The 144,179-nt window shown below is 48.0% G+C and overlaps 1 long non-coding RNA gene across 2 annotated transcripts; it reads right to left on the bottom strand.

Annotated features, from left to right (window-relative positions):
- Positions 1-31,069: 31,069 nt before the first annotated feature.
- LOC110126798 (uncharacterized) lies at positions 31,070-98,771 on the bottom strand. 2 transcript variants are annotated; one of them, XR_002310549.2, is made up of 4 exons: positions 98,687-98,771; positions 39,695-39,902; positions 33,174-33,526; positions 31,070-31,507 (listed from the first exon to the last, which is right to left on the bottom strand). It is a non-coding gene; the product is annotated as an uncharacterized lncRNA (long non-coding RNA). The 2 variants fall into 2 exon arrangements; XR_002310548.2 differs by lacking the exon at positions 33,174-33,526 and adding an exon at positions 32,127-32,206.
- Positions 98,772-144,179: the final 45,408 nt, after the last annotated feature.

Here is a 144,179-nt window from a genome sequence, read left to right as displayed (position 1 = left end):
ACACAAAGAATCATTTTGACTGAGCTTCTTTGCTAACTGCCATCCCTTCTCTCACACTGAGTGTAATACTTGAAAGAAGCTTGGCCATGAACTTCTGTACCCACTCATTCCTTTATTCAACCAACGTTTATTGAAAATCACCTCTGTGCCGAGAGCTGGGGCAGGCAACAGAGACCCAGCTGTGAATAAAGATGAACATAGTCCTTGCCCTCATGAAGCTCACAGGCTGAAGGGGGAACCCACGAGTAAACAATTAAACCCACAAATCAATACCCTAATTACAGGTTGCTGTGTTATTTAATTACAGAGGGTGATTAATGACTGGACTGGGAGGAACTTTTCAGAACGTGTAGTGCCTTGGAGGTGACAGGCACAGTGAGTTCTTAAATCAACAAAACATTGGCATGTAGTCAGACGACCTCTCTGGGGGGTAACGGAAAGACCTGTATTAAAAGCTGGTGAATGTGGCTTTGGTATTGGAGCCAAATACACCACACTCACAAGATGCACGTTAAAAGAAACCCATTTGCCTCACTCCAGCGCTGCAGGAAAAAGAAGGACGGGAAAGAATCAAGTGTATCCTTGGTGCTGTGTTTGTGCTGCTTCATTTAATGTTCATTAAGAAGTATTAACCCCATTTAACAAAGCAAAGAACTGAAGTGCGACACCACCCCAGGCTCACACAGCTAGGCCAGCCAGAGGAGGAAGCATGTCCTACTGTTGACTCGGGGGTTCCAGATTGTAACCACCAAGCAATGCAGCCTCCCTTTCCTGAAAGTCCTGGATGGCTTAGTAAAGGAAACTTGCAAGAAATTCACAAGTGTAGCTTTCTTCTGAGCTAGAGAGTGGCTTGCAGATCTGGAATGGATGATTCTCCAGAGAAATCTTGTGGAGTCAGTGGAAGTCAAGTCAGTCCTCTCTAAAGACACACCTCCTAAATTATTGCCTGACGAGGATGGGCATGGAGAAAGCAGGAACGAGTGTTCCTGGGGCATGGAGGGCTAGTGGGGCTGCTGGTCAGATGCTATCACCACACACGTACCATCTGGGGACATCACCATCCACCTCCTGCTGGAAGAAAGGGAAGCCCTTGGCCCTCCGTACTGGGTGACAGTGGGCGTGGTAGACCAGAGCTCCCTGTATCCTCAGCTGAAGCTTCAGTGGCAACTGCAAGGTGGATCAGAGTCTTGTCTCCAACCTTCCCTTACTTCCTCCTTTCATCCATACCCTCATTCCTTGCTTCCTCCCTTCCATGGGTATCCCCTGAGAGCACTCTTCAGTAAACCTTCCACAGGTAATCTTCCATCTCAGAATCTGTTTCCTGGCAGCCCAACCCAAGATAACCCCGTGAGCTTCAGGTTCACTCATCTAAAACTGGGGGCGATGAGTGTGTGGCCGAGCCATAATTGGTGCTCAGGTGATATATACTAAATGACAACATGCTTACGTGTCCCCCCTGCGACGGGGTCATTCTCTTGGGTTGAATGAGGTTGGTATGAACATTTCCATCTAGCCTACAAATACCAGGCTGGGCTCCAGGCTGGGGCCTGGGATACATGATAGCCCTAGTTCTCAGTCTAAAATACTAGTCTCTCCTGCTGCAGGAAGTCTGCCCTGGTTCACTGAGATCTTATCCAATACTCATATGGATGAGTTCATCCATAGTCACATGATGGGCATTTACTGAGCACCTACTGTAGGTCCTGCCCTATGCTGGAGATTTGAGATATGAAGATGAAGGGAAAAAAAAAAAGCAAAAAACCCTTGAGCAGCTTATGGTGCCATAGAGGAGACGGACAACTATAGCACTGCGTGATACATGTGGGACAAGAAACATTGTATCAGGTGGGAAGCCCATATGCTTTGCTCTAAGTTGCCTGGGTTTAAATCCCACACCTAAAACCTTCCAGCATCCCACCTTCAGGGTACGTTACAAATATTTATTGAGCACATGCAATGGAGGAAGACCTGTGCCAACACAGGAGACAGAATAGTGAACAAAATAAGTGTGGGGGGAAGAAATAGTTCTTCCTCACCTGGAGCAAATAGTCTAATACTTAATGCTGCCTTTCATGACTTAACCCAAGGTGACAGCTCTTGGCTGCAGGGCACCCACAGGTGCGGGTTTCCTGTTTGCTCACAGATAACAGTGGGCCAGGAGACCCTTCTTCCAAGACCCAGCTGTGGGTCTCCATCCCTAGACTAGACCCCCAAACTCAGAGAGTAAGCACAGTGGATCTCCCTGAGTGCCAAGCAGATCCCCCTTCTCCCCACCTCCATACACAGCATAGCCCGTGAACAGGTCCTCATGTCGATAGTGGGGCTCCCATGCTGGAGTGTTCATGAATGTCTAATTAGACACTGTTCACCACATGCTCCGTTTTAACAGAAATAAATGTGAACCGTCTTAGCTTGTCAAAATGGGTCTTGATGAGGTGCCACCAGAGAGAAACTCTGAATCCTAGGTGCTCGTGGAGACCACAATGGGGATCTAATGGAACTTTCTGGAGAGCCATTGACCAGACTGCTGACAGATGGGTCCTGTTCATGAGCATTGGTTTTTTAACTCAAGTGTGACTAATCCCAGGCCCATCAGCACACTGGCCGGGAAGAGCTGCAGAAATGCTGGCTCCATTACACTTAGCGTGTAATTCACAGGAGCACAGAACCGTAATTCAACACTACCCTTCTCACTCTGCATAGAGAAATTCTGGGGCCTTTTGCCTCTGTACCCTGTAAGCCTGATACATGAATGGAGATCTGACAAAACAGACTTCTGATATTCCTAAGCAGAGTTTCCTTCAGATGTAATTGTTGTTCAGTCGCTCAGTCATGTCCAACTCTTTGCGGCCTCATGAACTGCAGCACATCAGGCTTCCCTGTCCTTCACTAGCCCCCAGTGAGTGAAGTGAAAGTCGTTCACTTGTATCTGACTCTCTGCAACTCCATGGACTATACAGTCCCTGGAATTCTCTAGGCCAGGATACTGGAGTGGGTAGCCTTTCCCTTCTCCAGGGGAACTTCTCAACCCAGGGATCGAACCCAGGTCTCCTGCATTGCAGGCAGATACTTTACCAGCTGAGCCACAAGGGAAGCCCAAGAATACTCCGAGAGTTTGCTCAAACTCATGTCCATCAAGTCAGTGATGCCAGCCAACCATCTCATCCTCTGTCATGCCCTTCTCCTCCTGCCTTCAATCTTTCCCAGCATCAGGGACTTTTCCAATGAGTCAGCTCTTCACATCATGTGGCGCAAAGTATTGGAGCTTCAGCTTCAGAATCAGTCCTTCCAATGAATATTCATGGTTGATTTCCTTTAGAATTGACTGGTTTGATCTCCTTGCAGTCCAAAGGACTCTCAAGAGTCTTTTCCAACACTACAACTCAAAAGCATCAATTCTTCAGTGCTCAGCCTTCTTTATGGTCCAGCTCTCAGATCTGTACATGACCACTGGATGGAAAAATCCAGAGACATCTAGAACAGTGGAATGTTGAGGCAGGAGGTAACTAGAAAATCATCTTTACCAACCCCCATTTTACAGATGAGAAGACCGAGGCCAAGAGCAGGGAAAGGAGAGATCCAAGGTCACACAGTCTAGGACTCCTGACTTCAGTCCAGAGTTTTACCCAGCAAACTCCATTATCCTGTATTGACTTTTCATTCTAACTCCAGTGTGCTTCCTACAAATCAATTGGAATCAAGCTTCACCCTTTATTCAAAGGAGAGAAGAGAGTGCCTTCAAAAATCCTAATGGAGAATGTACCGGGTGAAGAATGGATAAACAAAATGTGGCACAGCCATACAGTGGAATATGATTCCGTCTCAAAAAGGAGCAAAACGTTGCACATGCTACCATATGGATGGACCTCAAAAACCTGATGCTGCGTGAGAGAAGCCCGACACAGCAGGCCACATGCTGGACGAGTCCAATCACATGGAGTGTTCATCGTAGGTCAGTCCATGGAGATGGAAGCAGAGAAGAGGTTGCCAGGGGCTGGGCGAAGGGGAGTAGGGACTGAGTGCCTTTGGGGTGATGAGAATGTTGTGGAAATGGATAAAGTGCAAGATGCGTGTGATGGTACAATACTGTGGATACACTAAATGCCACTGAACTGTACACTCGAAAATGGCTAATTTTATGCTGTGTGAAATTTACCTTGACAAACACACACATACCAGAATGTACTGAGACCCTTCAGAAGTCCCATATTTTGGAGACCTGTCAGGTGGGTGTCAAGACCCTATTTAACGTGGGAATAAACTGAGTCAAAGAGTTTTAGCATTGAGTCCAGGAAGGCCCAGCCACCAAGCGGTGGAGCTGGGGTTGGAACTTGTGTCTGGCAGCCCAGCAGCCTCCTTCCTCTCAGTGCCTGCCATTAAGGATTACAGATCCCGAGGCAAACTCTGAAGAGGTGACTGTGATCGCTACCTAGACGGTCTCAGATTCATCTCTTCTGAGTGCGCTTGGGAAGCTGGTGAATCTGAGAAGATGGAACATAGAAAGGATCGTTAAAATCAGAAGAAAATAAAAGAGCAAGTAGTCTTTTGATTGTCAAAGAAGGAGCAGTGTGGGGAGACAGCCCACTGAGATAAAGCTAATACTTCCCAAAAGAGTTCGTTCTTTGCAGCACCTGGCTAAGTGGATCTGTTCAGAAATCTCTGGATGAAACAACATTCAACAGACTTTATCACTGCAGGCTTTCTCAGAGCCTTAAACTTCCCAATGTGCTCTGTGATTCTCCAAAAGCCCCCTACATCGTTTGCAGTGTTTCCCAACTTATTAGGCCCCAGGCCCCTCTCTTCCCGTCCCCTGACCAAGAAGCCCTGGGGCTGGGGTTAAGTGTCACACATCTGGGGAAACACTGGGTTATTGGCTGCCATGGTTTCAAGGGAAGAAAATAGGACGAGCAGGCAGGCAGCGGCAGGGACAGTCAGAGTGCACACAGGTCCCAGCTGGCCTCTCTGAGCTGCAAAGGCATGTTCCATTTTCCTGCCAGAATCTCATGTTTAAGCTATCCATTCAACTAGCTCTCTTTTTCAGGAGTGAGGGAGATACAAGGAAAGAGGGAGGGAGAGAAAGAGGCAGAGAGAAAGGGAGAAAGAGGAAAGGGCAGCTGAGGGGAAGGGAAGGGGAAAGAAGGGTGGAACCTTACAGACAAACAGGAGGATGAGAGAGAGGAGAGGCTCCCAGAAAACCCCAAGTCAACTGGGCCCCCTCCAGGTCCAGCATCATCAATCCACCGCAGAAAAAGACCCCAGCAGCTACGGCTGCTCGAGAAGAGGCAGGCAGCCGCTAAATTAATGAGGTATTACAAGACGAAGGAAACAATTAGGACATTTAGCACCAGAGATAAAGCAAACATTTTTTTCCATTAAAAAAAAAATATTAAAAGTAATTCAATTGGAATAGAGGCAATGGGGAGAAAGTCTTGGGAGCCCAGGAGGGGGAACAAAGGGCTTGCCAAGGAGCATGAAGAAGAGATTTATCCAAACTCAAATATGTGCACAAGGAGGACAGGGGAGAGGGTTCAGGGGCCTCCCCAGCTGTGCTTGAATAAACAAGTCAATGTCAGCCTTTCCTTTCGATAAGTGAGAGGGTGATGGGCAAACCGCACTTCCCCCAGTTGGCAGACTTGAAATGAGTGATCGATAGGGCAATATCACTGAGCTAATTAAATCAGAGCACCACAGGGCTGATTTCTTTATAGCCCAGGACCAGTGAGAGACGGATGTGCAGGGCAGGATGGTGCTTGAATATCTGGTCCGATCTCTTGCCTCCAGTTCTATATAGTTGAGGCTCACCTGCCTCCTACCAGGCTTACCCTTTCCCTTTCTTCCCTGCACCACCCAAGACAGATCATCCTGCAGTTTGGAAACACCGAGAATAACAGTCATAAATAGCCCTGCACTGGGTAGCTCTGAGCATCAGACCTTGAGTTTAGTGCCCCTTCATCTCATTTTATCCCTAAGACAACACCCTGCGGGGGGTACGATGATCACCACCATTTTACAGATGAAGATGCTGAGAGCCAGAGAGGTAAAGGAATTGAACTGAGGTCACACAACTGGAGAGTATTAGAATTTGAATCCAGATTTTCCAAAATCCTAACCAGGAGGTCTTGACCTCTGATTCTGCAAATGTCCAGTCAAACCGGCTTTCTGGCAGCTTTAACCCACCAGTATGTTAATTGCCCAGTTGTGCCCAGCTCTTTGCGACCCCATGAACTATAGCCCACCAGGCTCCTCTCTCCGTGGAATTCTCCAGGCAAGAATACTGGAATGGGTGGCCATTCCCTTCTCCAGGGAATCTTTCTGACCTGAGAACTGAACCCAGGTCTCCTGCATCACCAGCAGACTCTTTACTCTCTGAGCCTCCAGGGAAGCCCAATGTGCAGTAGACTAACTCTGACTTACCAGGGCCATATTTTATTCATTTTTTCATTCTACACGATTTATAACCAGAGCAGGTCCCACTGCCATTTTGCAGTGGGAACAAAATGGGGAAAAGGCAGACAGGGCTCTTGCCCTCAAACTAGAGTGGGATAATGGAGCAGGACAAAAGGGCAGCCAATTAGTAAAAGGTGATTACCAAGTGAGGCAGGCGCTGCGTGGAACACAAAGGCCTGTGACAGGGTGCAAAAGGGCCTGGCAGAGGTAGTGCGATCAGGGAGGACTTCTCGGAAGAGGCAGTGCTCACAGGGCGGCCCAAAGGATGAGAAGAAGACAGTCAGGTGTGAAGTGGAGGCGGCATCTGTGAGCACCTCAAGGTGGGAATGACTTCAGAGCTTACAAGAGCAGAAGGAAGCCTGGCGCGGAGAGACTGGGGCGGGCAGTGATGGGAGATTAGGAGGGAGTGGTGGGCGGGGCACCGGTCTGCAGGAACGCCAGGGTGAGCCTTGGAATGTACTCCCAAATGTGGTGGCAAGAATTTGGAGGGCCTCTAAGCTAGCTAGTGACAAGACTCAGTTTGCGCTTTTTCACCTCTACTCTTGACTTCGAAGAGGAGAAAACAGACTCAGACACGACTAGCGATTGTCTCGGAATAACAGTGCAAGTCCCTGGCTGCACCAGCCCAGAGCCCAGGCTTCCTGACGTCCAGCCCACAGCTCTTTCATCTGGCCCTGCAGCCTCTCCTGCTGGATGGTAAGTGCCATGGGAACAGACACCATGTCTCTCTTACTTGTCAGCATATCCCCAGCACGGAGTCCTCAATCTGATACATGCAAAGCACTCACTGAATGTTTGTTGAGTGAATTAATGACAAGAAAAGGAGGACTGAAGAGATGGACAGAACACCTACTGAGCACCTATTGTGTGCAAGGCACCATAATCATTACGATGGATCGGAAGTGGTGGAAGGGCCTCTTTATTTTTTTAGTGGGATTTTTAGTTTTACCATCTGCCACTCCCTGACTCACAGCCTCCACTCTAGCCGCTCCGCCTCCCCTGTGTCTCACTATGTATCTCACGCACGCATCTCCTCTCCAGTTTCCTCTACCCTTGCTGAACCCTCGCCTGACCTTCGTTGTTGCCGTTCAGTCACTAAGTCACGTCTGACTCTTTGCAACCTGATGGACTACAGCATGCCAGGCTTTCCTGTCCTTCACTATCTCCCAGAGTTTGCTCGAACGCCTGTCCATCAAGTCGGTGATGCCATCCAACCATCTCATCCTCATTTCCCTCTTCTCCTCTTGCCCTCAGTCTTTCACAGAATCAGGGTCTTTTCCAGGGAGTCAGCTCTTCGCATCAGGTGGCCAAAGTATTGGAGCTTTAGCTTCAGCATCAGTCCTTCCAATGAATATTCAAGGTTGATTTCCTTTAGGATTGACTGCTTTGATCTCCTTGCTGTCCAAGGGACTCTCAGGAGTCTTCTCCAGAACCACAGTTTGAAAGCACCAGTTCTTCAGTGCTCAGCCTTCTTGATGGTCCAACTCTCACATCAGTACCTGACTACCTGTAAAACCATAGCTCTGACTATATGACCTTTGTTGACAAAGTGATGGCTCTGCTTTTTGATACACTGTCTAGATTTGCCATAGCTTTTCTTCCAAATAGCAAGTGTCTTTTAATTTCATGGCCATAGTCACCGTCCACAGTGATTTTGGAGCTCAAGAAAATAAAGTCTGCCCCTGCTTCCTCTTTTTCCCCATCTGTTTGCCATGAAGGGATGGGAACCGGATGCCATGGTCTTCATTTTTTTTGAATGTTGAGTTTTAAGCCAGTGTTTTCGGTAAAGCATCTGCCCACAATTTGGGAGACCTGGTTTCGATCTCTGGGTCAAGAAGATCCCCTAGAGAAGGAAATGGCAACCCACTCCAGTACCCTTGCCTGGAAAATCCCATGGATGGAGGAGCCTGGTAGGCTACAGTCTATGGGGTTGCAAAGAGTCAGACATGACTAAGCGACTTCACTTTCTACCTTCTTTCTTTTTCATTCTCTTCTACCTTCATCAAGAGGCTCTTTTTAGTTTTCCTTTACTTTCTGCCTTTAGGGTGGTATCACCTACATATTTGAGGTTGTTGATATTTCTCTTGGCAATCTTGATTCCAACTTGTGCTTCATCCCTCCCAGCATTTCACATGATGTACTGTGCATATAAATTAAATAAACAGGGTGACAGTAAACAGGCTTGATGTACTCCTTTTCCAATTTTAAACCTGTCCATTATTCCATGTCCAGTTCTATAGCTTCTTAACCTGCATACAGGCTTCTCAGAAGGCAGGTAAGGTGGTCTGGTATTCCCATCTCTTTAAGAATTTTCCATAGTCTGTTGTGATCCACATAGTCAAAAGCTTTAGGGTAGTCAATGAAGCAGAAGTAAATGTTTTTCTGGAATTCTCTTGCTTTTCCTATGATCCAATGGGTGTTAGCAATTTGAGTTATGGTTCCTCTGCCTTTTCTAAATCCAGCTTGTACATCTGGAAGTTCTTGGTTCATGTACCGCTAAAGACTATCTTGAAGGATTTTGAGCATTACCTTCCTAGCATGTGAAATGATAGCAATTGTATGGCAGTTAGACCATTCCTTGGCATTGCACTTTTTTGGGACTGGAATGAAAACTAACTTTTCCAGTCCTGTGGCTCACTGCTGAGTTTTCCAAATTGCTGGCATATTGAATGCAGAACTTTAACAGCATCATCTTTTAGGATCTGAAATAGATCAGTTGGAATTTCATTCCCTCCGCTAGCTTTGTTCATAGTAATGCTTCCTAAGGCCCACTTGACTTCACACTCAAGGATGTCTGGCTCTAGGTTAGTGACCACACCATCATGGTTATCCAGGACACTGAGACCTTTTTGTACCGTTCTTCTGTGTATTCTTGCCACCAATATCTTCTGCTTCTGTTAGGTCATTGCTGTTTCTGTCCTTTATTGAGCCCATCTTTGCATGAAATGTTCCCTTGGTATCTCTGATTTCCTTGAAGGGATCGCTAGTCTTTCTCATTCTATTGTTTTCCTCTATTTCTTTGCATTGTTCACTTAAGAAGGCTTTCTTATCTCTCCTTGCTATTCTTTGACTCTGCATTCAGATGGATATATCTTTCCCTTTCTCCTTTGCCTTTCACTTCTCTTCTTTTCTCAGCTATTTGTAAGGTTTCCTCAGACAACCATTCTGCCTTCTTGCATTTTTCCCCTCTTTGGGATGGTTTTGGTCTCTGCCTCCTATACAATGTCATGAACCTCTGTCCATAGTTCTTCAGGCACTCTGTCCATCAGATCTAATCCCTTGAATCTATTTGTCACTTTCACTGTATAGTCATAAGGGATTTGATTTAGGTCATACCTGAGTGATCTAGTGGTTTTCCCTACTTTCTTCAGTTTAAGTCTGAATTTTGAAATAAGGTGTTCATGGTCTGAGCCACAGTCAGCTCCAGGTCTTGTTTCTGCTGACTGTATAGAGCTTCTCCATCTTTGGCTGCAAAGAATACAATCAGTTTTATTTCGGTATTGACCATCTGGTGATGTCCATGTGTAGAGTCATCTCTAATGTTGTAGGAAGACAGTATTTGCTATGATGAGTGTGTTCTCTTGGCAAAATTCTGTCAGCCTTTGCCCTGCTTCATTCGTACCCCAAGCCCAGGTACCTCTTGACCTCCTACTTTTGCATTCCATTCCCCCATGATGAAAAGGACATCTTTTATTGGGGTTAGTTCTAGAAGGTCTTGTAGGTCTTCATAGAACCATTTGACTTCAGCTTCTTCAGCAATAGTGGTTGGGGAATAGACTTGGATTACTGTAATGCTAAGTGATTTGCCTTGGAAAGGAACTGAGATCATTTTGTCATTTTTGAGGGAGAGTAGAAAGACCTACTTTCCCACAGTATATTCAGGGGAACAAATTAGTTCAGTCCTCTATGACCCTCCTCCTCTGTGAAGCCCTCTCTTCACCATTTCTCTGGACCCTCTCTGCATACACTATCTATGTCTCTGTAACATGTGAGGTCACCAAGAGCCCAAGCCAAGGATCCTATTTTCTTTGCAGTACTGGGCCTAGGAATGTAGTTGAATAAATCCTTGCTCAACTGACTCCTAAGGATCTTGGGCAAGTCACATCCATTCTTAAGAATGGATGTGACTTGCCCAAGGCCCTTAGGAAACCAGAGGCTTCCATAACTGAGAGATGAGACCAAATTGTAACAAGGATGGCAAATCTGTAGTATCTGTACCACTGCATCTTATCCCTGAGTCAAAGCAGACATTACTAATCAATCACTGACAATTTTTCCCCCTCTGACTGGATACACATTTAGAATACTAATTCCAAGCAGCCATTACTAAGAAATGAAAACTTTGTGAGCCAGATGAAACCTACTTTCCGCTTCTTAATACAATAAACTCTAAAGTATTTTTCTGTTTGATCTTTGGTCATCTACAGTGAACCTGATGCAGAGAATATGAGATGAGAAGACTGAAGCATAATTTACATAAGCCTCAATTTCCTTTTCTGTGATGGGGCGCATCTTATGTGTTCTGTACACCTAGCACTGCCTTTTACCTGTGGTAATAATAAAAATCAGGCTGTAACAAGGTTATTATGCTTGCTATAATTGTGCATAACTATGATGTTATTGGGGCTTCTCAGATGGCACTAGCGGTAAAGAATCCGCCTGTCAATGCAGGAGACATAAGAGACGTGGATTCGACTCATGGTTCGGGAAGATCCCCTGGAGGAGGGCGTGGCAACCCACTCCAGTATTCTTGCCTGGAGAATCCCACGGACAGAGGAGCCTGGTGGGCTAAGTTCATAGGGTCACAGAGAGTCAGACACGCCTGGAGTGAACAAGCACACACGCATGCATGACATCATTAGGCTCCAAGGCAAGAAGCCTGAAGATTCTCCTAGTGCAGAGAGTCAGACACGCCTGGAGCGACCAAGCACGCACGCATGCACGACATCATTAGGCTCCAAGGCAAGAAGCCTGAAGATTCTCCCAGTGAGTTTCTGTGCTGTGCTTTCTGTGTGTGCTCAGTCACGTCCAACCGTTTGTGACCCCACAGACTGCAGCCCACCAGGCTCCTCTGTCCATGGGATTTTCCAAGCAAGCATACTGGAGCAGTCTGTCATTTCCTTCTCCCAGGGAACTTCCCAAACCAGGGGTTGAACCCGTGTCTCCACTGCCTCTTGCATTGGCAGGTGGATGCTTTACCACTGAGCCACCTGGAAACCCAGGAAGCTCCGAGAAGCCCTCTAGTAAATGTCGGTCGCTTCTTCTGCCTTGGCAGAAGTAGACTGAATAGCAGGACTGCACACCTCAGGGTGGAAAATCTTCACACCTCAGTGTGAAAAAACTCCACACCTCAGTAACGAAAAGCTATGACCAACCTAGACAGCACATTAAAAGGCAGAGACATTACTTTGCCAACAAAGGTCCATCTAATCAAAGCTATGGTTTTTCCAGTAGTCATGTATGGATGTGAGAGTTGGATTTTAAGGAAAGTTGAGTGCTGAAGAACTGATGCTTTTGAACTGTGGTGTTAGAGAAGACTCTTGAGAGTCCCTTGGACTGCAAGGAGATCAAACCAGTCAATCCTAAAGGAAATCAACCATGAATATTCATTAGGAGGACTGATACTGAAGCTGAAACTGCAATACTTTGGCCACCTGATGTGAAGAACTGACGCATTGGAAAAGACCCTGATGCTAGGAAAGATTGAAGGCAGGAGAAGAAGGGGATGACAGAGGATGAGATGGTTGGTTGGCATCACTGACTCGATGGACAGGAGTTTGAGCAGGCTCCAGGAGTTGGTGAAGGACAGGGAAGCCTGGCGTGCTGCAATCCATGGGGCTGCAAAGAGTCGGACACAACTGAGCGACTGAAATGAACTGAACTGAACTGAATACCTCAGTCTCCTAAGTCCACCAGGCAGCAAGCCCGTTGAGGGCAGAGGCTCTGCCTCATACACAGCTGTATCCCTAGCACCCAGCCCTGGGCCAGAAGCTTCATGGATGCTCAGTCAAGATTTGTTGAATGAATGGATGGAGGGAGGAAAGATAGCGACACCATTTAATTCCCCTACACCGTGCATTCCACATGCGGAGCCTGTGCACACACACTCCTCTCACTCGGACACAATTATGTTAAAAGAGCAATTAGCAACCTTTTAAGCCTGATTGCCAACTCCTCCATTAATCACTAGCAATTATAAACCCCAAATCTTCAAAACAATTGGTCCCAGACGCCCACTAGAGAGAATCGCTAATAACCTTCCTTCTTCATCTGGAAAGCTCTGCTCAGCTGGAGTCTCTGGGTCACAGAAGGATGGAGAGGCCAGGAGCAGCCGAATAGCCTGACGTGGGAGCGGCCACCCTGCAGAAGGGGGCAGAAAAGTCACCGTACGGGGCCAGAGGACATTCTGGGAGGCCGCCCCACTGTCCCCCTGCCTGCTTCCACCCCGTTACCACTGCCAGCCTGGGCCATATATCTCCCTGTGCTTTCACCGGGCCACTCTAATTCCACATTATGAAGACACTCTCTCTAATTACTGCAGCTAATTAGCTCCTCGCAGCCACCCCAGTTGAGGTGCACGAGAAACAGAGGAGCCCGCAAGGCCTCGGACGTGGCTGGCTGCCTCCAGCCACTGGCCGCCACTTTGCTACCACAATGACACCCCGTGAGCTGACCCCCGTGTTTCAGGAGAGAAGGAGGAGGAGGGTGAGAGATGGCGGGAGGCTGCTCGGTCAATCTGAACCCCCTCTCTCCGCCAGTCCCCTGCTGCGGGCAGCAGGCAATTCAGACCTGAGTGCAGCAGCTAATTAAATCAATATGAGATAATGAACGGCAATTAGAGGTCCGGCTAGGCACATCTTCTCTTGTAAATACTGTTTCTCTCCCAACGGGGAGCTCTTTTTTAATAATCTGTTTGTGTTTCATTTCCAGGAGCCCTCATTCCCCCAAGAAGCACTTTGGGAGAGTGATTTGTTTGTCTGTATAATCGCCGAAGCATTCCGGTAGACTTGTTTGTTTTGCTGAGTGACTGCTACTACTGGAGAGACACAGTTTGCTTCCCTCCTCTTATTTTTTTTTTTTAATTTCTGTTCCCTGTCTAAGTATCCTGATGTCGGACTAGGTCAACGGAATGCACTTTAGAAGTCTAATGAGCTGCTTCCTCTCCCCTTCCCTGGCTCCCTCACCACCATTTTGAGGGATGAATAATGAAACTTGAAACCCTAAATGATCATGGAAGGACTGGAGGAAGCCTGGTGATTCCCATTCTATAGATGGAAAGACTGAGGTTGGGTGCGGTCACCAATGACTGACTGACCGGCAAGCTAACCATTCTCCTCTTCTCCATTCAAATATCTCACAAATTTCATGCAGTGCCCAGGGAGAGGCTTGGGAGGGCATTGTATGGAACCCTCTGCCCTCAAGAAGCTTGCAAACGTGTCTGGTGAGACAGGCTGAGGCACATATCAATTAGAAAGCAATTAAGTGCCTAATTGTGTGGCACCAACAAGCTCAAAGTGTTCAGGGAAGGAAAACATTCTTTGGGGAATAGAGTATAGAAAGAGAGGGCATCATAACCATTTGCATCTTAACTCTATCTTTATCCTTCATCAATCCCTGCTTTCTCAGCTCTGGACTTTTGTGTCTTCATTTGGATTCCCTGTGGCCCCACAAAGTTCAAAATACCCCAAACCCAAAGCATTACATCTGCCTCCACTTCCACTTGTTCCCATGTTTGTGCTCTTTGCTCATAAGTGGACCTCTAGACATCCTGTTTCCCAGTCTAGAAAACTCAATTCCTTTTGTCTTGGCATCTACATCCAGTAGTACACAGGACCATGCAAATGTCTCTCAATTTTATTTCTTCATTGCACCCCACTACCACTATCCCAGCCCAGCCACCAACACTTGGCACTTGCATTCTTACAACATTCAGCATACTGGTCTCCAAGTCTAGTCTCCTTCCTTTCCAACAAATACCCATGCTGCAACCAGGGCCACTTTCTGCAGTGCAATCTGATCAAGTCATTTCTCTTGATCAAAACCTTTTTAGGACTTCCCTGGTGGTCCAGTGGTTAAGAATTCACCTTGCAATTCAGGGTGCATAGGTTCGACCCCTGGTCAAGAAACTAAGATTCCACATGCCATGGAGCAACTAAGCCCAGCAAGGATGAAGCATGACAAACTCCAAGTGAAACTCAGTTTACATATCACTCTGATTCTTTTCAACAAATTTTCTCCTCCACGCAGTCCACAGGTTATGAAGGGAAGGGACTTTCACCACCAAAACTATCATCATCACCTCCAGTTTTCAGATCAGGGAATAGGGGCACAGATGGATAAGGAGGAAATGTTGGGTGAGCATTTTTGAGGAAGAAGGGTGAAAGGGAAACTTTGGGGTTGAAAGACCCCTTATACTAACATTTATAAACATGCTGTTTATGGAACCTGCTTCCCTTAAATATCCTATACATAGCCATCTTGCTTATCTCTTCAACTGCCCCCTTCTATTTACAGATGTGGAGACTGCGGCTCAGAGAGAGTAAACAATTTGTGCAAGACACACATCTGGTCAATATTGAAACAATGATTCAATTCTTTATGCTACCCTAAGCCTCTCTTTTGTGCAGAACACAGCCTTCTTTAAAGAAGGTTTGAAGAAGTCTGCCAGACATATCCTGGTACAGAATAACTGGGTCTCATGTGAGGTTTGGAATATAAACTTGGGAACCATGTCAGAGGTTCAAGATGCCCACTCACCTTCCAGTAAGAGCTAATGACAAAAGCTGTTGGTAGATGATTCTAGACAAAGCTTGGGGTTGTGATATGGTTGCAGATTATTCTTGAGCATGTAGGACATGCGTCATAACCTTCAGATTGTATCATGGAGAGAAAATCAAGAGGATTTCTCAGAGTAGAGGTCATGGGCCAGAGCCACAAATGGGCTCCCCTTCACAATGAGAGCACTAAGACAAATGTTTCAGGACTACGGACAGCTCCCAAGAAGTAGGCTCACTAGGGCTCACCCTTGCATAGCTTACTGGCTTGCGGTAAATGCGCAGTGAATGATTGTTCAATTAATTTTAAAAGAAAAGGAAAATAAGTAAGATCTTAGTGGACTTTTCTCCCCAGAGGGTCATAATTTCTCCCTTTGGCGGAAGGACATTTACAGAGGACTCAACCACCCACAAAGCCACACCATCAACCTCATTGCCCTAGTTCTTCCATGGGGCCTCAGCCTAGATAAAGATTTCCCACAAAGTTCTTGGCTTGGGTTTCCTCTGAAGCATGCCTGACCTCCAGAGGGCCTGGAACATCAAACCACCCTTTGAGGAAAGGTGGACCAGCGATAAACTGTCATCCTTGGGATCCAGTCTGTAAAAGGCAAATGTGGAGAAAACACCACCAGCTCTGTTAGCCTCCCCATGGGGGAAAGCAAGGTCCACAGGGAGACATCAATTTAGCTTATATTAGGAACTGGGGGAATCCTAAATTATAACTATGACATTGTTAATATCTGCTGCTGGCATTTTTAAATATGTATTTATGTATTTATTTAGTTAGCTGTGCTGGGTCTTCATTGCTGCTCAGCTTTTCTCTAGCTGCAGTGAGTGGGGGCTAGTCTCTAGTTGTGGTGCACGGTCTTCTCCCTGGAGGGGCTTCTCTTGTTGCCGACCGAGTACAGGCATTCAGACTTCAGGAGTTGTGGGGCACAGGCACGATTGCTTGGGCAGCATGTGTGGTCTTCCCAGACCAGGGGCTGAACCTGTATCTCCTGCATTTATTACCACTTTTTTTATTTTTAATGCATTTACCACTGAGCCACCAAGGAAGACCCCACTGCCATTTTCTATTGATACACTTCAAGCACACTTATAAACATAATCTCATTTGGTTGCTCAGTCACCCTGTGATTAAGACACCATTAACTCCATCTTGTAGATGAGTAATCTAAGGTTCAGAGAAGGGAACTAATGTGACACAAGTCACATAACCAGGAACTGATGGAGCCTGGCTTCAAATCCAGATTTTTTGACTCAAGTCCATGGTGTTTCTACCCTATTACATTGTCTTTGGTGAGACCTGTAACTCTAGACCTAGGAGCAAGACACAGCCAAGTAAAATGCAAGTAGCTCAGTCATGTCAGACTCTTTGTGACCCCATGGACTATACAGTCCGTGGAATTCTCCAGGCCAGAATACTGGAATGGGTAGCCTTTCCCTTCTCCAGGGGATCTTCCCAACCCAGAGCTTGAACCCAGGCCTCCTGCATTGCAGGTGGATTCTTTACCAACTGAGTTATCAAGGAAGCCCCTAGGACACAGCTAACCTACTCCAGATGAAAGAAGGGATATTCCCTCTCGTCCTTGTGGGATACTGTGTTATTTTTTCTCTCTTCATTATTGTCCATGATGCCTGCAGTAACCGGGCCAAATTTAACTGTTTTTTAACCATTCTTTCTTCCTTTCTGCTGTGATCATAGCTCAAAAACATGAAACCTAATTTTCTCAAGACAGCAAAAAGCCCCAGATAGGAAGGTTTTCATCCACAATGCACTGTTGACAAAATGCCAAATTCACCTTCCCTTCTTATTTTCTTTCTTGTTTGTGTGCTAAGGTCCAGGGTAAATCTGTAAATTCAGACTTTTGATCACACTCCCCAACCTACAACAGTAGACACATGTGCTGTCCACTTATTATTTTCTGTATTCAATTTCTTCCTTCTTTTCTCCCTTGCAAAACTCTAAGTCACCTTTGACTTGGAAAAAACTCTGCCTGAGCCTGATGCAGTGGAATAAAATGGGCTTTGGAATCAGGTAGAGAAGGATTCAAAAATATGCTCATTTCTTCTAGCTCTGTGACCTTAGGCAAGCTTATAAGGTTTAATTATCTCATTTGTAAACTGGAGATGACACCTATCTACCATGCCACAGAAGCTAGCAATGATGTACATGTACATCTCAGAATCTCTAGTAATAATAACTTTAGCATTAATAATAAAAATAATAATTACTAACTCATTAAATGCTCACCATTTACTCAGCACTATTTTAAATGTTTTATATATACTAATTAAAAACTCCTCATAAAAACTCCACGTGGTTATACTAGAAATACCTCCACTTTCTTGTAAGGAAACTGAGGCACATGGAAGTTAAGTAGCAAGCATAAAACTACATACCTAGTAATTTTCATTGTTTGTAAAGAGTAGGTGTTATAAACAGCAACTCTATGTCCCACTTCTCCCTCAACTTCCATCATGCAACTCCTTTCTTCCACTGTCAGGGATCGACTACAGTTTGTCCTCCTAAATACTGTGAGCTCCGTTTTCCTCATCCATAAAATAGGTATCATGACTTAATTTTAGGAATGTGCTGAAGACCCAAAGGTATAAATGGGAAAGTGCACCACATAAAAAATGTGCTTAATATTCATCAAAAACCAACCACACTCACTTGTGTTTTGTCCCACCTCCCTCTGCTCTGGAAATCTAACCCTGTTCTCATCATACCACACTTGCTCTGCAAATAGCGGTGAATGAGAAAACTGCTATCTAAGAGCCTATTCCAGTTCTATCAGAGGCAGAGACCATGGACCAGAGCCACAGATAGACTCCCCTCCCCAACATGATGTGCTTCAGGATGTGCTTAGTTGCTCAGTCACGTCTGACTCTTTGTGACTCCATGAACTATAGCCTGTCCATGGGGAGTCTCCAGGCCAGAATACTGGAGTGGTTAACCTTTCCCTTCTCCAGGGGATCTTCCCAACCCAGGGATAGAATTCGGGTCTCCTGGATGGCAGGCAGATTCTTTACCATCTGAGCCACCAGGGAAGTCCAAGAATACTGGAGTGGGTAGCCCATCCCTTCTCCAGGGATTCTTCCTGACCGAGGAATCGAACCGGGTCTCCTGCATTGCTGGTGGATTCTTTACCATTTGAGGCACAAGGGAAGCCCAGGCAATTTCAGCACCACAGACAGCTCCTAGGAGGCCCAGCTACTATGTGACCAACACACCGAAACCTCTCTCCTTCCTGGGTCCCAGAATCTTGTCCTTCTCTGTTTTCTTCTTCCCTCTGACCTCCCTTCCCAATTCTGCATGTTTTTACCCAAGGTTAAGTTCTGACTTCTTCACTTGCTTCTCTCTCGCCTCCAGCCCTGAGCTTCATGATCCGGTTCTGTGGGGAGGACTCTCGTTTTAGCTTGAGTTCCCCCATAAGCAGAAAGTTTTGAGTGTAAGCAAGAAACGGAGGGAAGAAGCAGGCAGAAGTGAAACAGGGAAGGGAAGGCAGCCGATCAAAGGTACAAAGTCAAGCCAGATATCACTATGGGCAACTAGAGCCAAATCCCATTGGAGAAGCAGTGTATAAATGCTCTACAGGGTTATCCCACTTGAGGAACCAGGGGGCTGAAGCAATTTATTCATGAACTCCCTCCAATCATCAGTTGAAAGTTACCTCTGGATTGTTAATTCTCAGACACATCTAGCTTACTTGCCTGCAAGCAGAGCAGGCTCCAGCCAACAGCAACAGCCTTAGGCTGTTGGCGTTCATCCCAGCCAGCTCTATAAAGGTAAGTCTATGGGGATGTGAGTAAGGACACCAACAGTGTCTGCTATAACCCCCATATTTTCATCTCCATCTACATATCCTCTCTCAAGGGTTTTACTTTACTTGTCTCTGGCCCCGGGACACTGAGACGCCTCTCTGGAGAGATTGTGATGGAGGGTAGAATGGCCAACATACAATGCCAGGAACATGGTAGATCCTCCAGTGGCATCTGAGGGGGTGTGGGTAGGAGGAGAGCAGCTCAGCTTCCCTCAGTCTTTGCAGCCCACCATGCCTGCTTGCTCACCTGAGTATCATGTACTATCAGTGTCACATGTACCTTGAAAGATGCTTACATATCTTAACACAGGAAGTTGTTGTAACTGGGGACCTGGGAGCCTTCTTGTATGTAATTTGCCTACTGTTGAACATCACTTCAAGGCAAAGACACAGAGGCCCAAGGAGATTATAGGACTTGCTCAAGCTCATAAAAAAAGATCATAGCAGAGCCAGAATGCAAGCCCAGTGGTCCTGCTTACTGGCCCAGTGCTCTGTCTTAAGTTGTCTGCACCCCCATTCCCAGGACCTTACACAGTAGCAGCCACTAGCCCCAGAGAAATCAGATCCCCAGTCCAATCAGTGGGGTCTCCATGGAGGACCCACCTGTAGTCCCTCTCCCAAGAGACATGACAAGGGGAGAAGGCTTGCTGGGAAGAAATGGTAATTTCCTGTAAGTCCATGAAGGGATGAGAAATAGTGCCAAGATAAAATATGCCCCATCTCCAACTCAGCTTGGATGCAAGCCCAGGAGATGTGGTATGTGGGGACTGGGCTGAGGTATATGGATGGGTAAGGGGAGGGGAGAAGGGCAGGCAGCAGAGAAGGTGGGAGGGTGGAAAAGTTCTCCAAGTCACCAAGATGTTTGAAAGTGAGATCCAACACCCTTGACGAGTGTAAGAAAGCCCTGGTTACACGCTGAGCTCTGGCAGATGAAATGGGCCTGTCTCAGTCACTGAGGCATCGCTACAGCCTACAATGTTGCCTGGTGCAACATATATACTCAATAAGTTCCAGCTGAATGGAGAAACTTGGAGTTAGGACACCTAGAGCCCCACAGTCCTTCAACTGGGAATCCTAGATGATCATCTGTCTGGGCCTCTGTTTCACCATCTGCAAATCTACCTGCCAGACAGCTGGTTAAAAAATTAACTGGAGCAAGTGTCAGTAGAACTGAAATACCAAGACTCGAAAGTCAAAAGCCTTGTACTTAAATCCCCTCTCCACTCCCTTCTAAAAATGGAAAAGTTTTGCACACAATTAACCTGTGTGAGAATCTTTAACATGTTGAGTCTCAGTTGACTTTCAGTCACTCACACTTTAGTATGAATGAAGAGCCCATATACAGGCTTTTTAATAGTTGATGAAGGGACTTGCGATTTGTTGAGTGTCTACCATGTGTCATGCACTCTACAAGTAAAAGCACTTTGCATGTAAAAATATATTTGATTTTTCACAAGAACCTTGTGAGGATCAAACCAGAGAAGGAAATCGCATAAAGCCCACAGCTTGGTAAGTGGCCAAGTCATGATTTAACCCAATGTCTGTGTAAGTCCAGACCCTGGATTTCTTTTTTTTTTTTTAATATGTATTTCTTTATCTGGCTGTGTCAGGTCTGAGTTGCAGCACACAGGGTCTCCGATCTTCGTTGCAGCTTGCAGGATCTTTTGTTATGGCGTACAAACTCTCTAGCTGCGGCACACAGGCTCAGGAGTCGTGGCACATGGGCTTAGTTTGCTCCATGGCCCGTGGGATCTTAGTTCCCTGACCAGGGATCGATCCCATGTTCCCTGAATTGAAAGGCAGATTCTTAACCATTGGACCACCAGGAAGGTCCCAGACACTGGATTCTTCATATTGCAAAACCTTCAGATCAAAATTGCCTATACACCATGAAAACTGGCTTAGAATTTATCCTATAGCTCAGTGCTTCTCAGACTTTATTGTGTACAGGAGTCAGAATCCTTTAACAGTAGGTCCTGGGGTGAAAGGCCCAAGAATCTACATTTCTAACTGGCTCCCAGGGGTAGTTGAAGTTGCTGATTCACATTGAGTGGTGAAGTTCTAGGCATGGGGACCACACTGACGGTTTTTAAGCAGGGACGTGATATAGTCAGATAAGCCTGCAGGAGCTTGTCTGGCTACTGTCAGAGGGTGGATTAGAGCAGGTGAGGTTAAAGGTGGGTGTTGATGCCCTAAGGTTCCTTCAAGCTCAAACACCTCATGATTTGATTCTAAGAGATGGTCTAAGCCTCTTAGGGAAACTGAAGAATGGGGGAACCTTCCCACTCCACCTGCTCCCCAGGCCCAGAAAGAACATCAGCTTTGAGGCAGCTTCTGCTTAAAAATGATGCTCTGAGCAGCCACTCAGTATTCCAAGGACCACGCTGGATTCAATACATCAAAGGTTGAAGGATCATATAGCCCCATTAGCTGCAAAGTTTAATTTCCCTTCGGGGCTGGTGGTTACAATGAAACTACAGCAGCAATTACAACTTCCCCTTCACCGACAACCTGCTTAGATCAATAACGGCCGCGTCGCAGGGATCAGCTTCATTCGTCAGGAGACTCTGGGCCACCCAAGGCCTATCACTGCCCACCACACACCCTCCCTCATGGCGTGATGGGTGAGAGAACATGGGGACCCCTTCCAAGATGCCAAGACTCCCTCCCTGGTTTTGCAGAGTAGGGGAGCCCGAGGCCAGGAGAGTGAGAAACCACATTAATTAATGAATCCACCGTATAGTTAATAAGTGTCAACCATTCTAGGCCCTGAAGGCACCACTGTGCATGAGGCAGATGTGGTCCTCAAACGGAGACCAAGGGAAACAAGGGAACGAGCAAGCACAAAAACTGAAGACTGGGATATGTGTGCCTGGTTGAGTTAAGGATGGGATTGTGGTGACTTTGGAGCAGGGCCCTAGGTAAGCCAAGGAGTGAGCTGTCTGTAGATCTGGAAGGGCATTCCAGGAAGGGGAGAACGCAGGTGCAAAGGTCCTACAGTGGGAACATATTCAACTGGGAAAGCACAGAAGGGAAATCAGACTGGAGCTTCAGGAGATAGGGGGAGAGAGGTTGAAGATGAGGCCAGAGAGGTGGCAGTGCTCAGCAAGGACCCTGGATTTCATTCCAGGTGCAGCAGGATCCAAGGGGGGGGGCGGTGTTCTGCAAACGAATGGCTTAAATGAGGCCTCATGTGGAGCCCAGCCAACCTGAGATAGAACCAACATCTCCCAAAGCCTTAGGTCGGGGCTCTCGTCCCTCAGGCCATGGTGCTCTGTTTTGGAGGAATATCACCCAAAGTCAAAGGTGCTCTGGTCATTCATGGACTTACGGTCAGACATTTGGAGTCAGCAGTTACTGTCCCCAGGGTCCAGGGGGGCAAACAGACTTTGTGAACCCCTACAATGTCTTCAGGACATGAACTGGAATCTTCAGAATCCATACTCCCTGTGGTTTAGTGTGGTCATCATTTTCTAAGGTTGTCCCTTCCCTCATCAGAACCTCACAGCAAGCCTGGGACGCCAGAGTCCGGGGAGAATGTTCCATTTTGACAAAAGAAGAAGCCCAAGGCCAGGGCAACTGCAGCAGTATCGCTACCCACCTGGAGGCTGGTCTTGAACTGCCTCCTCTGTCCCCCAACCCTGGCTTCTCAATCTACAGCCAGCTAAAGCCCAGTCCATCAACACACTTCCAGGATTTCTATGAGACTGGAACCAGCTGCTCGCTCTTCTCTTCCTCCGTGCCCTCCTTTTCTTCTCAATACTGCCACTGCCCCTTGATTTATTAATACAACCATTATTAAACTCCTGCTCCAGGCTGGCCAGTAGGAAACTGATAAACAGAGGCACAAGAAAAGATTAGAGGGGAAAAAAAGGAAAGATTGGGGGGGTGGGCGGTGGAGGGGGCAAAGAACACAGAGGAAAGGAAGCCAAAGGTCAAACCAAATGCCATTCTATTTGTCCCAGGCTGTATCCCCTCTGGGCTTGATTAGCAATGCCTCTCCTGCGTTAATACATTAACCCAGCTCTCTGGCAGTCTCCTGAGGGCAGGCTGCCAGTCTCAGCCTGGGACGCAGTGCCGACTGGAGTGTCCTGCCCAGACTGACTGTTCAGACGCAGCAGTGTGCCTGCTGAAGGCGCACACTCTGGGGCCGGTTTACCAGGGTGTGACAGGTACCCACTGTGTGACACTGGGCAGGTGGCTTAGCCTCTCTGGGCAGCAGGGGCTTCACCTTGAAATGGGGATGAGTCTAGGGCCTCTCTCCATGTATATCTGTAAGACTCGGCAGAAAGCGCCTGCATGGAGGACACTGTCAGTGGCAGGGGAACTGTTTTCTGGTTGCTGTGCTGCCCTGAGCAATCCTGTCCTCTCCTGGAGCTTTGGCTTCCCCTTTCATACGTCCTCATGGGACAACAGTCTAGATGGGGCACAGTGGCCAGAAACAAGAGACGAGGCCGCTCCAGCCTCCCACAAGGCTTGGCAGGAAGGCAGGGGACATACAAGGCAGCCCCCGCTGCTCCGCTGGTCCTGGACCAGCAGGGCTCTTTCTTGGCAAGCCGGATGGAACCTGAGAGCCGGCTCAGCAGGGGGATTTGGGGAGGAGTACGTGGCCTGGGGAGAGGGATTAGGCAGGGCATGCACCACACTGACAGGCCCAGGTGGTTGTGATAAGACAGGAACGGAGCCATTCTCTGGCCGTGAAATATGGACCCTGGCCAATGTAAACGCCTTGGCAGAATTAATGCACAGAACGGTGATCCCTAGTTCATCTGCCAGGTGGAGGTATGTGTGAGAGAAAGGCAGGTCTGTGAAAGGCAAGGTCTGTGAATGGATTCCTAACACCTTCCAAATTCCCAGGAAACTGAGGGCACACTTCCTACTTCATGGAGGAGAAACCCGCTCTCGCAGAGACACCACAGGCGGGCTGAACTCCTCTGTCCTCACACGGCTCCGTGGGGAAGATGTGGGGTGAGAGTTACCGGGGCACTTCATGCTATGGGGGAGCCTCAACATGTCCCCACAAAGGATGCTCTGCCTGACTCAGAGGGAGGGTGAAGTCCACTCTGCAGATGGGAAAGCTGAGGATTATCAGTATTACACAGCAGAACAGAATCTGAGCTGAGGTTTTCCTCTCCCTCAAATGAAGTGAAGTGAAAGTGAAAATCGCTCAGTTGTGTCCGACTCTTTGTGACCCCATGGACTACAGAGTCCATGGAATTCTCTAGGCCGGAATACTGGAGTGGGTAACCTTCCCCTTCTCCAGGGAATCGTCCCAACCCAGGGATCGAACCCAGGTCTCCCACATTGCAGGTGGATTCTTTACCATTCTTTACCACAGGGGAAGCCTGCCTCTAATGAGAAATTCAGGCAGGAAGGGACATTAGAGTCTATGCAACTTAGCCTCCCATTCCAAGGTGAGAATCCTGCATCCAGGCATCTTTCTGCGATGATCTGTGTGCCTCTGCTGAAGGCAACTAGTTCACTCCTGGCAACACAGCTGAAGTCAGATCCCTTGCCAGCCCTGGTGGTCCTTATCTACTTATTTATCAACCATTTATTGAGAAAGGAGAAGGGGGAAGAGGAAAAGAAGCTTATGGAAGCAGGATTTTCTTGATCAATGAAGCCATTCTGCTAAAATGTAAGCATTATAACTACACCCAGAATTTGGGATCAGGTCTGGGACAGAACCTTTTACAAAAATTTTTTAATTAATTAATTAATTTTAATTGGAGGCTAATTGTTTTCTAATATTGTGGTGGTTTTTGTCATACATCAACATGAATTAGTCATGGGTGTACATGTGTCCCAGACCCTTTTTAGCTGAGTGACATTCACTCTTCACTTCTTTGAGCCTCAGTTTTCTTTTCCTTAAAGTGGGCATATCTTTTCCAGAAGATAATTGCAATGTCCACAGAAGAATGGATAAACAAACTATGCTGTATCTGCACAATGGAACACTACTCAGCAATAAAATAGAGTGAACTATTTACTGATATAGACAATAATGCCAAAGAATCACTAAAGCATTATGAAAAATAGAATAAGCTAACGACAAAAGGCTACATACTGTGTGATTCCAGTGTATGATGTTCTGGAATAGACAAAATCACAGGGTTGGTAATCTAATCAGTCCTTTCTGGAAGCTGAGTCTGGGAGCAGGGGCTTCACCATGCTATGAGAGAATTTGGGGGACAGGGCAGAAAAATATTCTATATCTTGATAGTGTTGGCAGTTAACACTACTTTATATATCTGTCAATTTTCATCAAACTGCACACTTTTAGAAGGGTAAATTGTTCCACAGATAAGTCATACCTCAATAAACATGGCATTAAAAGGAAACAATGATTTAGTAAGTATTTACTAAAGTAAGTGGGCTTCCCTCATAGCTCCGTTGGCAAAGAATCTGCCTGCAATGCAGGACACCCTGGTTCAATTCCTGGGTTGGCAAGATCTGCTGGAGAAGGGATAGGATACCCACTCCAGTATTCTTGGGCTTCCCTTGTGGCTCAGCTGGTAAAGAATCTGCCTGCAATGAGGGAGACCTAGGTTTGATCCCTGGGTTGGGAAGATTCCCTGGAGAAGGGAAAGGCTACCCACTCCAGTATTCTGGCCTGGAGAATTCCATGGACTGTATAGTCCATGAGGTCACAACGAGTCGGACACGACTGAGTGACTTTCACTACTAAAGTAAGTAAGTGATGCATGTTGCTTGTTGTTCAGTCGCTAGGTTGTATTTGACTCTTTGCAACCATGTATAGCCCACCAGGCTCCTCTGTCCCTCCACTATCTCCCAGAGATTGCTCAAATTCGTGTTCATTGAGTCAATGATGCCATCTAACCATCTTATCCTCTGACACCCTCTTCTTCTTTTGCCTTCAATTCTTCCCAGCATCAGGGTCTTTTCCAATGAGTCCACTCTTCATAAGTATTGGAGCTTCAGCTTCAACATCAGTCCTTCCAATGAATATTCTGAGTTGATTTCGTTTAGGACTGGCTGGTTTGATCTCCATGCAGCCCAAGGGACTCTCAAGAGTTTTCTGCAGACAGTTAAGTGTCGATTTCTTTTGCCCCACGGAGGTAGTAAAACAGGTAGAGCTAGGTTGCTATATCCCACTCCACCAGTAGGTGTCGCTAACACAGTATGCTGTTTTGCAGTTTGACAGCCCCGTTCACTCACACTTTCAGCCCCAAATAAGATAAAACTACCTTCAAATTGCAATGTGAACAATTTGTGTTGCAAGTAAAGGCTGTCTGCATGCCTCTGATAAACTGCCTGTAGATGGTAAGTTTGGTCCTCTCCCCCATCCAGATGAATGATGTAATAGAATTGGTCCCATTCCATGCCCCAAGCAGGGGCGGTGAGACCCAAGACAGCACTGGGCAGGATGACATTTGAAGTCCTTTTCTGGCTACCCCCACTGAGCTTGGATTGATATTTCTTTGAAATCTTCCAGCCCACAATTGAATCCAGCTCCTTGGAATGCTGAGGTCTCGCCAGACCTGTAGGCAGCGGCAAACTTTGAGCTTATGTGGACACGCTCCCCCGCCAAACCCCTCACGGCTGTGCTTCTTCCAATAACAATATTTTCTCTGCTCCCTCTGAAGAGAAAGTCATGTGTTAAATGGAAGATTTGCTTGAGTGAGTCACTGGGAACCTAAGCAAAATCATATTAAGGAAGTAATATTTATTATATCCATAAAGCAACCCGCACAGCCGATGTGCGGGGGCCAGATGGGAGGCCCAGATGTGCAGGGCGCCAAATCAAGCCTGTCAAAAGGGGAGCCTTGGCTTGTGAGTTAAAGCCCTTCAGCTAGGGAGGAATTGGAGGTGGATTCGGTCAACGGAGGGGTCCTCCGGCGGCCTCGGAGGTGGGGGCTCCTCGAGGAAGGTGAAGGGGTCAAGGGTTCCCTGCAATGACAGTGACTGGTGAGATGGTCCAGGATAACAGAGGGGAGAGGCGGCGTGAAGGCCAAAAGTGAGACTGGCCAGGTCTGCATGACATGCATAATAAGAACCAGGGCTGGGGGGTGGAGAGACAGAAGGAAGAATGTAAAGGGCGGCAGAAGGAAGAAGACCCTTGGGGACAATTGTCTGAGTCACTGCTTGTTCAAGGATGCTCAGCCAATGGGACAGGTAGGGGCTGAAATCCAATTTACAGTGTAGCTTGAAGCTGTTTATCTTGGGCAGGAGTAGACTCTATCGGGAGGAGGAGCCCTTCACTCATTTGCACAGAGGTGCCAAGTGAGTGAACCACAGTCCTAGATGGAAGGATGAGAGGAAGGTAAGAGAAAGGAGGGATCTTTTCACTCTGCATCTTTCTAAGATGACCCATGTAGTTTCAAGATGAATATTCTTCTTTTCAGCTGCATTCTCCCTGGTCCATGCTAATCCCACTGATAAATCAAAGCCCAGCTCAGTCATCGCCAACTCCCAGGAGCCTTCTCAGTTGTTCACATCTTCCAAAGGCAGCTCCTGATTCCTGCTGAGCAAACTGAAATTTCATCTATAAGCTGAGTCAACCTTGAGCATGGCTGAAGTGCCTTCATCACTATTGGAGTCAACGGTCCTTTTGATGGCACCTCTCTCCCTATCCAGAGCTCCCTGAGCTCAGGACTGTTCAACTACCCTAGTTTTGGGTGCAAGGAATTAGATGTTCTCCTTTTATTATTCTTTATATTCTTGTTTTTGATGAAGGTGACATGGTGACAACTCAGATACCAGACAAGTGGGCAGGGTAATTGTAAACACTGACCTGGACAATGCACAGTGAACATCTGCTGTTTTTGACTCTCTAACATCCACTCCCCTGTCTTCTGGGAACAGGGTGCTTACACTCCTTTAGGGACCCACCCTTCCTCCGTTCTCAGCACTTGGGGCTCTAGTTGCACAGATCCCTCTCCCTGATTGGCTTAGGAATGGGCACATGACTCAAGCCATTCAATGAAAGCCAGTCCTTTGACTTTCGCTGTAACTCAAAGGGAAGACTTCCTGGAAATGGGTTGGGGCAAAAAATATAGCTGGAGTTGCAGGCACTGCTGGTCATCTTACTAGCCCAGAGAGAAATCCTTTCCCCAAGAATGGAGCCAACTCAGAGAAAAGCCAAGTCCAAGAGAGGAAAACACAATATTCTTGACATCACTTGAGCAGCTGGAACCAGCCATACCTGAATCTGGTGCCCCTGTCCTTTTTTTTCTTTTCATATAAACCAACCCATTCCTTTTCCAGATGAGGACAATTTCACTTGGATTCCTGGCATTTGTTCCTGAAAGAGCCCTGATCAGTAAGGGAAGCTTCCCAAATCTAGTTCTTTGTGGATCATCTCTGAAATACAGAAATGTGGGACTTCAAGCTGGGGGTTGAAAGATCTGAGATTTTACTCTAGTTCTTAGATTAAGCAGATAGGTAATCCTAGGACACTCATTTCCCGCCTTACCAGGACTAATACTTTCGCATGAGAAAGAAAACCTGTCTTTTGTTTGGCTAAATTTTTCTCTTTTTTTAACAGAGTGTGTTCTTTAAACTTTTGTGCTGAACGGTGATGTCTTTGGGTGTAGGAGGACAACACTGCTGTGAACACGTTTCATCCACAAGCTGCTCCCTGTATTCTCTGGACTACCTCCAACCACTGGGCACGGCAATCTCCCCATCCTGTAAGAAGCAGTGCTTCAGGAGGTGGACGTCCGTGGTAATAAAAAGCTCCTACAACTTTGGCACCAGGCAGACACTGGCTCAAATCCCAGGGTACCTGCTCAAGGCGTGAGAACCTTGACAAGTTCCATCACTCCTCTGAAGGCCAGTTTCCTCCTCGTGGAATGGGGACCCTCGCCTAATCTTCACAGACAAGAGACGACACGAAATGCTGTCTGTGTACCCTTTACCTTCACAATGCCCTTTGGAGGGCCCTATTATTATCTCCATTTCGCAGAAGACAAGACCCAGCTGCTGAGAGGTTGAGGCTCACACATAAAGTCAAGTCCTGAACTAGGATTTGAATCCACATCTGCTTGAAACCAGAGCTGTCCACAGAGCTAAGACACAGCCCAACAGAGTCGACACTCAAGAAGAGCAGACACAAACGCACTATTGTCCAACAGAATTTCCTGCAAGGATGAAAATGTTTTAGTGCTGACCTACCCACTACAGTAGCCTGCACATGGCACCTAAGACTGGGGATTTTTTTATTTTGTTTAATTTAAGGTTAAAGAGCCACACGTGGCAAGTGGCTAGCATACTGGACAGCATGAGACCAGACACTGCGCTCACTGAGGGAAAGACGGAACAAGCTTGTGAGATAAATACATCTGGGGTCCAGCTGATCTGTGTTCAAATCCCAGGTGGCCACTGACTGGTATTTTGAGCTTACCCAGTGATTTCAATTTCTAGTGACAAAAACTTGACCTCCTAGGATCGTCAAGACAGGCACTCACATATTCATTCGACAACAGTCAGCATCTCCTGCAGCTGGAGCCCTTTGCTAGATGTCGGGAATCTCCTGAAGAACAGAATAGAAAAGAATCCAGGTCTCAAAAAAAATTGTCCAACTTCAGGATGCTGTGAGTGCAAATACGAACCACGCACTTGGGGCAGGGAGCACAGCCCTGGCACACAACACCCGCATGCTCGAGAGAGGGGAGTTTATTTCAAGCAGCAGAGATCTTAAACTTAACACAATGTTATATGTCAATTATATCTCAATAAAGCTGGGGGGGGGGAAGAGCAGGAAAGTTAAAAAAAAAAAAAGAAGAAGAAGAAAAAGAAGCAGACATCTTCTGGAAGAGACTTGGCAATGTCTCCAGAGCATTTTGTGTTAACTCAAGGAAGTTGGAAGGGTTATGCAAATGGGCCTGTTGAATAAAGAATATTCCTAGGTAAAATCATTATGCAGAACGGTTTCCCCTTTGCATAAGGTGGCAAAAATTATCTCCCCGGTGCCAATTATGTGCTTGTTAGCACTGACATTCTCAGAGTCATTACACCGAATGGGTGCCGTTTATGTAAGACCTACACTGGATTCTATTGTAATTTTTCCTCTGTTTACAACTCAGTATAATAAATGTCATTTTTTCAAATGTTAAGGTATTTGGTATTTAATTTAACATTAAGGCTTGGAATATGTTTGCCCCTAAAAGGCACTTGCATCCAAATACCCTCAGGAGTCACGAAAGGGAACAAATATTCAGGAATGCTTGATGAGGGTGGGGGTCAGGAGACAAGAATTCCATTTCTGACTGTGTCCTTGAACGTGGAGCTGCCATCCTCTGAGCCTAATTGCCCCGTGTGTGATACGACGTGATCAGACAAAGTAATTTCTAAAGTCCTTTTGCCAACTCAACTTCCTATAACCCTACTGAGATGCTTAGCTTTTGTTGCTGTTGATTACAACCATTTTAAGAGTATATTTTTTTAAAAGAGAAATGGGGCAGGTAGAGAGCAGAGATAAAGCAGATAGACAGACACAACCACATTAATAGTGTGTTTTTAAAAACAAATGGAGCAGAATGGAAAGCAAAGCCACACAGACAGATAGATCACAGGAAGACAGGCGGAATCACAGACAGTGGGGAACAATGAATTATTGAGTATGATGTTGAGATCACTGAACTACTCAAGAGGGAAAAGTCAAGGTGGATTCCTACCTCACGCCATGTACAAAAAATAAAATCTAAATACATTAAATACCTAGACATGAAAAGCAAAAAAGCAGAAAGCAAACAGAAGAAAATGATAGGAGATTATTTTATGACCTTCAACGGGAGGGGAGTAGAATTTCTTGAAAACATCTCAACATTAGAGATGATAACATAGGTAAAGGATGGAATTTGCTACATCAAAATTAAAGATATCTGTCCCAAGAACACCATAGATTAAGTTAGCACAAGGCCAATGGAATGAAACAAGATATTTGCAAAGGATAACTCTCTAGGAAACCGAGATCTATAAATAAGAAAAAAAAAAAACTTTAAAAATCCAATAGTGAAATGGACAAAATACATTAATAAATAACTCACAGAAAGGGAAAAAAATTCTAATAAGTTTATTACATGTTCAAGATTACCAGTGACGACTGACACGGAAATTAAATTAACCATGAAGTACCGCATTATCCCCATTTGAGTGGCAAAAGTCAAAGGGAAAGATAGTATTGTGTCTTGGCAAAAATGTGGTGAAACAGCCATTCTCACTCACAGCTGGAGAGAGTGTGAAGGACGCAGCCATCTGAGAACAGTCTGGCCAGACTTGGTGGAATTAAGTGTGCAGACACTCCTGAGCTCAGCAAAGCCATCACTGGTGACAGAGCCGGAAGACATTCTCAGTCGGGGCCACAGGAAGATACGCACAAGGGTATTCATTGCATTCTCCTTATACTGACACAAGGTGGCCGTACTCCTTCCCTGGGGAAGCAGGTGAGTCAACACGTGGTGGGAGGCAAGCCGAGAAATGGGAAACACTCTGCAACTGTCGGGAAAAAAGAAGACAGACCTGAGTGCGGCAGCATCAGCAGAGCTCAGAAACGATGCTGAGGACTTCCCTGGTGGTCCAGGGGTTAAGAATCTGCCTGCCTTTGCAGGAGACACAGGTTTGACCCCTGGTCTGGGAAGATTCACATGTCACAGAGCAACGAAGCCCACATGCCACAACTACTGAGCCCGTGCACCCTAGAGCCCATGCTCCCTAACAAGAGGAGCTCACCACTATGAGCAGCCTGGCACCACGACAGAGAGTGGCCCCCAGTCTCCGCAACTAGAGAAAGCCTGCGTGCAGCAGCAAAGACCCAGCACAGCCATAAATAAATAAATAAAAATTTAAATGATGCTGAGAAAGAATAAAATCCAGAAAAAGAACCCAATCAATTCTGCCATTTACAAAATTACACACACCATACATTTTCCAAAGACACAAATACGTATGAACGGCCGGACTGTGGGCTGGGGGACATGGAAACTAGGATGCGTGCCAATGTGGTCAAGAGCAGGGGCATCTGGGTGGAAGATGGGGGTGGGTAATTTAAGACAAGAGTCCTTGCAGAGAGGGCCTATGCAATTCTGTGCACCTGGGCCCCCACCGCCCAAATTACCATGGTGTCCACATGTTACGTTCCCAGGCTCTGTGTTAAAGACGAGAGATCAGCTATAGAGTGCTGCTGTTGTTCACTCGCTAAGAAAGAAAAACAAAGGCAGTCGTGTCAGACTCTTTGTGTGCCCATGGACTGTAGCCCACCAGGCTCCTCCATCCATGGGATTTCCCAGGCAAGAATACTGGAGTGGCTTGCCATTTCCTCCTCCAGGGGCTCTTCCCGGCCCAGGGATGGAACCCAGGTCTCCCACGTTGCAGGCAGACTCTTTACCATCTGAGCCACCAGGGAAGAGGCACTAATTCGTGTCCGACTCTCTGCAACCACATGAACTACAGCCCACCAGGCCTCCCTGCCCTTCACCAAGTCCCAGAGTTTCTGTGTCCAACATTGATGTCATTTAATATAGATACTTTAATCCCCACTTTCAGCACCATTCAGAACTGGGCAAGATTTACACGTCTCAGATTGGACCCAAACCCACTTCTCCAGAGTGGGTAACACATGTGAGGCACGGCTATACACCCAGCCCCAAGCAGACACCAGACAGGAGTGCGTGGTCAAGAACAGGATATTCAGATGCTGTTCCGAAGCACAAGGCCTGCTGTCACCCCTTCTGCTGATAAAGGGGAGGTGCTGGGCCCGACTCCTGACATCGACGTCACGGTGGTCCTCTTCCTTTCCTCTCTCTCTGCCCCTAAGAACAGAGTCTTACAGCTCTGTGTGACCTTGGGCTCACTGAATGTGCTGCATTGTGTCCACTGCTATTTGCTGAGAGCCTGCAAAATGCCAGGAATTGTGCTAAGATTGGACCCCTTGCCTAAGGACGCACCAAGAGTAGTGACTCGCACCCTTCAGACATCAGCCCGTGGATGACAGCTCCAGGGGGACCCCAGGACCTCAGGGTCTCCACAGGTCACTTTTCAGTGACTACAGTGATTCTACTGCAGCCATTAGAAGGGCTCCCTGCCCAGAGAAGAGCAATGAGCCAGAATGCAGGTGCCAGAAACAAGGCCCAGTGAAGGAAGACGAGGACCCGAAAGAAACCACCACTGCCCCTCTCGGAGGGAGGAGCCTCAGCTTTATGCTCAGTCCATACTTGGGCTCTTCATTGTATCTGATGAAAAGAAGAGACACCCCAAGGGCGGAGATGGAGGGAAAAGCCAAAACACAAGAAGGGGAGACGTAAGAAAGGTCCAGCAGGTTGAATTCCTGGGTCTGACTCCGCTGTCAGTGAGCTGTGCGACCTTAAGAAGGTCAGGCATCCTCTCTGGGCTTCAGCTTCTGCCTCCATAAAACGGGCAGAGGGTGGGTAGATGATCCATTAACAGGTATCTCTTGAATTCTCCAGCAGGATCTGGAAACCGAGTGATGGCCAAGACAAGGTTGATGCCTTCGAGAAGCTGCCAACCAGAGTGAGAGGTAAATATCAGCTGGAACAACGAATATCCAAGTGGGGTGAGCAAGGCTGACAGAGGTAAGGGGTGAGGCTGAAGGGTGACAGAGACAGAGCTTGGAGGGTCTTGCTCCTGATGTCTGTGAGGCCCTGCGTCTATCAACCTTACGCTTCTTTTGCTTCCGCATTAAGAAAGCAAGCGTCATTCAACGGTCAGACCCATGATCGCCAGTGTAGGACACTGCCCCTCCCCCAGGCTCTGCATCCAAGATGATGCCTCCTGTTCCATCAAGTTCACCAACCCAATCAGCCCCTTCCAGCCCCACCCCACGCCACCGGACCCTGATCCCCCCGACTTCCATTTCGCCCATTTTTCTCTCTGCACTTCTCGCCTTTCATTTCTGACCAAACTTCAGATGACGGGAACACTGATAAATTAATGATTGTAATTAATAAAAATTGACTCTGTGCTAATAAATTATTATGAAATGGCCTGTCAGGTTTTTTAATGAAATGCAAAAAGCTGCAGTAATGAGATGAGTGCGTGCACTTTTTTTTTTTTTCAGCCAAGACGTGAGGAAATACATCCATGGGGTACTCAAGAGTTTTTTTTTTTCTACAAGGAAAGAATCCAGGAGAAGAAAAGTGCAATTGCAGCAAGGCTCAGAGGGGAACAGGCGGAGTTATCACCATAGGAGTGTCTGCTGTGTTAGACACATCACCTATGTTGCTTTATATTAGCTTATCAGTCCCATGAGGTGGACACTATTATTATTTCTTATTCTCACTGATGGGGGCTTCCCAGGTGGTGCGGTGGTAATAAATCCACCTGCCAATGCAGGAGACACAAGAGACATGAGTTCAATCCCTGGGTCAAGAAGATCCCCTGGAGCAGGAAATGGCAGCCCACGACAGTATTCTTGCCTGAGAAATTCCATGGACAGAGGGGCCTGGTGGACAGGCTGCAGTCCACGAGCTCGCAAAGAGTTGGACACGACTGAGCGGCTGACCACACACGCATGCTCACTGCTGAGCAAACAGGTCTGGAGCGGGTAAGGAGGTCATCCTAGGTCACTCGGTAATTATGTTATAGAGCTAGGATTGAGCCCGGATATTTTAGATTCCAGACTCATCCCAAGCTCTTAACCACTCAATCATACTACCTTTCAAAAACTCTGGATTTGGAAACAAAGGGCATGAGTTCAGAGTCTGATTCGTTCATTTGACGTTGTGACCTGCAGCAGGTTCTTAAACTCTCTGAGCTTCGGGTGAGCCATCTATTTAATGTAGACAACAGTACTTCTTTGACATGCTCTTGTGTGTGTACAGATAAGAATGAAGCAGGATGAAGAATGTGAACACACATAGCCCTAAGCATCCTTCCTCTCTTCTTCTAAGAGTTTGGCATAAGAAGTTCTGTCCATGAGCAGGTGAAGCATCACAAGAAATGGGGCCCAACGTCAAGGAGAGGAGGCATGGCAGCCTTCTCATTCACACCCCATCCCAGCTCTGTGGGGTGTTTAATATTGCAAGGTTGTCCCACTTCTTTGTAAACTATAGCCATGAATGTAAAACAACTGATTTTTACAACAGAATTGTTTAACCCTGCACCAATTAAAAGTACCTGTTATTAAAAAAGGTAATTATGCTGTAATTAGTTTGACACAAGACATTAAGCAGATTATTATCAAAGCCAGGGAAATAGTAACTTCAAAGCAATTTCCCTTCTTGAAAGAGGCATTTACATGCCACCACTGGAACACGATCCTCACTCGAGGCACTTTTTAATGCAGGGAAATGTGGTTCCAAATTCTGCCGAGCAGCTTGGAGCTTTATGGCAGGGAAAGCCCGCATTACAGATGAACTTGGGTGGCTGGGCTGCAGAAATTCTTCCCAGGAAATCCACGCTCTGGGTGGGGAATTGCTGGCAAGGATGCAGCGTGGCCAGAGCAAAGGTAGGCAGAGGATACTTACTGATAAAACCAGGAGAAGAGCTAAAGAGAGTGCACCCAGGTGTGCCAGATGTCACACTTGGATTTTTCACTATTCTACGAGGCAAGAATAAAGAGACCCCACTTGTGAGGGACAGAAAATAGGCTACTAACCACTAATGTGGCAAGCAGGGTGAAGATCAACTGTGTCAAAAAGCACCTCCTCCAGCAATGTTGTTTTTCAAAATATATATATGTGTGTGTGTGTGTGTGTGTGTGTATAAAATCAAGTCACTTTTATTTCTCCTCAGCAGCCTTTCATGAAATATCTCCTTGAAAAAGGCCCTGATTCTCTCTCTCACTGACTTCTTGTGTTCTTTCCTTTCTATCTATATTGTTTCCCCAAGGCATCCTCTCTTACCTGTCAGATTTCTAGCGGAGGCAGGACAGGGGGCACCAATGAACAGGCATTCTAAGGAGTAGCTCAGCCCCGTCGGCCACTAAGGTTTCAGGACCAAGGTCAGCGGCATCTGTCCTTACTGCTCTCATTCTCAAGAATAAGTGTACACCTGTGGCTGAGGTCCCATCTCTGCCACTTACCAGCTCTGTGACCTTGGATGATGGATGTAACCTCTCTGAGCCTCAGCTTCCTCTCTTCTAAAATGGAATAATTAGAGCACCTAACAAAGAATCATTGTGAAAAATGCGTGCCAAACATTTAGCAAGGAGCCTGGCACATAGTAAGTTCCCAATAAATGAGAACTATTATTTATTATTAACCTATATCTCCTGACTACTGACCTATGGGCTTCCCCTAGCAAATGGAGCTCTGCTCTCCAAGAGACAGAAAATATAGCTATAAATGTAAGGCAGGCAAAGAGGCAAAACCAGATGGTTCAAGAAGTAAAGTAGATCCCACCTCTCATGAAGCTATACAAATACAGGGGATATTTTCTTCCAGGCAGCAAAAATGTGAAGCTTCTTTTGGCTGGCTAACCTTGTAATATTATTATTATAGGGACATTTATTGAGCATTTATGCTTTACCAAGCACCATATGAAGCATTTTATATTAGTTATGTCGTTCAAAAATTACAACCACTCTATGAGGCAGACAATATTATAAATCATAAACTCCATCCATTTTGTAGATGAGGAAACTGAGACACAGGGGAGATAACAGGCACCACCACCCACTGGGTAAGTGGCCAAGCAAGAATCTGAAACCAGGTCTCTCTGACACCTAGCCCATAACCAAGATGCTCCCCTACCCTTCCAAATCACACAGTCTGGTGGAAAAGAGAGACAAGTCATTAGAAGTGAGGTGAAAAATACCAGTTACCTACTATGTGCTTAGAAATATTTGTCCTCACCACTCTCCTCCTTAATACTCAGTTTCCCCATCTTTCAATTCAGGGATTTGGACAGGTCTTCTCTAACAGTCCGTTGATTTGGCAGTTCCCAAAGCCTCCTTCTCCCTGGCTGTCACCCTGAGGCCCCACCTGTGTTCTCAGGGCCCCCACCTGAGCCTCTTGCTTCCCCTCAAAGGCTCTGGAATCCAGGAAGAGCTGGAGGAGCTGCTCCCGGCAGTGGGGCCTCAAGCCCATCCTGTCGTTGCCATGACGACAATGCCGGCATCAATCTTCTTCAAGCCCCTCTCTCCAGCTCTGCCTCTCTCCCTCTCCTGTCGTGTCTGTGCCTTCTGGGTGCCCCTGCAGTAGGATTTAGGGCTCAGGGCCAGAACCAAGTGTGGGTGCAGTGATGGGGCAAGAGGGAGAAACAGGAAGAGGAGAAGGCTCAAGACTAAGGTGGATCAAACTCAGGAAGCCTCGGGGGAGTCCTGAATCCCCCAGCAACCTCATTTCTTATTCTATTCCTTTTCCTTTATAAGCATATAATCCACCTCAGGTATTATACTAAGTTTTTCACATACATTGTTGCCATTTAAAGTTCAGCTTAGGTATAACCTTCTACAATCATCATTCCCCACTGGAAGAGTTAATACTACCCACACTTCCTCCTGCCTCCTTCGGGTCATAGCAATTATCATACCGCTTTACCTGAATTAATATACTGGTTATCATAAATGACTTTCTGAGGTTGACTCTACTTTAGTCTAATGTTGACTACTATTATTCCCATTTTCCAGGTGGGTAAACTAAGGCTCGTGGAGATTAAGCAATTTGCTCACAAGCAAGTGGCCCAGCCACCACTGAAACCCATCTCAGCTCAACTGCAAAACCTTTCTAGTGTACCAGGAGGCCTCAGGAATCGACCTGGCTGAGCAGACAAAGTGATATTTATGTGTTTAACTGTTGGTTTGCTTTGAGTTTGGGGAGGAGTTGATGTTCCCAAGGACATGGACTGGACATCAGCAGAGACCAGTCAACTTGGCCTGTGGTCTCAGGATGCTCCCTCGACCCTAGCCCCTATTCAGGGTACAGAGAGAAGCGAGGGCATTGGGGTGACCACCATCAGCCTTGAGGTCTCAAGAACATGATGTGAGGTGCACATTTTCAGAAAACCAAGTCAAGGGGCTTCAAGTGAGATACAAAACCCCCCTATCCCTGCACACACAGTCTGAATCCTCACAAGAATGTCACATCTAGAAGGATGCTTATGGGCCATCTCTCCCCACACCCATCACACAGACTGGAAAACTGAGACCTGGCTCACAGTAAGAACAAGTCTGAGATCATCTGTCTATTAGTGAGAGACAGAGCCATGACTTGTACCCAGTCCTCCTGATCCCTAGTCCAAGATTCTTTCCTCCAGTCCCTCACTGGAGCAGAAAAACACATCTAGGCTAGTAGACCTGGGACTCCATCAACCTACAGCCTCACTACAAAAGAACACATATTGTGGGCCTAGATCATGCTAAATGTTTGATGTCTGTTAACTCAATTTTCAATACACAATGAGGCATGATTATTAAACTCATTTCTCAGATGAAGAAATGGGGGTCTGGATGAGTTTCCTACTGTTGCTGTGATGAATAACCACATACACCATGGCTTTAAACAACACAGACTTACTGTATTACAGTTCTGGGGATCGGAAGCCCAAAGTGGGTCTCACTAGGCTAGTCACTGGGGCTGTGTTCCACCTGGAGACTGTAAGGGAGAACCAGTTTCCCTGCCTTTTAAAGCTTCTAGAGGCTGCCTCATTCCTGAACTCAAGGCCCCTTCCTTCATCTGCAAAGCCAGAAATGTTGGGCCGATTCCTCCTTGTGCTGCCCTCTCTCTAGTTCTCTCTCTTCCACTTTTAGGAACTCCTGTGATCATACTGGGCCCATTCATAGAATCCATGATGATCTCTCCATTTCAAGGTCAGTAGATTTGCAGGCTTAATTCCATCTGCAACCTTAATTCTCTTTTCCCGTGTAACCTGACATAGTCAGGAGTCCACAGGGTGGTGGAGATGTCTCCAATCTTAAAAGGAGGTCAGTGATGATGGAGGTCAGGAAGCCAGGCCTCCAAGACAATTGTCAGAGGTGTGGAAGGGATCGGGGTAAAAACTTGCTTCTGTTGAGTGTCTGAGGAAAAGCAGACTGCAGGGTAAGAATTTTCAGACCTTCCCCAACCAGCTGCATCTCTTGACCTCCCCATTTCATATACTCCTGGCTCCTGCCACTGAAATTTGCCCCGACCCTCAATACAACTGGGCTCCTCATGGCCCCATGGCTTTGCAAGTGCTGTTCCTGCCTTCCCAACTTTCCCGCTTCCTCTACTAATGAACTTCATCTCATCTTCTGAGGGTCTTCTATGATGCAAGTGAGACCTGGCTCCTCTTAACCACACTCTTCTCTCTCACTTCCAAGTTTAATGGTTATAACAGATATTTCAACCAATACACATTTCCACTTGGGTTAAGAATCCACTTGGGTTAATGTCATTACATTAGAAATTTCTGGTGTGATTCTAACGAAACAGAACTGTCTTTGAACGTAAATTTTTAGCCAGTATCCATCCTAGACTCAGAAAACGTTAAGTTACTGTCAGACAAAGACAGGGAACAACCTATTCCTGTCTCAGAACGTTTCTAAAATTAGACCAGACGTTGTGTTCACCACCATGGCTAAAATCAAAGTGATGGATTCCTCTTAGGAAACCAATCCTAAAATGTTTCCCCTCCTGGCAGTCAGAAAACTCACTCTCCATTTGGACTATTGTGATCCCTGTAATTGCTTTTCACAATTACATTGTGACTACCCTTCACCCTGAAGGAAATCTGAGAAACACTGACCTCACCCGAGTCACTTCCTGTCTCAGATCCAAGACCGGTAGACACTTCCGGCGAGGGCGAGGGCTGGGCTGAACACTTCCGGGTTGAAGAAGGTTCCAGGTTGAAGAAGGTAGCAGAGGGAGGGCGCGGCTCTGAAGAGTCAACACAGAAGACCTTGTGTCTCCCACCCCTCACTGTCTGATTTCCCGCTGGCTCATCCAGATTGCATCTAAAAGAAGGAAGAAATGTTTGCCTACATGAGTGTTTGGAGTAATCCGAATGCCAAGGATTTAATTGATGGCCACTTCCACTCGGATCTAAGTCATTTTGGAATGACTGGAATCCTGCAAAACCTGGAGCGCCTCTCATGTTGACAGCCAGAAAACTTAAATATTGAAACTTCCATCTTTTTCTCCATAGCATGCTGTACCCCTGCCCCCCACAACCCTGATTTTGAGTCCTATCACCTCCAATTGCAAATTGTTTTCCCTCTTCAGACCTGTTTTCTTGTCCTCAGAAGGGAGAATCACAGGCATTCCTGCATCAGGGTGTCAGATCAAGTTAAGGAAATCATATGCCTACTGTTGTTGTTTAGTCACTAAGTTGTGTACGACTCTTTTGCAACCCCATGGACCCATAGCCCACCAGACTTCTCTGTCCATGGGATTTCCCAGGCAATAATACTGGAGTGGGTTGTCATTGCCTTCTCCAGAGGACCTTCCCAATCCAGGGATTGAACCCGCATCTCTTATGTGTCCTGAACTGGCAGGTGGGTTCTTTACCACTAGCTCAACAAGGCTCCAGGGAAATGCTAAAGTCAGCTATGGGCAGGAATTTAATATGAAATACCAAGTTTCAGTTCCTACCCTGCCCCCAACTTCCTGAATTAGTCTGGGGCATTGTTCTCAACTTGGGCTGATTCTACCCAGGAGTTTTGTTTTTGTTTTTGTTTTTTTGAGATTAGGGTGTTTCTGCTGGCATCTTCAGAGTAGAGCCCAAGGTTGCTGCTCAACATCCCTCAATGCACACGACAGCCCCCGACCACAAAGGCTTATTCAGCCCAGTATGTCAATAGCAGTGAACTGGAGGAAGACTGGTCTGGGGTGAGGCCCAGGCATTGGTATGTTTAGAAAGCTCTTCAGGTGATTCTAATGAGAGCCACTGGGTTAATCAAATGCTCAGCAATTAGCCTTGGGGAATTAGAGTCTTTTAGATGGAGCCTCTATAATCAGCCAGCTGTTATTAAATCATCAATAGCTGTGGCCAAATTAAACCCGGAGTTGAGAGTGCTTCAAGCATTGACTTCTCCATTCCGGCTGGGGAACCCAAGCTTTCAGTTTTCCCAGGACACAGGGAGCTCACAGGGTGTGAGACCTTGTGGTTTCCAGACTGGGACAGTCCAGGGACACCTGAGATGGGAGGGGGCTCACCTCATTCCTGCCTCTCTTGTTTCCTCTCCTAGCCAGCTGTCCATTGTTTATTGACTTTGTACAACATGCCAGGCCTATACAAGCACTTCACCCACACCAGCTTGAACCCTAAGGGACAGATGTTAAGATCACCCCACAAGTGGACTTCCCTGGTGGTCCAGTGGTTAAGACTTCGTGCTTCCAATGCAGTGGGGGGCGTGGATTCAATCCCTGGCTGGAGAACTAAGATCTTACTTACCATGTGGCACGGCCAAAAAAGAAAAAACACAGGGGGGTCGAGGGGAAGGTAGCATTTAAAAAACATGTCACTCTTCTTTTTAAAAAAGGTATCATTCGCCAGGAACTCAGCAGTTAAAATGCTTGACCACAGAGATCCCTCAGACAGTTAAGTGTTAGAGTCAGGACTCAAACCCTGGTCTCAGGACTTTGTGGTCCTCACCACGAGACCACACTGTCTGTCTCCTTTGTTGTGACTTGATTCCCATGGTAAGTTCAGGGAAGCGAACCCCTGCTTGGCAGGAATACTGCCTCCAGGTTCTCATTACTTCTGCTGCTTCTGCTTATCCCATCCTACTGTGTTTTATTTTCAGTTGGGGGCCCTGCCAATTAAACAGAGAAGAAGGAAGACTCTGAAGATGACCTGCAGCCAAAACTGACTAGGGAAGGCCTTTCAGAGCCGCTGCAATGGTGCAGATGTGCAGGTGAATGAAACAGCAAAGAAAGCCATCTTGGTTCCCCACTCTGGTCCTCCCACATTTCACATCACAGATCTCTGTACCATGATGATTCCCATGGTCCAGAGAAGGAAGCTGAGGCCAGAGAGGTGAATCCCATGGCCATCTTCCCGATCCGGGGCGAATCTGGTGTTAGAACCCACGTCTGTTTCCTCCAGTGCCCGTGCTCTGGGCATTTTACTCCACAACACGTGGGGAAGCCTGACTTCTGGTTGATTTAACAGCCCAGCTTGGGCAAAGCGCCCCTAACAAATCCCAGAAGACTGGCTCAGGGAGGTGTTCTTGTTGTGCGAACAGCTTTACACATGTCCTGGGCCTTGTAGCATCGTTTCAAATATTGACGAGGCCCATTAAGGAATTCCGAGGGAACAGGCCGCCGTTAAGTGGAACAGGTTCTGAGTTCAGAATGGCTGGTGTGATAACAGACCACACGGCTATCCAGGCACCAGGCGGCTGCCTGCTCCACCTATGTGCCTGGTGTTCTGTGCACGCTTATGTGCACACACCCGCCATCCTCTGCAAACCCCACCTCGCCCCCTCCCCATGTGCGCCCACCTAGGTGCGAACCCCGCAGCGCCCTGTGCATTTCTATGAAATGATATTTTATTAAATAAACAAACTGGAGCCGTTCCGGTAGATTTATGAACAGTTCCTCAAGTCTCACTTGTTCGACCCACTGCGGATTTACGGCCCTGCATTAACCTCGTGAGCGCTCATAACGTTTACTAAGATAATGTTGGCAGGAGGGAGAAGGGATTTTTATAGCCGAATAATAATTACGAAATGCAGGGAGTGCTCTGCTCAGGAACCTGTTTATTAGTTATGCCGGGTGCATGGTCAACAGTGGGATTGCACATTCCACGCCGGTGGAGATCAACCCCTTCCTGGCAAGCTGGCTTTACATCCCTGGTTCATCTGCAGCCTGCTGTACCCTTTGAGAGACTGTGTCGCCAGTGTGTGTTAGAAACCACTGGAGACCATCAAGCAGCCCTTGATTCACACTTTCCTCTCCTCTCCAGAGAGCAGACCCTTAGAACCTGGAAGTGGGTGCTGCCCCTGGAGAGAGGTCAGTCCCCTGGGATTCGGTCTGTCCCCTCCCCCCACACTGCGCCGACAGCAAATGAGTGGGTCCTTGGGCTTCTTCTTGCAAACGATGTTGCTCAGTGAGAAGGAAATAAATGTGCACCCACACACACACACACACACACACACACACACATCCAGTGTAAGTTGGCCTTGGAGGCTGAAGGGGAGTTGGGAAAGACAGGGTCTTGCAAAACAGTCGGGAAATATGATGGCAATGAACAATAAAGTATTAATAATAGGAACTGCAGTAATCTGGCTGCATGTAAGAACCAAGAGGCAGCGGGGGGGGGGGGGGGGGGGTGGTGTTAAAACTTCGGATGCCTGGACCAAACCAATTAAACTCAACCTCCAAGGGATGCTGTGGGCGTTGCACCTTTCCTAACTGCCCAGGGAGGCGGGATACAGAGCAGAAAGCCTTGAGGACCAGCAGATCCACCCTACAGAGTGCTTCCCTGTTATCATGCCCTCACTAGGTCCTCCGTGGATGGGGTCCACACACCAGCAGCCCCGTCTCACCCGGGAGCTAGCTGGGGATGCAGAATCGCAGGCCCCCCACCCCTGACTTGGCAGTATTGGACTCTCCATCCAGCAAGATCCCTGTGTGATTCCTAAGGATGCAAGTGTAAGACGCAGCCTCTGAACCTCGGACATTCCATTCTCCCTCCACCACGGCAAAGTAGGCAGAAGAGCTGCTGATGGGCTTCCCTGTTCTGCAGACTCAGAGAGGTTTTGCCTCCAGCCGGAGCTAGCTCGCACAGTGCCAGGACCGGAAGCCAGCCGCGCATGCCCACCTCCGCCCGCTGGCCCTCTGCAGTTGACACACAGCACAAGGGCCGCGGATGGGGGCGATCTAGCAGCGAGGCAGGTGCTTGTGGGCAGGAGCTGAAAATGAGAGCTGGAAGAGAGGGCGCCCTGGGGAAGGGGCTCTGTGAGAACTTGTCAATTAGTCACCCGACCTAGTGCAGCTGGCAGAGCGGCCGTCTCCCGCCACCCCCTCCACCGCCTCTGCCCTCTCTCCCTTCCCCTTCCAGAGCCTCCTTGAGATTTGAAACTCAGACAAGAGGGTATGAATAATGTAGCGCGATTGCTCCTCTCGTCTACCCCAGTCCTCAGAGGGTGCGCAAGGCTCCTTGTCTGCCTCATTAGTGGCCGTTCAACCATTTGATTTCGGTAACAATGAGTGTGCCTTCCTCGGAATTTTCATACCTATTTGCGTCACTGGAGTCAACACTGAATTTTTGAATCCGCATGAAATTTTAATGGGGCAATCTGCATACCGTGCGCTCTCTCGGTCTCCATCGCCGTGGCTGCCACCTCAGCCCTGGGGCCGACAGGCACGCAGAGGGGCTGAAGACAGAGGAGTTACAGAAAAGTGGCTGAGAACCTAGTAGACGCCCAGCTTGGAGAGCCTGTCGGGGGGCAGGGAGCCAAGGGGAGGCCACCCAGGGTAGACAGGGTCCTTCCAGCTAAGCTCCCTGCACCCAAGGCGAGCAGATTCCTATATCAGGTTAAGAGTTAAGTCAACTTGGAGCCTGTAAGCTTCACCATTTGCTGGCTGTGTGACTCCGGGTGAGTTGCTTTACCACTCTGAGCCTCCATTTGCTCATTTGTCAAATAGGGGTTATAACAGAGTTGTTGCAGGGGTTAAATGAAATAATCCAGGTAGATCCCTTAAGCCCTGTGCCTGGCACATGACAGGTATCCAGTGCTAAGTAGACATTATTATTATCATTATTATCAGTTTTCCTCCTTCTCTTCCCCTCTACACGTATGTCTGGAGTTTGGTACTTTGCAAAACATGGTCGGGTCTGCTTTCTTCCATCTGCACGTTGGACTTGGCAGCAGAGAGACCTGGGTTGATCCTAGCTTCACCTCTTACAAACAATATAACAAAGGGGAAGTGTCTTCATCTCCCTGAGCCTCAGTCTTCTCAGCTTGTAATGGGGAGAAAAAACTGTACCTTTTAGGATTATTGTCAGGAAGTGTACGTAAGGTGCCTACTCTTATGTCCCATGTGGGGCAGGCACCACACACAGGAGGGAAGTTCTTTATTCTAAGCACACTTTTTTTTTTCACATGTTAGCATCTCTGAATTCAGGGTACATCTTGCCATCATGACAGCAACTTAGGTTGGATGAAATATGATGATATTCTTTCAGTCGAGAGCATTTATTGAGTCCTCACTCATGTACTAGGTATGTGCTAAAAGGTACATGGGAGCTAGCTCATGGGATCTTTGCAATAATCCATAGGGAACCATGGCATCTTCTAAACTTGCTTTGGGGCGGGGTTGGAGCCCAGAGAGGCGATGCAACCTCCGCTGGGTGGGTGGCACCGCTGGTGAAGGGAGAAGCCCAGGTTTGCGTTACAGAGCTCCTACTTTGGGAGCTGGGTTCTCCCAGCTCTGTCCCATCCCGATTGGACAGCTAAGGAGAAGGAGGGGTGGGGAGACAGAGCAACTGCCCAGAACATCATGACCAGTAAGTGCAGAGCTGGGACTGGAACCAAGCCCGTGGGACCACAGATGCCGAGCTCCCTCTGCTAGGACCGCACCAGGGCAGGGAGGTGGCTGGAGCCGTCCATTTCCTGACCAGCAGTTCAGGACACCCAGGCAGAGCCTGCAGACCTGCTTCTCACTCCCAAGTGTCTGGCACGTGGCTCCATGACTCCAAGCCTCACTTTTTCACCTGTGCAATGGAGGTGATGATCCCAACCTTGAAGAAGCAGTGTGAAGATTAAAAGGAGCCCTGTGAGAAGGGGGCTCTGTAAGCCACAGGAAGCCCTCAAAATGCAAGTGATGACTGAGGACAGGGAAGGACAGAGGGGCTGAGAGCTGGAGAGGGCTGGGGACAGGACCCTCAGGGTTTGGAAAGAGCAACAAAGGGGTACCCACTCCCTCTCACACCACCGACCTTCCTCCTCGGGGGAGCCCAGTGTGGAAGCTTCCCCCTCCCCGCCTCACCTGACGCAGAGACGGGAGTGAAATGAAACACAGCCCCCAGCCCACCCCCTGCGGCCCAGTATTTCTCACCCGGTGTAATGAAATGGAAGGAATTTCTGCTGAGAAGGGTGATTACTAACCTGCCAAGATGAGTGAGAAAAATCAATTCAGAGAGTGCAGGAAGGTAGGGACTCTGCTGAGTGGGGGAAACATTGGGGGGTGGGGGGAGAGTGTGGGAAGAGGAGACAGAAGGAGAGCAACCAGGAGGGGAGAGACGGACAGACAGACAGACCACAGGTCCTGTTCAGTGACAACAGACTTCAGGGGGCGTTTATCTGCAATCCTCTCCCCCTGTTTCTCTCTTCAGTGATAAGCAAAGAAGATTAAGGAAGTGGGTTCAAGAGGCAAACATGTGGGGACTTCCCTGGTGGTCCAGCGTTTAAGACTTTGCCTTCCGATGCAGAGGATGTGAGTCTGATCCCTGGTCTGGATCGAACTGAGATCCAGATCCGGGGAGCTGAGATCCTACCTGCCTCAGGGCCAAAAAGCCAAAACATAAAACAGAAACAATATTGGAACAAATTCAATAAAGACTTTTTTAAAAAATGGTCCACATCAGGAAAAAAAAAAAAAAAAAGAGGCAAAGGTGTGTTTCATACAGAGATTCAGCAGGAGGGGATTGGGAACAAGGTCCTGCACTTCTAACCAGCTCGGGGTGTCCCATGACACTGTTCTGGGGACCAGACTTGGCTGAAGACAGAAACAACCAACACGACAATCTGTGAATGGACACCACAAATCTTTCCCAAGTGCCTACTATATGTTTTCACACCAAGAGCCTGACACTTAGCAAATGCACGGTTGGGCCTGACTGAAGTTTGCTTGAGTGAAGTGTTTGGTGATTAATTGTTTGATGGAGATGTCAACACAGCTGACATAAAATTAACCATTTTAAAGTGTCCAATTTGGCGGCATTTTGCACCTTCTCAATGTCGTGCCACCATCATCTCTATCCAGTTTCAAAACATTTTTTATCACCCCCACAAGGAGCCCACTTCCCATTCCCTCCTCCCCAGGTCCTGGCAACCACCAGTCTTCCTACTGTTTGTGTGGATTCACTTATTCCAGATACTTCATTTTACGTTAACTGTCACACGTGACCTTTAGTGTCTGGCTTCTTTCACTTAGCATCAGATAAACTTGCACAGGAATGTCCCCAGTAGCAATATCCATCAAGTGGAAACAACCCAAGGTCCATCAACTGATGGATGAGCAAAACGTGGCATATGTTTACACAACGGAATATTACTCGGCCATAAAGAGGAACAGCGTACTAATGCTTTCTATAATGCAGATGGACCTAAAAAACTTCATGCTGTATAACTAATTATTTTTTGGGCTGTGCCATGTAGCATTTGGCATCCTAGTTCCTTGACCAGGGACAGAACCTATGCCTCTTCCAGGAGAAGCACGGAGTCTTATCCACTGGACAGTCTGGGAAGTCCCATCCATGCTGCATGATTCATTTTTAAATGATGTTTCTTGCCCTTATGGCTCCTTTGTGACCCAACTCAAGTGTCATCACTTCCCACTCCAAATAAATAGAAGCTGAGCATCCATGACGAGCGAGATGCTGGACATACCAGGGTCAAAGGTCAGTCAGACCAAGGCTGGTGCTTGGCTCCTTACTGATTTATCCAATGACCTTAGGCAAGTCCCTTGCCTTTCCCGAGGCTTGGATTTCTCATCTGTAAGATGGGATTCAAGATTTCTCACTGGGTTGGTCCCAGAGCTCCACTAGGTGAGGGTGAGTGCCCTGGGTAAGTTGCAGAACTGGATTAGAGTCAGTGACTGTCACCAGGGGTTGAATAAGGGGGAACCTCAAACCCATCCACTGCCCGCAGTGTTTGGGAGGCAGGGCCCCAGTGACAGAAAGAGAGCTCGCAGCACAAGGAGAGTGCTGGTCATAACAGAGGATCTCGGGGGTTGGCTGCTCTCACATAGAATCCAAACCCCTGTTCCCAGCCCATCAAGTACATCTGACCCGCACTGTCCCCCTCCAAGACTTTGGCTGGACCCTAGCACTCCTCCAGCCCAACTCCCTCCTTTCTACAGGTGAAGAATCGGAGACCCAAGAAAGAGAAGCAATTTGCCCAAAGTCTAAACTTCCAGTTCACTTGTTACTGACGTCCAGTTCAGATGGTGAACTGAACAAACCCCTTGAATATATTTCCCTCCACGAAACCCAATAAAATTACGGTAAAGAAATTTTTCAAGGCATAAACATCTAAGGACAGGGTGCACCGAGGGAAAAGACAACAGCCGTAAGGTTCAGAAATTGGAAAGAAGGAGGACAAGGGTAATTGACTTAGCAGATCCAACACAGCTGATGATTCCCAGCCATGGGAATGCTGGGGACCAACCTGATTGGAACCCATTTGTTATGGCATCCAATTATCTTTCCTTTGTCAGATTCTCCGTGCAGACCCAGCCTTAGATGAATGCATCTCCTCAGACCATTCCTTGGGGAGGAGGCAACAGAGAGCAAAGCCAACAAGGTATTGTGAAAAGGCCTTTGATGAAGATATAGATAGACAGATACTAGAGGAGGACATGGCAACCCATTCCAATATTCTTGCTGGGAAATCCCGTGGACAGAGGAGCATGGTAGGCCATAGTCCATGGGGTCACAAAGAGTTGGACACAACTTAGGAACTAAACAACAACAACAACAAAAATATCTAGATACATACCTGGCTACCTGCTAATATATCTAGACAGGTAGATGTGGCAAGAGATTTCCCAAAAGAAGGAGCAATCAATTCTCTTTGGGAAGATAGAGGGGTGAAGGTCGCAAAGGACAGAGGAGTTGGAGCTGGTTACTGAAGAATAACCAGCAGAAGAGGGATCGGGGGCACTTCTAACTGCAGCACAGCAAAAGCAAGATGCAGTAAGAATATGAATATCTCAGAGCATGGCAAGTGACTCAGAGAAGGCGAGACAGAGACACCCTCAGGTGGCAGGTCTTGACAGATCTGCTGAGCTAGAACCCAAGGGTCCTGGGGAGCCATTGAAAGGTTTAGAGAGTGGAGTGTCTAGGGTCTAAAAGATCACTCTTACGAGAGTGAAATAGAGGAGTCACAGGAACTCCCATTTATGTCTCAAATTCCTCTTCTTCGTTGTTTCTTCCACATGCTTTAATTGAGCCCTACTGTGTGGGTAGGGCTGGGTACCAAAGACTGGGGCAAGTATCCGCGCGTGCGCGCGTACACACACACACACACACACACACACACACCCACGAGCATGGCGTGATCAGGCCAGAGCAGTGGTAATTGGGCTCCGTCTGCATCTGCCATCTCCTGTTGCTTGGAAAAGACATCCCACCGAGTGTCAAATGTGCACCTGCTGGCTGGCCAGCACATTCGCATAAAAGTCTGTGGGAAAAAAAAAATGGATTATATTCATTCTCTTAACCTCACCCCAACCCGAACATAAATCGTCTCTGTTTATAACACTTCTGGCGTTTTGTGCATTTTGCCGAGTGACATAAAATGACAATAAATTTCGGCCCCACCAGCAGAAAAGTACCTAAAATGCCACATGTCACTAATATTGACAGGTTCTAAAAGTAAAACTTGGAAATGGTTCAGGCGACATAAATTAAAATAAAAATATATACTTTGTCCTTGAGAGAGAATCAGCTAAAATTAAACCTCCGTGTGGGAGGGATGTCCAGGAATGTGAGGGAGAGAAACACCAGGGACGCTGTTTCAGAACAGAGCCGCAGACTGGGAGGCTGAGAAAGACTCAAAGGAAACCCAAGCAGGACCCCTGATAGAAGTAAGGACTGTTCTTAGAGCAGGACTCCAGGTATGCAGCCGCCACCTTCAGATGACCGTGCACGTTTAAATATAAATTAATACATTTGAATACATGGCTGTTCGCATTTAAATTTAAACGCAGTGAAACTCCAGTTCCTCAGTCGTGAGGCCACATTTCAAGGGCTCAGTGGCCACAGAAGGAGAGTGGCTCTTGCGTTGGCCCTTGGATGGAGAAGTCTGTCACAGAAGGTTCTATCAGACTGGTCTGTCCGGGACCGAAAGCAGTCCTACTGCTCTTCCCAGGGGGCGACTGACACCTGTGAACTTCTCCCTTCCTTCTACCTTTCCCAGCCACCTCCCCTTAATTTCCTCCTCTTTCTGGCCATCTGTCTGCCTGCCTCTCTCTGGCCCCTTTCTTGGCCTCTCTCTTCTAGGTCCTTTTTTTTTCCCCCCCCATACTTCTCTAATACACAAACAAATCCAGAAGGCTGACTAGGATTTGAAACCAGAGATCCAAGCCCTGCTTGACCACTTTGGGGTTCTGGTGAGTAAGGACAACATGCCTGTCCTCCAAATTGGTACTTATTGGAGGTAATACCTACTGTGAGTGCTTGTGAAATGAAATCACATCGAGTGGCGCACAGTAGGTGCTAAGTTCGGTGCCACTCTTTTCTTTCTTCTCCTTGAATGCAGATCATCAGAGGCATACAAAAATCGACCAGGTCTATTTCAGCCTCTTTAGCTCAGAACTGAAGACTTCACGAAATGTTTCCCATTTCACCTCTGGCTCCAGCCCACTCATCCCTCTTCCCATGTTCTAAATACTCCATGTATTTTTCAACCTCCCTATCTCCCCAGCCTGGGATGTCCTTCGCCCTCTGTCTACCTTTTATTATCCTACTTCCAGCGAAGGGTCCAGTTCAGAGAACACCTATCCTCCTGGGTAACTTCACCTTGTCCACTGAGGCTCAAACGCAGGACTGGTTGACGATTACAAGAAAGAAGGTGGAGGTGGGGAAACCCCAGAGAAATTAAAGAGCTGGTCTGTTTCATTTCAGGCCGACAGGAACCTGCTCTCCATCTGTGGCTGAGGGGACTTCTGTCATTCATCCAGTCAACATTTACTGGGTGCCCACCGTTGCATGGGGCTTCCCAGGTGGCGCCAGTGGTAAAGAACCTGGCTGCCAATGCAGGAGACACAAGAGACTCGGGATCGATCCCTGGGTCGGGAAGATCCCCTGGAGGAGGAAATGGCAACCTGCTTCAGTATTCTTGCCTGGAAAATCCCACAGAGAGAGGAGATTGGCCGGCTGCAGTCCATGGGTTCCAACGAGTGGGACAAAACTGAGTATGCACGCCTGACACCACTGTTTGCATGGCCCTGCCCTGCTGGATACAGGATGCTTCAAGCACATCCCTTTCCTGGAGGAGTCCCAGCCTGATGGGGCAAGGGGCCCTCCCCTGAGCAAGTACTAGGCACCATGAAAAGTTCTGGCCATACTAGAGGGGCTTCCATCCACGGCAGGAGGCTGCAGGCTGTGAGGAAATGCCCTAAGAGCTGGGGCGGGGGGTGGGGTGGGGAGTGTTTGGAACCAGGGGGAAGGGTTTGTCACAAAGAGGCTGGCTTTTGTAGGAGGACATTCCAAGATAGGAGCAGAGACCAGGAAGAGAAAAACACGCTCAAGGACCCAGGGGCCCTTCAGGGGGACTGAGTGTAGGTATGAAGAGGGAACAAAAAGGATGATCAGGTCAGGGGAGCAGGAGGGGTCAGTAGGTTGGTTATGGGTAAGAAGACATCAGTCCTGGGGGAGCCCCCAACTGGCTTTAAGCCAGGGAGAGCTGTGATCCCAGAGGTGCTCTGGAGGACTGCCCTGGGGAGGCGGGATAGTGTGGGGCAGTTCAGGCCTGGGACACGCCCTGGGGAAGCCTGGGGGAAGGTTGCTGAAGGGTGGGCCATGGTAGGGACAGACAGGGCGAGCAGGAGGCCCCGTCTTGGGTCTTGGGCCTTGCCCTTCCCCCTTGGCTGCTGCCGCCTCGGGCATCTAACCAGCGCCCCACCACCAGCACCCCCCCACCTTCCTGCCAGCCCAGAAGCCTTCTGGGCTGCACAATTTGTGAAGAACATTATGTAAATGGGCTTTATGCAAATCCAGCCTCCCCCTGCTCGCTGGACTCCTGAACCCTAATTAACTTGCCAGAGCCTCGCGTTATCGTCCCCTCTACTCCAGCCCCGCCAGCCCAGCCCCCCAGCCCGCTCCCCCAACCAAGAAATCCATCTTCAGAGGCGAGCCCAGTCTAATCGCTCCCTCATTTGGATGTGCGGGCTGTCACCCACACGTTAGCCGGCAGGAGAAGGCGGCATTTCAGCCAGTTGACACTTCTGCTTCCGATACAGCTCCAAAATAAATGCCTGGTTTTTTTTTTTTTCTTTTCTCCCCCTCCTGCTTTATTTTTGCTTGCTTCGAGAGCCAGAAACAGCTCTGGGGAAAGTTGATGCAATTTCTCATTATCTTCGAGTCTTTCTTCTCCCATCTTGGGTCATCCTCTCCTCCCCGACTTCAGAGTCAGGGGTTCCATAACCCTCTCCCCTGCCTCTCTCCGAAGATGCGCTCTGGAAGGAGCAGGCATCTGTTGTTTTTGAAATCAGACCATCAAGGATTTATTCCTCAAGGCGCTGATGGTGAACGTGTGTATCCCTCAAGGTATGTTTCCGAACCAGAAAGAACCTCAGGAGCACCTCACCCAGCCTCCTGGACTCCGAGACAGTGGGGCCTAGGTTCAGGGGGCACCAGGGAAGCCTCCAGGGTCACACAGCAGGGAAGGAGTCACACCCAGCCCCCTCGCCCTCCCCGCCCCCCCGCCCCCACCGCAAGGCTGGCATCGTCCCCCTCCCCCATCCAACCTAACATCCCCTGTGTCCCAAACAGCTCAGCGAAAGGAGCTGCTTTTGACAGGCTTGTGCCTGCTCACTTTCAAGTGCAGAACAAAGCAAAATAAAGGCTGTCCCAGGAAACAGGAAGAATTGTGTTGTCAGCCGGTTCCTGCTGCTGCAGCAGATTCCCTGGATGCCGTTCTAAAGGCAGAAATGGGTGGGGTGGGGAAGTGGGGAGGGTCGTTTGTGCCTCTGGAGCTCTGGAGGGCAGAGTAGGCATGATGTTTAAGGCTCAACACTGTAAAGGGGTATTTTTTTTTAAAGATGTAGTCTATAGGATATTTACTCGAGTCTGGTCTGACAACGCAGAGCAGGAACAAGCAGGGTGACTGTTTGATCATTCATTCATTCAGCCATCATTCATTCTGGAAGTGTTTATTACCGGTAGCATGCAGACCAGAGTGGACTCCCCAAATTATTTCTGCCTGCCGAGCCTGGTAACCAACCCACTTGCCGCCCGAGAGGAGCCCAAGATCACCATATGGAGGAAGCCGTCTGACACCACGTCTGTCCCAGTGGCCAAGTCTCTCTCCCTCCACCCTCGGCATCTGTGCGTATGAATTTTTAAAGGGTCCACATTTGGAAATCCCCAAAATCATCTTGTCCTTTCATTTTTGATTCTGAAAAGGAATGATGTCTGCTTGTACTTAACCCTGAGAGGAAGTTTATCACAGAAGAAGGAATTTGGAGTGACACACACAGAGGGTTCAAATCTTATGACTTTAGGCAAGGCACTGCTTCCAAAATCTCATTTTCTCATCTGTAAAATGAGGACCATAACAGTGCCTACTTCACAGTGATTAAAGAGGTGATAGATAAATGTAACAAATCACCTTCTCTCTGAGATAAAAGTCTGCTCACATACCCTCTATTAAAGCCATCGTCAATTTCTCATTAGTGTTTCAAAAACAAATATAGGAAATCAGAATCCTTTTAAGAATTTTATGATTACAATTTTATTACATCAGAGATGCCATTGAAGATGTCTCCAGAAATCACGTGGGTCTAATTAGTTCACCTCTTAGAGCCTCAATTTTCTAGCTATAGAATGGGAATAATAAAATTATCTACCCCCTAAGGTTGTTGGAAGGAATAACGAGTCTTAGTACTGCATGAGTCATATAGTTAGGGCTCAGTGAATCCTGGACAAAAAATATAGACAGGCTTCCCTAGTGGTTCAGTGGTTAAAAAAAAAAAAAATCTGCCTGCCAATACAGGAGACATAGGTTCGATCTCTGATCTGGGAAGATCCCACAGGCTGCCAGCAACAAAGCCCATGAACCTGTGCTCGAGAGCCCGGAAGTCACAACCACTGAGCCCATATGCCGCAGTCACTGAAGCCCGCGCACCCCAGAGCCTTGTGCTCCACAACAGAAGACACCCCAGTGAAGAGCCCGGCGCAGCAACTGGAGAGCAGACCTTGCTCACAGCAACTAGAGAAAATCCAAGCAGCGACGAAGACCCAGCACAGCCAGCACTAAATAAATAAATACAGTTTTAAAGAAGAACATAGACATAAGTACATGCGTAAGTTATGTGCAGTGACAGGGAGTTTTTTAATCAATTAATTTAAAAGTAATTACCTAGGCTGTCTATAAAGGAAAGTTTCTCCCTCCAGACTTAATGATAGATCATTTGAATAGAAATACTGGGTTACGTTCCTGTTTCTATTTGGAAAGAAAACACACAAAAATGTTTTGAAGACTGTAGAAATTAAATGAGTTTGCTTATTCCAACAAAAGACAAATCTATCTCTGAGAATAAGCATTCAGACTTGGATAGGTGGCAGTTCTTTATATCTCAGGTTTCCAAACTCTCATCTTAAATACATGGCAGGCATGGTCCAAATGTCACTCTTGATGATATATTCGATGACAAATGCCAGGATATGCATGGTACACTTTACAATTATTATAGAGCTTTTCAACCCTCCTCTGCTTTGGAATTTTTTCTTGGGGGCATTGGAATGTCGCTATAGATACTGCCACAGCTCAAGTTCATGGCCAGCCATCAGTCTCACTCTTGAGATATTATTTAGTCCTACAAGGCAAGAAGATCTCATTTCACACACCAACTCCTGTCCATCTGTAGCTGCAGCCTGAAGTGCTGTGTTGAGAAGGATTCTGATGTCTTGTCTAAGCTTAATGCCAAAGAGTGCTTTCTGGATTAGTGATGTTGCGAACGAGCTCGGTGATGGTCGGTGCATGTCTGCCTCATATGTGCTCACCCTGAGTTAGTGTAACCCTCTGTGTATGACAAAGAAACTGAAGCTCAGAGAGGGGAACTGACTTGCCAGGGTCACACAGCTATTTAGTGGCAGAGGGAGAAAGGGAATAAGTAACTCCTGGCTCTGTGCCCAGGTCTATTTCCTCTCCATGGTGACACACACAAGTTCCTAGGAGATCCAGTGGTATCTGTGAGGCAGTCATACGTTTGGCATTTGCTATCCTATTTACCACTCCCATATGGTTCCAAAAAGATCTGCGGTGATTACACTCCAGAAATATACACATTCGAGAGAAATGCACACATTAACAGAGGATTCAAATAAAACAGACAAGGTAAACAGGGGAAAGGAACCAGGAAAATGAGAATAAAAAATAAGAGGGAGCCAAGAGTAAGTCTGACACACAAAAATGCATCCCTACGCAAGTGCCAGGCAACTGGTGGCCAATGCAAAGAAGTAACCAGGAATCCAGGAGTTTGGAAAAGGGGGATTCAGTCACTCAAAAGAAAGAGACTTCTGTGAAGTTCTCCTGGGAGAAATACCTTCATGGGTGCTCATGCCTAGGCAGCTGTGGGGCATTGCAAGGTGTTCCTCAAAGACACGTCTCCAAGAAACAAAGCAATTTTGATACCACTGACTCTTGGAATGTCTCCCGGTGAAGGTCAATGATGAAATGTCAAAGGGTGGTCGAAGAACTCAGGATTTTTAGTGTCAAGGTCACCAGTGACAGCCATGTTTCCAAAGCCAGCAGTCAGGTTCCATTGTTCATCTTATTTGACCTCCTGGCAGTCTTTGATATAGTTGGTGGCCTCACCCTTGATTTTATTCTCACCTGCAGGACACCACATTCTCTTGCATCTCCTTCTATGTCAATGACAGCTCCTTCCCCACATCCTGTGTGGAACATTTATCCTCTCCTTCAGTGTCTAAATGTTGCAGGCTCCAAGACTCAGCCTACAAGCCTTCTCTTACACTTCTCTGTCCTCAGCTCCTGGTGATCTCATGGCTTTAAAACCATCCTCTGACTGATGACTTCAAAATTTATATCTCCAGCCTGACCTCTTTCCTAGACTCCAGACTCATACATCCACTGGCCCCCTTGACATCCCCAGCTGGACACTAATGGCATCTCAAACTTCAGACATCCATAGCCAGAGATTCGATGCCACCCCATCCTTTCTCTAACTGGTACCATTCCCTCATCGCCCCCATTTCAGGGAATGGCAACGCTGTTCCCCCAGTTGCTCAGGCCAGAAACCTGGGACTTGACCTTTACTCCTGTCTTCTTGTCTCATCTGATATCCAATTCATCAACAAGTCCTGTCAACTCAATCACAAAAACTGCTTCAAATGCAACCCTCTTTCCCCGTCTCAACCACAGCATCCCCGTTTGTGCCACGTAACCTTCACAGCTAGTGGACAGGAAATTCTCCAACCTCACCTTTGTGATTCCACTCCTGCCCCCTACAGTCTGGTCTCCAGATAGCAGTCAGAACAACCATTATTTTAAATGCTGATCTGATCAGATCTGGCTCAGAGGCCTCCATCACTCTGCTCCAGTCACACTGGGCTCCTGCTGGGGACACTCTCCTCTCAAGAGCTCTGCATTTCCTGGTCACTCCTCTTGAGATGCTCCTTCCCTAGACAGCCCATAGTTTAGTCCCTTACCCATGACTCTGATAAAATACCGTCTCCTCCAGGAGGCCTTCCGTGACCACTCTGTTTTAAATGACCTTACCAGCCTCCCTCCCAACTTCCTCCAGCATCTCTCCCCATTCCCCACCAGCATCCCTCCCACCTCTTACTATCAACCCTCACACCCTACCAACTTCCCTCCCACCCTCCCACTTGCGTCCCCACCAACACCACCAGGAAGAGGCCTTGTCTGTCTCTTCCCCACCCTGTGCTACGAGAACAGGGACATTTGCCTAATTTTCAAACCACTGTAGCCCCATATCCTGCACATAATGCTTGCTAAGTTGCTTCAGTCATGTCCTACTCTTTGTGACCCTATGGACTGTAGCCTGGCAGACTACTCTGTCCATGGGATTCTCCAGGCAGGAATACTGGAGTGGGTTACTGTGCCCTCCTCCAGAGAATATGCACATAATAGGTGCTCAATAAACACATTTTGCACCAGTGACTCTCTACATATTGGACTTATTCAAGATGAATCCCTGAACTGAAAATTCCAAGGTGATCAGCCCATGGGGGAAGCAGAGTGGACTCGGGTCCCTCATCGGCAGCTGAGTTGGCAGAAGAGTTTTACCTTCAAAGGTGGCACATGGAGTCACATCTGTCCCCTCGGCTGATGCCACTAGGGATACCCCAATGATTTCCACAGCATCCCCCTACTCATAAATATCTCCCCTTGGTGTCAGCTGACCCCTTGGATCTCACCAGAGGGAATACTGTCATCAAACCCCAATAAATTGCTAAAAGCCTAAGCAGATTGGGTCAATTTACAGCAGGTTTTGACTTTAATAATGTTTTGTCTTGGATTTGGCCCTAATTATAAATCATTTGCAACTGTGCTTTAAACCATAAGCAAATCTTACATGGCATTCTTATTATCTACTTAATATCGCAGGAAGAAAGATTTATGGAATCACATTCTGGGAATTAAGCAAACGAGGAAACTTTCAGGTGAAGGTGAAACACATGAAAATTATAGTTTTGTCATAAAACGTTGATTGATCAATGATTATTGTAAAACTGTAGTAACTAAGCTGGCATCAACATAAATCTGTAATTGGCTGGATTTATTCTTTTTTCAAAATACTGTATTTCCTATAGTTTTGACCATCGTGTTAATCTGAGCCTGTCAGATTTACTGTAGTTTTAACTTAATTAACTCCATTTAGCTTATGCGTATATGTGTGTGTGCAAGTGTATGCAGTATGTGCGTATGCATGTGTATGGTTTAGTTAAATGGGTAGACAGATGGGCGGACAGAGATAGATTAGATGAAGCATAGAGAGAGAGAGAGACTAGGTGGATGGACAGAGAGAGATAGAAAGAGCAACAGATAGATTAGATGGATGGACAAGTAGAGAGACAGGTGCATTACCACTAGTTGTTTATACTTTTCAATGCTTTGTGTTTTTCTTTAAGTCTAACTTTTAAAATATTTGAAGAAAACACCCTAAGCTATATGAAGCCAATCCTGCTGCAGAAATGGGTCTAAAGCACTACTTCCTACATCATCTTCCTGAAGGTGACCACCTAGGGTCATAATATTGCATCTTAGGAGGCAGAGAGGACTGCAGAAAGCTCATGATTGATCAGATCTTGGCTCTGCCATTTGCTGACTGTATCACTCTAAAGAAGCTACATCATCTCACTGAGCCTCTGACTCCTACATCTGTAAAATGGGAATAATTACAGCCACTTCAGCGGCTGCTCTGAGGCTTACATGAAATGACACATGTCAAGTGGTTAGCCCTGGGGCTTGCACATTGCGGATGCTCAGGACCTGCTGTGGAAGCTCCCCTTTCCTCTCCCCAGACAGAGGATGGACTTGTGATGTAGGAGCACGGGGAGCATGCCCTAAGGAACCAGGTCCAGGAAGCACTCTAACCCTCAGAGGGACCCTCACGGAGAGGGTAGTACTCACACCAGGGGAAACCAGACTGGACCTCAGAATCATCTTCTATCCCCACAGGACCAGGGAGATGGTAGGTCCAGATCAAAACCACACGGGGCTCAAAACCACATGCTAATGCAAAATCAAGTGAGTGAAAGTCGCTCAGTCATGTCCGACTACTTGCGTCCCCATGGACTACACAGTGCATGGAATTCTCCAGGCCAGAACGCTGGAGTGGGTAGCCTTTCCCTTCTCCAGGGGATCTTACCAACCCAGGGATGGAACCCAGGTCTCCCACACTGCAGGCGGATTCTTTACCAGCTGAGCCACAAAGGAAACAATAGTAGCCCCCACTCAGTCCTTCAGTTCAGTTCAGTTCAGTTGCTCAGTCATGTCTGACTCTTTGTGACCCCATGGACTGCAGCAAGCCAAGCTTCCCTGTCCATCACCAACTCCCAGAGCTTGCTCAAACTCATGTCCGTTGAGTCGCTGATGCCATCCAACCATCCCCTCTTCTGTCGTCCCCTTCTCCTCCCACCTTCAATCTTTCCCAGCATCAGGATCTTTTCAAATGGGTCAGTTCTTCGCATCAGGTGGCCAAAGTCCTTACAGTCATACTTTTGTGAAATCTCAGCAGAGCCAACCACCTCTGAGCTAAGAATGGGGATGTCAGAGGTGTAACTTGCCCAAGCAAACAGCAAACAGTGGCAGAACCAGGACTCCAAACCCACAAGCTGAGCTCCAAGTTTTGTTGCTTCCAAGCGTCACTGGGCTTACACATCCCTTCGGGGGTGGCCCTCTCTCTTGGAGGGAAAGGGAGACCCAGCGGAGCCATTTCGGTCTCTTCTCCTTAATTGCTGAGGACAGACCTGAGAAGCAGCCAGTCTGAGGTGGAACCTCCCCCTTCTCTTCTCACAGAGTAGTGCATTTGGGTTGAACAGTGCTCTTTTTCTTGACGCAGCCAGTGAAAAATATTTTCTGAAACTATTCTGAGCCACTGATTCACACTGTCTGTTTTCAAGTTGCCCAGGGTCAAGAGAGTCAACCGTGGCTAAATGAACCCAGACATTGAATTTCACCAAAAAGTAAATATTCTGAGCCATGAAAAAAAAAAAAATGTTGGTTTCAAATGTAACTCTCATGTGCAACCTCCTTCCCTCTCTTCATCCCCATCTCCCTCTCCCAACCGCTCTCCCTCCTTCCTTGCTTTTCACCTTGATTTCTTCTCTTTTCTCCACCTCTTTATTCTTCAGTCTTTCTCTTCTCCCTTCTTTTAATCTCTCCTTCTTTCTCCTGTTCCACTTTCCCTCTCATTTCCCTCTCTTCCTTCCTCTACTCTCTTCTAGCCTCCTTCCTTCTCTTTTGTTTTAAAATATGCGCAGGAGTTTTTTGTTTGTTTTACAATGGGGATCAAGAGAGGACTGCCATTGAAAAGGTGGTTTGGACTTCCCTGATGGGCCAGTGATTAAGAATCTGCCTGCCAATGAAGGGAACAAGGGTTCAGTCTCTGGTCCAGGAGATCCCATAGGCTGCGGAGTAACTAACCCGGGGACCACAGCTACTGGGCTGGAGCTCTAGAGCCCAAGAGCCGCAGAGACTGAAGCCTGTGCTACACAGCCTGTGCTGTCAACAAGAGAAGCCACTGCAATGAGAAGCCTGAGCACTGCAACTAGAGAGTGGGGTCCCAGCTCGCGGCAACTAGAAAAAGCCCGAGAATAGCAACGGAGACCCAGTGTAGCAAAAATTTTTTATTTTTTTTTTTTAATTAGAAAAAAAAAAAAAAAAAGTTTGTTGCTCACATTTCCCAAGAGGAGTGGCTACAACAGGCAGGGCCATGTGGGGAAACACTGGGAGGAGCTTCTGGTAGGGAGGCAGAAGGAACAAGAAGACCAGACCAGTCCAGAGACCTGACTGCGATCTTTGCAGGAAGGACAGGTGGGGCAAGAATAAGCTGATCTCAGACTGGCTGGCTGCAGAATTTCGGCAGACTTAGGGCTTCCCTGGCGGCTCAGCCAGTAAAGAATCTGTGATGCGGGAGACCTGGGTTCCACCCCTAGGTTGGGAAGATCCCCTGGAGAAGGGAACAGCTTCCCACGCCGGCATTCTTGCCTGGAGAATCCCATGGGCAGACAAGCACTGCTGCCAGTTGCAGGGCCTCCCCTGTGGCTCAGATGGTAAGGAATCCACCTGCCAATGTAGGAGACCCAGGTTCAATCCCTGGGTTAGGAAGATCTCCTGCAGAAGGAAATGGCAACCCACTCCAGTATTCTTGCCTGGAGAATTCCATGGACAGAGGAGCCTGGCGGGCTACAACTTCAGGGTTGAGTGGTTTTTGGTCTTCCCTCGTGGCTGAGACAGTAAAGAATCCACCTGTAATGTGGGAGACCTAGGTTCAATCCCTGGGTTGGGAAGATCCCCTGGAGGAGGGCATGGCCACCCACCCCAGTATTCTTGCCTGGAGAATCCCCAAGGACGGAGGAGCCTGGAGGGCTACAGTCCACAGGGCTGCAAAGAGTTGGACACGACTGAGCAATAAGCACAACTGGGCTATAGAGCTGATGGTTCCCCTGTCGTCCGGGGCCTGACCCTGGGTGACTCAGAGAGGTGGTATCCTGAGCTGCAGAAGTCTGATAAAAGGTGTGTGGCCTTCGCATTGGTCAGTTTGCATATCAAAGGTGCGCTGGAAGGCAAGGCATGCTCCCTCTAGGAAACAGCTCACCCTGGGAGGGGCAGTTAGGGGGTCTGCAAGGTACCACCAGCATGTCAGAGCATCATGACATCCAGAAAGTGTTTTTAAAACAAAATGAATACATCTTCCTTTCTCCTTTCTTCTCTCTCCTCCTTTCTGCCTCCCCCGAGTCTGCAAAGAACTCACCACAAATGTTGGGGTGAATGTGAATAAAGGGCTGGATTGGGTGGGCAACCAGGAGCCAGGAGAGGAACACAGTCTCAAGAATGACTGGGGAGACAGAGCCCAGGTTTTCAGAGACCGAAGGTGCCTCCTGCCAGCCAGTGGAGGAAAGAGCTTCATGCAGCTCCCAGCGGCCTGAGCCCTACCCCTCTGCTTCTCAGAAACTGTGCCCTGTCCTGACAGCCGTGGCCACCGCTTCCTCACCCTGCTACCGTCCCGTGGGTTGGTTGTTTTGCCCAGGCCTGGAATTACCCAAATCCCCTTAAATACACGCTGCAAATGAGGACACTGGAAAAAAAGGCAATAATTGTGACAGTAACTCACAGGGCCAGGCCTGACACGTCTCTAATTGCCTGCTAAAATTGTCGCTGTCTCCTAAAGTGCAAATTATCACCCGAAATGACAAGAATAATGAATGAGTAACTCTGATGTAATGCAACAATTAGTCCTCAAAGACACTGTCTAATATGGTAATTCAGAACACCCACTCCTTGTTATTAAGTGCCTGATAATTATTTAATTATCTATCTGCCAGCATGATTTACTTGGTTTATTTAGCTGCAGATGTGGGCAGGAGCATTCGGGTTTAAGGTCAGGACGAGCTGGCCCCTCTGTTGGCCGCCATATCGCTTTGCCTGGGTGCTGGAGGCCACCGTCTGTCTGACGACCCTAATTGACTCTGGCAGTCCGGACCCGGAGTCAGAAAATCCTCCTCTCCCCACTCCTGGCTCTGGCCTGCGGTCACTCGGGGACTGAGATCCATGAAGACCAAGACTGAAGGTCTCTACTTGCCTCTTGCCCAGTGGACCCCAAACAAGTGATCAGAATATTTAGGGTAAACAGCTGCCCCACCAAGGTCGAGGTGAGTGTCCACTCTGTGCCAGGCTCAGGGCCATGTGTTTGTCCAAACATTAGCTCATGTAATCTTCTCAGTAACACGAGGAGGTAAAACAGTTGGTATCAGCGTGTGACAGAGGAAGTCACTTGCCCAAGTTCCCACCATAAACAAGTGATGAGGCCAGGACCGCCGGCCCAGGGCCACTGTGCGCTCCTGGACCCTGACACCTGCCACAGTGAGGCTGGCCCCAGAGCTCCTGACCACCGCTTAGTCCAGGGCCAGGGCACAAACAGGAGAGTCTATGTCAGGATTCAGGAGGTCAGGTCTTGGTCTTCAAACAACAAAATGACTTCTAGAAGAAGAAGGGGGGTTTAGTCTGTGTTGGCTCAAAGAACGCAGAGTCAAGGAGTAGAAGCTGCTACAGAGAGACAGGCTTGGGATCTAAAACTGGACCGCTTACTAGCCAAATGCACTTGGGCACATTACTGAACTTCTCAAAGCCTCAGTTTCCTCGTCTATAAAATGGGTGTGATCAGAAAGTCTCCCCATGACCATCCTGTCAAAAGTACCCCTCATTATCATCAGATACTCTCCATTCAGCACTCCGTTGGTTTCCTTTACCACATATATGTGTATCTGAAATTATCTTGTTTATTAATCTAATTACCTACTACACACACACACACACACACACAGAATATAAGCTCCAAGGACAGGGATCTTGTCTTTTTTTTTTTATCTTGTTTATACTGCTGTATTTTGAGTCTTTGCTACAGAGTTTAAGTATTATAATTATCCTCCAATCAAAATAAATAATTTTTAAAAACTACGTTAAGTACCACAGTATACATAGACTGAAATGATTCTTTTTCCTAAAATTTTACTTATAATTCATTGCTTACAAAAATCAAATCAGAGATTTGAACTGGCTATTTCTTGGTGCACATTTAAAATAAAAATTGTACAAAGTAGTCAGAGTCCACAAACTTATAATAAAAATCTAATTGCTCCCAAAATATTATTTTAGAGAACTTTTACATTATCTGTCTTATTTATTCATCATAGTCCCTGCACCTAGCACAATGCTACACACGATATGAATCATGGCATATTACAGGTCCTCTATAAATACCTGCAGAATAAATGAATGAGTGAATGATCAGAATCCAAAAGTGTTCTCAGGCCAGCATGACCCTCTCTGAGTGACGTTCCAGCGTCTGCACACACGGCTGTCTGTCCCACTCTCTACCCAGCTGTCCCCTCTAACGATGCCTCAACTTCACACCCACACAGCTTCCACATGCAGAAGGCCATGATGGCCACCCAGCTGGGACCCTGTGATTCTCCTGGGTGCTCCGGCCAACGGGCCCCGTGCTTCCAGCAGCTTCCCAAGTCCACACATCTGAGGGCTAAGTGTGGTTGGCCAGGCTGTCTGCAGTGGGTGATCCTGGTTCTCACTTATCCGTGTTTCCTCAACACTTCCCATCTCGGGGCACATCTGCCTAACTCTCATGCTCCCGCACACAGGTCTCATTGCCGAGGACTTTCTCCGTCTGCTGGAGCTCTCCACGGCCCCACACAGGTCAGGCCGTGCTCCTTCAGGCTGCGAATCAAGCTCCCAGGGAAGCGGCCTTCATGAGGACTGACAGGAGTCGGTGGATAGAGAGCCTGCTCTCTCACGGGGACGTGCAAGTTCCTTACTGTCTCCATCAGTTTCCCAGTGGGATGAGGCTCCAGTTTCCCAGCAGCACATACTCAGTGCCCTACTCAGGTTCCTTGGAAAGGCCAGTACATCCAGCCCCACCTACTGCGAACCTTGACTGTTCATACTCACAGCTGTGCCCTACAGCTAAGAATCGCCCTCAGCCAACAAGAGCCAACTTGCTTGGAAATATCTGGGAGACTACACCCTCCCTGAGCGGTGTCCCACTGCCACTAACTAAGGGTACAAAAGGCCAGGCTCATTGCTCCAGGGTAGGACAACTCTGTGGTGCTATTTATGCCCCAGAGTCCCTGGGGGTCACCTGGAGGGTGGACGCCAACTGAACCACACCTTTTCCGAGGTTCTCAAAGGTGGGACATGTCTGACTTGTTGACAAAGCACCATATTTCTTCACTTAGTGAATGAATGAATATGCACATAGTACATTCGTATATACATACATGAATGATTGAATCAGAGCCACTGGATTCCCCAATCATGACCAGAACCCTCTTTTCTAAATCATCAGGTTGTGCACTGAAGTGGTAGAAGGCAGCGAAGGGGCGCTCTGGGCTGGGAGTCGGCAGACCTCTGCTCTTGTCTTTGACTCACTGGGTAACTTGAGACCCCATGCTCTGGGTCTCCATTTTTCCAACTGTCCAAGGAGAAAAAGAACATTTTTCTCCACATTCTCTTCTGGCCAAACACAATGTACATTTCACGATATATTTTTAATTTTCTATTTTGAAGCAATTTTAAACCAAAGGTTAAAAAAAAAAAAAAGGAAGAAAACCAGTAACACAAAGAGCTCCCTATATCCTTCACCCAGCTTCCCCGAGTGTTGATGGTCTGTGATCTTTAAGCCTTCAGTTCAAATGTCCAGGCGATTGTCTTAAGGGTGGGGGTGTGGCGGGAGCAACAGAAAGGAAGCTGCCCTGAGCAAATGCAGAATGAAAACGCACCTTGCTGGGCAGCCTTGGAAAACCTGGCGGCCACAGACAGACAAAATGCCTTCCCTTCTCCCTTCTCTCCGCTGCTCATGGTGCGTCCACTGCTTCTTTTTATTTGTGGTCTCTCACCTTCCATGCCATGGCAAACAAGGGACTTTATAAATATTTCAAGCACTAATAATTTGTGCTGTCCCTGCTTAGACTTTTAAATGAACCTAAGAGCATTTCTCTCTGAGAAATCTGCCAAAATGCAGGCGGGTGAAAGAAATACCACCACCAGCCGCTGCCTGAGCTGGATACCTGATGGAGAGATGGCTCCGGAGGGTGTAAGACACCCGTCTGGGCTCCCACCCCCCTCCCCTACCCCAGCGTCTGCTCCGGGAAAGCTCTGCCTGGCAGGGGAATTAGCCAGTCTAAATCCCTGGTCCACAGGGTGGGAAGACCCCCACTGCTCCAGCTGACAAAGAGAGAGATAGAGGACAGGTTAAGTCCGTGATTGGTGTTTGGTTTTAGAGCCAGATATTCTTGGGTGATGTTGGAAAAGACTGAAGGCAGAAGAAGGGGGCAGCAGAGAATGAGATGGCTGCATGGCATCACTGACTCAATGGATGTGAGTTTTGAGCAAACTCTGGGAGATTGTGAAGGACAGGAAAACCTGGTGTGCTGCAGTCCATGGGGTCACAAAGAATCTGATACAACTGAGTGACTGAGCAGCAACATCAGTTGCTGGGTTCAGATCTCAGCTTGTCTACTCATTAGCTGTGTGGCCTTGGGCAAGTAACTTCACCTCTCTAAGTCTCTGCTTCTCTAGCTATAAAGTGGATATCGTCAGGATTAAATGAAAGTATGCATATAGAGTATACAGAGCGTGGCTTATGCCATGCACTCAATGCTTAGTAGCTGGTATTTTCACTTTCGATATTTCTAAGATTTACTTCCAATATTTATAATGGCTCAGACATAATATGTTAGTTTCTCGTTCACACAGACTACTCGATGAGGTTCCAGGTTGGCTCAGGAGAGTGAGTCAGAGGGATATTATTCTACTTTTCCCAAGTTAATGGAGATTCTGCCATAGCTTCCAAGATTTTCCTGGGGACTCACCTCCCAGCCAGCAGAGAGGAAAAGAATCAGAGGGAGGGTCACAGAGAGTTCCTCCTGCCCCTCTGAAGGTCACACACAGTCTAGGAACCGGAGAGCTATGGAAACCACAGCCTATAAGATGCAGGGCGGATCTTCAAGGGAGGAGAGTCCAGGGCACTCAGGAGAACAGAGAAGAAGATGTTTTCAGGAGGCAAACCCAATCCTGGCACACCTGCCTGAACCCCTTCAGAGGTTCACCTTGTTCTTAGGATGGAGACTGAACTCCTTCTCCAGCTTTCAAGCCCACCTGGTCCAGTCCCCCAGTCTCTCCAGCCTTGGCCCCTCCTCTTCCTGCAGTCCCGACACTCTGGGCTTCTATTTATTCCCCAACAGGCCACAATCACAGGGCTACCATACAATTTATCTTTCAAGCTACGCCACTTTGGAGAGAGAAAGAGGATGCTACTAATTAATAACCCAGGACAGCTGGGGCTGTCTAGGACAGACATGAATATGTGGTCACTATACTGCACTGGTCCTGCCACAGGACTTCTGCATGGGCTGCTCTTCCTACTCCTTACTCACCCGGCTACTTTGCCCTGATGCTTCAGCCTCACTCCCTCCTCTGATCACCGACGGAAGTCAGATCCCTTTGTTATATGTTCTCCTAGAACCTGTTTCTTCCTCTCCTCTCTCTCTCTCTGGCTGTGCTGGGTCTTCAATGCTGTGCACGGGATTTCTCCAGCTGCTGTGTGTGGGCTTCTCATTGAGGTGGCTTCTCTTATTACAGAGCACAGGCTCCAGAGTGCACGGCTTCAGTAGTTACGGTACGCAGGCTCAGCAGTTTTAGCTCGCAGCCTCTAGAGCACGGGCTCAGTAGCTGTGGCACACAAGCTTAGCTGCCTCACAGCATGAGAAATCTTCCCAGGCCAGAGATTGAACCCATGTCCACTGATCTTGGGGGGACTTCCCTGATAGCTCAGTTGGTAAAGAATCCACCTGCAATGCAGGAGATCCCAGATCCCTGGGTTGGGAAAAGCCCTGGAGAAAGGAAAGGCTACCCACTCCAGTATTCTGACCTGGAGAATTCCAGGACTGTATAGTCAGTCCATAGAATCACAAAGAGTCAGACACAACTGAGCAACTTTCACTTTCACTTTCCCCTGCACTGGCAGGCAGATTCTTAACCACAGAGCCACCAGGGAAGCCCTAGAACCTTTTTATTTCATTAGTGGCACTAATTTAAATTCCTACATATGTGTTCAATCATTCGTGTATTTGACAGTTGTCTCTCTCTTCCCATCAGGACTGTAAGTTCCATGGAGGTAGGGACCATCTTTTTTGGCTCACGCTTTACCTCCAATGTCCAGCGCAAAGTAAGCATTCAATAAACATTGGAATATGTGAATAATTGCTTACTTCTGCTCAGAGGGATCAAAATAGAAACCTTCTGACGCCAAAGGACACTTCAGCATGGTCTGGAAGGGTAAGTATAAGATGGGAGGACATGGAGAAGCAGATGAACAGCACTGCACATGGGGGAGACCCAGGGAACAGACGCAAAGTTGCTGGACCACATTTAATACATCCAGAGACCGTCGCAGAGTTTAATACCTAGAGCACAAAGGTGTAGAAGCGACGTAGCAGTGAGGTGGCAGGGGGCAGCGTCGGGCTGGGAGACTCAGAATGCCAGGAACGGTGCTTGGAGAGGACCCACCCTCAGATGTGTTTGAGAGTGACATCACTGCAGGGGGGTTAGCGTCCTCTGAGCAAACAAGGGACACCTGGCTACAGGAGCAACTCTCCGATTTTCCTTGCAGCTTAAATCTGTTTTTAATGGTGTTTTGAGACATAAAATCGGATGTCAGGAGTGTGTCCTGGGGCCGGGCATGGGGGTGGGGGGATTAAACAGAGCCTCATTCATACCCCTGAGGCACCTCTGCTTCCTGCAGCATCAGCTGATATACTGAGCCTTGGGACTTGAGTCCTGTGATCTCCCTTTATGCTCCTCTGCCCCCTGGATAATACAATAGATGGGTACACAGGCCTCAGACTGGTGCTTCAGATGGGGGTCTTACTTAGTCCCCAGATCCAGAAAGAGCTGCCCTCAGTGATGTTGGAAGATACAGAAAGGGAGGGAGCTGAGTAATTGTCCTCACTAACCTGGAACCCTGAATATTCATTGGAAGCACTGATGTTGAAGCTGAAGCTCCAATACTTTGGCCACCTGATGAGAAGAGCTGACTCATTGGAAAAGACCCTGATTCTGGGAAAGATTGAAGGTGAGAGGAGAAGGGGACGAGAGGATGAGATGGTTGGATAGCATGTACAACTCAATGGACATGAGTTTGAGCAAACTCCAGGACAGAGTGGAGGACAGAGGAGCCTGGCGGGCTAGTCCATGGGGTCACAAGGAGTCAGACATGACTGAGCGACTGAACAACAGCCTGGTGCCTCCCTAAAATTATAGCTTCCATTCCCTAAGCATTTACTATGATCCTGCTCCTGTCCTTTAAACCCGTGGCAACCTTTGAGCTGAGAGCCATTCTCATCTTTCATCTTAATGGTGAGGAAACTGAGAGGTTCATTAACTTGCCTGAGGTCACACAGCTTGTGAATGACTCGACTAGGATTTAAGATCTTACCCCAGATCTTACCCCAGAATATTTTCACACTGTACTAACCATTACCCAAAAAAAAAAAAGTAGAAGAGGTCTGAGTAGATTTTCCTTTCTTCGCGGAAATTTCTAAGAGAGAACAGGTAGGCGCCTTCCTGGTTGAGATGAGCTAGGAGGGGTCCCACTAAACCCAAGGGAAGGACATGGTCGCTCTGCGGGTCCTGCCTCGTCTCTCAGAGGCTCTTTTCAGGGCCATCCCTGCTGGGACAGAGGAAGCAGCCCCCAGTTAGGCATGCTTGTCCATCTGGCTGTCTGCATGATGCTATTTATAATGCCTAACCCACAGCCAGGCTGTAATGAAGAAGAACTCAGTTCCAGCTCCTTAGCCGGGGAGGCAGTTGACTTTGGAGCCAGCTGTCCTGGCAGCCCGGCGCAGGAAATGGGACTTAGATGTGAGCCCCAATCTGGGGCAGCCTGACACCCGGAGGGAAGGTGGAGACCACGCTGTTCAGACAGGACCATTTTTGTGTCTGACAGCCGCAAGGGCTTGTCCAGCAGTTTGGATGAAGCCATGCGGGTCTCTCAGAGAGGGATGTGGAGTCAGATGAACGTAGTTTTCATGACTCGAGGGACGGGTATTGCTTCAGGAAGGGAGACACACTTTCTGAGCCCAGAACTCTTGCTGACTCTGTTTTACTTTCGGTGTCTTAACTGTGCTTAATAAATATGCAGGGGTATGTTAAGTGCATGTGTGTGTGTGTGCATGTGTGTGCATGCACACACAAATGTGTGGTGTCACTGGGGTGCATGGTAACAGGGACCAACGTGGATTTCGCACCTTCTGTAAGCCAGGCAACTGGTCAGTCTCCTGTTGAATCCCTTCAACAATCAATGAGGTATGTACTGTGATCCCCTCTACAGAGAGGAAAAAATGAAACTCAGAGGGGGAAAGGGCCTGGCCAAAGCAGCCCAGAATATACCACCTTCCCAAACAGCAACCCACTGCCCAGCACATGTGGCTGCCACATCTGAAGTTCTCAAAGTTAGCTCCCATCAACCTCATTTCTACATCATCTTCTCCCTAAACTATAAGTTCCTCTGGCAGAGGAATCACGTGCCACAAACTGTGCATCCACCAGGGGTGGCAAGCAGTGTATGTTCAAATGACTGTAGCTATCATAAAGTTCTGTGCCCTAATCCCTAACTGTTTAAGAATATATATTCACACTTCTACCAGAATGATCATTCTCAAGCCTATTTTAACAAAGGAATCATAATGAAATACCAAAAAAAATTAAAAATGGTGGTTATTCAATAATTATGCCACTGAAACCATGGCAAAAGATGTTATTCTACAAGGAATCTAGAAGAGACTTTTTTGAGTTTTCCTGGTCCATAGAGGGAGTATCCCCAAACTGCAAAGGTAAAATGCTGAACAAAGACTCAGAGAAAAATTCTAGTCACTCTTTATTAATCCTCAATTATACATTAGACATAGTATGAACTGCTTTACATGAATCAACTCAGTAATTATCCTAAAACATCCCTGGAGTTGGTATTATATTCCTCACTCTATGGGCAAGTCCAAAGGAGGTGATGTGACTTGCCCAAGGACACACAGCTAGTAAGTGGCTGAGCCAGGATTCAGATACAGGCTTGTCTGTGCGTTCTGCCTTAGCATCCTCCTCAATAGGACCCCAAAATAGGTAAACCCTATGGATGCTTCAAAATAGAATGAGCTTCTCAGATTTCTTCCTCTGGTCATTCATTCATTTAAACCACGTTTCTCAAGGCCCTTTGAAAGGTGCTGAGTGTAGACAGGTGAATAAGACATGGCCCCTGCCCCTAGTGCTCACAATCTAGCGCAGATGAGACCAAAAAGTAAGATAAAGTGTTGTGAGGATTCTGGGGGCCAGAAAGGCAAGGGAGATGAATAGAGAGAATTTTCTAATTTATGAGATTCTGTTTCCTCATACCTACACTGAGGAGATTTGAAAAGGCTGTGGTTTCAAGGGTTTGTTCAAAAACTAACTGTAAACAAGTACACATTTTATAGATATTATTTTGGTAGAGTATTCGAAGTACACTTAAGCAGAAAAGATGTTAAAACAGTTTTTTAAATCGCACTCCAATGAATTCCATTACATTGTTGGGACATCTTGTGCAAGAAGTTTTTCTTACTTGAATTTGCTTGTGTTTGGTTGAGTTAGGCTGTAAGACTGACAAGCAGTTATTGTATTGTGTTGAGTTTTATAATTTGTTGGGTTGAGTTGGTTTTGTTAAATAATGTCTGGTCAAATTGGGTTGCATTTTATTAGTTGAGTTGGGCTGAACTGGGTCATTATATTGATGAATTTCAATGGAATTGATGTGAACTAAGTTAGGTACATTTTGTAGGATTCAGTTGGCTTGGCTTGGCATGAATGAAACTGATTTGTATTCATCTATTTTAGAAAGTCTTTCTGGTATGGAAGCACTTCCTGTCCAACAACTAGAATTGCTCTTGAAAGCTCTATATTCATGGCCAAAACCACAATGGACAGAATGTTTTGTATTAGGGAGGCCTGATGCAAATAAATAGCCTGAGAAGATTGGGTCTTCCTATCTCTGCTAAAGTCCAGTTTACTTTCTAGAAGGATTGCAATAAGGGTGTCAGAAGTGGGATACTGCAAAGGTAAAAAAGGCTTTTACTCATTTCTGGCATCTCCATGGGATGAATTCCATTCATCCATTTGCCAAGCATCATGGAGCACTTCTACATGAGATGCTCTGTTCTGGGTACTGAAGACTGAGGACAAACAAGGCCCTTTTAATGTCCCTTTGAAGGAATTAACCATGTCAAGCAATTACTATCCACTATACCATTGTCTTCCCTGAGCAAACTCTTTATCCTTGAACCTGACTACAAGCATACTTTGTTTTATTGCACTTCACAGATAATGCACTTTGTTTTTGCTTTACAAATGGAAGGCTTTTGGCAATGCTGCATTGATCAAATCTATCAACGTCATTTTCCACTTGCATTTTCTCACTTCATGTCTGTGTCACATTTTGGCAATTCTTACGGTATTTCAAACTTTTTCATTATTATTATGTTTGTTGTGGTGATCTTGGATGTGACTACTACAACCTGCTCAAGTCTCAGTGCATAACATTTTCAAGCAACAAAATTTGTTTTTTTTAATTAAGGTGTGTAAAATTTTCAGACATGGTGCTATTGCACACTTAATGGACAATAGTATAGTGCAAATATAACTTTTTTATGCACCAGGAAACCAAAACGTATATATGACTTGTTTTATAGCAATATCTATTTTACTGTGGTAGTCTGGAACCAAACCCGCAGTTTCTTCAAGGTATGTCTGTACCAGCAGGGCAACTGCCAAAATTCCAGCCCCAAGACCTCAGAACAATAGAGAGGATCAAAAAACACAAAAGCCACTGTTTAAAATAAAACAAAACAAGACAAAAAATCTCCAAGTCTGGATTACATTAAAAGGGAGAGGGGGAGCACACAAATACATAACATGATAATTTTCAACCCACAGAAGCAATAAATTAAAAATAGTGGGAATCTGCCTCAATCTGATCTTTTAAATTTAAATATATTAAAGTTTATTCTTAATGGTGAAAACTACTGAAAACTCTTCCCATGAAATAAGGAACTGGATAAGAATGCTTGCTGTCAACAGTTCTATTTAGCATTATACTACAGGACCTAGTCAGAGCAATCGGAAAGAAAAAGAAAGTAAAAGCTTAAGGATTGAGAATGAAGAAATAAAACTGTCTTTATTCACTGGTGACATGAGTAAGTAAGTAGAAGATCCAAAAGAATCTATAAACTATTCAGTCAATTCAGTCACTCAGTCATGTCTGACTCTTTGCGACCCCATGGACTGCAGCATGCCAGGCCTCCCTGTCCATCACCAACTCCCGGAGCCTGCTCAAACTCATGTCCATCGAGTGGGTGATGCCATCCAACCACCTCATCCTCTGTCGTCCCCTTCTCCTCTTGCCTTCAATCTTTCACAGCATCATTTAATATTAATACTTTTAGTTTAACAATGTCACTGGATACAAGGCCAATACACACAAAAGTCAGTTTTATTTCTGTATACCAGCAATGAACAAATAGAAAAAATTTTAAGAAAATTACAAAACTATAATAGTATCAAATATTTCAAATACCTAAGAAATAAATCTAACAAACAATAAGAAAATTTATTACACTAAAAACTGCAAGACATTGCTGTGAATCAGAGATGAAAAGATGGAATATTTCTTAAATTGTGGTGGGACAATTGGGTACATACATGTAAAACAAAGAAAATTAGATTCCTCTCTAACATATTATGCAAAAATAAATTCCAGGTTAATTAAAGGCCTAATAGGGAAAAATAAAACTTTTAAAATTATACAAGTGGGAGGGGGGATTGGGATGGGGAATACATGTAAATCCATGGCTGATTCATGTCAATGTATGGCAAAAACCACTACAATATTGTAAAGTAATTAGCCTCCAACTAATGAAAATAAATGGAAAAAAAATTATACAATAAATTGTAAGAATATATCTTATAACCTCAGGATAGGCTATCTATATTAAACTAGACTCAAAGCACAAATCTTAAAAGATTAAAAACTGTGGTTAATTAAACTTGAAAACTTCTACACAAAGATATCCCACACAGTATTGAAAAACAAGATTCGTACTGGCAGAAAAAAATTTCACTCACTTCATACAATCACAAAGTATTAAGAAGCAGAATATATTTTTAATTGATTTACAAAAAAGATAAACAATACTTTGGGGGGAAATGGCATAAGAAACGAATAGATAATTCACAAAACAGAAAAATAAATGTCCATTGAACATATGTAAAGATGCGCAATCTTGCTAGTAATCAGGAAAATGCAAATTAAACCCACAAAGAGATATCATTTTACACCCATCAGATTGGAAAATATTAAGCCATCTGACAATGCCAATTGTTGGCAAGAACTCTTATCCACTGCTAGTGGGAGTGTAAATTTGTACAACCATTTTGGGGAGCAACTTGGCAAACCTAGTAGAGATTAAGATATGCATATTCTTGCACCTAGAAATTCCACTTCTAAGTATATACCTTAAAAATTCTTACATATGTGCACCAGGAGATGTGTACAAAAATTGGAAACAGGCTACATGTCCATCAGTGGAGAAAAGAATAAATTAATGTTAGTATATTTATACAATGGAACACCATATAGAAATTAAAATGAATGAACTAGAATTACATATATCAACATGTATAAATCTTTTAAAAAAACATAAAATGTATTTTAAAATAAAAGTTGTGGAATGATGCATATGGTAGAATACGACGGATATAAATCTAAGAATATGCAAAACAATACCATGTATTATTTATGGACACATATGTAGTAAAAATATTTTTAAAACATGATAAACACCAAGTTTGGGATGGGACTATATTTCTGGATCAGGAAGCAAATGAATGAGATTGTGGGGAGTAATACAGATGGAGCCAACTGTTTTTGTATTATTTTATCCCTTAAAAGAAAAATGAAAGGTCTGAAACAAATACATACAGCAAAATGTCAAGATTTACCAAAGCTGGGTGGTGGGTATGTAAGCGTTATTATATTAGTCTAGTGGCATGCTGGTAAATATTTAACAACTGACTCTCCTGGGGAAAACTCTGATTCACAGTGTTGGCCAATCATCTTGGTGTAAGTAGTCCCACCACGGCCAATTTCAAGCTACCAACACAACTTCACTGAATAGAGTGGGGAAGAGATGGACACAATAGGTTCTTATGAGCCAGAAGAAGTGGGCTCCAACATACCAGAGTCTTAGCTTTCTGTGTGAAACAGAGGAAAATAAAACACTAAACAGAAATAATTCCACTTTTTTTTTTTTTTTTGGCCACACCACATAGCATGGTGTGCTAGCATAGATAGGTAGAATAGCTAGCTAGCATGGCTAGCTAGCATAGCTAGGTAGCATAGATAGCTAGCATAGCTAGCTAGCATGGCTAGCTAGCATAGCTAGGTAGCATAGCTAGATAGCTAGCATAGCTAGCTAGCTGGCATAGCTAGGTAGCATAGCTAGATAGCTAGCATAGCTAGCTAGCATAGAGAGCTAGCTAGCATAGAGGGCTAGCTAGCATAGATGGCTAGCTAGCATAGAGAGCTAGCTAGCATAGATGGCTAGCACAGATAGGTAGCATAGATAGCCAGCACTGAAAGCTAGTGAGAAGCTGTTGTGGAGCACGGGAGCTGAGCTCTGCACTCTGTGATGACCTGGAGGGGTGGGATGAGGGGGTGAGAGGCTCAAGAGGGAAGTGCATGCATGCTAAGTCACTTCAGTCATGTCCAGCTCTTTACAACCCCATGGACTATAGCCCATCAGGCTCCTCTGTCCATGGGACTCTCCAGGCAAGAACACTGGAGTGGATTGCCATTTCCTCCTCCAGGGGATCTTCCCAACTCAAGGATGGAACCCGCTTCTCTTATGTCTCCTGCATTGGCAGGTGGGTTCTTTACCACAAGCACCACCTGCTAAGCCTTAGGAGGGAGGGGATATATGTATACACAGAGCTGACTCACATTGTTGTACTCCAGCAACTAACACAACATTGTAGAGCAGCTATGCTCTGATTACAAGAAATTCTACTTTAAAGCACACTTGCATATGGAAAGCGGTCAGAGTGCAGGTACTCCAGTAAGGGAAGGGGTGGTGGATGGACTCTGCCTTTCCTTTCCACCCCCAGGAGAACCACAGAGACACCTTTCCTACCCCCATGTAGACCACTGGCCTAAACTCCCTCCGATGTGCTAGAATTCACAACAACATCCTCATCTCCTTTGTTGATGGTGACATTTCTTCACTCAGCAAAGAAGAAAGGAGGCATCCAAAGAAGGAATGGGAGTTCTCCCACAAGACTTGAGGCACAGGCAAGCTTGTGACTTGGAGGAAACTGCAGACCCATATTCCAAAGCCAGATAGAAATCAACGGCCAAGTCCACAGCACCCTCTCTGCTCAAACTCTCAGGACGTTGGACGGGCTCACCTTGCTCCACTGAGAAGTTCTAAGCTGACTTGTTTAGGATGATAAGAGACATAGAACGTTGGAGGAATAAATATCTTTAGGGACCATTTGGCCACCTCTTTTCAAGCAGTGTCTTATGGCAGCTGGTGTTCACTGTGGGTGCCTTAGGTGCCACTGAGGAGCTGAGGATCACCACCCTCATTCCCTCTCCACCCACTTGAGTGTAAGCCTTCCTCATAACAATTTCATCTGAGCATCTGGTTCAACTGCCTCACAAACTACGACAGCATGGAAGCCACTTAAACGATAATACAACTCGTATGTTTCTGCAACTGTGGGGAAGGATGTCCAGAGAGAGAAGGGGCAGGGCCAGAACTCAAGCCCCTGTGTCCTGGCCCAATCCTTCCCACCAACCTGAACCCTCAACCGAGAAGTCACTCTGGCCATCACTGGGACATCAGGACTTCCTTCTGCTTTATTGGGAAGGAAGACTGTGAAGACCAGCAGGAAAACAAGTGGGAGTAGGTACAGAACAAAAGCAACTCATGAGAATCTCCCCAGGAAAATGACTACTTTCCTGCCTGACCCCTACAGACAATGGCCCTACCTCCCTGGCCGAGGTCCAAAGACAGACAGATGTTGCCAGGAGACTCCTCCCAAATATTCTTCACTCAGCTTCTGGAGAAATGCACAGAGTAGATGAACCCATGGCCCTCCTCCCTCAGCAGCACAGACCCAGGCTTTCCCATCACAGCGTGAATCCCAGAACCAGCACACACCACCCCTGTGACTATGAGTAGGACAACTAACCTGAGACTCAGTCTCATCCTTTGAAGAATGGGATAATCATGGGCTCAGAGGGCAGTTATAAGGGTCAAGTGATGCAACAAACATAAAGCCTTCAGTACAGAGGTTGACCTCACAGCAAATGGCCAAAAGATAACTGATTCTCATGCTCTAACCCACAAAACATTCAGCATGAAAGATAGGACATACTCACTAATAACTATAACATTACAAGTCAGAACAGCAGCCAATATTTATTGAGCACCAACTGTGTATGAGGCAGCTTACTAGGCTCCCCTTGAGCACCTCCCTTAATCCTCACAACAATCCTACGAGACAGCCTATTTTACAGATGAGAAAACTGAGGCTCAAATGACATGCCTAACTCAAGTTCAATGCACTGAAGCAAGATTCCAACCCAACATCTAATCCCATACTCCATGCTTTCGGGTGGTTTACCAGATGCCCGCCATCCCACTGCTGTGAAGTTTTGAACAATGGAGCCATCACTTCTAATTGTGATAGAGCATAGTTGACAGCTTCTTAGAGGAGAGGACCCTGTAGGATGAATGGGAAGAGAAGACCTGCTGGGTTGAACAAGCAGTGTCCACAAAGGTAGAAGACAAGGCAGAGCTGGGCCACCTGGAATGCGGCCTGGCAACAGACTCACCTACAAGTGTGCTCGCTTGCACTTCCATGTGCTGCCTAATCCACAGCATTCCAGGTGGGGACAAAAGAACCACTGACAGGGACTTCCCTAGCAGTCCAGTGGTTAAGACTTTATGTTTCCGATGCAGGGGGCATGGGTTCGATCCCTGGTCAGGGAACTAAGATCCCACACACCGCAGGGTGTGGCCAAAGAAAGAACCACCAACAGTATCTTGAGATGGGATACTTAGATTCTACACTTATGGGATTGAACACAGGCTGCCTGAGTGTAAAGCTTAACCCTGCCACTTACCAGCTGTGTGTTCTTGAGCATGTTATTCAATCCTTATGTGCCTCAGTTTACCCAGCTATGTAATGGGATTAATCAGGAGTTTTAGGGGACATGAAGATTAAATGAGGTGATGCATAGGAAGCACTTAGCACTATGCCTGCACATAATAAGCTCTTAATAAATGCTAGCTATTATTGTGACTCTTGTCAACATTATTCTAATTCTGAGAGACTACACCTCTCAGCAGAACTGAATCTTGGACTGTTGGATTAATTTATCCTAAAAATCAAATGCCTCAGGAACTTGGACACATGGAATTTCAGTATCTCAGAACTGTTAAAAATTAGATTCCTAGAATTATAGAACCTTCAAACCTTAGAATAAAATTACAGTTCAAGCCAATAAAAGTTACAACATAAATTTTCCCCTCAATACTGCTCTCCTCCTCTCTCTTTGGGGGATTAGAACTATTATTTTGTCACCTGGATCTCTGATTTTTTTCCCCAGAAATATATGTATTATTATTTTTTTTGTTTCAAGGAGAAGAAGTTATGTTCTTTTTTCCCCCTCTCCCCTCCTCTTTTTTGCTCTCTTGTGCTGAGAATATGATGTGATGGGTAAAATATCAAGTGCAATAAGTCAAAATTTCTGACAGAAATAATAGAGCCCACATCCATTTCCAGCCGTTCTCCCAGTGATAACAATTAAGCTCCGGACAGTTTGAACTTTTTACAAAGAATTAATGATGCATGTGAACACAGGGGGAGAACAATTGCTAATAATTTATGAAGTCTTCACCAGCTCAAAGTAGTAAGTTTGGTAAAGTGAAGGGGGGGAAGCTTTGAAAGGTAAACACTTTGAAAAGCCATTCTGAGGATCTGCCCTGTCAATTGAGAATTTACTACATTCCATTAAACAACCTAAAATAACTTCTATGGTAATCACCCTTCAGATACAGGCGCCGGTGCCGACAAAGGTATTATTAAGTTAAATTACCCTAAAAGTGTTGGATTGACAGAAAGGTTCAGTCAATGGTTTGGAAAGCCGGGGTCCTTAAGTGACACCGACAAACAGATACTGATGTTCCGGGGCTGGGAAACTTGGCTTTCCAAGACCTGGCGCTAACAGGATTTCAATTTGAGCTTTTAAATATTTCATGCTCCCCCTGCAGATCTCAGGAGGAGGGCTACGGGATTCACGGAGGTGGAAGCCAGAGCCCCTCCTCGCCTTGCCTTTCAGGACCACAATTTGATAGGTGGCTCTGAGTGGAAATAAACAAAGAGACATATGGTGAGGAGGGCTTGTCTCTTTGAGAGCAGGAGGGAACGATGAAAAGGGAATTTGCCAGCTGGGTGTGATTGGGGAAAAGAGGAGTCTCAACTTACAGATGGGGAAATGAGACCCAGTTCTCCTATCTCTAAGGGAAATGGGGTCTCTCGCCTGAGGCCACCCAGCAAGTCCACGGTATCCACTAGGACGTCTAATACTCATCTCATGATGGGGAGGGTTTCCTCTCCATTGATTTTGGATGACTCCCTAGAGTCAAGCTTGGTTTGCACAATGCAGGACCCCATAAATATGTTTAAATAAGCTCTATTAATACATAACATACTTGTGCGAAGATGTACAAGTCATAGTATGCAACCAATGAAATTTTGCAGACCAAACACGAGTGCAACTAGTACTTGAACTCAAGACACACAACATTCCCAGCCTTCCCTACCCCATGACCCCAGAAGGTTGTCATATCCCCCAAGTCACCACCCCCCCCAACTTCAAAGAATAACCACCCTCCCAACTCCTGGCACACAGATAAATCTGTCTGACTGTTGAACTTGAGGTAGATAGACTCACAGGGCACATCTTCTTTTGGGGTCTGCCTTCTTTCCCCTGAACTCATGCTTGTGAGATTCATCCATGTTTTTGTATGTATCTGTGGTTTGTTCATGGTCTTGGGTGCTTGGTTTTCAACTGCATGAATGTACCATAATTTATTTAGCCATGCTTCTGTTGTTAGCATTTATGTTGTTTCTGCTTGGGACTAATGCAAATAGTGCTGCTATAAACTTCCTTTTACAAGTCTCCTGGTGCATATCTGTATGTATTTCAGTTGGATTTATACCAAGAAATGGAATTACTAGGTCACAGGATATGCATAAGCTTGGCTTTAGTAGATGCCAGCAAACAGATTTCCCAAATGGTTATCTCAATTTATTCTCCCACAAGCAACACAAAATTGTTGCAGTTACTCCATATTCTCACCAACATTCGGAATTCCCTAGCTTTTAAAATATTTGAACCGTTATGTAGTGTGTGCAGTAGTATCACATGGTGATTTTAATCCGCATTATGCTATTGACTTCTGAAAATGAACAAATACATGTATCGCTAATTTCAGTGTCCATTTTGGTGAACTGCCTATTCAAGCCTTTTGCCCATTTCTCTATAGGATTATCTGCCATTCTCATGTGGATGGTGGGAGTCCTTTTATTTGGTCTATGTATGAGCTCTTTGTCAAGTATATGAATCTCAAATATCTCCTCCCACTCAATTTCTTACCTTTTCACTCTCTGACCTCTTCACTCTGTTAATGTCTTTCAATGAACAAACATTCTCAATTTTAAGTTTAATGTGATTGATCTATTTTTGGCCCCCACAAATATCTGTCCCATGAGGAAATGCTGCTGGATTTGGGGTGGACTTCCCTAGTGGTCCAGTGGTTAAGAATGCACCTTGCAATGCGGGGAACTCAGGTTTGATCCCTGGATCAGGAACTAAGATTCCACATGCCGCATAGAAACTAAGCCCACAAGAGTGTCACAGCTACTGAGCCTGCGCGAGGCAACTAGGGCGTCTGTGAGCCACCATGAAAAGTCCTGCATGACACAGTGAAGACTCCAGGTGCTACAGCTAAGACCAACGCAGCCAAATAAATAAATAAAAAGCATGCTGCTGGGAATAGAGCCAAGGTGTGTTGGAAGCCTGGCTATTCTTATTTCACATGCCTAAAATGAGGAAATTCAATAATGGATGGTGTATTTTTTTTTTTTTTTTGGATGGTGTATTTTAAAAGGATTTCCTATGTAAAGTGTGATGTTCTTTGCATATAGCCAACTACTGCAGCAGGAAGCTGGGGCAACAGTTGGGAAGAGGTGAAGGTGACTCTGGTTACAGTTTCAGAGGGCGGCTGCAAGTACAGACCAGAATGCTTTCAAGGGCTGGAAAGGAACTGTGAGACAGTAAGGCACCCGTCTCCCTGCAGCTGTGCAAATCATAGTCAAGGCTCCTCAAGATAGGGACAGCAAAGAGGAGAGTGTTTCCCACTGTTTGTAAAAGCCTTTCATAGAAGATCATGTCTGCCTCCCTAAAACCACAGGATCTTGGAATTGAAGGGATTTCAGGGGTCTCCTAGTCCAATTCCTCATACTTCTTTTTCCCTGACTTCTTTTCTTCTCTAATTTATTATCTATCTATCCATCTATCTATTTTTGGCCACACTGGGTCTTCATTGCTTTTTGCACAGGCTTTCTCTAGTAGCAGCGAGCAGGGGCTACTCTCTCGTTGGCGGTACACGGTCTTCTCATTGAGATGGCTTCTCTTGTTGCAGAGCACAGGCTCTGAGGTGCACGGGCTTCAGCAGTTGTGGCTCGCAGGCTCCAGAATGTGGGGCTCAGAACTTGCAGAGCATGGGCTTAATCGCCCCGAGGCACGTGGAATCGTCCCGGACCAGAGATCGAACCCATGTCCCCTGCAGCGGCAGGTGGATTCTTTACCACTGGACCACCAGTGAAGTCCCTGACTTCTCTCTGGCTGCTCTCAAAATGTCTCCAATGAGGAATTCGCCAGGTTAACATTCACATATCCCCATAACAGGGAGCTCACTACCTCTTAGAGCTCTGTTCAATCATCTTTTTACTGAGCTAAGCCTGTTTCCTTAATATATCTGTCTCAATTTTACCCTCCAGGAAACAAAGAAAGAAACTGTCTAGACCATTCATGTTGCCAAGGGTAACCCTGCAGAAACAGAGCATCTCTTCTGAGATAGGACAGAAAATTCCTCTACAGCGCTACCCTCAATTCCTCCCCAGTGTGAGTAGCCCACACAGTGTTGGACGTCAAGTCAGGCAACATCACAGAATGAGTAGATGGCATTTTAGCATATCAGCCACACGCAGTGTCTGGCAAAGCACCGCCTCCCTCTGCGTTTGTGGTCATTGTTATTATCTCCATTATTGTTATTAAGAATAGCAGCACTGTCTTATTTTTTTTTCAAGAAATGAAATCTTTATCCTGCACTGTCTGTATGGTGTTGTCTTAATAAAGCTTGTTTTGTGTCAACATCTGCTCCATGTGACCATCTGAATTTCTTCAGGTATCAACCAACAGACAACATTCATTCTCATATTTGAATCACTTCGCACTTGCTGTTCCTTCTGCTTCCAACACTCTTCCCTCCTTCATTCTCTGGAACAGTGTTAACTGTTTAGGACATGGCCCAGGCACCACCTTCTCCATGCAACCCTCTCTCTCCCTCCGCCCCCTCCCTTTTACACACATACACACACACAAATGCACATGCACACTGCAGAGAGAGACCCTTCCTCTTCTGTGTTTCATCATCAAAGCATTTCATGCAGCAGTCTTGCACTTTTTCACCCTCGGGCCAGCAAGCAGTTCCTAGGTCAAAGGTGACACTTCCAATCTGCGGTGGCTTCACATGGAGGTGTGTTATGATGGGTGCTAACTAAGGACATCTGTGTGTCATCCATTTCCCCCTGTCTTGTGGCACTTCATCCTCACAAATGTCCTAGAATGTTGGTGCTACTGTTATCCCATTTGACAGGCAAGAAAATTGAGACTTTGAGAGGTGAAGTGATTCTTCACCTGGTTATCCTTTGGTCCTGGTGCCAATGTCACTCCCCCAGGAAAGCCCTTCCTGGCCAATCCCCCATGAAGCCAGTCCCTGCTGCGGGGAGACCTGTGACTCCCTGACATAACCCTCCCAGTGTGTAAACATGCCTTTCCTTGTGCCAGTTATCTCATGGCTTCTGTCTTCCCCACCTAGACCCAGCTCCATGGAGTTGGAGACTGGGTCTGCCTAGTTCTTCCTGAGCATAGTACACAGTAGGTGTCCCAAAATAACTATGGAAGAAGAATAGAGAGAAAGACAGGGAAGAAGGCCACATCAAAAGAATTAAGAAGGTGAAAACAGATCCTTCTGGGGCTCCTTTTCCAGCTGTGTAATTCCAGAGTTGCATGGGAGAAGAGGACTTTGGGGTCTGACATCATCCCCCTGGAAGAAGCAAGGCCTTCCATAGTCTTCCCTGCCTGCCATGAGCTTTTCTCTGCCCACGAAGGTTCTCAGGCCTGCAGAACAGAGCCCCTGAGCCACGGAGGTCTTCTCTCTACTACCTGGGTGCCTTCCCTTCAGTCTGAACCAGGCAGAGCTGTCTCAGTCCCTTGCTTCCCTGCTGGGAGCTGGAGATGCAATTAATCCTGTAGGGTCCTCCGCTGCTTTGGGGATCCAGACACTCCTGGGAGACTGACGGTTGTGTGTGCTCACACTTAGGAGGTGTGGAGGATCCTCCCAGGCTGCTCTGAGCACAGGCTGACCAGTCAGGGTTCTCAGGAGGGGATGCCCCCTGGGGAAGGAGCAGACACAATTCTGGGAGAAGGCATTTGTCTTCCTACTCCCACGACTGTCTAGTGGGGCCAGGAGCCAGCATGCACCCCTCCAAGAGAAGAGCACTGTCCTGAAGGCACAGTAAAGGAGACGGAAGCCCCCCTGCAATTCCAAAGACCAGGGGCTACAGCCTGGCCTGAGTGCTCATGTCCTGTGTGACCTCGGGCAGGGCACTTATCTCTGAATCTGGGAAATAAGGGTAACTCCTTTTCAAAACTGTTGAGGACATTAACTGAGATAATTCACATAAAGGTTTAATTGCAATGCCTAGTGCATAGCAACACTCAGTAAATGGAGCTATTATTATTTTATGTATTGTTATCTATAACTTTCAGGGCTATATAAGGACTAAATGAGATTATGTAACTAAAGCTTGTAGACAGAGCCTAGCACAGGGTAGTTGCCCAGTAATCATTCATTCCCATCCCAAATCTGGAGTGCCACCAGTTTAATGGGCCTGGAGTCTCCACCCTTCACATGGTAGACAGTTAACCTTCTAAATGTTCTTAATAGTTAGATGGATGGAAGGATTATGGGTAGATGGATGATGGATGGATGGATGGAGGAATCATGGGTGGATGGAGGATGGATAGATGGATGATGGATGAATGGATAGATGGATGGACAGAGGGATGAATGGATGGATGGATGGATGGATGATGGGTGGATGGATGGATGAATGGGTAAATCTCAAGAAACATGATACACATCTTCATGGTGACATGGTATAATTTCAACCTATTTTTCAGAACAACACAAAGATCTCACAAATGCCAAAATTTAAGCACCATTTTTTCTAGACCTTCTCATTATCTCATTCTTTTTCTTCCCCCGATATTATACTTTCCATGAAATTTGCATGTAGTTCTTCTTTGAGATAATTCAGCACTGCTTACAGACAAGGGACACTATTATTACTGTCATTTGACATATGAGGAAACAAGCCCAGAGAGGTAAGGAGGAAGCCCTACAGTTAGCAAGCGGCAAAACAGAGATTCTAACCCAAATGTTTGATTCCAAAACTTCCACCAACTCTTTCACAAAACCTCCATCTTAAATGAGGAAAACGAGACTGAGCAAGGGCAGGTGGCTTGCCCAAGGTCATACACGTAGTTGAGGTCCAGAACCCAGGTTAGAATGCCCTCTCTTGGCTCCTTTCACCAGCCAGATTCAAGGCAATGTTTTCAAAGATCCTCTTGGTGTCCTCTCTCCCTGGTGTGGCAATCTCTCTTTCCAGCCTTGGGGGAGCCCTGGGCACACTTTGTGGCCATCAGCAACATAAAATGGGTGAAAATATTTCAGTTAGATTTTCTCCTCTTGATGGGTGAGAATTTTTCAGGTCTGGGCACCTTTGAAATCTCTCAACGTCAGCCATCATCAGCTGTAACTGGCACCTCTGCTAATAAATTGAGAATGTCACATCTCCCAAACTGCATTATTACCGTTTATAATTTTGATTGTTCATTTGCATACGAAAATTAGTCCTGTGACATGCGTGAATTTTATTTTATTCTTGAACTAATTATAAACAAGAATGCCACATTATTTACATAACTAATTATTGTTCCGTATGTTCCCCTGCTTTTAAATCGGGGGCCCATTCTCCATTGGTTAACTACGCAGATGAAAAATCCAAGAACATTTCTAAAGTTTAGGAACTTGTTCTATTTGCATCAAATACAAATTCCTTTGAATGAGAGATAATATGCTTTCCATTTTAATAGGCCTAAATTAGGTTGATCTTAATTTATAGTTAATTTGAATGAATAATTCCTGTCTACCTGAGTCTGTTTTTTCAGCAGCTCATTGTAAATGTTTATTAACCCATAAATCTGCTGCCTTCCTTTAGGAGGCAATTTTAAGCGACCCCCCCCTCCAAGAAAAACTAGAAGGAATGTGGTACGGGGGAAAAAAAGCACAAGAGCATTTAAGAAACCCTGGTACAAGTCCCCGTGCTGTAAGGCACATGCTGTGTGCCTCTGGGCGAACACCTAACCCTCTCTGAACCTCAGGTTTCTCGGGTATTACTTAAGTGGATTGAATTAGGTAGTTACTAAGATTTTGACCTCTCTAAGATTATTGTGGGGAGGTGAAGAGGAGGCAGAGAGGTCTAGGTATCTTCTTCATCTTGCCTTTGATCATGCATGCGTACATAGTCATTTCAGTTGCATACAACTCTTCGCGACCCCATGGACTGTAACCCACCAGGCTCCTCTGTCTATGGGATTTTCCCAGCAAGAATACTAGAATCGGTTACCATGCCCTCCTCCAGGGGATCTTCCTAATCCAGGGATCGAACCCTCATTTCCTGCATCTCCTGCCTTGCAAGCAGATTCTTTACCACTGACACCACCTAGGATGCCCACCTTTGAATGTACCTGCTCCCAAATCTCTCTTTTAATTAACATCTTAAATTTGTCTCTCCTCATGGGGAATTGACCCATTTTGTTGGCCACTATAAATAATTAGGAAAAAATTCTACCCAGAAGAGGACTGTAAGGGCTGCCAAGCTAATGGTGGGGTTGCAGGCATGGTGAACCTTTGGGAAGCAAACGCTCTGCAAATCTAATCGCTGGGACCCTGTGCGGGCTCCTCCCAGGCATCAATCACACCAGGAAGATATGAACCCCGCTGCTGTGTCTACAGAGGAAAGAACTCTGAAGCCTGAAAGACCTGGATTTTAACCCATTTTATTCCTTCCTCTAAACTATGACTTCACCTCTCTGAGACTCCGTGTGTTACAGTGAGAATAGCAATCCTGCCTACTTTACAGGAGGTTACTAGAGGATTGAAAGAGATTTGTTGTTGTTGTTGTTTAGTCACTAAGTCATGTCTGACTCCTTGTAACCCCATGGACTGTAGCCTGCCAGCCTCCTCTGTCCATGAAATTCTCCAGACAAGAATACTGGAGTGGGTAGCCATTCCCTTCTCCAGGGGATCTTCCAGACCCAGGAATTGAAACAGGATCTCTTGCATTGCAGGCAGATTCTTTACCAGCTGAGCTAAACTGACCTCTGAAGGCGAGAAAGAAAAGGACAATGATACACACACTGAATGCTTTCTAGATGTTGCTTCTTTGGATTTTTGCCCAAGAGTCACTACTTCAGGGAAGCTTTCTCTGACCTCCCAGACAAGGCTGAACTCCTCCCTGGAGACTCTCAGAGATCCATGCAACTCCACTCACAGGAGTGATCACAATGGCAATTTGGCATTTCTCTGTGTGATTTCTAACTTGACCATTACCACCAGTAGCCTACTGCCAACAGAGGCAGACACTGTATCTGTTTTTGTCTCCATTATATCTCTTGAGTCCTGGCACCAAGCTAGCCCTCAATACATATTTGAGGAAGTCGGGACTAAGTACTTGTCCTAGACTACCTTATTGAATCTTCACAAGAATGGGTTCTGCTACTATCATACCCATTTACAGATAAGGAAACCGAGGCTCAGAGAAGGGACATTCATTCCCTGCCCAAGGTTACATGTAGAGCAAACGATAGACCCTGGATTTGAACTCAGACCTGTTTGACACTGAAGATGCTCAATCTCTTAAACTATTTATCCCTGATCCAGAGATAGAAGAAAATAGAGAGGTAACAAGGCTGGAATGAGAAGGTCCTGCCTCCAAAAGCCATCCAAAGTTTCTTGCTTTGCCCAATATGCTGACTAGCCCATGAGGCACTTCTCAGCTGGTAGGGTGAGGGGTGTCTCTGCAGCCCCCAACCAAAAGGTAGGCAGGCAGAACAGTACTGACATTGGGTAACATTTCTCCATAACTAGTAGCTAAAGACCTGCTTCCCCTTGTGAGAGGTGCAGTCACGGTGCCAACAACCCAATCCTCCTGCCTCTGACCATCCCACTTTTGGTTTTAGATTTCCCTTGTTGGAAAAAATGACCCTCCCCACAGCAGACCATCATGCTGATTCTTAAATTCAATCATGCATTTACTGAGTGTCTCTATTTCAGATGCCTCACTGGATGCTGAGGACAGGAGTAAATAAGATACAATTCTTAAAGTCCACAGCTTAGATGGGGAATTCAAGGAGATGGCCAGGATAACCTTCGGCCAGACCCTTCTACTTCCCAGACTCCATGTCCCTCTCCCCTCCCCCCACCACTGTTGAGGCCACCTGACCCTGAATACCCATCCTCTCAGACAGGGCCCTCACCAGTGTTTCCTCCAGAGCATCTATCATAACTGGTGGGGAGAAGAGAACTAATTCCCCTTTACCCCATCCTAGAACCCGGGGTTCTTTTTGGCCCAAGGCAGGGAAAAACTGCCACAGTCCTGGGACTGAGCACTTACACTTCGGGCAGTCATGCTAATCACCCTGACAGCTATAAGGAAATAGCTCACTGGAATTTTTAAATATTCATTCATTCATTTATTTATTTATTTTTGGCATCTTTGGATCATAATGACGGCACATGGGATCTTTCCCTGTGATGTGCGGCTTTCTCTCTAGTTACCACACATGGGCTCCAGAAAACACAGGCTCTGCAGTTTACGCTGCAAGGGCTCAGTAGTTGCGGTATGCTGGCTTAGTTGCCCCTCAGCCTGTGGGACCTTGGTTCCCAGACCAGAGATGGCACCTGCGTCCTCTGAATTGGAAGGCAGATTCCTAACCACTGGACCTCCAGGGAAGTCCCCTCTCTGTGGTTTTGATTTGCATTTCCCTAATGGTTAGTTGTGTTGAGCACCTTTTCATGTACCTCACACAGCATTATTGTGTCCATGGGTAACCATACGTTACTGCATACTTTAGCAAGCAACTTCACATAAGTCATTTCATCCCCATAATTTCATCCATAAAAAGAGATGAATTCCTTTCTCTAGTTCACACAATTAGCAAAGAAAAGCAACCTTTGTTCTCATATTCATTCCTATGCTCACACAGTACAATGAGCAGTTAGCAGGCACCTACTCTGTGCCAAACATTGTTCCAGGAAAAAAATAAAAGACATAAATCCCTGCCCTCAGTGAGCTTAAATTCAATTTCCCTTTTAACATTCATTCAGCCCATCAGTTAGTCATACACTCACTGAACACTTACTGTGTCCAGCACTGCACAGATAAGTCAGGTCTGTTCCTTGCCCTTGAGGGTCTGAGAGTCTCACAGGGGCAGATACAACTTAGGTAACTACCTGTCACATCCACAGGACAGGCCTTCTAAAGAAGGGAATAACAGAGACATGAACTCCAAATAGGTCACGAATGTGGGATGAAAGTGACACAGCTTTGGTTGAGGGCAGAGGTGGAAGTTAAATCCTTCTCCTGGCCTGGGAAGGATTTTGCATTCACACGGTCACCTTTCTGCTAAACTGTTATATTAATTTGGTCAAACAATCGTTTCTATAATTAAACAGAGGGTACTGAGGAGAACCTCAACAAAGGTGTCTTATTTAGTTCTATAAGTGGGACTCTGGTGACCTCTCCCCCCGTCTGTTCAGTGATCAGACAGTGGAAATAGGACCATTAATTGGGTGGTTTAGGTACCGATACAGCTGTCCAAGCAGTCATGGAGCTAAGTGGCCCCAAAGTTGCTGATGAACTGTGGTCCACGGCTTAAAGACACAGCTTTTGTTTTTCTGAGTCTCATTGTCTATTTATTATTCAAAGAGGCTTGGAACAGGAAGGGACCCTAATTAGAACAAGCAGCAACTCTCACTTAGAGTAGACAGCCTTTCTAGAGCGCTTTGGAGAGATGAGGGCCCTCCAAGCATCTCATAAAAGAGAAAGAAATGTCCGTCAACACCGTACTTATCACTTCATAAGGAAGTGGAACCAAGAAGCAATGAAATACCCACATAAGGAGTTAAGCTCATCAGGTCTCGGACATTAATTAGCTGCTACCCTTCTCTGCACTAGAGCTCAGCTAAGGGTGTTGGTGGGGGTGGGGGGGGTGGGGGGGGGAAACAGGGAGGTTTATGCGCCTCTGTCCAAGGTCCTTAACTCAGATCTTTGCTCTCTCGATCACCCTGCAGTTTCTTTGGCCCCTTGAACATTAGTTAAGAAAGAAAGAAGGGAGAGGGAAGAGAGAGAGTAAGAGAGAGAGAGAGACAGCGCTGGAGAAAAACGACTGTTTTGACATGGTTTTCAAGTAATTGCAGTTACCAAGAAAGAAAATTGTTTTCCTTCAGAAAGTCAAGAGAGCACTTACTTCCCCTTCACCTCCCTCAACACTGTTTGTGAGTACAGGCTGTCAGCCGTGGTCTTGTTATGAGCAAGCTCCCCTGTTGGGCTTGGCCCTGCCCGGGCCTTGGGTTGACAGCACCGTCCCAGGGTCACTGCTTCGCGACTCAGGAGGGCTGTTTCTGGTCTCAACAGGGCTGGGACGATGGCCAACCGCCATACCGCCGTCACGCCCTAGAAAGAGTAGGAGGGCGGGTCAGAGCACTGAGTGCTCATCCTGGCTCTGCGATCACAGCTGTGCCCATGGACAAGCGCTCTTCCCTCTCTGGCTCTCAGGTATCACAAGTTCAGCGTGAGGAGATAAGGCTGAATGGACTTGAGGTCATCCAGCCCTCTGCGGACATTCTGAAATCCCTCAAGTCAACTTTTTTTCCAGGAGTGAAAGAAATGACCACGTTTCTCACTTAAGGTGGCCCAAAAAAGCATTTCTCCACTATTAGGCAACTACTGGGTCAAGCAGCAGAAATGGAAGTATGTAAGTCCCCAGCATAAGAAATAGGTCTTAGCCTCCTGTAAGGCAAAATGTTGGCCTTCTGGGACCTTCTATGTTCACTACTTTACTCACTTACTCCTCACAGCAACTCTAGAAGGTAAACACTGTTGCAATCCCAGTTTATAAGAAAACTAAAGCCCAAGAGATGAAGTGACTTCTTCAAGTCACTTCAGAACACCTAGAGGAGCTGGTGTTCTAAACCCTAGCTGCTTGAGTCCACATTATTCTCACTAGGCTTCCACACAAGGGTCACTGTGAACACACATCCTGCTCTGATGAGCCCCACTGGGCTCAGGGAAAATGTCCAGGCTTCCTCAGCCCCTCTGAACGAGCTCTGTCCTGACTTCCTGGGTAACAAGTTCTCACTAAGACCTCTGCCAACCAGCTTTCCATCTTGGATGAGGTGATGCCAAGTTGCAGTCCCAAGCACAGGGACCGAACGGAGGCTGGTTTTTAATTAGGAGGCCCGTGATTGTTTGTTGTGACTTCGATTATAAGCATTGTGAGACCCAGGGAAATCATTACACAGGCAGAGAGGTAACAAGGCTTGCTCAGGACTCATTGCTTGAGGACGCACAGAGGGAGAAGGGGGAGGAGGTCCCGTCTCAAGGAGTGTAGTGTTGCTTCCAGACCCGGGGCTAAGACCAACAGGACTGAACTCCGGTCCGGGAGTGAAGCACTGATCTGTTCCCACCCCCCTCTACCCAGTGCTCCCAACCGAGAAAAGGAAAGCTACTCTGTCTTCTGCCCGGGTCTGCCCAGCCAGGGAAAGGTCTCTTAGAGCATGAAGTCTCAGAGCTGGAAGGGACTTGAAGACCACTCTCCCCCCAAGCATGTGCCAGCTCCAAACATGACAAAGAATTTCCTTGATCGAGGCAAGGTCTGTGCCCCTGTATTCTCTCTTTAGACAGCCACTGAGCATCACTCAAGTTAAGGTTCTGTGTCAGAGACAGGGCTGGATCCTGGGGACATCCTGGGGAACAGAGACAGTCTTGTCTTCAATGGGATAGTGACATGTCTCATGTTCCCCAGGTCTGTTCCTTGCCAGATTTAACACATGTAGTTTAGCCACTTGTTTCTTTTAAAACACAGTTCTGGTCACTCACCAACTTATCATCTCAGAGCTACAAATCTGATACATATGTAAGTTCCTTGAGAAAAACAACCACACCCCACTCACCTCATGCATACCCCAGACCCAAACTCACACCCGTGCAATTCAACCTTTCAAATGACAGTTACTGAGCTCCTACCAGGTGCCCAGGGGCCAACTGTGAATTTTAAAAAAGCACGAGTTTTGCTTCCCTGGAGCTTTCAGTCTGCTGAGAAGGAGAGGCATTCATCAAACAGGCACAGAATAAACATACTCATACCACTGGTGCCATGTGTGATAGTGGAAATAAACAGCACAGTAAAGGTAATGCGCAGGGGTGGAGACTGACCCAGCTCAGAGGCACTGGGGGCGGGAGAGTGGGGACTTCTAGGATAAAGTGAGCTTTAGATCCAGGCCTGAAGGGTGAGAGGTTGCAGTCACGTGACCCTCAGACAGAAAATGAGCAGAGGGCAGCCCCAAGGTGATCGTAGGAACGGTCCATTTGAAGACAGGAAGAGGCCTTGAGGCTGGCGTGAGGTTGTTTAGGGTGGAATACCCCAGGATGGGGTTGGCGAAGGAACCAGAGTCATGAGGGTCCTTCTCTGCCAAGCAAAGTCCTTTGGGATTATTCTCCAAGTGCAATGGGAATCCACTGAAAGCCAGAAGCAGGGAATGGTGTGAGCCAACTGACGGGGTTAGGCCATAGCGGGAAAGAGGCAAGTGTGGAAGAAGAGGCAGATGGGAAGAGGGGCTACTGCAGTGCGCCGTGTCCACAAAGTCACCCACCCCCCTCTTCACCCTTTCCACACTCAGCCACAGCACTTCAAGAGGAGGTGTGCAGAGACGTGAATGGGGTGGGTGTAGAGGGAGTCGGGAGGTGTTAGTTTTTTATTATTTTATTGAAGTACAGTTGATTTACAATGTCATGTTAACTTCTGCTGCACAGCAAAGTGATTCAGTTTTATCCGAATCACGACTTTATGCACACACACATACATTCCTTCTCATATTCTTTTATGCTATGGTTTATTATAGGATATTGAATAGAGTTCCGTATGCTACTCCCACTCCCCCAGCCTTGGTAACCACGAGTCTACTCTGTCTGTGAGTCTCTGTTTTGTAGAGGAGTTCATTTGTGTCACATTCTAGTTCCATATACAAGTGATATCACATGGCATTTGTCTTTCCCTTTCTGACTGACTTCACTTAGTATGATAATCTCTGTGTGGGCTAAGTCACTTTAATCGTGTCCGACTCTTTCTGACCCCATGGGCCACAGCCCACCAGGCTTCTCTGTCTCTGGGATTTTCCAGGCAAGATTACTGGAGTGGGTTGCCATTTCCTCCTCCAGGGGATCTTCCCAACCCAGGGATCGAACTTGCATTGGCAGGTGGGTTCTTTACCACCAGCGCCACCTGACAACCTCTAGGCCCACCCTTATTGCTGCAGATAGTATTTCATCCTTTTTATGACCAAGTAGGACTTCGTTGTGCATACCGACCACATCTCCTTCATCCACTCATCTCCTGATGCACATATAGGTTGTTTCCATGTCCCAGCTTGTTTCCATGTCCCAGCTACTGTGAATAATGCTGATGTGAATATAGGGGTGCATGTATCTTTTTGAATTATAGTTTTATTTGGATATATGCCCAGTAGTAGGATTTCTAGATCATATGACAACTCTATTTTTAGTTTTTTGAGGAGCCTCCGTACTGTTTTCCATAGTTGGTGCACCAATTTACCTCCCCACCAATAGTGCAGGAGGGTTCCCTTTCCAGAAACCTTATTTCTCATCTTTTTGTTTGGTTCCTGGGCCTCAGCCTCTTCATGTATAAAGTGGAGTCTTGAAGAGAAATAATAACACATGTATGGGACCTTAGAAAGTCTCTTTGAATCAGGATTTTCTGTGTGAGGCTTCTATTCCCTATAGAATTGAACATTATAAAACATAAGGAGCTGCCCATTCCTAGAGGTATACAAGCAGAAGCTGAGCAACTATATAGGTAGGAAACTTAAATGGAAAGAATGAGGCTAACAATTATTTATCTCCTACTATCTGCCAGTTACTGGAACAAGTAATTGTATACCTTCTTTATGCTTTTAACAAAAATGTGAGGACAAAATTATTAGCCCTCTTTTACAAATGAGAAAACTAAGGTCTATACAAGCAGTGACTCACCTAAGTTCACTCAGCTAGCAATGAGAAAAGCTAACATGGTCTATATGCTATTTGCTTCTCAAGTCTTGTATCATTTCATCTCCCAACAATATTATGAGGACAATGATATGTTGTCCCTATTTCACAGATGAGAAAACTGAGGCCCAAATAAGTTAGATCTGGTGTCCCATAGGGAGGAAGTAAGGATGTCTTCATTCTATCTCCAGAGCCGCGATTCTGACTCTCAACACCAACTTCCCTTGTAAAACTTCAACTCTCATTTTCAGAGTCAATTCTGGCCCACCCCAGAGTTCATCCTCTATGTCCTGCCCATGTAGTACCTCCTTGGACCCCTAGGGATCTGTGAACGCCCTTCCTGGATTATTCTCCTAGGTTGCTGCAACAAATCATCACAAATTGGGCAGCTAAGAATCACAGAAATTCATTGTCTCACAGTTCTGAGGCCAGAAGTCCAAAGTCAAGATGTGGGCAGGGCCAGGGCCCCTCTGATGACTTTAGGAAAGGGCCTCTTCCAGGCTTCTCTTCCAGCTTCTGGCAGTCCCCAGGCTTCTGGCAGCACAGCTCCAGCAATCACAGAGTTCTGCCTATGAGTGTCTCCAAACCTCCCCCCTTTACGAGGACATCGGCCACACTGCACTAGGGACCCACCCTACTCCAGGACGACCTCATCTTTACTCACATCTGCAGTCACACTATTTCTGAATAATGTCACCTTTTGAAGTACTGGGGGTTAGGGCTTCAACACCGAGATTGGAGATGGAGACACACAATTCAACCCGTAACTCCTTCCAATCCCAAGTGTCTCTGCCTATGGGGAAAAGGTGAGTAAAGAGGCTCTGATGGACCCTGGACTGTTACAGACAACAGGTCCCCTCCATCCATTCTGCACCACCCACCAGCATCACCCCTCTATCCCAGATGCCCAGGGCTTTGCTTTGGGTCCTGGTGTCATCCTGTGTTAGTGACAGCCTGGGGCTTGGCTCCCTCCACAGTGGAGCGGCCAGGAAGCAGAGAGCCGCTCTCATCCCTTCCAGGGGAGGCGGGTGAGTATTTCATACAGCACAGGAGAGCCACCTCCTGCAAATGCAACATGACACCTCATAATGGGGCGATATCAGTACAAATCCGGCCTCACGGCAGCCCAGAGCCTCCTGGTAATTCCTCACATATTGTGCTCGTGTTACTGTAAATACGATCGCCAAGCTCAGGCCAGCTGATCAGAAGGGATCGCCCCCATTCCCGCAGCTGAGAAGACCGAGACCTGCAGAGGTAACTGGCCCTCAATCACGCAGCAGGTGAATGGTGTCCAGCTGGGCAAGAGCCAAAGAAGCAGAGAAGGAATGAGGAAGGTTGGTCCCTGATGCCACATCTGGAAAGAGGTGGGAGCATGACAGAGGCGACTTAATGTGCCAAGCCCTGAGGGGGCTGGGTGAGGGAGGGGCAAGAACAGACATGGTAGGACAGAAAAAGATCTAAGTACCAGGGTACAAGCAAGAAAGAAATGGAGCCCAAGGAGGCTACTGAAGTTGGGTGGACTTGGACAAGAAGTGAGTCGGCTGTTGGGGGAGGGAGGAATCCAAAGTCAGGCATCGAGGGGTGGGACCCTGGGTCTTGACAGCGACCAAGCCAGAGGGAGGTTGTGCATGCTTCCTCCCGACCGGCCCACCAGGAGGAGGGCCAGCCAATGCCTGGGCATGAGCATCCAATCCCTAGGATAAAAACCAGCCTGCAGGGCAGTCTCCTCTTTTGGCAGAAAACCTGTGGCACTTAAGGGATCAAGACTGGATCCTAGAGATGGGGAGTAGGAAAGAGTGTTGGCTGTCTTCCTTCCAGCCTCCATCTCAATCCCATTCTCCTTCATTCCCTGCTCTGCTCTGAGACCCAGGAGAAGGCTAACCCACGCAAATCACATCACCTTGTGGTCTAACTTGGAGTGAGATAATGAAGCCAATGGTGGGAGGTGCGGGGGAAGCAGCCTGTGCCAGATACCATAAAGCCAGTGGAAATCTCACTACAAAGAGGAGAGGGACTTATTGAAGGTGAAGACATCACAGAGGGAAGAGAGGCTAATAGATGAAGGCCTATGTGCTCTATTCAGGCACCTGGATTCAGCCTTGCCTGAAAGCCTGCTTCAAAAGCTTTCAATTTGATGATCCAAAAAAGTTCTTTCTTCCCTTAAGCTAACCTCTGCATTCAAAAAGAGTTCTGATAGGACTTAAATTTCCAATCTTTTTCAGATTTTATATTAACATCCATAAATGATATATGTAAACAAACAGAACAGAGAATCCTAACAGGCTTGGGTGATCTTGCAGTATTATAAAATGAGCAGTTCACTTGGGATTGGTCTGTCCAGTGTTTTAATCATAGCTCTGCATAACCTTGGACAAAAGACATCAATCTCTGAGTCTATTCTTTCACATCCATAGACTCCCAGAGAAGAATTAAATAAAATAACACCTATTAAAGCATCTAGATTATACTAGATGTGCCCAATAAGTGAGTTTACTGCAAACTCTCTCCCCTTTCTCCTAGGACCCTAACAAGAAAAAGTGTGGACCCCAGCACTGATGAGTTTGTATATTTCATGAGACAACCCCACACACTGTCTTATACTGCCATGCTCTCTCCACCCCTTGGAGTGTTAGTGAAAAGCTACCATCTTGTGTGATGCCTGTACAAACGGCATGACATTGCTGGGTCTGTTTTCCCAAGTACCTTGCTTACCAACTGTTGTGAAAATGAAACATGTACAGTGTTAGAACAGGGCCTGGTACATAATACACACTCAATAAATGCTGATCATTTTATTGGTGGAGGTAGTGGTTTTACTAATAAGCACTATTACTGTCTCTGAGCACCTGCTCTGGTTTTGTGTATACACCATCTCATCATCTAGACCTTGATGACACAACCTCTGAAGTTGGTAATGAAGTTCCAACTGCACAGATGGGCTACAGCTCAAAGAAACTGAATTACTTACCTGAGTGCTGGAGCTGGGGTTTCAATATTTGTGCCCGAGCCCAAGCACAATGTATTTAAGGACTATAGGCATCGCCTTCCCAGAGTCCCCGCTCACGTTTCACATTCAGCCAGCCACAATCTCTGAACTTAGAAAGGCATCTTTCTGGCACTAGGCAGGTGCAAGCCCTCCAGAGAAGTTTCCCAAGTCTGCTCCTCCAGCCATCATCTCCCTTTGCAAACACACTTTCTGTTCATGTGAATGAAACCCGCTAACTGGTATGGTGTCTGCTCTAATTATAGGCTCTCCAGCCTGTGCCAAGAGGAAGCTGGTTAGTGTACACTTGAGTAGATTTCAAATCGGATTTTGTGAGTCCCCGGCATGAGGGAAGGAGGCCAAGTCCTCCTCCGGAAGAAAATAACGGGAAATGCTGGCCCATGTAAGCATCCCCGGCTCCTCGCCTGCTGGAGCAGGTGATGCCTTTGCTTCCTGGGTTACAGAGTCCTCTTTCCAGCTTCTTTTCCTCTGTTTCTATCCTTTTTCAGGAGCTGGGAAGCTGGGGGAAGGAATGGGAGAGGCAACCCGAGGTGCTGAAATGGAGGAAGTACAGCAAAGGGCAAACAATGCCTTGGAATCAGAGGAAACTGTTCTCTGAACACAGCTCTGCCTCATTTCAGCTTTCGCTGCCTTTCTGAGTCTCAAGCTCATCATCTATCAAACAGTACTTTCTCTACAATGATCCAAGGATGTGTGTTGCTGTGTTTATTCAACATTTATTCAATATTTACAGTGTGACCTATTTCATGCTGCATTGTACCCATTACAGCTATGAATAGGATGCTTTCCTGGGAGCTTTAGAACTCCTGGTAAAGCTAGAAGCAAGCCGTTTGATACTAATCACACACTGTGATGAGAGAAGGACAAGGCTCTACAGGAAGGAGAGGCACTTGACCCAGAACTGGTGCATCCCAGAAGACTTCCTGGAGGAGGCACATCAAGGATGCAACCTCAAGGATGATTTGAATTAAAGGAGGACAGGACAGAATGCTCTTCTTCATGTGGGCCAAGAGAGAAGAAAAAAAAAAAATAGCACATTCCAGAAACATCATTTAGAATAGCCAAATATCAGAGGTGGGGGCATAAACAGGAATGGCCAAAATAAAGAACGTTTTTTAAAAAATCATGGAATTCAACAGAGCCAATCAAAACAACATTGACAAAGAACACTTTCTTTTTTTCTCTAGTCTCTTTTTTCAACTGTCTTAATTATATTTGCAAGTCCTATAATACATTTTTAGTATAAGTTTATTTTGTATTGAAGTATAGTTGCTGCACAATATTATATGTTACAGATGTATAATATGGTGAGTCACAATTTTTAGAGACTAAACTCCATTTACAGTTATTCTAAAACTTTGGCTATATTCCCCATGTTGTACAATATATCCCTGTGGCTCATTTTATACTTAATAGTTTGTACCTGTTACTTCCCTGCCCCTATGTTCCTTACCCTGTCCTTCTCCCCACTGCTAACTGCTAGTTTGTTCTGTATGCCCATGAGTCTGCTTTTTTGTTTATTCACTAGCTTGCTTTATACATGTAAGTGATATTATATAGTATTTGCCTTTCTCTGTCTGACTTACTTCACTCAATATGATAATCTCTAGGTCACCCATGTTGCCACAAATGGCAATATTTCTGGCTGAGTAGTATTCCATCTATTGATGAGTCCATAGGTTGCTTCATACCTTGGCAATCGCAAATAATGCTGCTATGAACAGAAATGCGTGTATCTTTTTGTATTGTGGGGTTTTTTTTAATATATACCTTTTTTTTTTCCCAGATACATGCCACATTTCTCCTTCACAAATGTTCTAAAGAGGGGCAGATGGGCCCTGATGAAAACAAAGGGGGAAAACATGACGTCTCTGCAGCATTATTGGCACCATTATTCTGTTGAGAACAACTGCACTTATCACCGGTTTGGGAATTTCAGAAACATCTTCATAGCCACACCCAGAATGTCATACCAAATGTCCAGACTCTCCATGATCCAGTCAAGTTAACACATAAAATTAACAATCAAAGCGTTTATAGGAGAGATCAGCCGTGCTGACCGGGTAGAAAAAATTTTTGAACACACCAAACTCCTCTCATGAACACACCAAAATCACAACTGTGTACAACAACCACGGACGAAAAAGGCTGGAACTCTCCAGAAAAGACCTACAACTAAAGAAGGAACCACAGTGATATGGGCAAGAAGGGTGGACCCGTGACACAGCCAAATCCCACACCCCAGGAGGGTGACCCCCTGCAGCGCTTCTCCCACAGGAGTGAGGGGTCTGGGTCCCTCCTCGGGGTCCCCAGCCCAGGGGTCCTGTACCAGGAAGATAAGCCCCCAGAGCATTGGCTTTGAAGGTTAGCAGGGCATTATTTCTGGAGCCGGGGGTCGGGGGGTATAGTGGCTTTACTCTTAGAGGCGTGCAGACAACCTCACACGCTCCGGAGCACAGGGCACAAGTGCCTAGGCCACACCTAACTGCTGGTCTTGGAGGGTCTCTGGGTGAGGCCGGGAGACGGGCTCATCCTGACAGAAGGCATATTTGGGAGCTCCTTCCACTGAAGGAGGCTGACGCGGCCTCCAGCTCCTTAGGGCCAAAGACCTGGCCTGGCCCTGCCACACTTCAGGCCAAGCAGTTCAGGCCAGTGCTGCCACATTTCAGGCCAAGCAGTTAACTGGGCGGGACGCAGCCTCACTCACCTGCTGTCGAGCGAGCTGTCAAGTGAGCCTGAACCCACAGCCGCCTCTGACTAGAACCGGTCAGCTCACAATCCCAAAACCCCCTGCGCCCAGGGTCCAACTCCCCCACGGTCCTAGAACCCCCGCGCCCAGGGCCCAGCTCCGCCACAGTCCCAGAATCCCCTGCGCCCAGGGCCCAGCTCCCCCACAGTCCCAGAATCCCCTGCGCCCAGGACCCAACTCCCCCACGGTCCTAGAATTCCCTGCGCCCAGGGCCCAGCTCCGCCACAGTCCCAGAATCCCCTGCGCCCAGGACCCAACTCCCCCACGGTCCTAGAATCCCCTGCGCCCAGGGCCCAGCTCCTCCACAGTCCCAGAATCCCCTGCGCCCAGGGCCCAGCTCCCCCACAGTCCCAGAATCCCCTGCGCCCAGGACCCAACTCCCCCACTGTCCTAGAATACCCTGTGCCCAGGGCCCAGCTCCGCCCCAGCTCTTCCACAGTCCCAGAATCCCCTGAGCCCAGCCCCACCCCGAGGAGCCTCTGAACCAGCCCAACCCACCTGGGGCGGACACCAGACTCAGAAAAGCCACGATTCGCTTTCCTGCAGGCCCAGTCTGCTCCCAGCAAGCCAGACCCTACCCTGGGACCAGCTTCGGACCCGCTGGGCCCCAGCCCTGCCAGCTAGTAGGCCAACACAACTTTCAGGACACCACAGACCCTGTACCCAAATGTGTCCGGAACCTCAGCCCCACACACCCAGCCGACAATCTGACACCAGGTCTAGGACCCCTGGTCCCTGCAGCCAGACTCCCAAGACCAGCTCTGCCTGCCAGTAGTGAGGCAGCAACCCCAGGACCCGACTCCACCCACCAATGGGCAGGCAATAGCCTCAGAGTCTTCTGGACCCTGACTCAGCCCGCAGTGAGCCAGCACTAGCACCAGCATCCCCTGAGGTTCTGTAGTCAGGCACCTCGTGACTCAGCTTTGCCAACCAGTAGCTGGCAGCCTCCACACAGGAAAAGCCTGGCAACCAGCTGGATCGGGGACCTGTCAAGCCTACCAGACTGCCCATATAGCCAACCCACCACCAGAGAAGGACCCAAGCGGCCCTCAGAGGGGAGCCCCTGAAGCATACAGCTCGGGGGTAACAAGAGGGGAATGTGCTGCTGGGACCCACAGGACGTCCCCATAGTGAACGTTTGTCCTACTCAGACCGCCTCTCCCTCCTTCTGGCCCCTCAGTCCTTGCAATTCACCTATTTCTCAGTCACCCTGGCTTCGATAACCTGCTCACCAGAAAAACCCCTGAACAGCCATTGCTGAACGTGCCAGACTGAACGGTAGGCATTTTGCATTCATGACACCTTGTTTAAGCCTCACAGGAACCCTTCACGTGAGAATAAGGGGCCAAGAAAGGGCTCTGTAGACTTAACAGGATGAGAACTGTTTAATTATAGCTGAATTGAGCATTAATTATTGTCAGACATTGTGATGAGCACTTTACATACACTATTTCATTTAACCTAAATATTAACCCTACAAGGTATTGTTGTCATCTCTATTTTACATGTAGGAAAATTGAGGTCCAAAGAGGTGAAATCATATGCCAAATGAGTGTAACAGTGGGGACCGGTGACTGCTCTTGGACATAAATCCAATTAAAAACAAAAAACCCTTCCTGTAAGGAAAGGAACTTACAGGCTCATGTGGCAGAAAAATATAAAGGAAGAGCATCAGGCATGGCTGGATCCAGGCACTTAGGCATCTGTCTCCATCTCTTGATATACTTTGTTTATTGATAGTTTTACTCCCAGGAAACTTCTCCTTCATTGAGGTAAGATGACCAAAAGCAGCTCTAGGTGTACCCCAAAGCAGCCTAGCAACCACCATCGAAATGCAAGTCTCAATGGACCAAACCTGGGGTCACATGACCATCTAACCTGCTCTCTGTGGTCAAAAGGGTTGCAAGGTACTATTGTGCAGGCCAGGGTCGCCTGCCCACACTTGAGTCTGGGATGGGTGTAAGGTGTAGGAGAGGAGCCTTCTCACAAAGGAAGACCAAGAATCTGTTACTAAAACCCACAGAGCAGAACAAGGCAGCTGAGCGGCAGTGGCCGCCATGCAGGGATCTGACCCAGAGCCCCCTCGCTCACAGCCTGCGTGTTAACCAGTATGCGCCAGCCCCTCTGTTTTGATTGCCTCTTTCTAATTCCCTGGCCCTGGGCTGACCCCTCTCAGAGTCCCCTCCTTCAGCCCTCGGCGCTGAGCGCTGGTACTTAACAGTCATGCCAAGCGGGTGATGGATGGTGGCTGCCCAGAAGGCTCTTCAAAGGGGACAGACAGCTGCTGGCTTCGCAGTGACTCTTCTGTAGGGACGAAACCCAAATGCAATCACAACACCGTGGGGCCGCCTCAGCTTTTTGTGGATTCTCCCCCTTTGGGCCCCTTGCCTCTGTTTCCAGTTTACACCCCAGCAAAGTAAAACATCCCAGGCTGCTCTGAGGCAGAAACATCTTACCAGAAATGGAAGCATGTGACCATCCTAGCAGCCAAATAATTGTTCCTGTGTGTTCTCAGAACATCAGCCTCAGAAGATACCCCAGGTGGTTATCTCACCTTCCCATCAAGCAGAGGAGGTTCGGAGAGGGTGAGACCTTATCCGAAGGTAGCACAGCCAGAGAGGGGAAAGAGAGCTAGGACACATGAAAGAGAACTGATGCCAACTGTGCACCTACTGTGTGCCGAGCTCACACTGGGGGCTTTAGCCAAGTTTTAGCTGCTTGTTCAAACCATGGGGCAAAACTTTAGGGATGAACCCTCAGTGTGTAAGGCAGGGAAGCCTGAATTCCACACCAGGGCCCTGCTGTGCAGGGCATCCATGGGCCAATCTTGTCTGGGATTTGGTTTCTCCATTTAGAAAACAGGATTGATGACCTCAAGGCTGATGCCATCTCAACATTCCAGATTGTGTGGCAAAGGCCATCCTGGGGGTAATGGGGGCCCTCTGGGCAACTTTTTAGCCACAAGAGGAAGAGGCCAAAGATTTGCTCTGAAATAGCTGAACTTCCAGGAGCCACCCCACTCTCCCTCCCGTCCAGGACTCTGCCATGCTGTCCCCTCCCTGGCTAACTCCTACTCACGCTTCTGTTCCTACTAGAACACCACCCCGTCTTCCCTTAATACACCCCCAGATTAATTTAGGAGCCTCCCAACGTATCTCAGGCCCCTCTGCTCCCCCATCAGAGTGCTTTTTATTAGGTTGCAATCTGCCACTTGTCTGTCTCCCCTCCTGGATCATAAATCAAGGACAGGACTGACTCTCGTCATAGCCATATCCCCGATACCCAGGATGGAACTGGCCCAACAAGAGGTAAAGAGAGAATCCCAACTAAATTCAAGCAGTCATGGGGATCCCAAGAGTCCTGGGAAGACTGTGCCCCAGAAGACCCCTCTGAGCACCAAACAAGAGATTTTTTTCCACTGTTTACCAGGTGGACTTCTGTCCCCATCTGTGTGGTTTATTGGCAGTAACAGCAGTAGTGCCTGTTGGTAGTGATCATATTTCTGGCTGTGAGACCTGAGAGAGGGACTTGTCACCTTGCTACTGAACCACACTGCAAGCCTCCCAATATCTGGAGGCCAGGCATCCACCATATTCTCCGCACATTATCACACAGTCCAGAATGCCGAGATGGAAGAGACTTTGGGGTCATCAATGCCATTTTCTAAAAGGAGAAACTGAGATGGGGTTAGACATCATGCACCCTTGGATCAGTGCAGTCAGAAGGGAGGTGGGGAGGGCTGGGCAGGGGGAGGACCCAGGCCTAAAGGCGGGGTCATTTAGGACCCATAGCCAGAATGGCCCATCGGAGTTAGCCCATGCTGGGGAAATGACCAGGCCCCTACACCCGCTGTTGTCAGTTACTGGATGTGGACAGCAAGGAAGGGCAAGGTGGCCCTCTGGGGCTGGCCCATCCCTGTGGTTGACACCTGAAGGCCAGAGGCCAGTGACACCGCAAGGCCTTCCCCCAAGGAGAGTCCTAACAAAGCCCCACCCAACCTGGCCCCCATCACCTCTCTGACCTCCCCTCTCCGCCCCTGCCTCTGGCCACCCTGGCCCCCTCCTTCCTCAAACCCACCCTCGCCTTCCCACCTCAGGGCCTCTGCCCTTGCTGACCTGCCCGCCTGGAGTGCTTTTCCTCCAGCTATGTCCATGCCTTGTCCCCTCACTCTCTGCAAAGGTCACCTTACTAGAGCATCCTTCCTTGAGGCCCCCCCTCAATAAAAGAGCAGCTCCCTACTTCGCCCTGCCCTTCTTCACTGCCACTCACTCTCTGACTCACTGCATTGTTGTTATATAGTCGCTAAGTAATGTCCAACTCTTTGGGGGCCCCACGGATCTTAGCCCTCCAGGCTTCTCTGGATGTGGGATTTCCTAGGCAAGAAGACTGGAGTGGGTTGCAATACCAGCTTCCCGGGCATCTTCTCAACCCAGGGATCAAACCCTTGTGACCCAAGTCTCCCGCTTGGCAGGTGGATTCTTTCCCACTGAGCCACCTGGATAATCCTTGTTTATTTGTTACTGTCCATCTCCTTCCTCTCAAACCGAGGCCCAGGGGACTTGTCTGGTGCAGTGCACACAAGCAGCGCCAAGCTGAGAGCCCAGTGCTTCGCAGGAACTCAGTAAATACCTGGGGGCTGAATCAATAAGCCTCCAGTCCTTCACCTGCAGCAGAAGAGATCCTGCCTTTGAGCTGTTTAGAGCAGGCCCCCCTGTACTGGCCCTCCACGGGACACCAGGCTTCAGCATCATAGCCACCCAGGATGTCGGTGCCGTAACTGTTTGACTCCCCTTTGCCCCACTCTACGGAGGAGGCAGCCGTGAGCCAGAAGCCACATGCCCCAGGTCACACCCCAGGGAACAGCTGAGCCGTTGCAGGAAGCCACGACTGTCTGACATTGTGTGGGTGGTGGGGGCAGAGGGCGGGGGTGATCTGGGCGCAGCTGCTCCTCCGCTCAGGGGTCCTGCCACCCCTTGGCTATTTCTCTTATTTCGTGCTCAAGTCTGCCATTGCCCTCTGAGTACAGTGGTGTTTATTAACTTCCCACTGAGCTCATTACGGAGCAGCCACCTTATCACCGACCACCTGCATTCGGAGCTGGGCGGGATCACGTGCAGCTTATAAATAGACCCAGTCTCCACCCCAAGGGCAGCCATAGACCCAGGGGCCACCAGCTTCACCTGGAAGTTCAAGTCTGAGGGCAAAGAACTGACCCCTCTTCTGTCCCCATCCATCGCCACCACTCCGGGACCGGGAGTCAAGCAGGAATCCATCTGAGTCTCCCACTCTCTCTGTCCCGTCTGCCATCCCTGCGCCAGACACACATTCATCTTGACACTGTGACAAGTTCAGTGCCACGTGAACTTGTCATCTGCGCAGCCCAAGAGAGCTGTCGTTGGAACTTCCCGTGATGACGTGGCAAACCTCGTGCAGGCATGAGCTTTGCCGTGGGTTCACTCTGTGCTCCTGGGCCAGCTGGCTAATCTCTCTGAGCCTCAGCTTTCCCATCTCTGTAATGGACGAAATCATGTCCCCCATGAATGCTTGTGTGCAATTTACATGTAATAACAAATGCTTAGAATCGCAAGCTCGATCGTTCAGTCCTGACTTCTCCGCTATGCACAGTCAGCTGAGTGTTTAGGGATCATTTTAGGGGCCCGTGAAAAGGTTTTAATGTCTTTTAAAACCAAAAGCCAAGCTGTAACATAATCCAGTGAGGGATAATATTCCTTCTTGTACCAAAGCAGTCATAAAATAGAATTTTAATAATTTTTTTTTTTTAATGGAGGAAGAGGCCCATAAAGGCAGAAATGTGTAGAACCCAGGAACTCTGTGATACAGTCCAGGAAGGCCACAATGCAGCCCTGCAGCCATGTTTGTTCGGGGATTTGGAGGCACAAACCGGGCCCCAGAGAAGGCACTTGATTAGTTTGACCTGTAGTTGACCAGCATGACTTGAACTTTGGTAACTTGATGAGCCACAAGGCTTGACAAGCAATCGGCTCACAATCTAGATCTTTTCTAAGGAAACCCATTCCTTATTCTTGCCACAAGTATTTGTGGAGTTCCTATTCTAAGGGCTTTCCAGGTGGCCCTAGAGGTAAAGAATCCACCTGCCAATGCAGGAGACTCGGGTTCGATCCCTGGGTTGGGAAGATCCCCTGGAGGAGGGCACGGCAACCCACTCCAGTATTCTTGCCAGGAGAATCCCATGGACAGAGGCATCCTATGGGCTGCAGTCCATGGGATCGAAAAGAGTTGGACACGACTGAGCGACTGAGCATGGTTCAAGTATTGGTGTGAGTACTGGCTGGCTGTGTGAACTTGGGAAAGTGACTTTACGTCCATGTGCTACTGATAAAATGGGAGTGACTGGGTGTCAGAATTCAGACAATGAATCCAGTGAAACTTTTTAGAAGATAGGCCAGTGTATAATAATCACTCCAAAATGTTAGCCCAAGGTAACCATCGCAGACACGGTCCCTGCCCCAAGGGAGCCTGCAAAACAGTCCATGAACAAGCGTGTTAATAAAGGGTTTGGCCTTGGTGGTCATCAGTGCTATGAAGGAAATAAGAGAGTGGTGTTAGAGCAACCTCCCTTGGTGACCTTCGGTCAAAGGCCACATCCAGCCCAGGGAGGCCAGGTGGACAAAAAGCCAACCTTCCTCTCCTCCCACCCCCTGGCCTCCTGCTGGGCTCCTCATTGGCTGAACCCACAGGGCCGGGCATGGAAATCTGTGAGTGTGTCCAATCAAGTCAGCTTCCCGGGCTCAGGGCAGTATGGTGAAGGATGGAGCTCAGTCTGGAGGGTCAAGCAGGATACCTCCCACGTAGAGCCCTGCCCCTCCTCAAGGCTGAAATCATTCATTAGCTCCTCTTTGCCCACAGGTTCCCAAGGATGCCCCTGCGGCCCCTCGGTCCCTACCCCTGTTCCCACTCCCATTTTATGCTAAAGTTTGGGGAACTTCTCATGGTTCCCCCAAAGCATAAGGTCCCTTCACATCTCTAGAGCTTTACCCCAGCTGTTGCCACCCCCTGGAATGCCCTCCCCACACCCACACCTGAGCAAAGCCCAGCGGGACACTGGGACAGCACAGAGCCTGGAAACCTGGCTTCCAGGTCTGTTTCTGCCACTTCTTAGCTGCATGACCTGGGGGGAAGCCAGTTCACCTGCTGGCACCTCAGTGTCTCACCTGTAACAGGAAAAGGATGCTAGTCCAGATTGTGAAGTTACTATGAGAACCAAACGAAAGAAGGTTTCCAAAGAGCTTGGCAGGAGGTCACTCAGTGAGTCATGTTAGAGGCAATTTTTCTAAATGTATTTATTTGGCTGTGCCCGGTCTAAGTCGTGGCACATGGGACCCTCTTAGTTGAAGCATGTGAACTCTTACTTGTGGCATGTGGGATCTACTTCCCTGACTAGGAATCGAACTTGGGCCCCCTGCATTGGGAACATGGAGTCTTAGCCACTGGACCACCAGGGAAGTCCCCAGAGGCAATTTTTAAGTACATCGTTTACGAAGCCAATCCTGACCATCTGTCCCTCGAGTATCAGGGCCCCGCTGTTCTGTGAGCTTCAGTGGACCTTTCATAGACAGCTCTCAGGGCCCCTAGAATGCTTTCCTCTGCATCTCCATCCATGCTCTGTGAGCTCCTGGAGAGAAGGACCTGCGAGTATTCTATCTGTGTCCTCAGCATCCAATGCATGGCAGACACTCAGTGAATACGGAGTGAATGAATGAATGAATGAATGAACAAGTGTTCAAACCAGTGGACCAATCTGCCTCCCCCTCCACCTGAATAAAGCTTGAACCACTTCAGTCCCCGCCTGGACTCCTAAACAGGGCACGGGGTGGCCTCTCGAGGAAGCCCAGGCCCAAGGTCACGGCAGGGGGAGGGGTAGTAAGGAAGTACCGGGCTGGGAGGAGGTGGCAGGCCCCAGCTCATTGGAAATGCAGAGAGAATCCCAGCGCGGCCGCCTTCTCTGGCAGGGAGCGCGCGGGAAAAGACAAGAAAAATGAAGCCGCCACAATCTCATTTTCTGAGGCCTGCAAGTCAGCCAGGAAATAGCTATTATTCCATCGCACTGTCGGTATTAAGTTATTTCCTTCACTAAATACGGGAATGTTCATGAATATCTATTGAGTCCCAGGTACAGACACCTCCTGGCTCTGTGGCTCAGTCACTCTGCCTTTACATTCCTCCAACAACACCCCTCAATCTTGCTCTGAAGTGAAAGACAATAGTATTTTAAATTGGTTAATAAATCTCGGAATTGATGCTCCTCGAAGGCCCGGGAACTTCGTCTCTATTACTTGAATAAAAGGGATCACATTTTAACCACTGCTGGGCTAGGAATTCGGGAGAGGGACCTGAGCCAGCCTCTCCTTCTTCATGCTGGGGAGGGGAGGGTCGGAGGCTTCAGGACCCCAGGTCCGATGGAACCCTTTGGACAGCCAGGAAATTCTCATTTTTCTGGTCAATTCAGGCCAGCTGGACATCTTGGACCACTTTGGTTTTGATGGCTTTGTGTTCGGCCACTTCCCCTGTTTTCAAATAAAAGACTTTGAAGCAGAGCTCCATGGAGAAGATAGGTATCTGACATCCTTTAAAAAGGATGGGGACTTCCCTGGCAGTCCAGTGGTTAAGATTCTGAGCTTCCGATACAGGGGCTGTGGGTTCAATCCCTGGTCAGGGAACTAAAATCTAGCATGCTGCATGGTGTGGCCAAATTAAAAAATAATAATAATTAAAAATAAAAACCACCTGGATACAGATAAGGAAGGTGGGGGAGGAAAGCATAAATAATACTGTTTGGAACACCATTCCAGGTGTTGATTCTTATGTCACCTTCCTCATGAGCACAGGTGACCTTCAGCATCCTTGTCGTGGTGGAGAAAGCTTTGAAAAGCCCAGATGCGGAAGAACATGAAGTAGGACTAAAATGTCTCCTGTTTGTTCAGTTTCTTGCCACCTACTTCACATCTTTTCCCAACCCATCCTAGCAGCCACCCTAGGAAATGCAAAGTCCAGACATTGTCGATGGGCCAGAAAACCCACGGGTCAGGATCATCCCTGTGTACCAAGCACCCAACACATGGCCTGGCCCCAGAGTTGTTGCTGTTATGTACTAGCTCAGTCATGTCCAATTCTTTGCGACCCCATGGACTGTAGCCCACCAGGCTCCTCTGTCTGTGGAATTTTCCAGGCAAGAATACTGGAGTGGATTGTCATTTCCTTCTCCAGGGGATCTCCCCAACCCAGGGATCCAACCCACATCTTGATTGGCAGGCAGGTTCTTTACCCCTGAGCCCCCAGCCCCAGAGAATCAGCTTCAAAAATAGTGGGGAAATGGGCTATTGTACAACATCCCCAATTTATAGATGTGCCAACTGAGGCTTGGGGCAGGCAAAGGCTTGCTCAGCAACTCATAGTGAACTGGACCGTCAGTGACTCAGCTAAGACAGTCTGTGCACCCACTATGCCCAGGTCCTGATCTGGGTACTACAGATACACGTGTGAACAAAAAAGGTGCTTGATGGGGCTCGTCATCTCGGAGTGAGGTGGGGGGTGGCGGGGTAGAGAGCACTTGAGTGAATAAAGAGAGAACCGGGACAACTTCAGGTGTATAGTAAGTCCCCTACATAGGACAAGTTCCAATTCTGAGTGAGCTAGTAAGTCCAACTGGTTCATACGTCCAACAAAGTTAGCCTAGATACCCAACTAACAGGATCGGCTATTAGTAATGTACTAAAGTAGTCTCTACTACTTTTCACACAATACATCAGTGAAAGTGAAAGTCGCTCAGTCGTGTCCAACTCTTTGCGACCCCATGGATATACAGCCCACGGAATTCTCCAAGCCAGAATACTGGAGTGGGTAGCCTTTCCCTTCTCCAGGGGATCTTCCCAACCCAGGGATCAAACCCAGGTCTCCCACATTGCAGGTGGATTCTTTACCAACTGAGCCTCAAGGGAAGCCTAAGAATACTGGTGTGGGTTGCCTATCCCTTCTCTAGTGGATCTTTCTGACCCAGGAATCGAACCAGGGTCTCCTGCGCTGCAGGCGAATTCTTTACCAACTGAGCTATCAGAGCAAACACAAAAAGAAAACATTTTTAATCCTAAAAGGACAATCCCAGGTTCGTTTCTGGAAACTGGGTCCCAACCACAGGACTCGGGATATCCAGGTCTCTTCAAGATTCATCAAAGCACACATCCCAGGGCTGTCACTGGCGGAGCAGGTGGAGAGTGACCCCCGGCTAACCAAGGGACCTCTCGACACGGGTGGGTCGGAGAAGCCGAGCTCCGAGGCACTTCCAGAAAATCTCACAGTCTGGCAAGGGCCTCGTCCAGAGTGCTGAACTCCATCTGGGGAATAAAGCCAGACACATCACTCTTTTGGACAAGCAATTTTTTTTTTTTTTTTTTGCATAATTGACAATTCTTGGCATATTCTCCCCTTCTCCACTCACAGCCTTCTTTTCATGTCACTCATGCACATACCAGACACTCCGAGGTGACTTCCCTTGAAAAGAGAACGCCAGAGAGACCTCTGTCTCCTTACCCTTAAATATTCCACTTGTTATAAATTCCCCGAGGAGTCTTCTCAGCTCCAAATATCAGGGGAACAGAAAGGGGGGAGAAAAGGAGGGGGGAAAACACATTCTCAGAACAGTTCTTTGTACTTGAGATTCTTTGGTTTGTATTAAAATATTCTCATCTCCCCATAATTTATGAACACTCCTGGCACTAAGAGTCTTCGCTTTGTCCCTGATCCTCCATCCTAGAAATAAAACGAAGAATGTCAGTGCGGACATCTCCCGGAGGGAGGGGGCGACTGGCCAGACACTTCCAGAGCATCTGATTTGAGTGGTCAGGGAAAGGCAGACTCATTTCCTGACCCCTTTTAAAAGGGAGGAGACTCAGCAGTAGGCACTTCCCTGTCCGTGATCTCATTTGAGTTTTCCCAACAGTCCTACCATGCTACTATTATAGTTATTATGATGCCACTCTCTCAAAAGAAACAGTGAGATTCTAAAGGGATTAAGTGTCCTCTCAAGAGCCAGAGCTGGCTAAATATGGGCCTTGGATTTAAATACAGATGTGGCTAACGTCCCAGTGCTCCTACCAGTTGACTGCATCATCTGGAGGAGGAGTAATCAAGGCAGGCTACCTGGAAGAGGCAGGACTTAAACTGAGTCTCAGAGCTGTCCCAGCTTGCTGTGTTTTCTGGTGGCAGAGATGCAGCTGTCCTCAGTCACTCAGTCTCTGTAACACCCTGAAGGAGGCAGGATCTATAATTTATTCAGTATCATTTTTGAAAATACATGGATTTGATATTTTCTCCCTCATATGAAAACCTCTGCTTCTCCCAACCCTGTGACAGCTGAGCAAAATTTAACATCCTGATCATGACATTCAAGGTTCTTAATAATTTGTCCTAACCTACCTTTTCAGCTTTCTGCCTGACTACCATCACACACACACACACACAGATATGCCCTTAAAGATATCCCGTGTGCTGGTCAAATAACACTTGATCCTCATACCAGAGGATACAGACTTCCTCCTCTATATTGCTCATGGGATTCCCACTTCTGGCAATGCCTTCCTCTACCTAGTGAACTCCTATGCATCCATCAGAGCCCGAGTCAAATGCCTCATCAGCAAGAAGCTTTTGCTTCATCCCTTCACATACAGTTCTTTGTACATGTATCTGGTAAGAAATAGCCCAGAGCTAACTGGCCCATAGTGAGACATCTGTCCCCTTACAATCAGCTTTGCAGGTAGGGGCTCGGGTGTTGGAGAAGACTCTTGAGAGTCCCTTGGACTGCAAGGAGATCCAACCATTCCATCCTAAAGGAGATCAGTCCTGGGTGTTCATTGGAAGGACTGATGCTGAAGCTGAAACTCCAATACTTTGGCCACCTGATGCAAAGAGTTGACTCATTGGAAGAGACCCTGATGCTGGGAGAAGCTCCCCTGCACCGCATCTAGACTGTAGCCCCCGCTCACCTCAACTAGGAGAAGCCTGTGTGCAGCCATGCAGACCCAGTGCAGCCAAAATAAATAAATACAATTTTTTAAAATAAATACATAAAAAGCAACCACAAAAATAAGGCCTGGCAGGCAGTCTGAGCCCTCAGCGGCCCCACTGGAAGGAAATAGAGGAGCTTCCAGGGTCCGGCTCCTCTCCCTTTCTCCAAGCTCCAGATCCATCTTTTACTGACCAGTGGCCTATCTCACCTAACATCCTCTCTGAGAAGAGGAACCGGGGGTTTTCAGACCCACAGTCCAGTCGAGGCGCTGAGACTGGAGACAGAGCTGACCGAGTGGTAAAATGGCATCAAACAAGTGGCTTTCATCCCAAACATCCAGGCCTGGGGAGTGGATGGAGGAGCCCTGATTTAGAACACGGGCCAGTTTCCATGGCACAAATATTCCCATCACGATGGATTTCAAGCCGATGGTTTAACAAGTGGCTTAGAAAACTCCTGAATTTTTAACAACCAGCTCTCGTGAACCGGGGTGAAGCAGCTGCAGGACTGCAGGGTTACCTGTTATGGTCATTAATATGATTATTATGATCCAACCAAGAAGGGTCATTTTCAGTGTCTTCCCTTCACAAATCCACATGAGATTTCCCTTCAACATGGAATGTGCAGGCTAAAAATAGTTTGCATCATCAAAGCAAATGCTAAGGTCTCAGTAACCTTCCAGAAGTTCAGCACCCGAGTCCTTCCCCTGGGAGATAACTCCCCAGACTCACTCCAAGACACCAGAATCCCACCCATTACCCTCTTTGCTCAGAGCCCTACAATGGGCCGGTCAGAAAGTGCTCCCCAAAGAAGTGCTGTGTGGGCTCAGACAAATCACTCAGCCTCTCTGAGCCTCGGTTTCCTCATCTGGCTCCCAGAGATGCTATGAAGTGTTAATGAGATAACGTATGTGGAACATATTTGAAATACCCGTCACAGAGTAATGCCCAATAAAACATAGCTATTATTAAGAATATTCATCATAATACAAGCAGCAGTTCTGGAGCCCCTGCTCCTCTCCAGAGGGTCTGGGGGTGTGCTCCCGGCCCCCCCCCCCCCCCCCACCTTCACAAGTTATACAAACAGCAGGACAGAGCTGGATCCTTGGAGCTGAGCAAGCCTCCCCGCCTCCTCCCCCGAGCACCCCCTCACTTCCGGTCCCCCTCCAGGACTAAATTATCTATTTCCTTCTGAATCCTCCGAGTCCAGCAAGCTGTGGAGTGGTCGGATGGATTTTTTTAATTAATTGACAGGAAATCCATGAAGAAGTGATCGCTTTGGCCCTGGCTGGGTGGGGATCCATGTCAGCTGTGGGAAACAAATGGGTGGCTTCAGGCGGCACGGGGGTGGGGGGCTTTATTGAGCTGTGGTTGGGCTGTGGGTCCTAAGGCCCAGGAGGCCCAGCACCCGCCATGGGAGGCAGGATGGAGAAGTGAAAGGCGGTCAACCTGCCCGCCGAGAAGCTAGGAGATCCGAGTTCAGGCCCTGACAGCCCCACCCACTGGCCATGTCACTGTGGACAAGTCACCACGCCTCTCGGAGCCTCAGTTGACTCCGAGGGTGGCGGTAAGGATTTGACTCTGACACATCTTGGGGAGAGGGTCAGGGGGCGTTATTCAACCCACCACAACCAGTGAGACTAAAGCAAATGTGACACAAGCTTGGGGGTGCTTGTGCCATAGGGTGGCCCTCTCGGGCTTTGCTGGGAACCCTTCACCAGGAGTGCCAGCCCAAGCTAGCCTGCTGGGAAATGAGAGAGACACGTGGCCCAGGCACCCCAGCCCACAGCCAGCCAACCCCGTGACAGAGCTGCCTTGCTGACTGACAGCTGATGGCTGACTCTCGTGTGAGCCCGGGTAGCGTCGCTGGTGGCTCAGATGGTGAAGAATCTGCCTGCAGTGTGGGAGACCTGGGTCCCATCCCTGGGTGGGGAAGACCCCCTGGAGGAGGGCATGGCCACCCACTCCAGTATTCCTGCCTGGAGAATCCCATGGTCAGAGGAGCCTGGCGGGCCACAGTCCATGAGTCACCGAGAGGCTCAGCACACATACTACAGGTGAAGAAACCGAGGCTCAAACAGGGGCAGCGACTGGCGTAAGACCTCATAGCTAGGACCAGTGCCATCCTCTGACCCGCCCGACCCCAGAGCCATGGGCCTTCCAACAGCCCCACTCGGTTCTAAAATCATGTGAGTCAGCACGATCGTCCGTGGCTGGTTCCCTCTTCCCCAGTCCCCTTTCCAACAAACTCTTACCACGTGCCCCCCACCTCACCCACCCGGCCCCCCTGCACCCCCTCGGCGGTTATTTGAAACAGGAGAGCACAGCGGTTGAGCATTCAGACTCTGACATCAGAGTCAAAGTCCAGCTCTGCTTCTCCCCAGCTGTATGACCTCGGACCAGTTAACTGCCCTCTCTGATCCGTGTCTTCCTCATCAGTAATAGGGAGAACACCAGAAGGTCTACTTGATGGAATTCTTTGCAGATGACATAGGAAAGGCATGGAAGCACTTAATGACACAGCGCCTGGCATGGAGTGTGTGCTCAGCAAACGCCAAGTGTTATATCTGTGGCCACTACTCCTGACCGCCTGCCACATCAGGCACTGAAGGGGTCCCTTTGGAAGACCATGAAGATGTCAATCTCTACCCAGCAGGGGCAGAGGCTCCTATAGATGGAATGGGGCAGTACTGAACCACTGCAGAACTTGCTGCTTTCACTTGCTGCTTTTTCTGGACAAAGGGAAGATGTCAGCAAGCAGTAGAAAGAAGAGGCAATCTTTACTCGGGATGCCAGAGTCCCAACTCTGCCTGCAATGAGCTCTGAATGATGCCTCCCTTGTCTGGCCTTCAGTTTTCCCATCATATCATGAAGGAATGAACTTCCAAACTGTCCCATCTATTCCTGCCATTCTGTCATCTTGGGATCGCCAGCTGTTCATCCCCATTCCGCCTAACCTGACATCAGAGCAGACCTTCCCCCAAATACATTCGATGCCAAGCAGGTTTCGATAATCCAAGCAATTCTAGTTTTTATTGATGATGTCCACCCGCCCCCTTCCTTCCACAGCCCAGGATAAATTTGCATTAGGGGCTAGATTCAAAAAGAGAAGAAAAAAAAAGCAAGCAAGAAAGAGGGCTGTCTTTGAAGTGAATGACATGAATTATTTCGACCTAACTTACTAATTAAGACCTCATTAGCAGCCCAAATTTGTGATAGATCAGCAGAGGACTTGGCACAATGGTTTAATTTAATGATTTCTTGCATTACTTTGTTAATCATCTTTAGTCTGATTTAATTTATGCCAATGTGACTGTCCTAATTTCTAATTAAGGCATTGATGGCGGGGACGCCCGCCATAGCATAAGAATTTCAATCAAGGCTGATACAAAAGCAGATATTCGTTTTTAAGGCCTGTGAGATAGCAATTTGCTAAGCCTTCTGCTTATTGTTTTATTCGCCCCCACCAAAAGGTTGGGGAGGGTCTGTTCTTCGCCTGGGGCAGACAGATTCTCACTAATCACAGACCTTTACAGTCATCGATTTTTTTTTAAGGCTCTGAAAAAGACCTTGGAGATTAACCAGACTAAGCTCCTCATTTCACGCATGAGGCAACAAGGGCCAGAGAGGGTGAGGGGCTCACCCAAGGTCACACAGCAAGTTAGCAAGACGGCGGGGGGAGACCCCAGGCATGTGCTGTCTTCCATGGTCACCCGCTTGACGGCAGTGGCGGTTTCTGTGGGCAGGGGTTGCAACTGACTGGGGTTTGAGTCAGTGAATTAAAGTTGACATAATAATTTCAATAATTTCCAGCACTTGAGGGCCAGACCCTGAGCTTGAAACATGATGCACATTTTTCTCAAATCCACAAACCAACACTACACATGGGCATTATAACGCCTGCCCTCCCATTTTATAGAGGCTCAGAGAGGTATAATGCCTCCCCAGAGTTCCACAGCCAAAAAGTGGGATTTGAACCCAGATCTGCCTGATTCCCAAGTCCATGCGACTATCACTGCTCCGGGCTGCCTCCCTAGGTCACCGTTAGGTATCCATAAGTAATTTGTATCAGTATTATAGCTAATGTGTATTTAGGACTTAACCAAGTTCCAAGAGCTGTGCTAAGCCCCTTACATGAGAATCCCATTTGAGCCTCACAACCCCCTGTGAAGAAGTCATCATTCTTATGACAAATCATACCTAGAAAAGCCAAGGATCAGAGAGGTTACCTGAGCTGCCCAATGATGCACAGCAAGATGGCAGTGCCCAAAGGCTGAACCATCCTCAGCTGCCTCTAACTCTAAAACTTCCTACATCCCACCTCTGTCCTGAGCATTTCTGAGCTTGGCTGAGCCAGAATGCCTGGGCTTTGTCTCCCGGGGCACTAGAATATGCCTCTGGGCTCCTTTCAGGATGCCAGAGGCAGCATGAACCACGGAGGAGACGCGCGCTGAGCCAAGAGCCGGGAAGAACATACTTCCATCCTAGTTCCACCACCAACTTGCAAATCCTGTCTCCTCCCTGGGCCTCGGTTTCCCACTGTGAAAAATGAGGAGCCTGGAAAAGTGGTTCTCCAACATGGCTGCACATTGGATCACCAGAGGCCACCATCCCCCTAAATAAACCCAAGTGAATAAACCCAGCCCAGACCTGATGAGTCAGAATCTCTAGGGACAAGGTCCAGGACTCTAGATGGCAACCAGCATCCTTGGTGATTCCAATACACTTAACATTTGAGAATGAGTCCTACTGGCCCCTTCAACACTGGCAGGACCAAAAATATACTCTTGACCTGCTACACAAGCTGTTCCTTCCCACATCCTCTTCCCCAGCATGGGAAATGATACCCAGATGCTCAGATCAAGCACTGGAAGCGTCCTTGGCTCCTCCCTCCCTGTCTCCAGATCTCTGATCCATCACTATGTCCTGTCAACTCGACCTCCACAAAATCCTGAATGTCGACTTCCCTCCCTCCCCCTACCTACCCTTAATAACTGCACCTGCCTCCCCTCTGTTTCTCCATGGCCATCCTGGCCCCCTGCAATCTGCTCTCCTCCCAGCATCCTAGTGACCTTGGCAAATATAAAGTCTTTGCACCTGGTATTTCGTCTGCCTGGAAGTCCATGTCTTTGGCTGTTCATCCGCTTCTTGCCATTCTCTCTGACTTTCCAATCTAAAGGAACCCTGTGTGGCACATTCCCCACCCCAGCAATCTGCATCACTCCCTTCCTAACCAGCATCGCTATTTAAAATTATCTCATTTTTCTTTTGTCCATTGTCTCCCCATGATGTTGTGATACAATAATACTTATACATTTGGTCTTTGTTCCTGGTTCCTGGCACAGAACTCCTAAAAAAAACCCTTGGAATTTCCTGAGTGACAGGGGTGAGAGGAATATCTTTTGTTATTCATAATCAGCCCCTTTCAACTCTAGTGAGTTTATGTTAATGAGGTGACTTGGGGAAAACCCCTAAGGATGGGGGCTGGTTGCCAAGGGAACCAGCTCTATGATTAGAGGGGTGGGACTGAAAGTCCCACCCCACCCCCAACTTCTGGAGAGGTGAGAGGGGCCGGAGATTGAGGTCAGTCACCGATGACAATCACTGCAATGGAGGTAATGAAAAGCCCAGTAAAAACCCTAGGCAAAGGTGTGGATAGCTTTGGGGTTGGAGCTGGGAGGGCAGTGGGGCCACACACCACCTCCCACATACCAAGCGCCATTCAACTCTTCATTCAGCTGTTCTTGAGTTGTATCCTTCAACATCAACAAATAATAGCGTGCAAAGGACTTTCCTGTATTCTGCTAGGTGTTTCAGCAAATTATTGAAACAATGCAGGGGCCTGTGGGAATCTGAAACGTATGGGGGCCAGCCTGTCCCTAACTGAGTCCTCAACCAGTAGGGTCTGCAGGAAGCCCAGGTGGTGAGTGTCAGGACCGAGAAGGAGGACATCCAGCTGGGGTCCAGGGCATTTGGAGAACTGGCTCATGTCGGGGGAAAAGTCCCACATATTTGGTGTCAGAAGCACTGTAAGTAGTACAAGAAAAACAGTGCTCTTTCCTTTTAGTTGCTATTCACAGTCATAGCAGAGAAAGAGAGCTTCGTTTTTAATTGTACCTTCATTAGCATGTCAGGTCCATGGGACCAGGGTCCCTACCTGACTAGGGCACCCCAGTGTCACCAGGAGGCAACATCTGACACAGAGCAGACACCCCAAAGTACCCATCACATGAACAAATGCAAGATGACATCTGTGCTCCTGGAAGAGCTGGGTCTGAACCCTAGTCCTTGGCGATGTCCCAGAAGAGGAACACCTTAAGAAAAGGGCATCTTGGGGACTTCCCCCACCCCGGCAGTCCAGTGGTTGAGACTCTGCCTTCCAATGCAGGGGGCGAGGGTTCGATCCCGGCCAGGGATCTAACGTCCCACATGCCGTAGGGTGTGGCAAAAAAAATTTTTTTAAAAGGAGAAAGGACATCCTGGGGACCTTTAATACACAGGACAGCCTTGGGCCACAATGAGGGGAACTGGTGACAACGTTCAGGGACCCCTCTGTCCTAGAGATTCAGCTGCCACTACGCCCTTGAGCGCAATCATAGAGAATTAAAAAGTTTGCAAGAAAGTGCATCTGCTAATGTGCAACATTTATGTTAGTCAATATAGATTTATTTAATGCAATAAATGACATAATTGGACTTTTATTTCCATAATATATTTTTCCGAGATAACTAATATTGTGAGTAACCCTGGATTGCTGATGTCTCCTGAACGAACATATTTCCTGTATTATTACTCTTGTATAAAACTGACATTTAAACAGTTTAATAAATGAGCAGTTGTTTGACTTGTATCAGTTTCAATACATTCCGGGATATTAATAAAATATATTTCATAAGCCAGCTCAATAGACCATGCCGTAAAAATTCAATGATTTATTAGCGACACGCTGGCTATTAGTTGGGACAGATACTCAAAATGCCATTAGGGTTAAAATAATAATCAATCAAACTAATTAGACCCTATTTTTCATATGCAAATATAATTAAGCATACATTTCTCCCATAACTTTAAAGAGAATTATTGAAGCTCAACCTCGTATGAAGAGCCCCTCACTTGAGTTAATGAAATGACAGTGTCTGAAGTTGGATATACAAATGAAATTGATGAACTGTTCTGGGCTTTGAGGATCACAGGGAGGTGGAACAGGAAAAGAAGGGCTGAAAAAAGACCCCCCTGTATACCTGAGTCTATTCATCCTACCAGAGCTGATTAGGGGAAAGTTTCAAGACTCAAAGTGAGCATGGATGACAAATCCATGGACTGAACTCACACCATGGAGTTCAAACCTTCGCTTCACCAACAGAGTGGACCTTGGCAAATTAACTTCCTCTGCCCCAGTTTCACCATCTGTAAAATGGGAGTGATGATAGCACAATGCAATCTGCTGAAAAGAGTAATGTGTGGCTCACTCATAACAAGCACCCCAAAAGCATTAGCTGTTTTTATCCAGAGGCAGTTTATTTTACCCCTCAGGTTTTTCTGCAAGACCTCTCAGCTGCTTGCTGGCTGAGTGACCCTGGCAAAAGTCTAATCCTTTCTCTCTGGGTGTCGGCTTCCAAGACTCCAGAGTCAATGGGTTAGACTAGATGATTCAGAAGGTCAGGGCTAACAGGTGAAGAAGCTGAAGAATGATGACCCCTAATCATTCTTTTCTAAGTCACAAAGCCTAGCTGTGCCTGTGGAACAGGGCCAAAGTGGCCAAGGAAACCAGAACCAAGTCAGGGCAGGAAGTCAGAGCATCTGGGAGTGGTCTCTTCAAAGAAACCAGTATTGGAGAGCACGAGAAGAATCTAGACTGCTTCTTCCAGCCTAGATGCTTGGCACATTAGCAAAGACCAGGGTCAGCAAATGATTTCGGTAAAAGGCCAGAGAGCACATATTTCAGGCTCTGCAGACCATACAGTCTATCACAACTCCTCAACTCTGCTGCCACCGCTTCACAGCAGCCATAGACTGTGCTCCAACAAAACAGTTTACAGACACAGGGGACAGGAGAGCTGAGGCTCATGAATTCGGGTAATGTCATCTGATGTAACAAACAAACCCTGAGATGTGCAGTGACTTAACCATGGCAGAGGTCTCTTTCTAGCTCCTGCAAAGTCCACTGCAGACACTTCTGGTTGGGTAACTCTCTAGGGTGACTTTCTTCCAAGAGGTATTAGAGACCCAGGTTCTTGCCATATTGTGGCTCCTCCATCCTCAGCTCAGAGCCTCCCAACTCACTGGACTGAAGTGAATTAAATCAGTGGACGGGAGAGGGCATGTAAGATCACACCTGGGAGAGTTTATGACCAGGATTGGGGGTGGAGCCCATCTCCTCCACTCACATTTGACTAGAACTTGGTCTCAGCATCACTGCGAGGGAGGCTGGGACCTGAGCTGTGTGTCCTGAAAGAAGACAAAACAGATGTGGGGAAAAGCTAGTCGTCTCTGCCAACAGGAGAGTGAAAAAAACCCACAATATGTCTGGATGTGACAGGATGCATTCACCATCTCCATCCTACCTTTTTGCTTCTGATTTCGATCTGGACAAATAGCATAATCATGCTACTTGGGGACCTCCCCCAAGACTTCTGGGGTTACTTGCCTATCCCCCTTTTCCATATTCCCTCCCCATGTCTCCCTGTAAGGACCTACCTCCCCGCATACCTGTGTCTTTCTCGAGGGCAAGGTCAGGTCTGTCTGACTCACCACTGTGCCCGTCTTCACACTGACCACGTGGGAGAGTCTCAATAAAAATTAATGTGTGAATAGATAAATCTAAGATGAGTCATAATGATCAAGCACATGTAAAATTGGGTTAAAAATAACAGAAAACAATTAAGAAGAGGCAAAGAAATTGATGTGACATATCCCCGAGAAAAAGCCCATGAATGTCCAGGAAAAGAAGAAACCTGAAAAATTCAGAAGAAAGCCCAGAGTTAAAAGTAGGAAAACAGGGGCTTGCCAGTGGTCCAGTGGGTAAGACTTCGCCTTCCAACACAGGGGGAGCAGGTTGGTTCATCCCTGGTTGGGGAGCTAAGATTCCCTCATGTCTCTTGGCCAAAAAACCGAAACATAAAGCAGAAGTGATATTGTAACAAATTCAATGAAGAGTTTTTAAAATGTTCCATATTACCTGAAACCATGACAGCATTATTAATAGGTTATATCCCAATACAAAATAAAAAGCTTTAAAAAAATGGCCCACAGAAATGTAGCAAACAGCTGCAGAATGAACTGTGTGTCCCTGCGTGTGCACGCATGTGTGCATTTGTGTGTGGGGTTGAACCAGTCCCTTTGTCTAAGATAGGAGCTCATGCATCAGACACTAACTTGGTCTGGTTTTTCCAGCCCTTTCTTTCCACCTTAGGTCAGAACATGCACGGGGCTCTGGAGAGGAGAAAGGTAATTATGCCCAATGGGTGGAGAGCAAACTCAGCATTTTTCGCAAAAAGGCTGTGGGCTCTCCAAGGGACATCTGTGGCCAGAAACCTGGCTTCAGCCACAAGATGTATTTCCAGCCTCAGGGAGGAAGAAGAATGAGATGGTTGGGGCTTCTGCGCCAGCCGTCTTTTTTAAAAAATCATTTCGAAATTAAATTAAATGCTATTAAATTAGCGAAAGCGCCAGGGGAGCCTGGGAAGAGAGTCCCTCAGATAAATGGTCCGGGCTGGGCATCTTGAAATCATGGAGGTGTCAGATGCTGGGGCTGGATGGGCGGGAGGGGGGACGCGTTTTCTGGCTCTGAACCATGCCCTGCGTCCAGATGACCCGGGGAGTTTTCACAAAAGCACAGCGCAGGGCACACGCCCTTGTAGAGAAGCTGGGTCTGCAGGTGTGCGCGGAGTAGGGCTTTGTCTCTTAGGAAAAGTCCAAGAAGGTGATTCTGACATACATACCCAGTGACAAAGCACAGATGTACCCCAGTGGCTTCATTTTGCGGAGAAGGAAGAGAAAGGGACTTGTAAGTCTCTCCCAAGGTACAACAACAATGCAGAGGGAGATCAGAGGTTTTTCAGTCCTAATACAGTCTCCATACTGGAGGAAGGGGATTTGGGAAGATTCCAAAGAAGGAGAGGTGAGTGTCTGGGGCAGGAAATGCTTTCCCATTCTCCAATGCTCACTGACACATTCAGCAAATATTCACAGCACATCCCCTCTGTCCTGGGGACCCCGTGATGGCCAAGCCCCAGCCCATGATAAACAAAATGACTTCAGCTACTGATAAATGCTATGATGGAAATGAAACAGGAGGAGGAGAGAGACAGGAGGGAGGCCACTTTAGCTGTGACATTTGACCAGAAACGTGAGCAATGGACAAGTAAATCCAAGGATGAGAAACAAGGAACAAATGTCACCAAAATGTCTAATAGTGGGGGTGGGGGGGAACCCTGCTGTCTCAGGGGTAAAGGATCTGCCTGCAGTGCAGGAGACGTGGGTTCAGTCCCTGGGTTGGGGAGATCTCCTGGAGGAGGGCATGGCAACCCGCTCCAGTATTCTTGCCTAGAGAATCCCATGGACAGAGGAGCCTGGCGGGCTACAGTCCATAGGGTCGCAAAGAGTCGGATACAACTGAAGTGACTGAGCACTTTCTCATGAGTTCAGCCTTTTTCAACCCTGAAAAAGCAGCCTTTGAGCTGGGGACAAAAGGATAGGTCAGAAGGGGCAGGGCAGTGTGTCCATTCATTCATTCAACCTTGTAGGAAATCCCTATTGAAGACCTACTGTGCGCCAAGCACTAGAATGAGTGATAAAATTCAATGGTGAGCAAGACGGCACACGCTAGCTTTCAGAGGACGGCAGACACTGAACCAGGAATCCCGATAAAGCTGGGCTTCTCCGTCTCACCACGGTGGACACGTGGGCCTGGATCATTCTTTGTGACGGTGGCGGGGGGTAGGGGCTCTCTTGCGCATTAGAGGATGTTGACCCGCACCCCGGGCCTCCACCCACCAGATGGCCAGTAGCGTCTCCCAGCTGCGACGACCAAAAGCATCTGCAGACAATGCGTGTGTTCACGGGCAGCAAAATCACCACCCTGTACTAAAGAGTATTGAGAGAGAGAGAATAGAAATTTAATGTATAATATTTTTAAAAGGAGATGGGAAATATGGAGAGTTTGGGGAAGAATCTACCTAATCCAGACCCCAAAGCGCTCCTGAAGCGCAGAGGTCTATGCAGCACATTTCAAACCCACACCCCTCGTTTTAGCAAAGAACCACCCGTGACCCTTTCACACCTGAAGGGAGAGGCCAGGTAGAGAAGGCTGGGAGCACATGAAGGGTAGTGGGCGCCAAGGGACCCTTGGAAGGTGATTCTGTTTCCTCCCACTGGGGTATAAAACCCCCGCTCCCAGCTGAATCCCAGTGGCTCTGCCCACCAGGCTCAGAAAGGGTTAACCTGCAATGTTTATTTATGAACTTGGCCTATTACTGTAGCATAATTTGAATACAGTGCCTATGAGGTTTTTTATTGCCGGCTATAATTTCATTTTTAAAGCTCTCACTATGCCATACTTTAAAAATGATATCTCAAACAAGAAATAAATTCTGTTTTGCAGCTGTGTTAACTATATTTACCCATGGGACACACTATTTTGTCCTTGACACAAACCCCTGGGGGTCTCACTGAGAATTGCTTTGGCAGCTCCGTCTCTCTTTTTCTCTCTCTCTTCCCCCACACTGCTGCTCTTCCCTGAAACACCCCTCAGCACCCCAACTGCATTCCAGGGAGGCCTGAGCCCTGGACAGAGGAAGACCTGGGCAGCTTTCGGTACAAGAGTGACCTCCGCCCCCTCGCCAGCTGGCTGTAGGACAGGGCAGCACTCCTGGGCCCTTCTGAGACTTTGGATCGGCAAAGAGGGACTTGGGGCACAATACTGTCACCCCTCCATGCCCGCACCCCCATCACCCCTCCTCGGCCACAGCTGGAAGCCAGCGGAATCTCTTCCTCCTTCTTGCTCGCACTCCTGGAGCCGGGGATGGAGTTCAGATAATCTCTGCATCTGCGGAGTGATGGATCGGAAACCTAAGTCATCCAGCTCCCGTAATTTTAAGCTTTCCCCCCGCATCTCGGAGCGGAAAAAAAATATGGCTGGGCCCAACTGACAGTAACAATAGCTTACATTTATGGACTGCTTCCTCTCTCCCAGACGCTGTGCTAGAACCAGACGTAAGCACATTTTGATACTGACAATAGGCCTTGGAGTATGTGTGACTCTTCCCATTCTCCAGAGGAGGCAACTGAGGCTCAGAGAGTCAGAGGGAACGTTCACTCCGGTTAGCTCAGGGTGGGGACAGTCAAGAGAAGAGGCTGAGATACCATCCTCAGCCCTGCACCCCGAGGTGGCCCACGTCAGCTCATCAGATGAGCTCCTGTCCCCAGAGGACCGGAGGCAATGGGAACAGAAGGGCGAAGAGAAAAGGGTGTGGGAGGCAGGGAGCCTGCTGGATGCAGACGCTCAGCGCAGGAAGGCCTCAATTAATCAGATGGAGACTAGGGCAGGCAGGGAGCAGGAGATAGTGGCCAGAGATGGCCAGTTCCCTGTACAACACAGAGCAACCAACCCTTCTCTGCACCTCAGCCCTGCAGAGACACAAACACTGCAGCTTTGGTGACAGGCAATTCAAGTGCTGGTTCCATGCTGCAAAACCACCTCTGGCTCTGTGATCCGAGCGAAACACCCTACTTCTCCGCAAGGCAGTTTCCCCATCCTTAAAATGGGGGCAGCACCACCGTCATTCCGAGGGGCCATTATTGACTATAATCTACTGAACACACTATTTTGATGGACATAGTCTGGTTACAGAAAAGACACAGGAAGAGAGAGAGAGAGACATGCCAGGCAGAGGAAACCTCGGCTACAAGACACGCTGGCATGGAGTTCGAGAGACCTGTGTTCCAGGCCTGAGTTTGTTGCCATTTACTTATTAGTCATTAGCGCTTGAACAAGTTCCTTAACCTGAGTCTCAGCTTCCTCATCTATAAAATGGGGATATAAGTGCCTTCATCTAAAAGTTGTTTTGGATTGGTGAGAAGTCAAGCAAAGCGCCTGGAGCTTTGTTTGATTGCTTGTTGGCTGTGCTAGGTCCTTGTTGCTCTGTGCCGGATTTTGTCTAGTTGTGGCAAGAGGAGGCTCCTCTCTAGTTTTGGTTCACGGGCTTCTCATTGCAGTGGCTCCTCTTGTTTCAGAGCACGGGCTCGATAGTTGCGGCTCACGAGCTCTGCGGTGCAGTCTCAGTAGTTGTGGCACACAAGCTTAGTTGCCCTGCATCATGTGGCATCTTCTTGGACCGGGAATCACACCCAAGTCCCCTGCATCAGCAGGCCAATTCTTAACCATTGAACCACCAGGGAAGTCCTAGTAGCAGTTTCCTAAATGGTACCTGCCACTGTGATTCAAGGTGGCTCAGAGTACCTGGTGACTGAGAAGGACACGGTCTTTGAAGTGTTAAGCTCTTAGCTCCACCATTGGTGACTTGCTGAGTCCAAATCTCAGTTTCCTCATCAGGAAAATGGGAATTATTTCTCCTTCACAGGAACGTCGTGTGGAAGGACAAATAATCGCCTTGCATGCTTCTGCCACTGCCACGAGAGTAACGTGCACCGCCCAGTGCTGGCCCCAGAAAGAGGAGACAGCCATGTGGACAGAGAGCTGTGCACCCAGCCTGGGTGATCCAAGCCTCCGCTGCTAGAGCGAGTCCAGCCAAGATCAGCAGAGCCACCCAGCTGAGTCCAGTCTAGGGGAACCAACCCTCAACTTACCCCACAAACCTGGGAGAATAAATTAGTGCTGTTTTAAGCCACCAAGATTGGGGCTGATTTGTTACACAGCATCCTTGAGTCCATAGCTAACTGATACTGAGGAATTCCACTCCACAAAGTAAAATATTGATAGATTCATACACACAGCTACCACTTACTGAGCACAACCATGCGTCAGGCTTTGTATGAACCACCTTGCATGTTTTCCCTTATTGGATCTTACAACAACCATAGCAGGGAGGGAAATGACTACCACCATTTTATAGACAAAGGAACTGAGGCCCAGAGAGGCGTGGTCACCTGCCCAAGGGCACTTAGCCCGGAAGAAATCCAACGTGGATTAAAAACTCAGGTCTCTGACACCAGAGCCCCCACCTTGAACTACTAGGCCCCAGGGGCCTCCAGGCTGGCTGGGTTTGATCCCCAGGGCGTAGCACACAGTGAGTGCAACGTAAGTGGATGTTCTCTGTGTCTCAGGAAGGCGCCAGGGGCAGACCAGTTGACCAAGCAGGACCCTGAACGCAGGCCGACTCTCGCCGGTTCAGTGGCCCCCACCGGGGCCTCCCCACCCCCGCCCTCCCACCCGCCTGCAGCCGTTCAGGCTGAACACCTCCCTTGCAGGCCCTCTGGCACCAACCCTATAAATATTAAACCAGCGGTAATTAGGGAGAAATCAGTCAGTCACCGCACTCCGGAGCCCTGCCACGGCTCCCCACCAGGCCCTGGCTGCCTTTGACTAGGGAGCTCTGTTTCTTTTAATTTGGGGACCTCAGACAAGGCATGTGTCAGGCTCCGGGACATCAAACCCATCCCCACGTGAGCCACGGCCCCGCCAGCAGACCCCGCCCCCTCGGGGCCTGGCAGGTTCTGCCAAGACCCAGCAGAGGGGCTCTGAGTTAAAGGTGGGGGGAGGGGGGACCGCAGGGCTCCTGTCAAGGCCCGAGACGCACCCCCCCCAGGGGGCCCACATCGTTTTTGTGTGGCATCGGGCTCTGGTGTCACCGCTTTGCGGGGCTGATGACACATAATGCACGGTGACAATGTGTCACATCAGAAAACACAGCCCCGCGTGCGCTCGGGTGGGACCACAAGCCCCAGGGGTGCCGGGGAAACCAAAGGCAGACTCTCCCGCAGAGGCAGCCCACCCATCCCCCTCTCTCTTGGGAAATAAACAGCCAAACTTCCCACCAGGCCTCGTAGAGTCAGGGTGAGTGGGAGGACGGAAAAGTGCCCATGCGTCTCCCAACCCGCATACATTCACAAAGAAGGAGAGTAATTGATCTTGTCCAATTCTAGCCACCTCTTTGCCAGGAATAAGTTAACAGGAACCCCTTACACAGCAAGCACCAATGAGTCACTGTTGCTGTCATTATTATAGTGAAGACCACGTGACTCACAAGAGTTGAAAGTGATCAGTTTCACTTGAAAGCCAATGGCCTTTCTCCTGCCTCTCCACTCCCACCCAGCATCTGGCACCCAAACCACCCCCTGTAGAGTTTCCCTTGCCCAATACAGCAACTCATCATCAGCACCATGGAACAATCACAGTCTCCATCTTCACTGGCGGAGTACTACTGGCCAGGCTACCATGCAGGCATGAGATAGGGAAGGTGAAATCATTCCCATTTTGCAGATGGGGAAACTGAGGTCCAGGAACATGAAGGCCTTGTCCCATGATTCACAGCAAAGCCAGAGGTGGCCCCAAGGTGGAGAACCCTAATATCCTGACCACCCCTCCCCAGCCACTGTCCTGCCATTTCTAGTAAAAATTCTAAGGCTAGATGGAGTTGCACTCAGTCCTATGAAATGCTCATGGTAACGCTAAAATGGGCATGCACCCTGTTTTTTGCATCAGGAAACCAGGACTCAGGCTGGAAGTGTGCCTTGCCAAGGACCTCAGGGCTCGTCCAAGGCGGAACAGAGACTGGCGAATGGAAGTCACATCCCCCAGCCGTCCCCACCCTCCAGGAAGGAGGCAGTCCTGCCTGGCCGAGGTCTGATGGGGCACCCCTCTCCCGAAAATGACAATGCCTGGGGAACAAGCCCCTGCTGTCCCCAGCCTGTGGCCCGGAGGAACTCTGGGGACCCACGGTGGCTGCACAGGTCCATGGCGTGTGCACACCCGCGGAGGAAGGGAGCCAAACCTCAAACTCGACAGACCCACACGAGTGGCAGGTATTAATTGGTGCAATTAGGCAGCCCTTTCCCAAGGCCATAGAAGCTGCAGCATCAATAATTAGACTCAGATTGGAATTCCTTCGGCTCTGCGTGTAAACAGGACACTCTCTCTGCAGTTGCGGTAAATGATTTGTTCAAGGGGGGAAACATTTACTGTAATTTGAAAGGAGCAATTGACTGTATTATTAGTGAATGTGAGTGCCCAGCTGGTGACAGACTCCACAGAATTCTGTCTTCTTCCTTGGGCTCGAGGACGGAAACCTGTGTCCCAGGGGTTGGGGTGGCCCAGTTCCAGAGGTAGAAAAACCCAAACTAGGGCTCAAGTCTTAACTCCCCCAAATGCTTGTGTGCTGTGTGACCTTAGGCAAGTAACACAACATCTCTGAGCCTCCCTTTCCTCAGCATGCTACCAATACACACCTTATAAGGATTCTGTGAAGATGAGATGAGTCAAGCACACAGAAAGTGCTCAATGAAATGAGCTGTTATTCATTACTGTCATTAAGTAATAAGTATTGTCATCTCTGGAGCATTCCTGAGACCCCCAAGGAGCTTATACTCCACTACCTACATGCAAAGGGAATCAAGCAAAAAGACAAAAGCTATCATCCACCCAACAGATCATGCCTTTGTCACTTATTGAGCATCCACTGTGTACATGGTTGAATCAGTCAAGGGACCAGCTCTCAAGGTACTGAGTCTTTAGTGAAAGTGGATAATGGCCAAACTTCCCAACAGACAGCACTTTACAGTTTATAAAGCACGCAAACCTCTGTTAGCCCCCCACCCCTCACAACACGTGGAAGCTGGTATCTTGGTGCCCATTTTACTGATGAGGACGCTGAGGTTTTAACTCGCTTTTCCAGAATCTCATGGCAAGAGGCAGAACTGGGATTTGAACTCAGGTCTGTCCATCCTGACACCCTCTAGAATCACTTAGCAAATTCCCTCCATGGAGGAAGTGGGTGGAGATGGGCTGAGATCACCCACTGCCTGGAAAGGAGCCTGCCCTGGGGACCCCAGGATCAGGTGTGAGGCTAGCCAACTCCATCCCAGTTGGTGGTGGTGGTTTAGTTGCTAAGTCCTTTCTGACTCTTTGCAACCCTGTGGACTGTAGCCAGTCTCCTCTGTGCATGGGATTTCCCAGGCAAGAATACTGGAGCAGGTTGCCATTTCCTCCTCTAGGGGATCTTCCCTACCCAGGGATCGAAACCAAGCCTCCTGCGTTGTAGGCAATCTCCTGCATTGCAGGCAGTCTCCTGCATTGTAGATGGATTCTTTACTGACTGAGCCTGTCCCAGGGGTTCCTCCAAAAGCCGAGATGTCCTTGCCATCTCTCTGCCTCCTTGCCTGGGCCCCCATGGCTGCTCTCCCAGGACTGTCTTCACGCCTCATGGGCCCCCACTCGCCCACACTTTTGCTTGGGGACCTCACCCCTCCTGGGGGACCTGCGTTAGTCCCTGCAGGCAGCCCTCTAAGACAGAGATGAGTCAGAGGTCAGACGGAACTGAGTCTCCATTCTTCATTCTCCTTGGACCAGCTGGGCAGCCTTGCCCAAGTGATCAAAGCCTCAGTTTCCACATCTGCTAAATGGGGGTAAGGGTGGGGCTGTTGCGGGTGAAGCTGTGAGCCCCATGAGGACAAGAGCATCCTCTCCCATCTCCCATCACTGCATTCCTGGCACAAAGAAGACACTCAGCAATGGAAGGAGGGAGGGGAGGAGGAGGAAAGGAAGGAGGAAGAGAAAGAAAGAAGGGAGGACAGGAGCGCAGGATGGTAGGAGGTGACCGGAGGGTCCTACCTAGTCCCAGGGGTCCTGTTAGGGGAGAAGGGTGCTCTGTGAGCTGTCCCTTACCCCTCCCACCCCAAGCTGGGCTCTAGGAAAGAGAAGGGCGAGGAACCCTCTGCCATGCACCAGCCTCCCCTTGATTCCCGCAGCTACCCAAGCACAGAAGCTCTGTTCACCCTCAGCTCAGCAGGCCCAGATGGGATTCAGAACCGCGTCTCCTCGGGCCCAGAACCCAGCCTATTCCCAGGCCCAGGCTGCCCCCTCCCAGGGAGACAGCAGAGGAGCCCAATGCCTCCTGACTCCTGTGTGATGGGAGAGCCTGCCTGGGCCGGGGAGGAGGGGGAAGGGGTGGCGAGCGGCGGCCGGGAGGATATTTTAGTGCCCCATGAAAACCTGAATAAATAGTGTCTAACCTTTCCCGCTCCCACTTCCTTATCTCAATATTCCATTTAATAGCACCTTTCAGGCCTCACTAAAAGAAAACGAGGGTGTTATATCAGCTCTAAGTCACTGTTACAACGAGCCTGTCCGCCACGCTCCGGGCTCCCGGCCTCCCTGTTCCTCTCGGGGGATGAGGATCCTGGTCTTCTGGGGATGCCCAGAGCCCCTGACCGGAGACCACCGGGGCCTGGAGACGTTGCCAGCTGGGGATGGGGCTCTGCCAGCAGCCTCCCTTGGAACTGTGACGGAGCAAAACGCAATGGACCAAAATCTGCCTTAGTGTCCAAGGACTGCCATAACAAAGGACCGAAAACTAGGCGGCTTAATCGTCGAAATTTATTGCCCCAAAGTTCTGGAGGCTAGAAGTCCAAAGTCAAGGTGTGGGCAGGGTGGTTCCTTCAGAGGACTGCGGGGGAAGGGTCGGCCCCCAGCTTCTCTCCTTGGCATGTCGGTGGCCGTCTTTTCCTGTATCCTTACATCGCCTCTCTCTGCAGGGGTACCACTAGGATAACAGTATAATGTTAGGATAAAAGTCCCTTGGACTGCAAGGAAATCCAACCAGTCCATCCTAAAGGAAATCAGTCCTGAATATTCATTGGAAGGACTGGTGCTGAAGCGGAAGCTCCAATACTTGTACCACCTGATGCGAAGAACTGACTCATTGGAAAAGACCCTGATGCTAGGAAAGATTGAAGGCAGGAGAAGGGGACAACAGAGGATGAGATGGTTGGATGGCATCACCGATTCAATGCACATGAGTTTGAGTAAACTCCAGGAGTTGGTGATAGACAGGGAGTCCTGGCGTGCCACAGTCCACGGGGTCACAAAGAGTCAGACACGGCTGAACTGAACTGAACATAGAGATGACTTCTGCCTGCTGCTTACAGGGCACCCCTTACCGAGTCTGTCCCTCCATGTCAGCATCTCCCTACACCAGATGCCATAAGGCAGCTGCTGTCCTTTCCTGTTTCAGGAGTAAGCACAAAATCTCCCAGACTTACCCAAGACCACACAGCTGGTGAGCAGCAGCTCACAAACCCAGGTTTGTGCCTGGCTCCTCATGGTACAGCCTGTGCTGGGATGTAATCAGGGCTCCATCTGCTTCCAGCTTGGGTGAGTCCCAACTGCAACTCAGTTTCCTCCTCTGTGAAATGGACATATGTAAAGGCTGGCCCACAAGAAGGCCGTGGGAACCGAATGAGCTTCTGTCCATTGACAGGGCCGGCAAGCACCACTCATCAGTAGGTAGGTAGAACTTCACACAGACTCAGAAACAGCACAGACAGACCCACACACACAATGCCAGTGCATACAAAGATCCGCGGGTCCTCGTGCGTCGGGGTGGGTATGTTTGTGAATTGCAATGACTGTCCATGAATTGCAATGTCTGTACAATGGCACATGTGTGTGTGTGTGTTCAGCAGGTGTGCATTCCTGGATCCAGTAGGGCCTGCATTTGGAGGCCTCCCTGTGTGTGTATGTATGTTTCAGAGCACACGTGTTGACCAGCCTGGGTGAACAGACAGAAGCTCTGTGTCCCATGCACTTGGGCACCTGTTTGTGCATACTGTGTGCAGGGAAGTGAGCTTGCGTGTGTTTGCACAAGCGTACACAATATCTGCCTGCCTTGGTACACCCAGATGCCTATGTGTGTCCGTGCTGTGTGGACACGGGCACACCCCTGTGCCCCTTCTGTATCTGAGGGCACCTCCGGGCACCCGTGTATACACCTGCCTGAGTGTGTAAGCCTGGCTTATACTCTGGGCCCGTGACCGTGTCGACCCAGAGCCCGAGGTGTGCGTACGTGGGGGAGAGCCACATGCGTGTACCTCTGGGAGCCCCGCCTGGAGCGCATGCGGCCGCCGGGCACAGGATCCAGCACTGGGGTAAATGAGGCCTTTTCCGCCCCCGGCTGCACCCAGGGCCTGCGGGCGGCTGCACTAATAAGGCTGCTTTCCCCGAGGCTGTGGCTGCCGGGAGCAGGTCGGGGAGCCCAAGCCTCGGGGCTGGGCTCTGCGGCCCCTCACCAAGTCTGCCTCGTCAGCAAGACCACGGCCCACCGTGACCCTGTGCCCTGCGGTAGCCGGGGGCCAGCCGCAGCCCAGGAGTGACCCCTGGGGACACCTGCCCTTCCCCAGCCTACATGTCTCCTCCACTGAGACAGTGGCCCAGAGTCCTAGAGGGTCCTGGAAGGGACCAGGTCCACCCACCTACACAGGACCCCTCTGATTGGGACTCTGACCAGCCTTGAACATGGCCTGTTGAGGCCTCAGCCTTCCTATCTATAAAATGGGGCAAGGTTCTTCTAGATGGGCCACCTCCCTCAAAGCCTCCTGACAAGATAGCTGGAGGGGGGAAGACTTCCCTGATGGTCCAGTGGTTAAGACACTGAGCTCCCAGTGCAGGGAGCATGGGTTTGATCCCTGGTCAGGGAACTAAGTTCCCACATGCCACATGGCCAAAAAAAAATTACAAAAAGATCACTGGGGTGAGGAGAGAGCAGGAGGAGAAGGTCTCACCCCTCAGTACAATCCTAACAGTGATCAGGAAATATTCCATGAATGCTAATCATGGCCCAGAGCCAGGTGGTTAATGATGATAATAATAATAAAGGCAGTTACTGTTTACAGCTCACCTAAGTTGTGATGGTTACTATTATTATTATCATAGGTGTTCTTATTATTGTTCTCTCTCTGCTACGCAGCTCAGGATCCATGACTGCCCCACCACCCATCTCCTCCATCCAGGGAGCTGCCTGCCAAGAGCTGACACTCCGACCTCCTCACCGGGGCTTAATTAGGTCCCTTAGAAGGCAGAACTGGCTCAGGGCCTGCAGGGAGCTTGGAGCAGAGGAAGCTGCGAGGAGCTAAGGAGGTGGCCACAGGCAAAGACAGAGCAGGATTGGACTGGGCTGGATGAGGTGGTCTCCCCTAACTCAGGGAATGCCCCCGTTCACCACTAGGGCCCCTCTCTGCAGTGAGGCCCTGGCCTGAGTGAGCTAAACACATACACATATACATGCATTGTTCTCCAAGCTCCTCATCTATCCTTTAGCCATGAGCAAAAGCTCCCCGCAGGCTTCATCAGGGCAGAATAGTGCTGGGGTTAATTCCTCAGAGTCAGACCCACCTGAGCTTGAATCCAGTTGCATGAAACCTTGACCTCAAGCTACTGGCATTCCCTCTCTGAGACTCTGCTGCCTCTTCTTGAAAATCATCATGCCCATTCCACAAGGCAGCTCTGAGGATTAAACAGTAAAATGCAACTAAAGGGTTGAGCCCCATCCCTGGGCCAGTCAAGTCCCTAGTTGTGCCTGTTACATTATTATTGTTATTATTATTGCATCAGTTGTGATGGGATAAGGCATGCTGCTTTAACAAGAAACCCCCACATCTTTATAGGTTTATTTCAAGCTTGCACTGCATGCCTCCTAGGTTGTTGGATCCCCACAGCCTGAAATGGATAAGCACACCAGTATCTGTGGAATGAATCGATTGAATTTCCTACACGGGCCAGGGGTCAGGCTAAGCCTTATCTGTGCCCTTGTAAGAAAGCATACCAGAGGAGGCTGCAAGGATGAGTGTGGTAGAAACATTGCAACAATGCTGTATGTCCACATTCTAGCCCAGCAACGGCATTGCTGGCATTCTACTGCGAGAAGACAAGCTGAAAGCAGGGCTCAACATTAGCCAGTCTCCCTGTCAACCCGATTTCTGGGCTGTAAGCCCTTTGAGGGCAGTGATGGTTTTTGAGAAGTGTCTGTCCAGTTGGATGAGACCTGGATCCTGCGGAGGGGTGGGTTTCCAGGGCTCCTCACAGCAGACGGCTCTCCCGGGCCTTGCATCTATCACGGCAAGTTGGTCTTGGAGAAAACAGAAACAATGCTTGAGAGATGGATGTCGATGGCAAATGGGCTGTGATGATCGTGCGTCTCCATTTTCCCCTTAATATACATGATGAATAAACTTAATTACACGGAAAATTGCTGCCTTTGAAGGATGGGGCGTGTGTGGCTTTCTCAAGTTGCTTAGTGCTTGCTCTCTCTCAAAGGTCCAAAGGCAGGGACCCCGAGTCACCACCACGGACTCCGGGACTTGCCTTCACAGGATAGCCACGCTCAGGCAGAGGTAGAGCCAGCTCACAACGAAGCAATACAGTGTTGGCTCTGAGAAGCCTCGAGTGTTCACTTCATCCAACCACTCGTTTTACAGATGGGGATAACTGAGTCCTGGAGAAATGGACGTGATGACTTGAATACGGGCTCCAACTCTTCCTTCTCCAAGCCTGAATATTGTCCTGATCCAAAAGACTCATAAGTCAAATTCCTCTTGATTTCAATATTTTCCAAAGCAGACATTTGGGAGACTGATCCATGCCAAGGACGTACTCTCTAAAGGACAAAATTCTGAGGATGGGGCCAGACCAGAACCAACGCATAACAGAAGTTAGCTGTCATTTTTATCGTTTTTGTGGTTATTACTATTACAAATTTTAGGCATTGAATAAAACCAGCTCCCCCAGGAGGAAAGAGAGAGAAAGTCAGGACCTGGGAGGGAGGAGACCTGGATGGTGGTATAGCTCTGTTACTAATCACGCGCAATTTAGCAAACCCACGCCAACCTCTGTTTCATGTCCTGTAAAATGAACGTAGTAATCTTTTCTGTTAACCAGCAGCAGCCTATTAGAGGCTCCGGGTAGCTAAAGAGTGTCTGAGCCGCATGGACTTGTGAGTGGTTGTGTAGTAGTTATTAATGGGAGACTTCTGTACCATATCACTGCTCAGCCGGTCACTGACAGGAGCCGAGGCTTGGGCAAGCATCCTGTGGCCTTCTGGACTCTGCTGAGATGCAGATAAGCTGGCCTGAAGCCAGGTGGGCAGAGGCAGGATGGCAGGGAGGAAGTAAGAACACTGAGGTCTGTGTGCAGCCTTCACCTTTATTCAGCAGACATCTACTCTGGGGCGGTGATGTGCCGAAGGAGGGGCACAAGCTGAGAAAGACATGGGATCAGCTCTCAAGAGCTCTCAAGACTTCCCTGGTGGTCCGGTGGTCTACCTTCCAAAGCAGGCGACACGGGTTCAATCCCTGGTCAGGGAACTGAGATCGCACATGCCGTAGGGCAACTGAGCCCATGTGTCTCATCTAGGGACCCCATGAGCCGAAAACTACAGAGCCCGTGCCCGCTGTAGCCCACATGCCGCAGCTAGAGAGCAGCCCATGTGACAAAACAAAAGATCCCGCCTGCTGCAACTCAACCCCAAAGCAGCCAAAAACAAATAAATAAATATTTTTAAAAAGAGGAAGCACACAGTCTAGTAGAAGACACAGATGAAGCATCAATCAGTTAGTGTCGTGACTGAAAAACAGCCGGGAGTGGATGCAAAGCACAGGAGGCAGTTGAGGCAGACCCTCGGAAGGAGCGTGGGATTGAATGCACCACGTATTCATTCATTCGTGTAAGTCAACATGCAGTGCGTCTCATGCGCTGGATATCCCAAAATGGATAAAACCCATGTGGTCCCTGCTTTCACTGACCCCGCAGTCTACAAAATGAGACTGAGCCAGGCCAACAGGCAGCAGTGGGAAGGCCACGTGGAGCAGAAGGAACAGCATGGGCAAAGACAGAAAGGTGGGAAGCACCTTGGTGTTCTTGGAGCAACAGCCCTTCACAGGAGATGAAGCTCGGAGCGTGTTGGTGTTAGTCAATCAGTCGTGTCTGTCTCTCTGCAGCTCCACGGCCGGCAGCAGCCCGCCAGGCTCCTATGTCAGTGGAATTCCCCAGGCAAGAGGACTAGAGTGGGTTGCCACTTCCTTCTCCAGGTTATCTTCCCAACCCAGGGATCGAACCTAGGTCTCTTGCATCGGGGGCAGATTCTTTACCATCTGAGCTAACAGGGAAGTGCTACGGGAACCCTCCCTTGATCTGCAGGCTGCCAAGGAGCTGAAATATCTAATCCCTCACCTTGGAACACCTACTCTTCTCTCAAAATACCCTGTACAGCAGGTTGATGGAAAAACAATTGGGATCGATTTCTACAACGGAACATTACCCAGCCACAAAAAAGGAACGAGGCACTGAGAGGTACCACAACGTGGGTAAACCCTGAGGACATTACAGTGAGTGAAATACGCCACACACGAAAGGACAAACAGTGCATGATTCCATTTACATGAGTCACCTAGGGTAGGCAACTCATTGAAATAGAAACTAGAGTGGAGGTTATCAGAAGGTGCGGGGAGGAGGAAACAGGAGTTATTGTTCAACGAGTACAAGAGCTTCAGTTTGGGATGATGAAGAGTTCTGGAAAGGGTTGGTGATGGTTGTACAATGTTGTGAATGTACTTATAACATCACTAATATATATACTTAGAAATGGCTAAAATGGTAAATATTATATATGCTATGGGTATTTTGCCACAATTTTTTTAAACTTCTATGGAATATAGTTGATTTACAACGTTGTGTTTATTTTTTTAAATTTTGGCCACACCCTGCAGCATGTGGGATCTTAGTTCCCCAGCCAGGTATTGAACCTGCACCCCTTGCATTGATTGAAAGGCGGAGTCTTAACCACTCGACCACCAGAGAAGTCCCTAAACATTTTTGGGGGGTGATGGGGGTTTCCATTGTGGCTCAGTGGTTAAGAATCCACCTGCCAGTGGAGGAGATGCGGGTTCAGTCCCTGTTCCAGGAGGATCTCACCTGTTGTGGACCAACTAAGCCCTTGTGCCACATCTACTGAGCCCGCGCTCTAGAGCCGGTGCTCTGCGATAAGCGAATCCAGCGCAAAGAGGGGCCTGCGCGCTGCAGCTGAAGAGTAGTCTCCACTCACCACAACTAGAGAAAAGCCCGCATAGCAACAAAGACCCAGCACAGCCATAAAGAAAGAAACTACCCTCCCACAAAAAGGTTTTTTTCAATGAACTAAGCTTCTCTGGGGCTTCCTGGTGGCTCAGACAATAAAGAATCTCTATGCATACAGGACACCCAGGTTCAATCCCTGGGCTGGGAAGATCTCCTGAAGAAGGGAATGTCTACCCACTCCAGTATTCTTGCCCGCAGAATCTCATGGACACAGGAGCCTGATGGGCTACAGTCCACGGGGTCGCAAAGAGTCGGACAAAACTGAGTAACTAACACTTTCACACAAGCTACTCCGAGCTACCGGTGTATCTTTTAAAATACTCACAAGTTCATTCGTTCATTCCATAAATATTTATTAAGCACCAGCAACAGACTAGACATGGCTCCAAGCGCCGGAGAAGCAGAGGCAAAAAAAAAAAAAAAAAAGAAAGAAAGACAAAGACCCCTGTGAGCACGGAGGTGATAGGCTTGCAGGAGCCAGACAGTAAACAAGTAAATGCATTAATAAACCAGATAATTATAGATGGTAATGAACTAAGGAGGATACAAACAGGGCAATGTGCTGGGGAGGGATGGGGAAGGAGGTTTTCTACTTTGAGAATGAGTTCTGGGCAGGGCTCCCTGCAGAGGCAGCTGGTCCCCTGAGTCCCACCGGAAGCAGCCATACAAACAGCTGGGAGAAGAGCAAATCTCAAGATAGGCTAGACGCCCTGTGTATAATATGTGTTTCCCTGTCTCTCTCTCTCCCCGACCTGCCCAAGTCTTTCTGATGCTGGCCCCACTCTGGGAGGGTATGAGGGTCTGGGGCTGGATACAGACACAGCTGACTCAGGACCCTTGCCTAAGCGTCTTCCAAGCCTCCCTATCAGAAAGGACTTCCCCGAGTCTAACTTCCCTCTCTCCTGCTACAGGCAGAAGGAGAGAGACTCTTCAGAGAGGTGGCCCTCGCTCTGACCCTCCCATCCATCACACCCTCTACAGTCTCCAACCCTGTCACCTGAGACTCAACCATGGGAGAAAGGAACCCGATCACTAATACCAAGCAGTCATTGGCGGTGCAGCTCGCGAACTGTAATATAATTAAGTCCCAAGCTGGGGCTGGCCCATTAGCGCCTTTTAGATCATCCAGAGACAGTGGTTTCCTTAATGAAAGGCTCTTCATGACAAAATTGGGCTTCCATCCATCTCCATTATGGGGGGCAGTTTACCTGCTTATACACACACCACGCGCACTCCCTGGCAGGGGGTGGCGGTGACTTGAGGGTGCAGAATGGCTTTGCAGGCACCAGGACACTGATAAACAGCCTGTCCCAGCCGCCGAAACAGACAGAACATCCAATTCTCCCGGGGCTGGCTGTCTGCCAGTGTCTGGAGGATGAGGGTAGACGGAGATTTCTTGGGATGGGGCAAATGCTGGCCAAGACGAGAAGGTTCCTGTCTCAGGGAGTAGCTTCAGCCAAAGTGACGTGCAGGGTGACTTCAGCCCAGCCACTGGGAGACAGGATTTCTATCTCAGCCTAATGGGGACACGTGCCAGGCGCTACGTGGGTCTCACTCCAGCTTTTGCATTCATGCAACGAGGCAGCTACACTTCATTATCACTCCCCGGACTGCAAACTCACCACCCACTGATTCTACCTTGAAGATACTACCGGGATCTGGACGCCACCCCCATCACCTCCGTCATGGACGAGTTATCATCACCCCCATCATGATCTTCCCACCAAACTCCCGGCTCCCACTCGTGCCCTCTTCCAGGTGGTTGTTGTTCAGTCGCTCAGTCATGTCCGACTCTTTGCAACCCCATGGACTGCAGCACACCAGGCCTCCCTGTCCATCACCAACTCCCGGAGCTTGCTCAAACTCACGTCCATCAAGTTAGTGATGCCATCCAACTATCTCATCCTCTGCCGTCCCCTTCTCCTCTTGCCCTCCATCTTTCCCAGCATCAGGGTCTTTTCCAATGAGTCTTCTCTTCTCATCAGGTGGCCAAAGTATTCCAATACTTCAGCTTCAGCATCCTGGAAACACCGCCAGAGGAAACTTTTTCGTTTTTCTAAATTTCATTGTGGTGAAATTCACATAATGGAGCAATTTCACTCCTAGGTATACACCCAAACGAACTGAAAACAGGTGTTTCAGCAAATTCTCATATACAAATATTCCTAATAGCACCATCCACAATAACCAAAAGGTGGAGACCACCCAAATGTCTATCAGCAGGTGAATGGATAAACAAATGGAGTCTATCCATATATGTTACTTTTTTTTTTTTTTGGCCAGGCAATGCAGCTTATGGGGTCTCAGTTCCCCAACCAGGAACCAAATCCAGGCCACGGCAGTGAAAGCCCAGAACCAGGGAACTGTAAGCTACCATCTATCCATACGATGGAATATTACTTGGCTGTAAAAAGGAGGTAAGTTGTGATACAGGCTACAATGTAGATGAAGAGGAGGGGCCTTTTAAAAAACAGATCATGTGCCTCCTCTGTGTGGAACTATCCACTGGTCTCTTTGAATGACCTCCAGACTTTGTGTGAAGATATGTGAGGTCCTATGCCCCCATTTCATCTCTGACTTTTTTTTCCATGCCTGCCCTCCCCTCTACACATCTCCAGGTCCACCTAGCCAAAACTATGGTTTTTCCAGTAGTCATGTATGGATGTGAGAGTTGGACCATAAAGAAAGCTGAGCACCAAAGAATTGATGCTTTTGAACTGTGGTGTTGGAGAAGACTCTTGAGAGTCCCTTGGACTGCAAGGAGATCCAACCAGTCCATTCTAAAGGAAATCAGTCCTAAATATTCATTGGAAGGATTGATGCTGAAGCTGAAGCTCCAATACTTTGGCCAACTGATGCAAAGAACTGACTCACTGGAAAAGATCCTGATGCTGGAAAAAATTGAAGGCAGGAGGAGAAGGGAGGATGAGATGGTTGGATGGCATCACCAACTCGATGGACGTGAGTTTGGGCAAGCTCCTAGAGTTGGTGATGGACAGGTAAGCCTGGTGTGCTGCAGTCCATGGGGTTGCAGAGAGTCGGACATGATTGAGAGACTGAACTGATGCAGACTTTTATTCCCAGCCAGCCCCTCCCTTTTTCCCAATCTTCTGTCAGCTCCCCCTCACCAATACAAGCCCCCTTTGGGCATCAAGGGGTTAGCCTCTCCACCCCCCTGTTTGCCCAGACTCAAGTTCATTACGCTGACTAATTGCTTCAAAGTCAGCAATTCCACCATCACTAATGGAAAATGTATCTGCAAGTAATAGATTAATTGGCCACCTGTGATCAGCTCTGAACCAGAGGATCACTGGGCACGCTGGACCCACCCAGCCCCTCCTTCCAGAGCCAGGAGAGGAAACCAGAAGCTGGACTCAAGGGGAAGTTGGGGGCATCCAGAGTTTCACTGACCATCGCCCTGAGAAAGGCCTGCCAGTCAGTTCCGTCCCCAAGGAGACACATCCTACATCCTTTCCAAAACATTAAAATGCAAGTGTGTTAACTTGAAAAAAAATGAAAATTTTATCAGCATAATTAGCCACCAAATATCAGAACTACAGCTTCCCCTTACCCCAGAAGGGAGGGGGCTTTCCTCAGAAGGTCTAAAGTCATTAATTAGAAAGTAACAGTTACCCGTTTGCACACTAGCTATGTTCCATCGCTGCCTTTTCTCACTGAATCCTAGAGACAGCTCAGTTGTTGCTGGTGTATCGGTATCCCATTTTACAGAAGGGAAACTGGGTACAGAGAGATGCAGCAGCCTGCCCAAGGTCACAGTGAAGAAGTAAAAGAAGGGACCTAGGGGAAACTGCAGGTCTGTGTGACCTCCAAACCAGACCTTTTTTTTTTTTTTTTTTGGCCACACTACGTGGAATGCAGGATATTAGTCCCCTGACCAGGATTGGAAGCTGTACCCCCTGCAATGAAAGCACAGAGTCTTAGCCACCGAACTGCCGAAGAACCTCTCCAAACCAGACTTATTCTCCTCTGCTCTAAGGACAGCAAATGAAAGGCCATGCACAGGCTAAACCTGGCCCAGGGCTTGTGTTTGTAATTAAAGTTTTATTAGAACACAGCCACATCCACTCATTGACACACTCTCTGCATCCCAACGGCTGAGTGAGTTCAGTTCAGTTCAGTGGCTCAGTTGTGTCCGACCCTTTGCCACCCCATGGATTGCAGCACTCCAGGCTTCCCTGTCCTCCCAGAGCTTGCTCAAACTCATGTCCATTGCATCAGTGATGCCATCCAACCATCTCATCCTCTGTCGTCCCCTTCTCCTCCCGCCTTCAATTTTTCCCAGCATCAGGGGCTTTTCCAATGAGTCAGTTCTTTGCATCAAAGTATTGGAGTTTCAGCTTCAGCATGAGTAGTTAGGACAACGTCTGAAATATGTATTATCTGCCCTTTGCAGAAAAAGCTTGCAGACCGATGCCAGACCCAGTTACCCTTCCCAGTAGATGGGATTTGCACCTTAGCAAAGTGAGGGGGAAGAAAGCTGAGACAAGGGGACAACATGAACCTGGCGATGCGGAGGGAAACCAGTCTGCAGGAAGGTTTCTGTGAGCCTGGAAGCAGAGAGGGGAGCTTAGAATCGGGGAGAAGCAGAGGGAAACAAAAAAGGGCTTAGCAGGCACATAGTAGGCACTCAACAGATGCTTGGGAGATGGAGGATGAGCAAGGCTGGAGTCTGAGAGGTGGAACTTGGCAGAGTTTGCCCCTCTGCCTGCCTGGTAACTGAGTGCCTGGTAACTGAACACTCCCCACCTCCTTGCTGGTCGAGGAAGTTTTACAGGCTCCAGAGTTGCCGGAGGCTGTAAAAACACGAGGGCTTTTTTCCTTTAAGTCTCCCCTGTAAGTCACCTCAAAGCATTTCCCTGATCGATTGGCTCTTCTCCTCCTTGTAGGAGCCCTCCCCGGGGAACTGTTTGCCGAAAGGAATTGGCCAGTTTGCATTTAGTCACCTTTATCTGACCCAGGAGATAAATCTCTCTTAGTTTAGTTTTTCCACAGGGAGGGGGGATTCTTGGAGGCCCTTTGGGCACCAGGCAAAAGCTGGAGACGGCGCTAATTCAGATGCTGATCATTCCAAATGGGAGCTGATAGGAGGGCCTGAGAGAGCCCAGTGTCCCTGGGAAAAGCAGGTTTCTCTAAGAAAAGGGACCGGGTTTATAAAGGTGCATCTGAGCTGCCTTGAAGCATCAAGCTTCCCTCTGGGGAGTCAAGTACATGGATGGTGGCCCTTGAATGGGCCACCAGCGGGGGCACTGTGGTCAGGGAGAAAACGGGTCCCCTCTGAGAGTGACTCGAGTCTGGACGGAGAAGCTGGACATATACAGTGTACCCAGGGCCGCGTGTTTGCATCACAGGCTCCAGGTTTCCAGCCCAGCCGCAGGATCTCAGGTGAACAGCTTCCCATCGGAGCATCAGTTTCTTCCCCTGTGAAATGGACATAACGAAACCAACCTCATAGCCCCGACCTCCTAAAACGGTCTGGGAGATTCAGCGAACTTCTGCATTCAAACAAAGGGCTCAGTTCAGCTCAGTCGCTCAGTCGTGTCCAACTCTTTGCAACCCCATGAACCGCAGCATGCTGGGGTTCCCTATCCTTCCAGAGTTTGCTCAAACTCATGTCCATCGGGTCGGTGATGTCATCCAACCATCTCATCCTCTGTTGTCCCCTTCTTCTCCCGCCTTCAATCTTTCCCAGCATCAGGGCCTTTTCAAATGAGTCAGCTCTTCACATCAGGTGGCCAAAGTATTGGAGTTTCAGCTTCAACATCAGTCCTTCCAATGAACACCCAGGACTGATGTCCTTTAGGATGGACTGGTTGGATCTCCTTGCAGGCCAAAGGACTCTCAAGAGTCTTCTTCCAACACCACAGTTCAAAAGCATCAATTTTTCAGCCCTCAGCTTTCTTTATAGTCCAGCTCTCACATCCATACATGACCACTGGAAAAACCATAGCTTTGACTAGACGGACCTTTGTTGGCAAAGTAATGTCTCTGCTTTTTAATATGCTATCTAGGTTGGTCATAGTTTTACTTTCAAGGAGCAAGCATCTTTTAATTTCATGACTGCAGTCACCATCTGCAGTGATTTTGAAGCCCAAAAAAATAAAGTCTGTCACTGTTTCCACTATTTCCCCATCTATTTGCCATGAAGTGATGGAACTGGATGCCATGATCCTAGTTTTCTGAATGTTGAGCTTTAAGCCAACTTTTTCACTTTCACTTTCACTTTCATCAAGAGGCTCTTTAGTTCTTCTTTGGTTTTTACTATAAGGATGGTGTCATCTGCATATCTGAGGTTATTGATATTTCTCCCAGCAATCTTGATTCCAACTTGTGCTTTATCCAGCCTGGCATTTCACATGATATACTCTGCATAGAAGTTAAACAAACAGGGTGACAATATACAGCCTTGACATACTCCTTTCCCAATTTGGAACCGGTCTGTTTAACACGTGGCAAACTCTAAATAAAGGTCGCTATTTCTATTCCTGGGCTTCCCAAGTGTCTCAGGGGTAAAGAATCCCCCTGCCAGTGCAGGAGATGCAGGAGACATGGGTTCAATCCCTGGGTCAGGAAGATCCCCTGAAGGAGGAAATGGCAGCCCATTCCAGTATTCTTGCCTGGAGAATCCCATGGCCAGAGGAGCCTGGTGGGCTACAGTCCACAGGTCTCAGAGTCAGACATGATTTACCGACTAAACAACATCCCTACTCCTATTACTATTGTTGCTGTTATTTGGCTGATGCAAAAAAGCAGAGGCTGTTATTCATGCACGTACCCTGCTAGATGCCCTCCCACCAGCACACATGGTTGATGGAGCCCACCATTCCCAGCTTCTGCATCCCCTAGAAAAAGTTATTCCATTGATGGTCAAATCTATCAGAAAGAACCCACTGGCATCCCCAAAGAGGCAGATTTTGTATCCAGAGATCCTGAACCCCTTCATGAATAAAGTTCCTTCCATTCAAAGACTCTCCCCTTCCCATAAGGCTTTTCTGGGCTCAGGGCAGATCCTTTGAGATGCTGTGAAGCCAGCCTTTATGAGAAGGCTAAAACTCTTGAATCTCTGCCTCCCCTTGGGGACAATCCATAGGTGGCAAGGCTTAACCCAAGGAGACCATCACGAAGTGTCAGTGTAGGTACCGCCCAGCATCAGACAGACCACCTTTCCAATCTCATATCTGTCACTTTTTAGCCTGGTATTTAAATCTCCATAAGCCTCAGTTTCCTCATCAAGAGAATGGGAATACTAGTTGTGTCAACCTCATGGGATTATCAAGAGGTTAACAGAGATAATACATCACAAAACCCTGAACCTAGAGGCTATCACACTGCGCATGCCCTGGAAAGGGTATGATTATAAAAGATATCATTATTAACAAAGAGCCCCTGATTGCAGATAGAACGCCATGACTTTTAATCCCAGTTTGGCCACAAAATAACTGATGACCTTGGGCAAGTCCCTCTTGGCCTCAGTTTACCCCTCCTGCTCACCAAAGCCTCCCTCCCCTCCGGAAATCTACCGCACTACTGCCAAGCTCCATCCACACCCGGTGTCAGCACCGAGTCTAAGCATCTTTGCTCCTGAATCTCTGCAAATCTCTGAATGGAAGAGCTGCTTATTCACTGTGTCTTTTTTACCAAGAGCAAAAACCCAGGGGTTTTTCGAAGCCAGGACTCACCCCATGTCCTCTGCCTCTTTGAAACACACACACACAGACACACACCTTGGCAGAAGACCCATCACCGGCTGCCTTCATCCTCCCCCCGCTCCCATCACATGTTCATCCAGAAGTCCTTGTCAGAATATCCCTCCCGGGACCAGCAGGTGGGAAATGTCATTTTGGATCCATTACTAGAGCTCTAAGGTGCTTAGAGATGATCAACACCAATTCCGACTTCCATCCGGGGAGGAGGGGCGGCCGGAAGCAGCCCGCATCTCGGGCAAGCGGTCCTGCCGTAGCCACCCCAAGCTGCTGGGTACCGCTGCCTGGGAGGCAGGCGAAGGGGGCTCTCCGGGGGCCGGGGGGCCCTCGCCACTGTGCCCTCAGACTTCCTGCCACAGCTGATTTGAATAATTCAGCAAAGCCAGGTCTCCTGGGCACTATTGTCTTCAGTGAAGGCAAATCAGTCGCCTGCTTGGCCTGTTAAGAGGGCCCCTGCCTGCTGCCTTTTTCTGTAAATCAGGATTAATGAGATGGCGAGGGGAAGCGCCGGGCCCTGGGCAGAGATGCTGGCAACTGGCTCTCCTGGAGCTGTGGCTTCTGCCTCCGTGTCCTCGGGCAGCCTTCTGTGGCACTCATCAACCTGTCGATCACT

The sequence above is a fragment of the Odocoileus virginianus genome, chromosome 12, assembly GCF_023699985.2.
Source record: "Odocoileus virginianus isolate 20LAN1187 ecotype Illinois chromosome 12, Ovbor_1.2, whole genome shotgun sequence".
Taxonomy (NCBI): domain Eukaryota; kingdom Metazoa; phylum Chordata; class Mammalia; order Artiodactyla; family Cervidae; genus Odocoileus; species Odocoileus virginianus.
The sequence above is the reverse complement of the archived record's forward strand: the minus strand, read 5'-3'. Positions and strand labels throughout refer to the sequence as shown.